The 144,179-nt window shown below is 45.2% G+C and overlaps 1 long non-coding RNA gene across 3 annotated transcripts; it reads left to right on the top strand.

Annotated features, from left to right (window-relative positions):
- The first annotated feature begins 31,262 nt into the window (after positions 1–31,262).
- LOC134911700 (uncharacterized) lies at positions 31,263–96,976 on the top strand. Of its 3 annotated transcripts, none has more exons than XR_010176779.1 (4): positions 31,263–31,566; positions 37,073–37,259; positions 37,389–37,450; positions 96,703–96,976. It is a non-coding gene; the product is annotated as an uncharacterized LOC134911700 (long non-coding RNA). The 3 variants fall into 3 exon arrangements; XR_010176778.1 differs by lacking the exon at positions 31,263–31,566 and adding an exon at positions 31,812–32,157; XR_010176780.1 differs by lacking the exons at positions 31,263–31,566; positions 96,703–96,976 and adding exons at positions 31,812–32,157; positions 80,022–80,143.
- The last annotated feature ends 47,203 nt before the right edge of the window (positions 96,977–144,179 follow it).

The raw sequence follows: 144,179 nt of genomic DNA, 5'->3' as shown, positions 1-144,179 counted from the left end.
ATTCTAATTTTCTGAGTTTCACCTGTGAGTTAAGCCTTAGGGGTATATTTACTAAAGGTCGATTTTCATCGATTTGTATCAGTGTCGCATCAAAATAATCAATGTATTTCCAGGGCTAAAACATATTTACTAACAGATGATTTTTTTTTTATATTCATTTTTAAATGTTAGTAAATGTGTGTATTAGCCCTGGAAATACCACATTGATTTAGTTCAATTTGAAATTGATTAAAATCAATAAAAAATTGGCCTTTAGTAAATATACTGATTAGTTTATGAAACTATGGGCCAGATGTAATGCAGTGCGAGGCGGCCATAGCTCCGAGATTCCGTCCGAACTCGTACGCTTTTTTAAAGCGCCAATCATTTGCAAGGCAAACTTGCACTGCATTTCGGGCCCAATTCAGACCTGATTGCAACAGCAAATTTGTTCTCTAATTGGCAATACCATGTGCATTGAAGGGGGGGGGGGGGGGTGTTCAAACTGAAATCTAAATTGCAGTGTAAAAATAAAGCAGCCAGTATTTACCCTGCACAGTAACCATATAACCCACCCAAATCTAACTTTCTCTGCACATGTTACATTTGCCCCACCTGCAGTGCACATGGTTTTGCCCATTAGAGAACAAATGTGCTGCTGCGATCAGGTCTGAATTAGGCCCTTCATCCGGCCCCATATGCTAGAGATAGCATGCAGTGATGAAGGGTGGGTCAGTGACCAGGCAGGTAACAGGAATTTGAGTGTTTCAGGAGAAATGTATTATGGGATTGTGGTATATGTCGGCAGTCATATTGTCAACATTCCTGTCAGCATGAGATTGTCAACATTTGTCATGTAGACAATAATGAAATGTTGAAGGATCATCCCTGGTGGCTGCAGCAGCACCATTGGTGTTTTCTACGTCACGATCACTTCTGGATCAAACCGTCATTCTGGTATTTCTACCTAATCCCTAACCCTCTGTCTAGTGCCTGACCCTAACCTTTCACAAGCAGCCTAACCCTAACGTCAATATTCAGACAATGTCAACATGTTTAAGAATTTCGACATAGCTGTCATCATTATGTATGTCGATATTGTCATTGTTGACCGTTTAGAATAGAAAAAGTGATATCACGCGGCGCTACCAACCAATACAGCTCTTACAATTCTTCACATAAATATGCGAATAAACTTTCTTATTCCCGAGAAATATTTCTGAGGAACACAGAAAAACATACAATAGTGCAATACAGAGAGGCAGAAAGTAAAATCGAAGATGTTTTTATTGGTCCCACTCACAATTACACGGATTATTGATTGCGTATCACCCTCATTGGGTAGGTTATCTTCAAAGTGAATAATTCCCCGTTGAAACTGAAACTTAGAAAGGCCATATAGTGCAATATTGTCTGATTTAAAAACAAGATTTAATATACACAAATGCACTTACAAGGTTAAAAAATTAACAAGCATATCACCAAACTGTAAAGTCCTCCCCAAGGTCACCGTCTTAGTCCAATTTGGCAGGACAAATCCTCCACAACTCCCGAATCGTGGGAGACAGCACCAGCTTACGAACATCCACGGCGTCCTTTCAGAGGTTTCTTCAGAAGGTGAAAAAGTCCCAAAGCTTAAACGCGTTTTCAGACCCAATGGTCCTTCATCAGAAGCATGGAGACCTTCCACCTAACTTCCCTTTTTATACCCATTCTAATTACAATCAATAATGGAACCTCCTACATTTCCCAGCTCTCCCAGCAGGAAATGGGCTGTTCCACCAAAAAGAATATGTGTAAACAATTTTTACATACAATTACTGAACATCAAGATAAATATTTTGTATATCATGCACACTGACTGGGATCTGTAAATATTTTATAAAACACTCCAAATAACTATATTTCTAAAACGTCTGAAACCGGAAGTACATTGACCGGAAGTGACGTAACGTCTTTTATATATTAAAGATATTATATATAATTCATCTGTGTAGTAAACTGTATTACAACCTGCGTTGCCCCCTTTCATAATAGGCTGTGATCTACACAACCACCTTTACTATAAAAGCGGCAACGAAGCCGAAAGTACGGATCCCGGAAGTAGCGCTATTGCGCTCCAAGCATAGGAAATTACGCGAATGCGTTCCAAACACAGGAAGTGACCTAGCGTCCTCTGTGTAACATAAATAAATATGTATATTCCTTACATTTTTTGGGTACATATCACTAAAAAACTGCCACACACTACTCTCAACTTTATTTATAATCATACAACTCAAGAAATCTTAAAACTGAAGGTAGTACAGATGCGTTCCAAATGTAAGAAAACATTTCTATTTGCATTCCACCAGTCAATGTGTATTTTATACTTTAAAAAACATACATTGTAAATACAATAAATTGAGCCTTAATAGCTTATAAAATCACACAAAAATCCGGATCTTGACATCAAGATATTCTCCATAAACGGACCCAAAAAGTAAATAAGAAAAAACACAAAATTAAAACTGAATATTAAAAAACATAATATTAATACATAGCAAGTAGAATGAGAATTTTTTTGAGAACAAGCAAGAGGCAGAACTAAATATTTCTTAAAAAGACAGAAGGGGCAATACTATAGATTCCTTAAAAAGAGACAAGATTAAAGGAACCACTTGAGTTCGAAATCCATGTTCAAACCCTGTGGTATCAATGTTCCCAATTTGTAGATCCAGCGCATTTCTGCCTTGGCTAGACGAGTCTCTACGTCCTTATCACGCCAAGTGGAACTTACTAACTGGATCCCCCAAAAAGACTTGATGCCACTGGTACTACAACCATGGACCTGTTTAAAATGGGCTGATAAAGAATGTGATTCTACTCCTTTTTTTATATTATAGAGATGTACTGACAGCCTAATTTTGAGTCAACGAGTGGTCTTGCCTATATATATAAGGCCACATTGGCACTCAATGCCATAAATGATGTTCTTAGAATTACATGTCATAAATTCTTTAATGTCATATCGAATATTGTTGACCGTAAATTCCTTCATTTTACTGATCCCCTTAGTGGCCTTACACATGTTACACATAGCACATCTGTGAAAGGCTTGACTACGTATACTACTTCTTTTTAATAGTTCAATCGCACTGTGTACTAACTGATCTCTTAAAGTATTACTCCTCCTATATATAAACAAAGGTCTGTCTGGCAAATTCATACCTATAACAGGATCTTTTTTTAAAACTTTCCAGTGGCTCCTAAAAACCTGCTCAACTTCTTTATGTTGTGAGTGGAATTTTGATATGAAAGCCCACGGAGCATTTTTATTTTTATTATTTTTGTTATTTTCCTTCATATCTTTCCCTTTACTTTTAATTAAGTCATTCCTATCCAAAAGGTCTACTTCTTGGCGGACTTTTCCCAGGGAATTTCTGTCATACCCTTTGTCCACAAACCTTTCCAACATTTTCTCTGTTTCATCCTTATAAACCTCATCTTCCATACAATTACATTTCGTGCGTATAAACTGACTATAAGGTATGCTATCTAGCCAATTGGCATGATGTTGACTTGTTTTTTCAATGAAACTATTAAAGTCCGTGTGTTTTTGGTATAGGCGTGTATGAATTTTATTTTCTTTAATGTAAATACATAAATCTAAAAATACAATTTCTTCATAACTTTTTGTAAAAGTAAGATGAATATTAAAATCATTTATATTAAGAGAGTCAACGAAAGAGCTCAACTGGTCTCTATCTTTATTCCAAACAAACAATAAGTCATCGATATAACGACGCCAAAGCACCTGGCCCGCCCCCAACTCGCCACCATTCCAAATGGTGCGGTCTTCCCAATAGGCCATAAACAAATTGGCGTAGCTGGGGGCGAACTTGGTGCCCATTGCAGTTCCCACGCGTTGCAAATAGAAAGTGCCATTAAATAGGAAATAATTATTCCTAAGAATAAATTTTATACTTTCTAATATAAACCACTTGAGGTCATCTGAATATTCGGACTGATCAAGAAAATATGTTACTGCTTCGATGACCTTTTCCTCCTTTATTATGGTGTAAAGGGACGACACATCAGCACTAACCAAAATAAATTGTTCATTCCATGTCATATCGTTTAGAATAGTTAGGACATCACTGGCTGCAACTTCTTAGTGTGAGCACGGTGTGGATTGATATTTTTCTGATTGTTGACCGTTTGATGACATCTTGTATTGTGCGGGATGCTAGTGTCTTTTACCAGCTACAGTATACAATGAAATGGTCAATAATATACTGCTTTTATTTAACCAGGCTAAGGCCCCCATTTACCACAATTCAACATGCAATTGTTATGTGATAATAACGAGTAATATCGCATTGCGATGTTACATATTATCACTTGAATGTATCAATTGTAGGGTGCCAGGACAGGGCTTGTGAGACAGCTCTGTCCTGACAAATAAGAAACAGATGCCTTACCGCATCTGCAATGTTTTTCGGTGCTGAGGGGGTCCGTCTGTGTATTTGCAGTAATGTAAGAAATTATTTTATCCCGTTTTCCTGCTATGCACAGCTGATCCTGCAGCTGACATCCGTCTATGATCAGCTGTGCTGCACTAAACTGTCTGCGTATGTTTTACATACAAAAGTTCAGTGCAGCTCATGTTAACAGGGTGATGTCGGCTTCAGGATCAGCTGTCCTGTGAAGCCAGGCAGAGCAGCAGAATAGAGGTTAAAAGTGCATCTCTGATGGACCTCAACTCCTTCCAGGATCAGCTGTGTGCAGGAAAGCCAGGTCAATGCAGATGGTCACCCTGAAAGGTCAGTGCAGCACAGGTGATCATAGATGAAGGCATAGGTGTGCGCAGGGGGGGGTGCCTGGTGCGCACAGGCACCCCCTAATGTCTGGGACTTCGATCTCACATGCCTGATGCAGCGATCGCCGAGCAGGATTATTACTGTGCCCTCTGTGCTGCACCCTGTCAGGACTGCATTACTGACCAGATGCCTGGGTTAAACAAGGATGCCAACGCCCACCCGTCACACCCGCCACATGCCCACCTCTCTCCTTCTATGCTATGCCAATGCCAGCCACTGATGAGGATCAGCATGCAGCCAGCGTTCCTCTTAGAAAGTCAAATTCAATACTGGCAGGCGGTCGGCCGCAGCATTGACACGTCACTCGTTTTTCCAGCCACAGCAGTAACTAGTCTGCGACTGTCAGTGTCAGTGAGTGACTGACTTGTAAGTAAGCTGCTGCAGCTTGCAGGGGAAAGAGAGGGGGAGCCAGACCAGGCTGAGGAGGAGCAGTGTAATTGCAGTGAGTGCCATCAGGGGTGTTTGGTGCACACCACAACATCTGACAATGTATCTGCTTTATTAGGATTGGCACAAGGGTGGATATTTTATATGCGTTGATGTCAATAGATTGTGCTAGACATGCCCAAAAGGCGGTGCTAGACACACCCCTCCAACGGTGCACCCCCTAATAAAATGTGCTGCGCACGCCTATGGATGAAGGTTGGCTCAGTGATTAGTTCAGATGTTTGGGAGAAGGAATGGCACAGGATGGAAAATTGCCCTGCCCTGGCTCTGTTGGGAGCAGGTGTCAATTGCAAGCTGGACATTGTGTGTATGTGTGTGCATATATATATATATATATATATATATATATCTATATACGACAAAGATGTTCGGGACTCCAAGTAATGAATCAAGACTTTTATAGCCCAGTGTCTTCCATAGCAAGTTAATGCATAATGTAGATAGGGCAAGATGCTGGCGGCACTCTTAGGTCTTCAAAATGTAATCACGAGCAGCGGACCCCCGGATTGTGTAGCAACATTTCGATTTTATTAAAATGGTCATCAGGCATAACAAATACAGACAAGTGAACTCACAGCAGGGCTGTGTACACACCAGTGGGCAAAGTGCTGGGATGAATAGGCGGGGTGGGCTGTGTGGATCCTAGCAGATAAAAGGGTTGCTGCTGTGGAGGAGGTAATGGTGCATAATGCATGGGTTGGTGGTGTAGGTAGTAGGGGGGAGGCATTTTGGATGCGCCGTCTAGAATATGGCACTATATCACACTCGTCGACAAGATCATCATCGACGGCGCGTGACATAGCATCATATACTATACACTTGAATATCTGGTGTTGCTTCTCCTTCATGTTGCGCATCTCACCCGCCATGTTATCAGATTTTTTTTTAAAGCTGTCCGGGAGCCTATGCAGGAATTCCTCCACATGCTTAAAAAATTGTTCTGAGCTGGCAGCAGAACTGGATCTCTGGGAGGGGAGTGTTCTGGCATTGCTTGCGTGGCGGTGGCTGTGGTGTTGAAGATGCTACCACCACTGTGCTGTTGAAGATGCTGCCTCCTCCTCCTAAATGTCCTTCATTTCTGCTGGGTTACTTTTGGGAGACTCCACATATACTGTAGTTTCGGGGTAGCATCCTGTAAAAAATCCCCTCAAAAAAACCCATTAGGACCATGTTAAAAATAATAAAGTTGAATATATGAAAGTGTGGTTACTTACCAGATCCAGACTCTCTTCATCCTCTTCTGCCATAATAGGATTCACTGAATCTAGAATACCCCGTGACTTTTTCTTCAACTCTTGCTCCACAATGAAGTGCGTGAGGTCATAGTACCACAGTGTATAAAAATCTCATCAGTCCCGGCTTCTGAACGTTGTGAATCTGTGATTCTGTTGTGTTCATTCATGAAGACTGTCTGGAAATTCACAATCTTCTTCTTTACCTAGTTGACGTCAGCATCACTGTTCCTGCCTCTACTGTATTGTATCAATTGCTGGTAGGCCTGATTCCTCTTGACCCTAGTCCTTGCACTTTCCGCGCCACAGACACTCGTTGGCCTGATATAAGTCAATGAATCCAGTCCAGAAGTTTTGTTCGGTGTGTGCAGACGTATCTGTGAGATAAATGTAAAACACAATTTAATTACAAAGCAAATGATCGAATCAATATGCCAATACAGTGTGTACAGTACTGTGTACAGTGCCATTATACACATTGCTGCCCCCATAGTGCCCAGATAGCCATGCTGCATTCACAGTGCCCCCACTGTACACAATAAATATGCTGTTTCCCAAAATGCCACACCCATGTTGCCTCCCCATAGTATCCAGATAGCCATATTGCCCCCACCGTTGCCCCAATAGTGCCCCACAAGTAAAAACATTGGTAGTCAGTGGTTTTTCATAGTTACCAAAACTCACTTCGGCTGCTGCTTGATGGCTTCTTTTCCTTCCTCCGTTCAGTGTGAAAAGAGGAGGGCTCAGGGAGTGGCCGGGGCGCATCGGCATCACAAGCCCTGTACACACGGTGGGATATGCACCATATTCAATGCGATTTAAACCATTTGGTTTAAATCGCGGGTGCATATCGAATTTGACTGAGAAAACTGCTTTTATTGGGATTATGGTAAATATTCTTTTGCAGTTGTTGGTGTTATTTTTCAGCAGGTTATATAGGTGGTACATTTTATTATATAGGTGGCAATATTGTTTACATTAATCCCATTGTTCTATAGATGGTAGTAGTTGGTTACATAGATTATAGTAATTGGTTATATAGATGGCAATACTCGGTTACATAGATGGCAATAGCTGATGACATATGGGGGTATGCAATTAGCTCTGATCATTTCGGAGCTAATCAATTCATCCCACTGAGTATTCAATTGCGCCCATTTTCGGCCATTTTGAAGACATTTTCGCCAATACCTTTTCATATTTTTTTAAAGTGAAAAGGCACTGGTGAAAAATGCCTCAAAATCTGCAAAAATGGCCTGCGTTTTTGACAGAAAACCCCTGCTACATTTTCCTCCCCTGCTGCATTTTTCGCCTAGGTGAAAATCTGGCCCTGCTATTGCATAGGGCAAATCCCCATTCGCCCTAAAAATAGCAAAAAGCTCTGTTTTTCAACCTACTGTAGGTGAAAAAACTACTGAGCTAATTGCATTCCCCCCATAGTTATATAGATGGCAGTAGTTGGTGATTTAGATGACAGTAGTTGGTGATATAGGTGGTATTAGTTGGTTATATAGATGGTAGTAGTCTGTGACATAGATGGCAGTAGTTGGTGATATTGATGGTAGTAGTTGGTTATATAGATGGTAGTCTGTGACATAGATGGCAGTAGTTGGTGACACAAATGGCAGTAGTTGGTGACAACGATGGCAGTAGCTGGTGATACAGATGGCTGTAGTTGGTGACAACGATGGCAGTAGCTGGTGATACAGATGGCTGTAGTTGGTATTACAGATGGCTGTAGTTGGTATTACAGATGGCTGTAGTTAGCGACCTAGATGGTAGTAGTTGATGACATTGAGACATAGTTATATAGGTGCTGGATTGGTAATAGATGACAGTGTAACATCACTGGATGCCGGGCTTATTTTCTTAATACTGACTGGATTAATTATATTTACGTTTGTATGTCCTGATGACTGGGTATATAGGCATATCCATGGCAAGATGGGTTCTTCGTTCCCATTTCATTATATAATGATGGTCATCTCTCATAACCTAGTAAAGAAAAAACCTATTATACAACGTATGAGGGTCACATACAGCTCACAGTCTGCTCCTTGGACTTCCACACTCTAAAATAAAGGTAACATCTTGTGGGAAGCAGAATCTGTTGGTATAACCTGCAGCTTTCAGATATGCTAAGCATTCTTGGGCTGTTGCAGAGTTGGCCTCAAAATTGGTCTAATGTACTACAGGTTGAGTATCCCTTATCCAAAATGCTTGGGACCAGAAGTATTTTGGATATGGGATTTTTCCGTATTTTGGAATAACTGCATACCATTATGAGATATCATGGTGATGGGACCCAAGTCTAAGCACAGAATGCATTTATGTTACATATACACCTTATACACACAGCCTGAAGGTCATTTTAGCTAATATTTTTAATCCATTTGTGCATTAAACAAAGTGTGTGTACATTAACATAATTCATTTATGTTTCATATACACCTTATACACACAGCCTGAAGGTCATTTAATACAATATTTTTAATAACTTTGTGTATTAAATAAAGTGTGTGTACATTGAGCCATCAGAAAACAAAGGTTTCACTATCTCACTCTCACTCAAAAAATTCCGTATTTCGGAATATTCCGTATTTCGGAATATTTGGATATGGGATACTCAACCTGTATTAGAAAAGTCACATGCAAAATAGCATATTTCCACCCATCTGTGGAGCTAGGGAAGCATTCTGACCAGCATCAGTAGCATACGCCAGGCACATATGACAGACATATGCCCCCATGATTAAACCAATTTTTTTATGGCTAATAAATGCATACTGTATGCTCTTAGGTATTGATACAACCTCTGTGTATGAAATCAAGAAAATTCTCTTGAGACACCAATACAGAAAGCATAGTCTATCCCCAAGCGATGAGGAAAACACCAAACAGCCAATTGCAAACAGTGTACAGGTCCGGCAGCCATCACCATAATCATCCAGTATTTGCAACTGCAAGACCCACTTACTGTACTTGGAAAAAGTTACAAACCCCCCCCCCCCCCCCTTCTCCCCGCTAAAATATGTAAGTGACAGAAACCTGCAATCTGCTTAGACAGATAGAGTATGAGTGCACAGTGGCATCACAGTTTGTGGTACTTAACCACTGAGCGCCCATTTTTGTCCTGCGCCCTTGTGAAAGAGGACATGGCCCTGTGTCCACAAAGTTAAACCTCCAAATCGTGATGTTTTGTGGGCGTGACAGTGGGTTACTTCCCTCATCATGCTGGGGGCTTGCCTACTGCTCTGAGAGCTGCTGGTCGGCCCCCAGACTCTAGCAGCACATGGTATAATTCTACGTACACATGCACACATCATGGCTGCTTAGTGACACCATCCAAAGGGCTGACACCAATTTAGCAGACAGCTCTGGTATTTGGTGTCTCCTCCTAGGATGTGTCACACGGTGCTGCCTGCAACCCCCTAGTGACACTACTATGAATGTAGCACTATTCTGGGCATGCTCAGAGTAAATTCTTACAAGATTCACTATGCAAACTGTCTAGTACTCTGCATTAGGCACGCTGCACAGTCTATATAGAAGCTGGTTTCTGTCTCAGGCCAGAAGCATACTCTGAATACCCAGTGGGTAGAGACTAGAGTATAGGCATAAAGACATGCCATATAACTGGCATTTCCAGAAACAATTAATTTTGACATTTACATATTGTCATTATAGAATGACTGAAAAGATGTAAAATATTTGTTTAAATCATACTTACCTACCGGATAGGAGATGCAGCAGAACACTTTGGGTGTGGGACCAGACTTCATGCCATTAGGCCCCACCCCCAAGACATGGAAAAGCCCACAATTTGCAGGCCTGTGATTAGGGGGTGGGGCTAAACAACTCCAACTCCATTCCCTGTTTTAGCCCCGCTCCCTTCCAGCTATTGCTATTGTTTCTGTGCTTTTAGTTTTTACCATCATCCTGCCTACTTCACTAGGAAGCGGGCAGGTGTGGCCGGGATGCGGGAGTGCCACATACCCTGCCAGGGACTACCCTAAAAACTGTGAGCCTCCAGCAGCTTCCCAGAGGGTAGGCAAGTTTAGTTTAAATGAAGCAGTAACTAAGGCAGAAACTCCATACCTTATATCGCTGATCGCACATCAGAAAAATAAGTAATACATTTTGTGCAATACACAAAACACAGTCATTACCCTTTCCAGATGATATTATTACCAGCAGGAGTGACATGTCTTTCAGATACATTACACAGTACATCGCTTACAGAAGTGTTTTCTGCTGATTCCAAGTGTGGTCCATTACATTCTCCTACTTGGTGTAACTAGGTGTAACAAACGTCTTCCGCTGCATCCTCAGGTGTTCTTCTTCTTTTCAAACTCCCTCAACTTTATGTGCATGGCAATGTCTGTATACATTTTTAAATAATAATCTTCCTCCTTCATTTAGTTTGCAACGAATCTGCAGAAACAGAAAACCATGAGGAGTAAGTCTGTGCGACATAGCCATCATATATGCAAGACATGTTTTAGTTTCCATTAATAAGACCTACCATGTCTCTCACTGTTCCCATTTTGTCATGTACAAGGCAATATAGTAGAGTGTGGTGTGGAGGGACAGAGGGTGTATTTATCACAGGGTACAGCCTTTGCTTGAAAAAAACACTGTAGAGGCTGGCCTCTTTACTGCACACAGTGTGGTAATGGCTTCTCCACTAATAATAATCAAATTTATCATCTATACAACACGATGGCTGCTCTATTAGCGCCATCTCAGGAAGGCAATAACAGAAAGAATAGTCTAAAATATAATTGATGGAGCACATATTTTTTTTCAGATGAATATTTTTAAAAATAATGGAGCTGTTGTGCTTACCTCAGAACAATATTGTATTTTCTAGGAGAAGGTGATAGATATTTATTTTACCTTCCATATATATATATTTCCATCTATCTGCCAGTTACACACCTGTGCCAGAGGAAAACAGGGGCAAACAGAGTGATTACTAACTTTTACAGATTTTGATTTACAGTATCTGTGGCAGCTGGGTATATCTCCTATATAGCCTGTACATTGCTGCCCCCTGATTTCTCACTTATAGCCCCCTGATGGGCTGTTTAGTACAAACATTGCATCCTTCATTGTTCCGTATTGTTGGACACACAGTGGTTTGTCTGCAGGGGAGTAAATAACACCTGACTTGTTTGGGAAGTTTTTCTGGGACATTTTTTATTTTATACTCCAGTTGTATCTGACTAATAAGTGAAAATACTTTCAGAGCGCAGTATAAATTGGCACAGTCATATTTGCTTGGTGCTAGTTTGGCTCTTTTAAAATAGACGTACACCATGGCCAGTAAATACTAGAATAGAAATACCAGTTACAGCGCCAGAATGGAGAAATACATGTATACATACTGTAGCCCAGAAGTCCTATTTTACACTTGTTAGGTCACAGTCCCTTGGGATAGATGGCAAAATATTGGAGGCACAGCTGTGGGACTTAGGGGCACAGATTTGAAGATCTATGTGTGGTCTGGGCACATCAGCTACATTGATGTGCCAAACTGAGGAGGGCACCGCTGTGTTATAGCCCGACATGTGCCACTGCCACAGGCAGTAACAATGAGTCACTGTCACTCAGTCTTCCACTGTGCCACTGTTCAGAGGAGGCTTGGCACTGCTCTGTCTCACAGAGGTATGTAAGGGCAATATGATGTCATATCACAATTGCGGTCTGTCAGTGGCCCTGTCTGTTTCGTCTGTGTCTGGCTGGCTTCTGTGGTCACTCGACTTGGAGGAAATTGTGTGTGTGTGTGTGTGTGTTTGTGTGTGTGTTAGTAATGACTGGAGGAACAGGCTGTATGTGAGTAGCGACTGGAGGGGACAGGGTGTGTGTGTGTGTGTGTGTGTGTGTGTGTCCAAATGATAAAAGACAGCATGATGTAAAGTTATTACAAAATACGGGGGTGAATATGTATTATGCCCACAAGTGTTGTGTGGGTATAATGCTTCTTGCTTCACCTCTTTACTGAGACAACGCAGGAAGCAGCAGGTCCAAGATGTATTGATGTCCCGGATGCCGAAGTGCGGGAGTGAAAACTCCCCCCTCCGACTATCTCTGCTAGAGCACACAACGCATCAGCCTAGTGCTGATATGCTGTGTCTCACCCCCGGCCAACTGCAGCGGGCATGCGTGAGACCTTGCTACTCTCACAAGATCTCACACGCAGCCCGAAGCTAGCAGCCGACACAGCCAGGGACATCGCTCACCCTGGCTGTGGTGTATGGGCAATGATACCTGCAGCTGTCCATATCAATAGCTGCAGGTGTCAGAACGGTCAGTGCCACTGACTGTTCTTACATTGCCCTGCATATCGGCTTGTTATCTAAAAGATCATAGCGCTAATAATGACAGGGGTACATAGTGCCCCTGTCACTGAGCAGTGAGTACACACTGTCTCGTAATGTGTGCTGATACCACTCCCCCCCCCCACTTCCCCCCATATGGCTGATCAGATGCGGATGTGATATGCTAGTGGGGGGTGGTTGCATGCAGAGACTCTGGGTTGCTCACACTGGAGGCCAAGCTCAGGCGGGTGATCTGCACGTCTGTGGACGCTCGGACCTTGCGCATTAGAATGCAGTATGTGCACTTGGGAGAAGCTTTGTGTCGGCATTGGAGTGAAGATGCGGCAGTGATGCAGGAAGGGCCGTGGCTGCTTCTGGCTTGGGGGGATTCTGCCCTGTCGGCAGGCCCTGTCCATCTCAGCAGACCCCACCTCAATTGGGGCTGCTTATGGAGGTTTCCCGGGCTGTTTCTCCATCCCAATCCGCCCCTGCATGCTACAGTATATGGAATGGTGTACCAGGAGACGCTTGAGATTGGATTACATTTTGCACTTTTTACTCATAATTGAAGCAATATAGCCAAAACATTCAAAAGCACACAACTGACACATGAGATGAAGATAGCTCGCAGTAAAGGAAGTGGCTTTACAGTGTAAGAGGCCGATATATCACCATCCGCATCTGAGGATGTGGATGTGAGGTGATAAAATTGACCCAATCCACAATGCGATTTTTTTATTACATCTCATGAAATGTATCAATAATCGCAGTCAGGGATAGAGCTTGCGAGAAAGCTCTGTCCCTTCAATGGCACTCCACAGACAGATCGGGGTATTATTTATGAAATATACCCCAAGTATGTACTGCGCATGTGCCCCCGCTGACATCACCACTGCTACCGCAGCCGACACCCCCTTCCAGTCGCGAAGATCACCCCTGCGCCGTGCTTCCCCAGACTGCAGATCATACTCACCAAAGGCGGGGATCGATGATCGGAGCTCCTGGACAGCTGACAGTCATCGGGGCTCCCTGCTACTCTGACCTCCGATGCTGTAAAGTGAGTTACCACTTTGCAGCATCATTTTTCTGCACCAGAGGCTATAGGGGCAGCAGGGAGCCCCGATAACCAGCAGCCCGTACCAGAGCACCGATCACCGGTCCTGGGTAGGCGAGTATTTTCTTTAAAAAAAAAATCACAGTGATCAGGGTCCAGCCAATTTAGCAAATTTGGTAATATTCCATTTACTATTTTAAGTATGGGAAATGCGATCTGGGTTACAAAAAAAAAAAAAAAAAAAAGAGAATTAAAGGGTTTAGAGATGTTTTTCGTGAAAACTGCTCCAAGAGCCCTTTAACCACTTGCCTGGCATGGTCGCATCAGATGCGACCATGCCAGGCAAGTGCTCTATCTGACTTGGTCGCACAGGATGCGACCAGTCAGATAGAGAGTGTTAGCAGAGACAGGGAAGAGAAACTTCCCTCCGCTGCTGCTGTCAGAGGGACTGGAAGGTCCCTCTGCCTCCCTGCACTCTCCCCCTGTGTCTGCCGTGCTGCCGATCGGTCAGCACGGCAGGATCCCCCCCCCCCCCCCCTCCAGCGGCTGCAGACAATGGCAGCCACTGGGGAGTGTAAATTAACCCTCCCAAGCCAACCCCAGACCCCCCTGTATACTTGGAGGCTGTCCCGGCTTTCAAAATGAAAGCCGCAATGGTCGCGATGTTCCAATGGCCGCGATGTTCCCGATCGATGTTTGGAGAGAGAAAAATTTGCAAAAAAATTTTTTTTTTTTTTACTAAAATCATTTGGGATAGGGTTAAATTCATAATCTTCACCTAATTCACTCACAAAAAACCCGACAATTTCGGAGCTGTTTTTGGCTAAATAAATCGTCAGTTAAGTGGTTAATACATACAGGTGAAACTAAAATAATGTGAACACACATTATTTTAGTAAAAATGTTTTAATGAATATGCCCCTAAGTAAGTTAGACTATAAAATAACATTTCACTCTTTCCACCAAGTACATTTTCAGATGCACCCACAAAACTAGGTGCAGATTGGTTTTCCGGGGGGCAATTCCAAGATGTGTAGAAGCATAGAGCATCCATATTTTATTGTGATATTATTATATGTTTTTTAGATGTTATATTTTACCAGTGAATATTCTTCCAGTAAAAGCAAAACTGATCCTTATGTAAAAACGATACTGCCAGGTTTTAATTAGCGATTGAGGTGTAACTAGAACTTTCTGCACCATGGGCATGGAGTTGTGAAATTATGCATATTCTCCCCTTACAATATTGTAGAACATTCCCACTTTTCAACATTTCATTCCATGATTTTATAATACTATGGGGGAGATTTATCAAAGCTTGGAGAGAGATAAAGTGGAACGAGATAAAGCACTAACCAGTCAGCTTCTAACTCTCATTTTATAGGCTGTGTTTGAAAAATAACAATTAGGAGCGGATTAGTTTGGTACCTTATCTCGCTCCACATGTAAAACTGATAAAAAGATCTTACCTTAATTTTATATTTACAATACACCTTGTCAGAACCTAAGCATTAGGCTCCTGCGTATACGTACAATTCAGAACATGGGCCCTCATTCCGAGTCGTTCGCTCGGTATTTTTCATCGCATCGCAGTGAAATTTCGCTTAGTGCGCATGCGCAATATTCGCACTGCGACTGCGCCAAGTATCTTTGCTATGAAGATAGTATTTTTACTCACGGCTTTTTCATCGCTCCGGCGATCGTAATGTGATTGACAGGAAATGGGTGTTACTGGGCGGAAACAGGCCGTTTTATGGGAGTGTGGCTGAAAACGCTACCGTTTCCGGAAAAAACGCAGGAGTGGCCGGAGAAACGGGGGAGTGGTTGGGCGAACGCTGGGTGTGTTTGTGACGTCAAACCAGGAACGACAAGCACTGAACTGATCGCACAGGCAGAGTAAGTCTGGAGCTACTCAGAAACTGCTAAGTAGTTTGTGAGCGCAATATTGCGAATACATCGGTCGCAATTTTAAGATGCTAAGATACACTCCCAGTAGGCGGCGGCTTAGCGTGTGTAACTCTGCTAAATTCGCCTTGCGACCGATCAACTCGGAATGAGGGCCATGGTCATTCTTCACAAATAATGTAACGGGTTAAAGTGAAATCCAAGGGAAGATTAATATTGCTACAGTACCTCAGGTGCCTAGTAAGAGGACCTTAATCTCATTAGGGGTTAAGCTGTTTAAATCACGTGAGAAAAGAAATGGGGATTTACATTTTATTTTGTAGAAAACATTTCTAGATGTACACAGAGCTCCATTATTTCCCGAATCAGAGTAGTCTCAAACTCTATTTAAAAGACTCTTCAGCAGAGCTTCCTGGTAGGAACTTTATTGATTTTGACCACACAACTACCTTCTTGGAGGGAGGAAGTTGTCTAATATTTGCCAAAGACAGTTCAAATAAACATACTCCATGGCCGCTAACATGTCTTCAAGCTCAGCTTCAGTAAACTGGAAAATTCATTTTTCATGAAACTTCACAAGAAGGCTGCAACAATCAACCTAGTTGTATATTTTAATAGCAACGATGTTCTTATTATAATTATTATTATTATTAGCTTTTATGTACTGTACATGGCGCCAGAAGTGTACTGAAGCACCATATAATGGGGAGGAATATACAGTAACATTAACAACATGTATTCCAAATTATTTAGTGTCAAATATTTTTTATTTTTTATGTGTTCACTTTGCATGTCTTAGAATTGTTTATTAAACTTCTTACCTTAATTTGTTATTTAAGTTATTATTGATCAGGTTTTAGACCTGATCATTATAATTTGTCACCACTTCTTGTGGCAATAAGAAATGATGTACTGTACCTCCTGAATGAATGATAATACACATCCAGGAACAGGGACACAGATAGGAGCCTGTCCCTGCAATGTGTAAGGTGATCTCTAATGCAATCACTTTCTGCTGAGGGACCCTCTGCATTTTACTGCTCATGATCTGTCATCAGACTGCGCATGTGTGAGCCGCCTTGACTGGGAATCAGGGCCATATTAACCCATGGCCGGGCCCCTACACTTTCAGGGCCCCTCCTGGTACTTCAATCTGTCACACCACTACAGCGGAAAGCAGAGGTTATGCCATCATTTACACTTTCAGTATTCACAAGAACACTGATACCCACTTGAAATAAAGTCTGCTGACCTCTATTCTCACAGCCCAATCATTCCTTTTCTTTCCTGTTTTGAAATAGCGCTAATGCTGTCACTCTACCCCCCTCCTCCCATTGTCTCAAAACAAACCTCAGCTGACTATGAGTATGCCTTGCTACGTCACAGAGTGCAGAGCGCCTTTGACTATTGGAGCCCTATGGGGGAATAAAAATCTTCACGTGCCCCCTATCCCTTGTCTAAAGTGACGGGAGATAGAGGGCGCCCAAACGGGTCTTTTCACGTGCATTTCAGCTCGCTACCTCCGGGGTTAGCGAGCTGAAATGGACTTGCCGCGCCCGTCAGCGGTAAAATTAGAATACTGCCGGCGGACGCGATCGCGGCCGGGGAAGGAAACATTTGAATCCAGCCCCTAGAGTGTAGGTAACAGTGTCTAGTCCATGTGTGGCCCCTAGGATTCAGCCTAGTCAGCCTTATGGATAATACGGCCCTGCTGGCGAGGGATCTTACAGGAAAAAAAATGCAATCTGTGGCCTGTAGGTTTTAGCTGCCGCCGCCATGCGCCACCCGAAGCTTGTTAATCTCATTATACAGTGGCCCCCATCTTGGAGATACTTACATTTTGCGGGTATCCCCACAAATGAATATTTCCCGCAAAATTAGTTTAATATACAATATATGCACCTTATTGAGAACTATTACAGATACCACAGTTGTGCCTTCATTATCAGGAAAGAACACGGAGGGCATTCATATATGACAGGAGTGTCATAAACCTCCTGGCCCAGTGATCTCATGCTCTTGCAGGCACACGAAGGGTTAGCTTTTTTGCTGGGAGGGGTTAAAATTGGTTGATAGGCCCGTGATAGGTTTAGGTAGATGTGGGAGGTAGTTTAGGGAGCTAAGTAAGGAATCTTCTGGCAACTCAGCCTCTTCGTTGCTGGACGTTACCCAGAGAAGTACAGTTTATATTACTGTCCTTATTGATCTTCTTGTGTTTCTCACATTATCTATTCTGCTTTCTCCTTTTATTCTTTCTTTATATCCTCCTATTTTCTCCTCCTTCTATTTTCCTACTACTTATTCCTCTCTATTCTATCCTCTTTTCCACCTTATTGTACCCTTTACCTGTAATTAATGGAGAGCGCGGGGACCCGTGCAGGAAGGCCGCGCAGGGTAGTCGCCCTCCCTGCTTGCTACCTCGTGGGCTCCGGACGTGCTCTGGCGCCCAGCGGAGTGGAAGTGCAGGCTACGGGGGTCGGCCGCGGGCGCTCGCGGACGCGGGCTCCCTCGGCAGGGCTTCCGGAGACGGAGGGGGCGACGGCCGTGAGGGGCAGGGGCCGTCCCCGGGACATGGAGGCGATACGTGGCCTCTCTGGCTTGCCAGCTGGGTTCCCCTTCTTGCCGCATTAACCCCCGCTGTGTCCCGCCGCGCTGACAGTTTGGTGCATGCAGCTGATGTGGAGCACGGTGGCGCTGTTCTCTGGGATGCCGGCGGGTCGGTGCCGCGCGGCGCGTCTGCAGTGGGAGGCGGCCAGTGGGGGTCTGCAGGTCTCCCCAACTACGGAGCGTGGCCCTGGCCTCCGGGGAGCCGGGGGGAAGCGCCGCGCACCACGTACACAGGGGGGGCAGCCAGTGTGGAACTGGAGGTCTCCACTGTTTTAGGTCGTGGACCTGGCCCCCAGGGAGCCGGGGGTCGGCGCATTAGGGCCCCTCAAGGGGCTGCACATCAAGTGCAGGCTGGCAGGAGAAATTTAAGGGGTGGCGCGGGGGCACTGAGTGGGGGCCAATTGGGCGCACGGTTCGCATGCGGGGACCACCAGCAGCGCGGCATCGGCACTGTGGTCCCGTTGGCTGATGGGTCTCCTCTGGCCAATGCTAGGGCGCGCAGGCATGAGAGTCGCCATAGGCAGCAGGAGGATGATGTGGCCAGGCTCAGTGGTAGCAGCTCGTCTATGGAGCTGGAGCCTTTCCAGGGTTCGGACCATTTGTGGGCTCCCACTTCCCGTGCGACGGGCAGTGTGGGTCCTTCCGATAGGGACACTAGGAGGGTGTGTAAGTCCCACACTGGCGGGTTTAGGGCTTCTGGCCGGCGGATTGCGCGCCGAGTGCGGACGCTGGAGGCTAATCCAGTGCAGGCGTCGGGAGCGGTTGCCGACGCTGCAGACGTGTCGGCCATATGTGCTGCAGTTGTTGCAGCCTTAGTCCCCCTGCTCACCACCGGTCCCGGTGGGGTGTTGGGGGGCGGTGTGTTGGCCGCAGGGATGGTCTCGTCCCAGTTGACACAGGCGCTGGTGCCGGCAGTAACGTCAGCGATAGCTAGCGCATCTAGTGCGGGCCGGGTTGCAGCTCCTTCGAGCGGCACCGTACCTGACAGGGTTGGAGTGTCTCCTTCTCTCGCACCCGCAGCTACTGTAGCCGGACCTGACGACATGGCGGAGCTTGTTCGGAGTGGAAGACCCGGAGACGACGCGGATGTGACGGCGCATGCACCTGGAACATCTGGTGAGTCCGCATCTGACCCCGATTGGGTTGGCTCAGGGGCGAGCGTCGCTAGTTCAGAGGTGTCAATGTCCCGGGGGTCCTCTTCTTCGGTGTGCTATAGGAGGCATAACCATAGGGGACATAGGCGAGGCCGGGGCGCCGATAGTTTGTCTTCTACTTCTTCTGGCTCCTCAGGGTCCTCTCGGGATCACAGGAGGCACTCTAGGGATAGAGGCCGGAAGAGGCACAGGCGATCGTCCACGTCCAGCATGTCGGTGGAATCGGCGCAATCGGTCGAGGTCCGTTGTGCTAACACGGCTGTTTTTCGAGGACTGCGCCCGCGAGTGAAGGATAGGATCCGGAAAGGGTGCTATATGAATATATTTGCCCTAACTGGCAAGACTAAAAAAGCGGTGGAGTGTCGTACCAGAACTGGCTACAGGGTATGTACGTGTTTGCAACTTGTTACCTGGGGACGCGGCCAGACGAACATATTAACGTTATGCGTTATATGTTCTTGATCCACAAGCTATCCACGAAGGGCTCGGCATGGCGTTACTACGACGAGGAATTTCATCATAAGCAGCATGGTCTTGAGATCATGGATCTAGGAAAGAAAGATGTCGAGCTTTATGTGGACGTGACGAATAACGACAAGTCCCCCACGGAGGCGGTTCCAACACGGCGTAAAAGTCGCGGTTTCTGGAACCCACCACAAAAGGCGTTCGCAGGGAGGTCAGGGGGTGTGCGCAGACTGGACACGGGAAATGTTTTGCTTACAAAACTGGCAGTGTTCCTTGGGGGCACGATGTAAGTTCAAACATCTTTGTATCCGGTGCGGCGGTACACAACCTATCAAAGACTGCACGCGGGTGCACAGCAGGCCAACAAAACCGCGGTCACGTGGCGGCCGCCGCTAAGTAGAGCCCACACCCCCATCCGTTTAGAGAAACTCGCGGGCTGGCTGGATTGTTATCCCGATGGCGATACGGCGGAATTCCTGAGGACTGGTTTCTCGGAGGGTTTCAGCCTACCCATTGCGGGGGAGGTTCGGTCGGGTACGGGACGCAAATTTGCGCTCAGCGTCGGAGTTTCCTCTTATATTACGGGAGAAGGTGATGCGTGAGGTGGAGTTGGGTCGTATGTCTGGCCCATTCGACTGCCCCCTGTTATGATTCCCGTACTCCAGACCAGATGAGATCTTATGGCAGAGGTCTGAGTACTGGAAAGATATGCTGGTTACGGGAGCAGGAAAGCCTAGTAACCCCTGGCGCCCTAACTCCGTTGTCTCGCCCGTGTTATCAGAAATCCCCTGCGAGACTATGGTTGCTTGAGCCCATGGCAGCCGCGTTCGAAGGGCGGATTATGTCTGCCCAACCCCGATGCCCCCTCAGGTCTTAATGGGAGACAAAGGGAAATCCGAGACAGGGTGATAACAAGGGGCCCTCTGACTAAGCAACCAGACCAGGGGTTACAAGCTATCTAACTTAACCAAAAGTATGTGCGGACAAACCGCCAGGGAAAAGGACAACCAAAGATCCACTGATCCGTTACTCCTATCCAGCACCGCTGGATACCAGAGTGGACTAGTGGGAGCGGAATCCTCCGCAAAAGCTCCGGAACACAATAAAACTAAATAATAAATAGTAAGCGGTCAAGCCGCAACACACGGCTACGCCGCGACTCACGAACACCACTGGATGTTAAAGGTGCTCGGTAGGACTCCAGGAAAGATGACAAATTCCGAGTACTGGATCACTGAGGACAGGAACAACCGGATGGAGCAGGACTGGAAACTCTCTGTAACAGACACAGCAACAGGAAGCTAACACCGGCGTCTGTGAGAAGTCCTGAGAGTGCTTTTATTTAGAACCCCTCCAATCCGGATCCAGACAGGGTAATGTTAATTATGCCGTGCAGCTGCATGCTGCACGGCCAGGATGCAATTTGACCTGATTCATTAGACCTAGCAACGGGGAACGCGGTCCGACAGTGGCGTCCCCGTTGCTATGGTCAGAGCGGCTCCGTGCGCCCGGCGTCTAGCGTTGCTAGGGAGCCGGAGGCTGTCTGCCTGCGGCGTCCCTAGTTGCTAGGCGCCGGGCCGCACTGACGGGCGGACCCTCGGCGCCTAACAGTACCCCCCCCTTGAGGCCAGGCTTCTGAGGAAATTCTCGAAAAAACGCCCTTTTGAGCCTCGGGGCATGGAGATCCTCATCCAGGACCCAAGACCTTTCCTCTGGACCATAACCTCTCCAATGCACCAAAAAATAAAGCCGACCCCGGGACAACTTGGAATCGAGAACCTTCTCCACTAAGAACTCCTGCTGACCCTGTACGTCTATTGGTGATTTCCCCTGAGAGATCTTGCGAGGAAATTTACTGGACGAAACATAAGGTTTTAACAAGGAGCAATGGAAGGTATTTCCGATCCGTAAAGTTTTTGGTAACCGTAACCGGAAAGCCACTGGATTGACTTTTTTGATAATTTGAAATGGTCCAATAAATTTAGGACCCAATCTGGCTGAGGTTTGTCGAAGTTTAATGTTGCGAGTCGACAACCATACCCTATCTCCAACTTTGAAAGTGCACGGCCGCCGGAGCCTGTCAGAAAAATTTTTCTCCCGAAATGCCGCTTTTCTGAGAGCCAGGTGCACTTTTCTCCAAATGAGTTTGAGATGAGAGGTCAAGGTCAGTGAGGAGACAGAGGAATGTTGAAAAAAGGAATTAGCTCTAGGGTGAAAACCAAAAACTGTAAAAAATGGAGATACATTGGTGGAGGAATGACAGGCATTGTTGTAAGCAAACTCTGCCAACGGAAGAAACTCAGACCAGTCATTTTGGAGTTTGGCCGAGTACAAACGCAAATATTGTTTTAATGATTGATTGACTCGCTCAGTCTGCCCGTTGGATTGGGGATGGTAGCCAGACGTTAAAGATAATTTCATCTTCAATGAGGCACAAAAAGACTTCCAAAATTGTGCAATGAATTGTGGACCCCGATCAGAAACAATATCAGTGGGTAACCCATGGAGTCTGAAAACATGGCGGAGGAACAAGACTGCCAATCCCTGGGCAGATGGCAATCGGGGAAGAGCAATAAAATGGGCCATTTTGCTAAAACGGTCCACTACCACCCATATGACTCGGCATCCGGCTGACAGAGGGAAGTCCACCACAAAATCCATGGAAATATGAGACCATGGCCTAAGAGGAACATTCAAGGGCATAAGTTGACCGATAGGCAAGGAACGGGGAACCTTATGCTGTGCACAGACCTGACAAGAAAAAACAAACTCCTTAATGTCTTTGGAAAGACCAGGCCACCATACCGAGCGGGAAACTAATTCAAAAGTCTTAGCGATCCCCGGATGCCCGGCAACTTTGCTATCGTGAAACTCTGTCAAAACCGTTGCTCTCAAAAACTCTGGGACATAAAGACGACCAGCAGGAGTATTACCAGGAGCTTGATGTTGAAGCTGCTTCAACTGGGTAAATAAATCTTGTGTGAGGCCTGCCCGAATGACTGAAGACGGAAGTATGGGAGTAACAGGACTGTTGTCTTGAACTGGAAGAAAACTGCGTGATAGGGCATCTGCCTTGGTATTCTTGGAACCTGGCCTGAAGGTGATAATGAACTTGAAACGAGTAAAAAATAAAGCCCAACGAGCTTGCCGGGCATTAAGCCGTTTGGCTGATTCAATGTATTGAAGATTTTTGTGATCAGTCAAAACTGAAATGGTATGAGTGGCTCCTTCAAGCCAATGCCTCCACTCCTCAAAAGCCCATTTAATAGCCAGTAATTCCCGGTTACCAACATCGTAGTTGGATTCAGCAGATGAGAATTTCCTGGACATGAAGGCACAAGGATGTAATTCTAGGGAATCCGGATCCTTCTGAGACAGGATAGCCCCTACTCCAACCTCCGAGGCATCGACCTCAACAATGAAAGGCAATTATGGGTTGGGATGTCTGAGGACAGGGGCTGAGACAAAGGCTTGTTTCAAGGCCTGAAAAGATAACTCCGCATCACGTGACCAGTTGGTAGGATCTGCTCCCTTCTTAGTCAGTGCCACAATGGGAGCAACTAGGTCAGAGAAAGAGTGAATAAATCTTCTATAGTAATTTGCAAACCCTAAAAAGCGCTGAATTGCTTTTAAATTGGTGGGTTGCGCCCAACTAAGGATGGCTTGGAGCTTCTTTGGTTCCATACAGAATCCCCGAGGGGAAATAATGTACCCTAAAAAGGATACCTCCGTGACATGAAATTCACACTTCTCCAGCTTGGCATATAGGTGATTTTCACGTAATTTTTTTAGAACCTGACGCACCTGGGTAACATGTTGTTCTATAGAGTCAGAATATATCAAAATATCGTCTAAGTAGACTACAACGAATTTTCCAAGAAATTCACGGAGCACATCGTTAATGAGATCCTGGAAAACTGCCGGAGCGTTGGACAGGCCGAAAGGCATAACCAGATACTCATAGTGGCCTGACTGAGTACTGAATGCCGTTTTCCACTCATCCCCTGACTTGATTCTGATGAGGTTATATGCTCCTCTCAGGTCAATCTTAGAAAAAATCACCGCCGAACGTAGCTGATCAAAGAGGACAGAAATCAGCGGCAAAGGGTAAGTATTCTTTACAGAGATTTTATTCAAGGCTCTAAAGTCGATGCAAGGTCTGAGTGATCCATCCTTCTTCTCCACGAAGAAGAAGCCTGCACTTAAAGGGGATTTAGATGGCCTGATAAATCCTTTCCCTAGGCTTTCTTTAACATACTCATTCATGGCCACAGTTTCAGGTCCGGACAATGCATATAACCTTCCCTTAGGCAAAGTGGCACCAGGAATTAACTCAATAGAACAATCATAAGGCCTATGGGGAGGCAGAATATCCGCATTGCCCTTGGAAAATACATCAACAAAATCCTGGTATACCACAGGAATGGGTGCGGGAATGACAGCAGCAATTCTGATGGGAAGCGTAATACATTCCTTATTACAGATGGTACCCCATTGTAAGATCTCCCCCAACTGCCAATCAATGATGGGATTATGAAAGGCCAGCCAAGGGTGACCCAGAACCACAGGAACTGCTGGGCAATGGGTAAGGAAAAACTCAATCTTTTCAGAATGCAGAGCTCCTACCGAAAGTAGAACAGAAGGTGTACAGAGAGAAATAACCCCATTGGACAAGGGACTCCCATCTAAACCATGCATGGTGATACACCTACCCAAGGCTAACTGAGGAATGCCTAAGGCCTTGGCCCATGTTAAATCCATAAAGTTCCCTGCAGCTCCACTGTCCACAAAAGCCGAGACCGAAGAACAGAGGCTGCCAAAGGAAACTTTAGCTGGAACCAACAGTGAATTATTTGAGGAGATAAGCTGTAGACCAAAGTGAACCCCCTCACAACTCACTTGGTCGAGGCGTTTCCCGACTTGTTCGGACAACTACGGGCAAAATGTCCCTTACCCCCACAGTATAAACAAAGACCAGAATTTTGCCTTCTGGTTCTTTCTTCTGGAGACAGTTTGGAGAGGCCTATCTGCATGGGCTCCTCTATGTCCACAGGAATGGAAAAAACACAAGGAGTAGACCCGACAGATGCTCCTTTTTCAGCCCTCCGCTCTCTGAGACGACGATCAATCTTAATAGAGAGCTCCATGAGTTTATCGAGAGTCTCAGGAGCGGGATACTGAAGGAGACTGTCTTTTATAGACTCGGATAAGCCGAGGCGAAACTGACTGCGCAAGGCTGGGTCATTCCATCCACAGTCGTTCGACCAACGGCGAAACTCTGTACAATAAATCTCTGCGGGATTCCTACCCTGTCTGAGAGCACGCAACTGACTCTCGGCGGATGCCTCTCTATCAGGGTCGTCATACAAAAGCCCTAAGGACCCCAGAAAGGCGTCTACAGACAATAAAGCTGGATCGTCTGTCTTTAAACCAAAAGCCCAGGTCTGAGGATCCCCCTGTAGCAGAGAAATAATAATTCCTACCCGCTGAGATTCCGTACCTGAGGATACTGGTCTTAAACGAAAATACAGTTTACAAGACTCTTTAAAATTAAAAAACTGCTTTCTATCCCCAGAAAAACGGTCAGGCAGATACATTTTTGGTTCAGGAATGACCCTCGGGGAAGTCCGTAACAGATCTTCCTGTGACCTCACCCGAAGGGACAGATCCTGAACCATCTGAGTAAGCTCTTGGATCTGGCTAACTAAAAGCTGGCCAGGATTTGGCCCAACACCGGTGGGATTCATGAAGCTGACAAAATCTCCCAACTGAATAAGGGAAAAAATTAACTCCTGTTAATTTTAAATTTTAGTCTGGCCGGTGTTAATGTTATGATTCCCGTACTCCAGACCAGATGAGATCTTATGGCAGAGGTCTGAGTACTGGAAAGATATGCTGGTTACGGGAGCAGGAAAGCCTAGTAACCCCTGGCGCCCTAACTCCGTTGTCTCGCCCGTGTTATCAGAAATCCCCTGCGAGACTATGGTTGCTTGAGCCCATGGCAGCCGCGTTCGAAGGGCGGATTATGTCTGCCCAACCCCGATGCCCCCTCAGGTCTTAATGGGAGACAAAGGGAAATCCGAGACAGGGTGATAACAAGGGGCCCTCTGACTAAGCAACCAGACCAGGGGTTACAAGCTATCTAACTTAACCAAAAGTATGTGCGGACAAACCGCCAGGGAAAAGGACAACCAAAGATCCACTGATCCGTTACTCCTATCCAGCACCGCTGGATACCAGAGTGGACTAGTGGGAGCGGAATCCTCCGCAAAAGCTCCGGAACGCAATAAAACTAAATAATAAATAGTAAGCGGTCAAGCCGCAACACACGGCTACGCCGCGACTCACGAACACCACTGGATGTTAAAGGTGCTCGGTAGGACTCCAGGAAAGATGACAAATTCCGAGTACTGGATCACTGAGGACAGGAACAACCGGATGGAGCAGGACTGGAAACTCTCTGTAACAGACACAGCAACAGGAAGCTAACACCGGCGTCTGTGAGAAGTCCTGAGAGTGCTTTTATTTAGAACCCCTCCAATCCGGATCCAGACAGGGTAATGTTAATTATGCCGTGCAGCTGCATGCTGCACGGCCAGGATGCAATTTGACCTGATTCATTAGACCTAGCAACGGGGAACGCGGTCCGACAGTGGCGTCCCCGTTGCTATGGTCAGAGCGGCTCCGTGCGCCCGGCGTCTAGCGTTGCTAGGGAGCCGGCGGCTGTCTGCCTGCGGCGTCCCTAGTTGCTAGGCGCCGGGCCGCACTGACGGGCGGACCCTCGGCGCCTAACACCCCCCAGTTGATGGCTTATTGCTGTCCCCAGTTGGGGTAGTCCCTAAGAAGGCCCCGGGAAAATTTCGGCTTATACAGCATCTATCCTCTCCCGAGAGTTTTTCACTGAATGATGCTCTGGACAACGGTCTCTGTAGCGTGGCTTACCAGTCCTTCGAGTCGGCATTGGACATGGTCCGGTCGTTTGGCCCGGGAGCCCTTATGTGTAAACTGGATGTGGAATCGGCTTTTCGGTTATTGCCGTTACATCCTTCTGCATTCAGATACATGGGCTTTCGCCTGGACGACGGGTTCTATGTCGACAAGTGCCTCCCGATGGGATGTTCCATTTCCTGTGCATATTTTGAACGGTTCAGTTCATTCCTGCACTGGTGTTTGGTTCGGAGTTCGGGGGAGGAAGGTGTAGCGCACTACTTGGACGATTTCCTCCTTGTGGGACCCGTGGGTTCCACGCGTTGTGCGAGACTCCTGGAGAAGGCGGAAACCTTGTTTCGTTCTCTGGGGGTCCCCATTGCGGAGGACAAGACCGAAGGTCCCTCGGCAGTCATAGCCTATTTGGGCATCGAAGTTGATACCTTAGGCGGTTTGTGTTGGCTTCTTCGGGATAAGGTAGCGCGCTTGCATGATAGTATCCTGTTAGCATTGGCGGCGGGCAAGGTTACACTTAAACAGGCACAGTCGCTGCTTGGTCTATTTAATTTTGCCTGCCGGGTTATCCCCATGGGTAGGATATTCTGCATGAAGCTGGAGAGAGCGACGGTGGGTGTGCGGCGCATCCATCACTATATTCGGTTGTCCAGGGAGATTTGGCGGGATCTTCTGGTTTGGGACTTGTTTTTGGCAAATTTTAATGGGGTTCGCATTTGGTTGTCACCCCCGGTCGCCAGTCCGGTTCTTCAGCTCTTCACAGATGCAGCGGGCTCCACAGGGTTTGGAGCGGTATTCCGAGAAGCTTGGTGCGCAGCTCCCTGGCCCGAAGATTGGGTGGCGCAGGGGCTGACGGTGAACATGCTGCTGCTTGAGATTTTCCCTATAATGGTGGCACTCGAGCTGTGGGCATCTGAGCTGCAGAGCAGGCACGTGGTGTTCTGGTGTGACAACCTCGGGGTGGTGCAGGTCATTAACAGACAGCGCTCTACGTCTCTTCCAGTGTTACGGGTGTTGACACAGATTGTTTTGCGCTGCCTAGAGAGCAATATCATGTTTACGGCACGACATGTCCCAGGGGTTGATAACGGACGCGTTGTCGCGCTTTGATTGGCGGCGATTTAGGCGGCTGGCTCCGGCCGCGAACTCCTGCGGTGACTCTTGCCCCTCTTATGTGTGGCAGGTTATCCATCCGATGTGGAGGGACTAGCCCACCGTTCCCTGGCCCCGGCTACTTATGCGGCTTACCTGTCCACGTGGGAGCAATGGTCACGGTTTTTGGTTCGCAATGGCCCTGGAGGTAAGAGTCATCTTTGCTTGCTTTTAGATTTCGTTTGGGAGTTATACTCGGCGGGGCGGGCCAGAGCTTATGTCGTGAAGCTGCTGGCAAGTATATCCTACTTCCTCCGGTTACGGGGGGAATGGGATATCACCAAAACGTTTTTCTTATCGCGGGTTCTCAAGGGTTGGGCCCGCGCGGTGCCCACTCCTCCGGACCCGCGATTGCCGATCGATGGGCCTCTCCTTTAAAGGCTACTGCGAGTATTGCCGTTGATTTGCGCTTCCCGATATGAGGCGTCCCTTTTCAGACTGGCATTCGCAGTGGTTTTCCATGGGGCGTTTCGAGTGGGAGAGCTGGTTGCCTCTTCACGGCGGTGCTCTCCCCGCTATTGATGTCTCATGTGTCCCTTAACAACGACACGTTGTGGTGTCGGGTGCAGCGGTCCAAGACGGATCAGAGTGGTAGGGGGCATTGGATATCCATGGGTCGCTGCTCGGAAAGTAGGATTTGTCCTGTTACCTTGGCAGTGGCATATGAGCGACGACGCCCGTTACTTACGGGGTCGTGGCTTATTCATCATGACGGCACTCCCTTGACTCGCTATCAGTTCGGGTGGGTCTTGAAGCGCTGCATCTTCCACCTGGGTCTTCCTCCGGGTGTCTATGGTACTGATTCCTTCCGTATCGGTGCCGCTACGGCTGCTGCCGCGGCAGGGTGGTCCATAGATGATATCCATTACACTGGGCAGGTGGAGGCCTGGTGTATTTCAGCGATATGTCAGGCGTTAGCTTGCCTGGGGCAACCCAACTTGGGGATTAGCTACTCGCCATCATTAGATGGGGGTCTTGAGGAATTTTTTGTTTAACCGTCAGTTTTAATCACGGTTTCTACCGGTTGTCAGATGTTTGCGTTTTTTGCCTCAAGTCAAGTTGGGAGACCCGTGGCCACTAAAATCCCTGTCCCATTCTCTGGCTAGGTGTAGGCCTGTTGCCCATTTAGCCCCCCCGCCCAGTTGTACCTTTTTCTCCTTTTAGTCCGATTATTAATGATGTTTTTAATTCCCCTGCAGGTAAACGCATTGACCCCCAATTTATCTGGGTGTTGGGACACTCATTTGTTTTTTGGACCGCCCGGTCGCCGGTAATGGTGGATTGTGCCAGTTATCCGGAGCTTGCTGTCATGCGGTGGTTAGGTTGGAGGGGAATGCGCTGGGAGGCTTTCCGGCAAAAATTGGATGAGGCGGTGCGGGTATTTGGGTACCCTTTGTTCCTCGTAGTTCACCTGGGAGGCAACGACCTTACGTCTTGGTCATCCTTGGACCTCCGTTGTGATGTCAGGCGGCAGTTGGTCGGCTTGATTGCAGAATGGCCTTTCTGCAGGATATTTTGGTTGGACATTATACCGCGTAGGGTTTGGTATGGAGCCGAGAAGCCCGGTGCCATTGACCTGGTGCGTAGATGGGTCAACGCTGTGGTGGGCAGAGATGTGTCATCTGCTGGGGGTTGTGTAATACCGCACCCGACTATTTCCTACAAGGATTGCGGGATGTACCGAGGAGATGGTGTGCATCTTTCTGAGTCGGGTACAGCCGTATTTGTTGCAGATATTTTTCAGGGCCTTAGGTCATTGTAGTTGGAGTTTAGTTGGAGTTTCCATAGCCTTACTCGTTTTTTCATAGTCGTTTTCTTAGTCGTTAGTGAAGCAGTTTTAGGTATGGTGGCGGCGCAGGTTTGCGGTGAGCAAACCTTCGGGTTGGCCGGTTTCAGAACGGCTTAGGTATTGGTTAATTAGTATAGGTTAATTTCCCTTGGGGGGCAGTTCAGTCATGTAGGAGTATGGGCGTGGTCAATTAGGTGGACCGGAGGGCATCACCTGACCAGGTGGGCCCTCCTTTCTCCTTCTGCATGGCTGAACTGCTGCCTCAAGTCAATGCTGATGTGGGCAGATGGCCTCATCAGTTTGTGGTGTTGTCCCCGCAAGGCTTGGGCAGTTGGTCCGCCTTGGCGAGTCAGACGGGCAAGGAAAGGGGCAGTTGGTCCGTCCTTGCCTGTCGGGCAGTTGGCCCGAGTTATCAACGTTTATTGTTTTACTTTGACTTATACTAGGCTGTTCTTTCCCTGCCACCATACATTAGTTAGTTTTAAAATCTAAATAGTTGATCCCTCTCAATAAAAAAGCGGACCCATTTCACCGCAGCCATTGTTGTCCGTGTATTATTTATAGATAAGTTGGTGTGCAAGGAGCGTGAGTGCTTGGGTCATGGAGAGTTTAAAATAATGCAGCGGCATAACAGTTCTTAATGAGTATGAAATGTTTGGATTGTGGGAGTCTTGCTGCCCTGGCAATACTGGACACGAGTAGAAACACTTTCGGCTTTCAGTTTCACTAGTGAAATAATGCAATGAAACTGAAGTGGTATGAATGAGGGTTTATGGTTTGTGATGCCAGGCAACATAACAATGGACCTGCATGGGTTATATAATTTGCACAAATGCCAGAGAGTGATGGTAAGTAACTATGATATCCTGGCAAGTAAGTGTTTCTGTGGAGCCACTGGAATTCTTCCATGTATGGGCTATCAAATCCGTAGCGTAAAGAGTATCCTATGGGGTGTGGAATATCCAAATAATCATATTTTAATTTCAAATTCTACATATACATAGTGTCTGTGTATAAAGCTGTGAAACTTTTTCTCTGCCTTTTTCACTTTAACTTACAGTTTTTATCATGAGTGTTTCTCTTGAATTGTTAAATACAGGCACAACTACAATATGCTTTGCTGCAATATGCAGTGACACTTAATGCTGCTACTGCTGCATCACCAACGATAAATAGATCCGTAAGCCTAGTAAGGCTTCTCCCCAAGTCCCTATCTACCTCACTCTCCACCCCCAGGGTCGGATTAACAATGGGGCGGGTGGAGCTGCAGCTCCAGGCCCTCCCATGAAAGTAGGCCCACAGGATCTGCTGTAGTGCAAACAGTATTGACAATGACCTGCTTAATCGTAATCACCTCCCAGCTGTCCAAATCACTGAGCCCTTCATTCCCTCACAGTCCCGCTCAGCAGATCACATCCCACGGAGCAGTTAGAAGCTCCACCCCCTGGACGTGTGTATCTCCGCCCCCTTTGTCTGAGGCTGTATCTCTCAGACTCCTGAAGCCCAGCATTCACCTCCACCTCTCTTTTAACAACTAAGTTCAGAGCTGCTGTGGTGGAGCACTGTGAGTCTCTGCTGTCAGGCATGGCAGTAAAAGCAACTGTGAGTGGATGTGTGGAGAAACCAGCAGGCATACGCAAAGTACCCTCCCACAGGTCAGTATAATGTCTGGCCCCTAGCTATGTATGTATGTATGTATGTATTTATTTGTGTGTGTCAGCCCAGGGCCGCATCTAGGGGGGTGAGGCTAGGGGGGCAACTGGCCTGTACCTAGCAGGGAAGAATGGGCAGGGGTGGGGGGGCAGCAGATCCCTTAGCTCCCTGCATGTGGCCATGTCCCCAGTGACGTCAGGACCAGAGGCGTAACTAAGGGGGGGTAACTAAGGGGGGGTCGAGCAGGGCACGTGCCCTGGGCACCGTGGGAGGTCCAGCAGAAGGGGGTGCCGTCGGCCAGGGCATCGTACCTGCTCGGCCCCCCTTAGTTACCTCCCCCGCTACCCGCCACCGCCGGCGTCATTGTGCTGCTGCCTGTATAGCTGCTGTCCTCCCTCCCCACTGCACCGCCGAGCTAAACCCGTATGTCGTGGTGCTCGGCGGCAATTGAGTAGCAGCAGCAGCATCCAGTCACCTGCTGCTGGGAGGGAGCATGACTGAGCTCCCCGCTGCTTGGCCACCCCTGCTCCGTCTGGACTTGCAGGCTCCCCGGTTCCCGGCTCTCTGACTCGAGACCCGGCTCCCAGCTGAAGGTAAGGACACACACACACAAAACACACACTCACTATTTCTCTGAAGGGGGAAAGAGGACACTAAGGGACACAGGGTGGGATGTAATAACATACATCGCTGCCCTTTGTCACCCATTGCAGTGATGTTAATCGCATATGTACTAACATATGCGATTAACATCACAATGCGGTGACGGCAAATCACAAACCGCTGACCGCAAAGTTCCCACCATTGGATACAATGTAGCGCATAGGCGCTACATTGTATCTCTGCCGTGTGCTGCCTGACAGACACTACAGGAGCACACAGCCAATCAGGAGGGTGCCACGACGTGGCGCTCCCTGATTGGCAGAAGGGACCCTCTTTGACAGTAGTCAGGGGGGGGTCCTGGCAGTCGGGGAAAGGGGTCCCATGTGAAAACATGGGACCCCTTCCAGTGCGTGGTCGGGTTTCTGGTTGTTTTTTTTTGCCAAGTATGTGGATTACAAAAAAAAGAACAGGACACACTGGCTTTAGGTGAGTATAATTTTATTTTCAGGTACCCCGGATTCGACTTGGAGACGTCGACAGACGAAGACGTGGCCAGAGTCGGCGTGTCAACATAGATAAGTATGTGTGTGTCGGAATGAATGTAATAAAGTTGTACTTTCACGGTGTCTGTGTCTTGTTCTTTTGGGGGGTATTTTTTTTGCAGTAGAACTACAGGTACCAGCGGGCCCGTTCCCCCCCCCCGCATGCTGGTACTTGTGGTTCTCCAAGTACCGGCTTGCGGGGGAGGCTTGCTGGGACTTATAGTTCTTCTGCAAAAAAACAATATTCTTACATTCTCAACAAGGCTATCAGCCCCCCTTCCGCAGCCCTTGGATGGGGGGGACAGCCTCGGGTTTCACCCCTGGCCCTTGGGTGGCTGGGGGGGGCCCTTGATTGAAGGGGTCCCCACTCCTCCAGGGTACCCCGGCCAGGGGTGACTAGTTGGGTATTTAATGCCACGGCCGCAGGGCGCTGTATAAAACTGACCCCCGGCTGTAGCATTATCTGTCCAGCTAGTGGAGCCCGGTGCTGGTACAAAAAATACGGGGGATCCCTACTCTTTTTGTCCCCCGTATTTTTTGCACCAGGACTAGGTGCAGAGCCCGGTGCTGGTTGATCAAATATGGGGGAACCCCTGTCATTTTTTTCCCCATATTTTTTCAATCAGGACCGGCTCAAAGAGCCTGAGGCTGGTTATGCTTAGGAGGGGGGACCCCACGCAATTTTTTTTTCAGATTTTACACTAAACAGACCCTTTCCCATAGATAACCATGCACAGATCTCACTGATCCGTGCATGGTTATCCAAACTCGACTGGAAAAAGCAGGTCTATTTTATTGCTGCTTTTTTTTAACAAATCGAAAAAAAACAGACCCGCACTTGAGCACTCAGAAACTAACACCCAAATACGAATGAATAGTGAATGCCCGTATTCTATGAAATAACAGCCGCGTTTGACCGATGGTCTATTCATTCGTATTTCTGAACGTTGTCATTCAAACCATTACGAATAGTCCAAACACTGCCGAGATTGGTGCTTAGTAAATTCCCGGATTGGGACTTAGAAAAAAAAACACAAATCGGCCAAACTCGGATTTTTAGTAAATACTGGCCCATATCTGGATCCATAAAGTGCAAGTGGAAATATACAGCGGCAGTCTTTAGTTCTGAGGATTATAATTGTGCTTGGATCCAACCATCATTACGGGTAATACCAGCTGAATCATCCGGTTCCCGACCATGCCGGTAAATGGGCAGTTCAGCAGTCAGTCAGTGCTTCAGTGAAAGTGCTGACAAATGAGCTGAACAAGCAGTAGCCGGCCGGGCAGCTCTGATCGCGGGTGGGCCGCGGGTGCTGCAGAGACGGGGACAAGGCTGTCTCAGTCTCCTAAAAACAGGTTTGGTCCGTAAAGGGGGGGTGGGGGGGGGGGTTCTGGGTACTCAGAAACCCCCCTGCATGTGCCACTGCTAATTTAGACAAATCCCTGCAGCCCTTTTCCACTACTGTTGAGATGAAAGTGAACACTTTCCCTCAATAGATCAGCATGTGGTTATTGGACAGAAGACCTTGACAACCAGCACAAGAACAGTGGTTAGAAAACACCAGTCCAGTAAACATCAGAAAAAGTCTGAAGACCCTTTAGCTATCTTGATCATGTCAGTGTAAAGATGACAGGCCAGGTGACGTGCAGAACATTGTAAATCATTCTAGGAGGATCAAGAGAAGAGAGGGCCTGTGTACATCTTCCCTGTATCCAGAGTACAAGCTGTAAATAAGGTGGATCTTTAGCCAATCACACTTCACTTTTATCACCAGTTATGTCTCTTTAGTGTTGTGAAACTACAAGGCACAGCATGTCCTGACAAAAGGCAAGCAGCAAATTGTAATTCCAAAATTGATGGAGAGCCATAGGTTACACTGGTATACAATCATCCAAATATTACACTTTGCATCTATTTCAGTACATAGCGATATGCCGCTGAATATTACCGCACTATCCAGCTGTGCGCATATTTGCCATATAAGGAACCCTGAACATCACAATTTCCCTGCGCACTTCTATTAGGGAAGCTTGCAGCATTGCTGGCCATGTGCCGTCCCAACTAACACATCTTGGCAATTGTGTTGAATTGCATCACCCCCCTTAAAGTGGAATAGCCCTCTGACTGTATCATCATGTTTATGGTACCTACACCTTACGAGATAGCGCCATGCTCAGGCACTAACTTTCTGCTGTTTGTCATGTTTTTGCAATTTTTAATACATGTGTTTATCCATATAAATAACGGTTGTTTACTGATTAATCACATTTTATCGCAGTAGTTCATTTGCATATTATTTGTGAAACGGACCTTATTTGTAAGGTACACTTTTTCTTTATATTCTGCACTTTGGCACTAATCATGTCCTCTGTGGAACGCCCCCAATAATGGCTGGCCACACCTCACAGGTGGTTGGCCATAACCCTTAGTAGGCCCAATGATTGCATTCTGCTTAGGCAAGCTTATAGCCAGTGCCAATATTTTCATGTTTTGAGCAAAATGAAAAAAAACAAAAACAAAAAACAAAAGAGCGATCAGTATCAGTAGCTTCCATGGTTTTTTTTGTTTGAGCAATGTAGCTTTCAGAATCTGTTCTTAATCAGTTTCTATGGCCACCTTTATGAAGAGTGACCTGTGCCCATTGTACTGTTTCAACAGGCCTAGCACTGATGCATTTGGCTATTCTAGTTTGCTGTATGTGAACATGTAATTTCACACGAGTCTATTATTGTAAGCTTTTATGTATATAGGGGTCTATTCATAGAGCAGTGAAAAGTCTGGAGAAGTGAGCCAGTGGAGTGCCCATGTCAACCAATCAGCTGCTACGTATAATTTTATAGAATGTACTTTTAAAATGTTTTTTTTACTCTGATTAGTTGCCATGGGCAACTTCTCCACTGGCTCATTTCTCCACTTTTTTCACTGCTTCATGAATAGTGCATTACTTAGAGATTGCTTGTGCAATCCAAAAGTCCCTGCACACATTAGCTCAACACACAAGCATACACTCACCAGACACAGTTTTTTTCTGAAGCCAGTTACTTTACCAAAACCCATACATAGACAGGAAGTACATATAACAGACAGCACATTGGTAGGCAAGCAAACAATTCTGTACCATTAACATTTATTAATGCTTTTGTGCCATAAGCGCTCTGTCATTATAACTATCCTTTATTTATAAAGCGCCAACATATTACATAACCCTCTCCATTGCATACAGGGAACATACAATAAATAACATATTATTAGTTAATAGGTAATGTAGAATAGAAATGATCAACTAACAGCCAACCTTACAGCAGTCAGTAAACCACACACGCTTCGACACGCGTCAAACATTTGCAGTGATAAATACCAAGCATTTATATGTGCTAAAGTATGAATCTGGAGTTATTGCAATGCTGGTTAAAGTTCTCCGATGGTCTTAAAGATAAGAAGAAATTCTGATAATCCATCATTGCATTTTCATACCATAGCTATCAATTGTGGTTTGCTCCAAGGCCTAAACACATTCTTAGTTAATGAGTTGGGTTACGGCCAATTGTTGGTGGCATGGGAAAATTACAAAACATTTTTATTTATCACGCATCAAAAATACAGCTAAGAATAACCTCAGGTAACCTTGTTTTTATCTCCTGTTTCCATCCTATGTTTTTTCATACTTTTATTTGTCATTATATAAGTCCTTCATATAGTTATAGTAATATACAAATGTGCGGTGTGTAGAAATCATCATTTTATGTAGCAAAATGGCAGTACGAAACCATTGTAATCTGCATAGAGAGTAAAACAGATCTCATTTTTATGAGTTTTCAAATCTGGGTTGGTCTTCGACATCATGGAAGACTTGACCTGTTGATACTCTGATGGAAACACCTCAGGCTGACAGGGTTAAAGTCATTTTCCAAGTGCAGGTCCTGTCTGTTGTGACCTTTGTCTTCAGGCTTACTGTATTAAAGCTTTCTGTTACAAATAACCTTTTGAAGTATTTTAAACGTAACCAAGATCCAAAACATTTGCACAACACTGAAAGCATAAAACAAAGTATGTTTTTTGGCTCCTTTACATGAAAGAGCTACTATCAACATTACCAAATATATGTGACAGATATATGAACTTGTGAACATGAGAAATGTAATGTATAATTGTGGTGTTGACTGTATTCTGGAAACATTTTCATGCGAATCAGAAATACTGTTCATCATCTTATTAGCAAATTCAATTGACTCTCCAGAGTGTAATTTGTGGCCTTATAAAAATTACCTTTCATGTTTCAGAGGAAGTTCATTTTACAGAGTGACTTGTACTCTATTTATGTCCTATATGATGATAAAGTCCACCTATGCTCTCTCCACCCAGCACTGATTCGTATATCTCCATACCCAAAATGCAAATGCCATGTCAGGGGCAAAGATGGACTCATGCCCGTTCCCAATCTGCTTTTACCTACACAACAGCTTCCCTACTTCCTGAGCACAAATGATCTGTAAGAGGAGGCATCCAAGGATCAGTATAGGTGCATCTATGCAGCTGATCTTCAGCATTTGTGAGTAGAAAGTGGATATACTTATGCACTACTTGGGTGTTCTTTCAGCGCACCAAACACTATTCGGTGCATTTAAATAGCAAAGCAGAACACAGCACAAAATAACTTTGTTATTTTCACTGTATTTAGATCTTTCAAAGTACCTGGACAGCACTTGCATTTGCTATGCCGTTTCACCAGGAGCCCACATTGTAAGTCTCCAGCAGAATGCTGTGGATCATTTTTAAACTTGATTCCTATTTAATTTCTTTATATGGTTTTATAGCAACTTTTGTATATGCTTCATTTATTGTATAACTTTAACACCTCTGCAGTTTTAATAACTACTGTATATAATAATAGTTCTAATGGGTACAAATTGTATTAGTACTCCTAGGTTTATTGCAAGATTAGCTAGGAAAAAGGCCCTTTGTCTTCTGAGAACCTAGCAACACCTCTAAGATGCAAGCTTTTCCAAATCTATAGGATCCAGGACAATCTTTTGTAAAATTATTTTATCAGCCAAATCCTAAAATATGCATTTCATGCATCCCTACTTTTCAGAACTCATATAAAGTCTACTAACTCACAGATTACAGACACACCTGCAATATGACATTTGTTCCTTGATTCAATGTTGGAGGACATTTATACAAACATTGTGGGGTATTCAATTAGCTGTGGGGTTTACCTCGCGTCTAATTACTGTCAAAAATCCCCACGGCATGGGAAAAGACTATTTAATTAAATCTAATTTAATTGCCTATTTCCTACAATGGAAAATCTGGATTCAGGCTCTGAAACCCATTGATTCCGCATAAACTGTTTTTTTTTCCCACACGCAAAACCGATTTTGAGTTTTTTTCCAGAGACTTTACCTTGCAGCTCCATAAGTGAATTGAAAACCCCCGGCATGGAAATTAGCAACCATGCTGCTGATTGAATTCCCCCCCGATATCACAGGAATAGTATGTTAAATACATATCAATTTTCTCTAACGTCCTAAGTGGATGCTGGGGACTCCGTAAGGACCATGGGGATTAGCGGCTCCGCAGGAGACTGGGCACAACTATAAAGAAAGCTTTTAGACTACTGGTGTGCACTGGCTCCTCCCACTAAGACCCTCCTCCAGACCTCAGTTAGATTCTTGTGCCCGGCTGAGCTGGATGCACACTAGGGGCTCTCCTGAGCACCTAGAAAGAAAGTATATTTAGGTTTTTTATTTTCAGTGAGATCTGCTGGCAGCAGACTCACTGCAGCGAGGGACTAAGGGGAGAAGAAGCGAACCTACCTAACAGGTGGTAGTTTGGGCTTCTTAGGCTACTGGACACCATTAGCTCCAGAGGGATCGACCGCAGGACCCGACCTTGGTGTTCGTTCCCGGAGCCGCGCCGCCGTCCCCCTTACAGAGCCAGAAGCACGAAGAAGGTCCGGAAAATCGGCGGCAGAAGACTTCGGTCTTCATCAAGGTATCGCACAGCACTGCAGCTGTGCGCCATTGCTCCTCATGTACACCTCACACTTCGGTCACTGATGGGTGCAGGGCGCTGGGGGGGGCGCCCTGAGGGCAATAAATAACACCTTGGCTGGCAAAATATACATCATATATAGTCCTAGAGGCTATATAGATGTAAAATTACCCCTGCCAGTATTACAGAAAAAGCGGGAGAAAGTCCACCGAAAAGGGGGCGGGGCTTCTCCCTCAGCACACTGGCGCCATTTTTCCCTCACAGTTCCGCTGGAAGGAAGCTCCCTGGCTCTCCCCTGCAGTCTGAATACTACAGAAGGGTAAAAAAGAGAGGGGGGGCACTAAATTTAGGCGCAGTATAGATATTATATATATATAATATATATAAAAAAAAAAAAAAAGCAGCTATAGGGAAAACACTCATTGATAGTGGGATCCCAGTGTTATATAGCGCTCTGGTGTGTGCTGGCATACGCTCTCTCTGTCTCCCCAAAGGGCTTTGTGGGGTCCTGTCCTCTGTCAGAGCATTCCCTGTGTGTTTGCGGTGTGTCGGTACGGCTGTGTCGACATGTTTGATGAGGAGGCTTATGTGGAGGCGGAGCAGATGCCTGTAAATGTGATGTCACCCCCTGCGGGGTCGACACCTGAGTGGATGGTGCTGTGGAAGGAATTACGTGATAGTGTCGACTCCTTACATAAAAGGTTTGACGACATACCAAATGTGGGACAGCTGGCTTCTCAGCCTGTGCCTGCCCAGGCGTCTCAAAAACCATCAGGGGCTCTAAAACGCCCGCTACCTCAGATGGTTGACACAGATGTCGACACGGATACTGACTCCAGTGTCGACGACGAAGAGACTAATGTAACTTCCAGTAGGGCCACACGTTACATGATTGAGGCAATGAAAAATGTGTTGCACATTTCTGATGTTACCCCCGGTACCACAAAAAAGGGTATAATGTTTGGAGAGAAAAAACTACCAGTAGCTTTTCCTCCATCTGAAGAGTTAAATGAAGTGTGTGAAGAAGCGTGGGCTTCCCCTGATAAAAAGCTGGTAATTTCTAAGAGGTTACTAATGGCGTACCCTTTCCCGCCAGAGGATAGGTCACGCTGGGAAACATCCCCTAGGGTGGATAAAGCGCTCACATGCTTGTCAAAGAAGGTGGCACTACCGTCTCCGGATACGGCCGCCCTGAAGGAATCTGCTGATAGAAAGCAGGAGGCTATCCTGAAATCTATATATACACACACAGGTGTTATACTGAGACCGGCTATAGCTTCAGCCTGGATGTGCAGTGCTGCTGCTGCGTGGTCAGATTCCCTGTCAGAAAATATAGATACCCTAGACAGGGACACTATTTTGCTAAACGTAGAGCATATTAAAGACGCACTTTTATACACGAGGGATGCACAGAGGGATATTTGCCGGCTGGCATCCAAAATTAGTGCAATGTCCATTTCTGCCAGGAGAGGGTTATGGACTCGGCAGTGGACAGGTGATGCAGATTCCAAACGACACATGGAAGTTCTGCCTTATAAGGGTGAGGAATTGTTCGGGGATGGTCTCTCGGACCTCGTTTCCACAGCAACAGCTGGGAAGTCTACATTTTTACCCCATGTTCCCTCACAACCAAAGAAAGCACCGTATTATCAGGTACAGTCCTTTCGGCCCAATAGGGGCAAGCGGGTTAAAGGCCCAGAGGCAGAGGTAGAGGGAAAAAGCTGCAGCATACAGCCAGTTCCCAGGAGCAAAAGTCCTCCCCCGCTTCCTCTAAGTCCACAACATGACGCTGGGGCTCCACAGGCGGAGCCAGGTACGGTGGGGGCCCGTCTCAAAAATTTCAGCAATCAGTGGGCTCGCTCACGGGTGGATCCCTTGATCCTTCAAATAGTATCTCAGGGGTACAAACTGGAATTCGAGACGTCTCCCCCCCGCCGTTTCCTCAAATCTGCCTTGCCAACCACTCCCTCAGGCAGGGAGGCAGTGTTACAGGCAATTCAAAAGCTGTATTCACAACAAGTGATAGTAAAGGTGCCCCTACTTCAACAAGGAAGGGGTTACTATTCCACAATGTTTGTGGTACCGAAACCGGACGGTTCAGTGAGACCCATTTTAAATTTGAAATCCTTGAACACATATATAAAAAATTTCAAGTTCAAGATGGAATCGCTCAGGGCGTTTATTGCAAGCCTGGACGAGGGAGATTACATGGTATCGCTGGACATCAAGGATGCTTACCTACATGTCCCCATTTACCATCCTCACCTGGAGTACCTCAGGTTTGTGGTACAAGATTGTCATTACCAATTCCAGACGTTGCCGTTCGGTCTCTCCACGGCTCCGAGGGTCTTTACCAAGGTAATGGCGGAAATGATGATACTCCTTCGAAGGAAGGGAGTTTTAATTATCCCGTACTTGGACGATCTCCTGATAAAGGCGAGGTCCAGAGAGCAGTTGTTGGTAGGGGTAGCACTATCTCGGGAAGTGCTACAACAGCACGGCTGGATTCTAAACATTCCAAAGTCACAGCTGGTCCCTACGACACGCCTGCTGTTCCTAGGGATGGTTCTGGACACAGAACAGAGAAAAGTGTTTCTCCCGGAGGAAAAGGCCAAGGAGCTGTCATCTCTAGTCAGAGGCCTCCTAAAACCAAAACAGGTGTCTGTGCATCATTGCACGCGGATCCTGGGATAAATTGTAGCTTCCTACGAAGCGATTCCATTCGGCAGGTTTCATGCAAGAACCTTTCAGTGGGACCTGTTGGACAAGTGGTCCGGATCGCATCTTCAGATGCATCGTCTGATAACCCTGTCTCCGAGGACAAGGGTGTCTCTGCTGTGGTGGCTGCAGAGTGCTCATCTTCAAGAGGGCCGCAGATTCGGCATACAGGACTGGGTCCTGGTGACCACGGATGCCAGCCTTCGAGGCTGGGGAGCAGTCACACAGGGAAGAAACTTCCAAGGACTATGGTCAAGTCAGGAGACTTCCCTGCACATAAATATTCTGGAACTAAAGGCCATTTACAATGCCCTAAGTCAGGCAAAACTCCTGCTTCAAAACCAGCCGGTGCTGATCCAGTCAGACAACATCACGGCGGTCGCCCATGTAAATCGACAGGGCGGCACGAGAAGGGCGGAAAATCACGTGTTAGCACTGTCAGCAGTGTTCATTCCGGGAGTGGACAACTGGGAAGCAGACTTCCTCAGCAGGCACGACCTCCACCCGGGAGAGTGGGGACTTCATCCAGAAGTCTTTCAAATGATTGTAAACCAGTGGGAAAAACCACAGGTGGACATGATGGCGTCCCGCCTAAACAAAAAGCTAGAAAAATATTGCGCCAGGTCGAGAGACCCGCAGGCGATAGCTGTGGACGCTCTGGTAACACCGTGGGTGTACCGATCGGTTTATGTGTTCCCTCCTCTTCCTCTCATACCAAAGGTACTGAGGATAATAAGGCGAAGAGGAGTAAGAACTATACTCATTGTTCCGGATTGGCCAAGAAGAGCGTGGTATCCGGAACTTCAAGAAATTATGTCAGAGGACCCATGGCCTCTACCGCTCAGACAAGACCTGCTGCAGCAGGGGCCCTGTCTGTTCCAAGACTTACCGCGGCTGCGTTTGACGGCATGGTGGTTGAACACCGGATCCTGAAGGAAAAGGGCATTCCGGAGGAAGTCATTCCTACGCTGATAAAAGCTAGGAAAGAAGTAACCGCAAACCATTATCACCGCATTTGGCGAAAATATGTTGCGTGGTGTGAGGCCAGGAAGGCTCCAACGGAAGAATTTCAGCTGGGCCGGTTCCTGCACTTCCTACAGTCAGGGGTGACTATGGGCCTTAAATTGGGTTCCATTAAGGTCCAGATTTCGGCTCTATCGATTTTCTTCCAGAGAGAATTGGCTTCACTACCTGAAGTTCAGACTTTTGTTAAGGGAGTGCTACATATTCAGCCCCCTTTTGTGCCTCCAGTGGCACCTTGGGATCTCAACGTGGTGTTGGATTTCCTAAAGTCACATTGGTTTGAGCCACTGAAAACCGTGGATTTGAAATATCTCACGTGGAAAGTGGTCATGTTGTTGGCCTTGGCTTCGGCCAGGCGTGTTTCAGAATTGGCGGCTTTGTCATGTAAAAGCCCTTATCTGATTTTCCATATGGATAGGGCAGAATTGAAGACTCGTCCCCAGTTTCTCCCCAAAGTGGTATCAGCTTTTCATCTGAACCAACCTATCGTGGTGCCTGCGGCTACAAATGACTTGGAGGCTTCCAAGTTGTTGGATGTAGTCAGGGCCCTAAAAATTTATGTTTCCAGGACAGCTGGAGTCAGGAAGACTGACTCGCTCTTTATCCTGTATGCGCCCAACAAGTTGGGTGCACCTGCTTCTAAGCAGACTATTGCTCGCTGGATCTGTAGTACGATTCAGCTTGCATATTCTGCGGCTGGACTGCCGCATCCTAAATCAGTGATAGCCCATTCCACGAGGAAAGTGGGCTCTTCTTGGGCGGCTGCCCGAGGGGTCTCGGCTCTTCAACTTTGCCGAGCTGCAACTTGGTCAGGGGCAAACACGTTTGCAAAATTCTACAAATTTGATACCCTGGCTGAGGAGGACCTTGAGTTCTCTCATTCGGTGCTGCAGAGTCATCCGCACTCTCCCGCCCGTTTGGGAGCTTTGGTATAATCCCCATGGTCCTTACGGAGTCCCCAGCATCCACTTAGGACTGTTAGGGTCTCCTGCCCTGTGCTGCCACGTCGTCATGGCAACCGGGAGACAAGTGCTAGCGGAGTGACCTGAGCGCAGCTGATACTCCGGTTCGGGTCTTTTGCTGTGCAGTGGTTATAGGCTCTGTGCATGGTAGGGGATCCGGTGCTGGTTTTTGTGCTCACAGTCTGTGAGGTCTGAGTGGGGCGTGGACAGCACCTGCTTTATAAGGCCTCTTCTCAGGGTAAGCAGATGCTGCTGAATCTTTGTTGGTTAGTCAGTTTCTGAAAGTTAGCCAGTACTGTGTAGCTTTGTATTTGTTTGTTGCTTAGTGCAAATAGGCCTGGGGATTTGGTATAACACTCTGCCAATCCAGACCTAGCAGTAAGACTGGAGTCAGTCGTTTAGCTTGCTGGGGTTCTGTTACTACTCTGTGAACTTAGCAAGTTTGCGGCTGTATTCTAAGACTTGCCTGTCTAATCCTGTCTCACTTTGCTAGGTGTTAGGGGTCAGTTTAGTGGCAGTAAGCTGAACCTGTGCACTGCAAGTGAGAATTAGGATTGTGGAGACTCTCCTTGTGTCTATCATTCCATCTCTGACCAAGGAGTTTACTGCCACACCCGTTGGTAACCCTTTAGGGTTTTGCTGTTGCCCTTAGCAACAGCATTTCGGGTTCTCTACGTATTAAAACACAACATCTTGCTTTTCTCATCTGAGCAGTTCTAATACAAGGGAGATACCCAGTTCCTTAGCCTCTGGGCTTCTCTGTTCACTTTGTGTGTATTTTGTTACCCTATCACCTTCTGTGTACGTTATGTCATATTCCCCAGTCTGTCTGTAAGTCCATTTGTTTTGCATAACAGTTCAAACACCAGTACATTCCTGCAGGCACTGGAGTGCATAACAGTCCTGACACCAGTACTTTCCTGCAGGCACTGGTGTGCATAACATATTCAGCAGCCTAATACTCCTGTTGAAATTTTGTGGGAATATGGAGCATACCTCTCAAAATACGTTGCAACAGGTGGTCGATCAGGTGCAGGTCCTGACTCGACAATTTAATGATTTGTCCATTAAAATTCACACCTCCCAGGCTGCTGGCGGAGCTCCCGCAGCAGCAGCACCTGCAGGGGTTAAGGAGCCGAAAGTAAATCTCCCGGATCGTTTTTCTGGAGATCGCTCGCAGTTCTTTTGTTTCAAGGAGAGCTGCAAGCTATACTTCCGGCTTAGGCCTCAGTCTTCTGGGTCGGAGATTCAGCGGGTGGGCATAGTGATTTCCTTGCTACAAGGAGACCCACAGGTCTGGGCATATGGGTTGCAGCCTGACTGTCCGTCGCTTAAAAGTGTTGATGCTTTTTTTACGGCACTGGGCATGTTGTTTGATGACCCTGACAAGACGGCCTCAGCCGAGGCTCAGATTTCGATCCTTAAGCAAGGGCGAAGGCCAGTTGAGGTTTACTGTACGGAGTTTCGGCGGTTGGCCCATGATACCCAGTGGAATGACCCAGCCCTGAGACACCAGTACCGAAGAGGTCTTTCTAACCAGATAAAGGACCAACTGGTACAATATCCCTTGCCTGATAGCTTGGATCAGCTCATGCAGTTATCCATCCGGGTGGATAGACGGCTGAGAGAGCGTAGGCTTGAAAGGGAGACTGAGATTTCCTTCCTTCCCAAGGGATCCTCAGACTGAGGAATTTTCCGAGGAGCCTATGCAGATTGGGGCTACCCGCCTCTCCTCACGTGAGAAGACGCGGAGGAGACAGCAGGGGTTGTGTTTGTACTGTGGGAATAAAGGTCATGTGGTAGTATCATGCCCAGAAAAGCCGGAAAACTTCAGGGCCTGAGGGTGATGGGAAATATCCTGTCAGGCCAGAAGTCAGAATTTCCCAAGAAGACTTTTATCATTCCGGTGACCTTGAAGATCCTCGGTCAAACTGTCAAGACTGAGGCCTTTGTGGACAGTGGGGCCGACGGGGTTTTTATGGATCGCCAATTCGCCCTGAAACACTCTGTTCCCTTAGTACCCTTGGCATCGGAAATTGAGATTTGTGGGTTAAACGGGGAACCATTATCCCAAGGTAAAATTACCTCTTGCACTAGCCAGATTTCTTTGTTTATTGGAGCCACACACTCTGAAAAATTGTCCTTTTATGTGACTGTCTGTACTTTTGCCCCATTGGTGTTGGGGTTACCCTGGTTAAGGGCCCACAATCCTCAATTTGACTGGGTCTCTGGGGAGATTCTTAGTTGGGGTACTGATTGTTTCAGGAGTTGCTTGAGCCTTCCAGTCAGGCTCTCGCAGCTAAGTTTGCCAGGATTGCCAGGGTGTTATGCAGATTTTGCGGACGTGTTCTCCAAAAAAGTTGCAGAGGTACTACCTCCCCATCGCCCCTATGACTGTGCCATTGATTTGTTGCCAAATGCTAAGCTTCCCAAGAGCAGGTTGTACTCCCTGTCACGTCCTGAGACTCAGGCTATGGCAGAGTACATTCAGGAGAACTTGGCTAAGGGATTTATCAGACCTTCACAGTCTCCAGTTGGGTCGGGGTTCTTCTTCGTGGGTAAAAAGGACGGTTCGTTGCGACCCTGCATCGACTTCAGGGAATTGAACCGTATCACGATTAAAAACTCATACCCACTGCCTCTCATTTCGGTCTTGTTTGACCAGCTTCGTACTGCCACCATTTTTTCTAAGATTGACCTACGCGGTGCGTACAATCTAATCCGAATAAGAGAGGGGGATGAATGGAAGACTGCCTTTAATACCCACTCAGGGCATTATGAATATTTGGTGATGCCTTTTGGGCTCTGTAATGCCCCGGCAGTCTTCCAGGATTTCATGAATGATGTGCTCAGGGAATATTTGGATAGATTCTTAGTTGTATACTTAGATGACATCCTAATCTTCTCCCATTCCCTGGAGGAACATCGGAAGCATGTACGCTTAGTCCTCCAGAAACTCAGAGACCACCGGCTTGGGGCGAAGCTGGAGAAGTGCGAATTTGAAGTTCAGCAAATCGCATTTCTAGGATATATTATCTCCCCAGAAGGTTTCCAAATGGAGGGTTCCAAGGTACAGGCAGTCCTGGATTGGGTGCAGCCCACTAGTTTGAAGGCGCTTCAGCGTTTCCTGGGCTTTGCGAATTTTTATAGACGATTTATCGCTGGATTTTCGTCTATAGTGGCGCCCTTGGTGGCACTCACTAAGAAAGGGGCGGATGTTGCTCACTGGTCTTGTGAGGCTAAAGCGGCTTTTGCCCGTCTCAAAAGGGCATTTGTTTCGGCCAAGGTGCTGCGACACCCAGATCCAGAGCGTCCTTTTGTGGTGGAGGTGGATGCCTCTGAGATGGGTATTGGGGCAGTGCTTTCTCAGATGGGAGTGTCTGAAAATCGCCTTCATCCCTGTGCTTACTTTTCCCGTAAATTTTCGCCTGCCGAGATGAATTATGACGTGGGTAACCGGGAATTGTTGGCTATTAAGGATGCACTCGAGGAGTGGAGACACTGGCTTGAGGGGGCTAAGTTTGTGGTCTCAATTCTCACTGACCATAAGAATCTGGCATATTTAGAGTCAGCGAAGCGTCTCAATGCCAGGCAGGCACGATGGGCTTTGTTTTTTGCTCGCTTTAATTTTTTGATAACATATCGCCCTGGGTCAAAAAACATCAAGGCTGATGCGCTCTCGCAGAGTTTTGCTACAATCCAGGAGACCACCGAGGAGCCATTGCCCATTGTTTCCCCATCATGTATTAAAGTGGGCATTACCCAGGACCTCTTATCATTAGTCCTTAGAGCACAGGAGCAGGCTCCTCCAGACCTTCCGGTAGGTCTTTTGTTTGTGCCTCCTAGGTTAAGACAGCGAGTGTTCCTGGAATTCCATGCCAAGAAGTCTGCAGGTCACCCGGGTATTGCCAGAACTCGGGAGTTGCTATCTAGGGCGGTGTGGTGGCCCTCGGTGGCTAAGGATGTGGATCAGTGGGTTCGGGCATGTGACATCTGTGCCCGAAATAAGACTCCTAGAGGGGTTCCTGTTGGCCCATTACATCCACTCTCTATCCCATCTAAGCCATGGACCCATATTTCAATGGATTTTGTGGTGGACTTGCCCAAATCCTCGGGGATGACAGCCATCTGGGTTGTCGTTGACAGGTTTTCGAAGATGGCGCACTTCGTTCCACTGGTTGGGCTGCCATCGGCCAGACGCCTGTCTGAATTATTTATGCTGCATGTTGTGCGTCTCCACGGGTTGCCACTTGATGTGGTCTCTGACCGCGGATCCCAGTTTGTGGCCAAATTCTGGAGGGCATTTTGTTCCGATCTCCAGATTTCTGTCAGCTTGTCGTCGGGCTACCATCCGCAGTCTAATGGGCAGACTGAAAGGGTGAACCAGTCCTTGGAGCAGTTCCTCAGGTGTTATGTCTCCAAGTGTCAGACTGACTGGGTTGCTCATCTGTCCATGGCGGAGTTTGCCTATAACAACGCGGCTCACTCTGCTACAGGGATCTCTCCCTTCCTTTGTGTGTATGGGCATCATCCTAAGGCCAATTCTTTTGACCCCCTGGACTCCACGCCTGGTGGTTCCTCTGTGGTTTCGGTCCTTAGAGGTATTTGGCGGAAAGTGAAGAAAGCCCTTGTGTCTGTGTCATTAGTGACCAAAAGGGTTTTTGATAAGCGGAAAAGACCCTGCAGCTTCAAATTAGGAGACTTCGTCTGGTTGTCTACCAAGAATTTGAAGTTGAGACAGCCATCTCATAAGTTAGGCCCCCGGTTCATCGGCCCTTATAAGATCACCAGGGTTATCAATCCGGTGGCATTTCAGTTAGATCTGCCCCGTTCTTTGGGTATCAATAAAACATTTCATTGTTCCCTTTTAAAACGGGCGATTAGTAATCCTTCTTCCAGTGGAAGACCTTCCCCTCTTCTGATACGTGGCCAGAGGGAGTTTGTTGTTGAAAGGATTCTTGACTCCAAGGTGGTTCGGGGTCGGCTGTCATTTTTGGTGCACTGGAAGGGGTATGGCCCGGAGGAGCGGTCGTGGGTGCGCAGTTGTGATCTTCATGCCCCCAGACTGATACGCTCTTTCTTCTCGCAGTTCCCCGATAAACCCGGTGGTAGGGGTTCTTTGACCCCTCGTCAGAGGGGGGGGTACTGTTAGGGTCTCCTGCCCTGTGCTGCCACGTCGTCATGGCAACCGGGAGACAAGTGCTAGCGGAGTGACCTGAGCGCAGCTGATACTCCGGTTCGGGTCTTTTGCTGTGCAGTGGTTATAGGCTCTGTGCATGGCAGGGGATCCGGTGCTGGTTTTTGTGCTCACAGTCTGTGAGGTCTGAGTGGGGCGTGGACAGCACCTGCTTTATAAGGCCTCTTCTCAGGGTAAGCAGATGCTGCTGAATCTTTGTTGGTTAGTCAGTTTCTGAAAGTTAGCCAGTACTGTGTAGCTTTGTATTTGTTTGTTGCTTAGTGCAAATAGGCCTGGGGATTTGGTATAACACTCTGCCAATCCAGACCTAGCAGTAAGACTGGAGTCAGTCGTTTAGCTTGCTGGGGTTCTGTTACTACTCTGTGAACTTAGCAAGTTTGCGGCTGTATTCTAAGACTTGCCTGTCTAATCCTGTCTCACTTTGCTAGGTGTCAGGGGTCAGTTTAGTGGCAGTAAGCTGAACCTGTGCACTGCAAGTGAGAATTAGGATTGTGGAGACTCTCCTTGTGTCTATCATTCCATCTCTGACCAAGGAGTTTACTGCCACACCCGTTGGTAACCCTTTAGGGTTTTGCTGTTGCCCTTAGCAACAGCATTTCGGGTTCTCTACGTATTAAAACACAACATCTTGCTTTTCTCATCTGAGCAGTTCTAATACAAGGGAGATACCCAGTTCCTTAGCCTCTGGGCTTCTCTGTTCACTTTGTGTGTATTTTGTTACCCTATCACCTTCTGTGTACGTTATGTCATATTCCCCAGTCTGTCTGTAAGTCCATTTGTTTTGCATAACAGTTCAAACACCAGTACATTCCTGCAGGCACTGGAGTGCATAACAGTCCTGACACCAGTACTTTCCTGCAGGCACTGGTGTGCATAACAAGGACGTTAGAGAAAATAAGAATTTACTCACCGGTAATTCTATTTCTCATAGTCCGTAGTGGATGCTGGGCGCCCATCCCAAGTGCGAATTGTCTGCAATACTTGTATATAGTTATTGCTTAACTAAAGGGTTATTGTTGAGCTATCTGTTGAGAGGCTCAGTTGTTATCATGCTGTTAACTGGGTTTTGTATCACGAGTTATACGGTGTGATTGGTGTGGCTGGTATGAGTCTTACCCGGGATTCAAAATCCTTCCTAATTGTGTCAGCTCTTCCGGGCACAGTATCCTAACTGAGGTCTGGAGGAGGGTCTTAGTGGGAGGAGCCAGTGCACACCAGTAGTCTAAAAGCTTTCTTTATAGTTGTGCCCAGTCTCCAGCGGAGCCGCTAATCCCCATGGTCCTTACGGAGTCCCCAGCATCCACTACGGACTATGAGAAATAGAATTACCGGTGAGTAAATTCTTATTTTTTTTTCATTTTCTGAAAAATACTAGTAAATTACAGGATTTGATAAAAACCGCCTTTTTTAGTATAACAAGTATAATCTTGTTACAGGTTGAGTATCCCATATCCAAATATTCCGAAATACGGAATATTCCGAAATACGGACTTTTTTGAGTGAGAGTGAGATAGTGAAACCTTTGTTTTCTGATGGCTCAATGTACACAAACTTTGTTTAATACACAAAGTTATTAATAATATTGTATTAAATGACCTTCAGGCTGTGTATATAAGGTGTATATGAAACATAAATGAATTGTGTGAATGTAGACACACTTTGTTTAATGCACAAAGTTATAAAAAATATTGGCTAAAATTACCTTCAGGCTGTGTGTACAAGGTGTATATGTAACATAAATGCATTCTGTGCTTAGATTTAGGTCCCATCGCCATGATATCTCATTATGGTATACAATTATTCCAAAATACGGAAAAATCCGATATCCAAAATATCTCTGGTCCCAAGCATTTTGGATAAGGGATACTCAACCTGTATAAGTATTTTACACACTATCTTAACAGTTTATGTATACTAATGCAGATAATGGGAAAGTAATCACACAATCATCAAACATGTATAAAACAAGCCTATTAATCATCCATGTTTATGTCACAAATCTCTGTTTTAGTTGGGTCGCTATCCTCTTATCAAAATGTATAAATTGATAGTTAATTATAGAATATACAAGTATGCACGGTTCATTTGAACCATATAATTTAGGGCTCTTTCACATATGCAGTGGGAAAATGGGTAAAAATTTATTTTGCATGCATTTACCATGCATTAAGCTTTTATCAAAGAAATATAGGCCATTCTGCAAAGCAACGTTAATATAGCACACACTGGTGGAACTGGAACCATTTATTAATATGCACAAAATACAAAAACAAGGTAGGTGTCAAAGGGTTTTAAAGGGACTGCTCCAAGTGTTCATGTAATAAAGTTACACCATTGTAACACTGTATTCAGTAAGTTTTCATGCAGAGGTTTAGTTCCATGTACTGGAATTTGTGTTTACGCTGACAAACTCTGAAAACTGGAACTTCTTTTCATGCATAATGATGCATTCATACTGTACATCAGTCACATTGGCACTGAGGAGAATAATGTTATTTTAATGTATTCTTTAGAAGTTATATTTATACTTTATTTTTTTATTTTTCTATACCTGCAAATTATATACAAGTTACTGTGATTAAGTACATCATTTGATAGTTATTTAATTTCATTACATAGGCTTATAAAATAAATGACTCTTCGCCACCAGAATCACAAAAAGATTAATAATCTGATGCCAAATATGCATTTTAAAAGCTTTGTGTGTTTATAAAATAGAATTCTGAAATATTTTAATGTTATGTATTATGACAAACTGATGTGCAACATTGAAATATCTCCCGAAGAGGGACCTCTAGACCTCTCTGTCTCATATCTGCACCTTCTCTGTCAGCCCCATATGTCATTGTTGTGTTTCTATGTACAGATTATCTGGACTGCAGAGATGTTTTGATTGATTGATTGAAAATACTAAATTATGCAAAATGTAGAAATTTGCTAAACATGACAGACCAGTAACAAATGAAGAGACCATTCGCTTTTATAAAATTTGCGTCACTTTCCTGGTCCCATCCACTCAAAAAATGTTTATGGCAGAACATAAATTTAACATTTAGAGAAAACTCCCTTTTCTCACAATGTCTATAGAAGATAGAATGACCTATTAATGTTTGGCTGTAGCAAAGGTTATATATTTAATTTCATAAAGCCTGTTGTTCATGTGTGCTGTGCATCCGTGGCTTACGGCATGAAAGGAAATCCTTCCAAACGCTCAACAATTGGTTGTACAAGTACACACATGACAAAAGAACTGTAGGTTTTGAAAGGGAAAAAAATAAGCACTCATTAATCCAGTTCCTTTCATTTTACTTTCAAAATCTCTCTTCAAAGTTCACATGTTAATTAGCCGTCATCTGTCCAGTTACATTTGACAAGTTTTGTTTAAAAATGGTCGTACTCTAAACTAATGAGACAATTGTAGGCATTCTTAGCCAGCACTGAAGACATACAGCTCTGATGCTATGGACAGTCTAAAGATCTTAATTTTTTAATTGTAGTTTGTGCTGTCTGTGTATGTTTTTATGTTGTGTGTGTTTTTCTGTGTGCTTGTTGTGTCTGTTTTGTGTGTTTGTAATTTATTCTTTTTGTGGAGATATTAGGCAACTTTAAGAAAGTATGAAATGACATTTGGTTCTCCTGCATATGACTCACACATCCACAATTTTCATAGGAATAAATACCTACTAACTTGTGCATGCCAAAGTGAAAGGAAAGATAACTTAGTAAGCAGTGAAGATTTATTTTGAAAAAGGACCCCAAGGTGTGCATGGGAACTAAATAGATACAGTATATATAGTTTATAATAAAAACATATAGGGGTCGATTTATCACCCTGTCATGTGATAAGATCAACAAACATGCAATGCGATTATTGTATACATCACATAGATGTATCAATAATCGCATGCAGGGACAGAGCTTGCAAGTATGCAATGCCCCTGCGAATGCCCTCTGCAGCATTATGGGTGTATTATTCACAAAAAATACCAAGAGTTCCTGCTGTGCATGCACCGAAGCTAAAGCTAATGTAATTATCACAGAGCTCATTGCGTTTTTTTTTGTTTTTGTTTCACATTTCACTGCCCAAAGATAGGTGTGCAAAGCTTGTGGCATCATATTCAAAAAGTCTTGAGGCTGTAATTGCTGCCAAAGGTGCATCATCAAAGTATTGAGCAAAGGATGTGAATACTGTACATGCGATTTATTAGTTTCTTTTTTTTTTTTTAAATTTGCAAAAATCGCAAAAAACTTTTTTCATGTTGTCATTATGGGGTGTTGTGTGTAGAATTTTGAGGGAAAAAATGAATTTATTCCATTTTGGAATAAGGCTGTAACATAACAAAGTGTGGAAAAAGTGAAGCGCTGTGAATACTTTCCGGATGCTCTGCATGTGGTGGAGGTTGGGGTCATGGAACTGTACAATTTACTGCAGGTGAAGGTGACTGTTTATATAGAAAAAAATAGCCTAATGCTTGGAACACACTAAGAGATGTATTGGCCGCTCAAATGGCCAATATATCACTAGAGGGTAGGTGGGTGTAGGCAAACGATATGTTTTTGAACAACGTCGTTCACAGACATACCACATCAGCTGTGCTGCACAGCCGATGGCCGATATACCTTCAGATATATCGGTGCATCTGGCTGTGTGTACGGATAGTCCACTTTCTGTCTGTACACTTGCTGTAGGGGCAGACATCACCGCTGGGTGGGCAAATACAAATGTCCACCTAGCTGTGATGCAAAGCCGACACAAAAAGCAGCCAATCTGTAAGTGTGTATGCCTACCTGAATCAGCCGCTCTGTCGGCATGGAGGTAGTACCGCCATCAAGTCATGACAGTGTGTACCCAGCCTTAGGGTCCAAAATGTTAAATTCAATCCTGTTTATTAGTAGGGCCCTTTTACTGATATTGCATACAATTACTCTAAAGCACAACAACCAACTAGGTTCATACTGTATGTCTCTTACACCAGCTGTTAAAATTACTTTACTGACAATAATCATATCATGAAAGAATCTTGGAATTTCTTGCAAGTTAACAAATATAATGTACTTTGTTGCAAAAAGAATAAACCTTGGTACATTATTGCCTATAACATGAATTATTATTATTATTATTATTATTATTATTAATATTATTATTATTGTTGTTGTTGCTATATGCCACTAAGTATTCTTTTGCTGTGCAGGAAAAATTACAATAGTATAAAAAACTAAATAGTCTAAAAAAAAGTACAAACAAACACTGCAGGGCCAAAAATCAAACAGTGAGCTAATGATAAAACAAAATGATAGACAGTTATTATCAGTAGCACTCAGTGATCTTGAGCCATGGAAAATCAAGACCTAAGTGGGGGGCCCTGGAGACAAGGACAGTGACTGCTTGTGAGAATTTACAATGTAAGGATTGCCAAACAAACAATCAGCTTGTTTGATGTGAATGCAGGTGCAATGTCGGATGCAGTGGGGGTGGGTGGGTTTCTGTGCATACGATTGCGATTGAGGTGCATTGGAGACACTATGGGGGTAAATCAGATCTGATCGCTGGGCTGCGTTTTTTGCTGGGCAGCCCAGGACTTGCAGTACTTATCCAGTGGGATTGTATCCTGCTGATCGGGGCCGGAGCTGACGTCAGACACCCCCCCTGAAAACGCTTGAGCCGTCTGTGTTTTTCCGGACACGCCCTGAAAATGGTTAGTTACCACCCACAAACGGCCTCTTCTTGTCAATCACCTTGCGAACGCCCGTGCGAATGGATCCTTTGCACCATCCCGTCACTGACCGGCGATCCCCATTGTAGCTGTCCAACGCGCCGGTGCATTGAGGCTCATATGCATGCGTAGTTTGGATCTGATCACCCGCTGTGTGAAAACGCACCGCAGCGGTCAGATCTGAATTAGGCCCTAAGTCTCTGAAATGTTTTGAAAATGTATTGGCCATTAACAGAGAGATGACCTAGAGAGCACGTCTTATGGGTGTGTTCAGGGCCGTCTTTTAATATGGGCTCAATGGGCACTTGCCCAAGGGCCCCAGTAGTAAAAGGGCACTAGGCTGATAGCTGAGGGTCCCCTCTTTCCAGTGGTACCAGATTTTTAAAAATCGGCCCTGGGGAACTGGAAATATCCGACTTCAAAGCAGTGGTCCCCATCCAAGCCTGTTACTTGATCTTCCCAGCAAGATATCTCGGGTTCTGTCTGACTTAGAGTTTATTTAAGGGTATACTCCAAATGCTGGCTCTCTCCCCTTTCAGTGGACACTGGCAGCTTGTCTCTACTACGCCCAGAACCAGAGATATCAGCCTTCAAGCAGCTGGTCCCTGCTCCAGCTCCACATGCCTGGTATGCAGATTTATATTTTCATTGGTGGATTGCTCTGGTTCCTGAACTCTGATCCACAAGTCCACAGTACCTCTTGAAAGGTGTCCCCAGTGCCTCCTGAAAGGTGTAACCAGTACCTCCTGACAGGTGTCCCCAGTACCTCCTGAAAGGTGTCCCCAGTACCTCCTGACAGGTGTCCTCAGAACCTCCTGACAGGTGTCCTCAGCACCTCCTGACAGGTGTACCCAGTACCTCCTGACAGGTGTCCCCAGTACCTCCTGATAGGTGTCCCCAGTACCTCCTTCTACAGTTTAGTGTTCTCCCTGCTGCCCCATCTCCCATCATCTGTGCAGTAAAGGAGTAATTAGCAGAAATTACTGCTCCAGGTCCTACATGCTGAGCAGAAGCCGAAGATAGAACACCCCCTATCACCCATGGGACATCAAAGCTGCACTGATAGCACCCTCACATCTACTGCTGGAGGATGGGTAGGGGGCCCAGTGCATCGCTGTGCCCAGGGGCCTACACTGCTGTTAAGACGGCCCTGGGTGTGTTATGTCAGTGTTGTGAGCATTGAAGGCCATACTCAAAGAAACTACTACTGTCATAGAGCAGAAGTAGAATATCAGCTTCTACGAATGTTAAAAATGGGCACCTCAGTCCTTGCACATTCAGAACCACAGATCTACACCAGGGAAGTGATTTATAGCAAATCTTAGACCAGGTACACACTAGAGCGATATCGGCATGATTCGTCGTATCGGAATGACAAATAGTGCATATTACCTAGTGTGTATGCCCAATTGCACGCTCCCGCGGGTCGCATGCATCATCTTCATGTCAGCCATGCTGCACAGCCAATCAGAAGATATTGTGTGCAACACGGTACAGTGTAATAAAGGACGGAACATGGTATCGTTCCATCATTCATTATATTATGTAATATGTACCGGCAATCTCTGCTGGTCCAGGGCAAAGGGATATCGCCCCGACCATTGTCATGATTGCTGGCCATGCCATTGTGAACCCAGCCTTATTGCCACCAACAGCAATAGGATTCACTGACTTACATCAGCCAAGTCTTCTCCATGTGTATTGTACGTGTATTATGACATTTATTATTACTCTACTTGTATCACTGGGGAGGACAACAATTTCCAATGTTTCAAGTTTATTCAACTCAGTAAACAATACGTATAGTATTCAATTCAATAATCAATACACAAAGGCATATAATATCACACCTGAGTGGGAAGTGTTCAAGAAGGGGAAGTGAAAGCTATGCGCTCAGCTCTTTCTATTAACTAGTGTGTTGCTGCAGATGGTGAATGAGGTATACCTCAAGTGAACTGTATATATATAGAAAGGGGTTCCACCTTTGCACAACAATAACTCACACTTCAAACCATATTATATTTATAAAATGGTAGTATTTTAATTTGATAGTTTATCAATATAAACTAAAAATATATACTTCTAAAAAAATGTGTGTTTTCCTATTAGAAAGTTAAAAAAACCTAACACCGGTATACATAACAATTATGACACCACACATACACAAAACATAACATAAAAATCCAAAGACAGGAAAAACAGAAACAGAGTACACAATATTTTAGTGTGGTTGGCCCTGGAATACACTCTAGAGCAGCGGTTTACTTCCAGAACGCATATGTATTGACTGATCTCTCGTTTGGTCAACTTTATAAATTGTAGCCAAATGGGGTACTTTTGAGATCAAACGTTTTTCAGTATTTCAGTCTCTCTGTACAATGAGGGTCATCCCGAGATGATCGTAGCTGTGCTAAATTTAGCACAGCTATGATCATTCACACTGACATGCGGGGGACACACCCAGAACAGGGCTATCCCGCCCCGCATGTCAGTGCCGCCTTCCCCCCGCAGAAGTGCAAAGGCATGGCAGAGCGTTGATGCCTTTGCACTTCAAGAGTAGCCCCCGACCAGCGCAGCTTTAGCGTGCTGGCTGGGAGCTACTCATCGCTCCCCGGCCCGCAGTGGCTGTATGTGACGTCACGCAGCCGCTGCGACCCACCCCCCGTTTGGGTGTGGCTGGGACCGCGGCCAAGAAATGGCGGCCAAACGCCGCCGTTCCGCCCCCCCCGTCCAGCGACCGCCTCTGCCTGTCAATCAGGCAGAGGCGATCGCATCGGTCCGACGGGCTTCAGCCGCCTGGCATGCGCCGGCACACTGCGGCGCTGGCGCATGCGCAGTTCTGCCCCGATCACACCGCTGCGATAAACTGCAGCATGCGATCGGGTGGGAATGACCCCCAATACCCTATTTGAGTCTTTCAGTCTATTCCAACATCAGTCCGCAGGTATCTTTTGATATACACATGTCCAAGGTTTTTTTACCTTTATGTATGGAAGGTCCTGAGTGAAATCTGGGTAGGTGAGGGGTCTGCCGGCAAAGTAAAAGTCTGAGTAAATATTATATGGCGCTGAGGATTCTCATAGGCCTGCTTGATATGCCAATTCTCTTCTCCCACTTATTGATGTAGCTCTTAATGCATTATTCTGTGATAAACTGTTGATTTCTCAAATAAACCTCTGAGAAAAACTATTAACCTCCGTCAGGCGCACCTCTGGGACTCCCGGGTTCAGGTGCATGCGCCTGTTAGAATTGAGTTCATTAGGTGCTAATGACAATTTTCTAACGCTCTTAAAGTGATCAGTGACCTTCATTATGACGTGCAAAGAGAGAAATCTCAGATTTTATGGGCCATTTCAGCAGAAAATATGAAGCAAAAAAGAGAAAGCACGAACATGAGTATAAGTTTGAGAGCAGTATGCCTGAGAGGCCACCCTGGACAAACCTACATATTTCCACAAAATATCCACAACCGTTGTAATTTTCATTCATAAAATTAGCAAAATAACGAGATTTATGGTAAATCTCTTTCTGCGAGGTACACTGGGCTCCACAGGGAATGACATTGGGGTGGGATCTTGATCCGAGGCACCAACAGCTTCAAAGCTTTGACCTTCTTCCCAGGATTCATAGTGCATCCTCCTCTATAACCCCCGCCTCCGTGCACAGGAGCTCAGTTTTTGTTGACCAGTCCATTGCAGTAGCAGGCAAAATAGACGACAACTGTTAGTAGCCACATACACCACATTCTCACGACAGGAGAGAGTGTCAGCGGCTAATGCCATACCAACCCAAAGAAGCTAAGTGCGTCAGGGTGGGCGCCCTGTGGAGCCCAGTGTACCTCGCAGAAAGAGATTTAACAATGGTAAGTTCTTACCATAAATCTCGTTTTCTGCTGCGGGGTACACTGGGCTCCACAGGGAATGACATTGGGGATGTCTTAAAGCAGTTCCTTATGGGAGGGGACGCACTGAGTGGGAACAAGAACCCGGCGTCCAAAGGAAGCATCCTGGGAGGCGGAAGTATCGAAGGCATAGAACCTTATGAACGTGTTCACTGAGGACCACGTAGCTGCCTTGCACAATTGTTCAAGGGTCGCACCACGGTGGGCCGCCCAAGAAGGTTAAACCCACCGAGTAGAATGGGCCTTAATGGTAGCAGGAGCTGGAAGGCCAGCCTGTACATAAGCATGTACAATCACCATTATAATCCATCTGGCCAGGGTCTGCTTGTGAGCAGGCCAGCCACGTTTGTGAAAACCTAACAGAACAAAGAGAGAATCCGACTTCCTGATGGAGGCAGTTCTCTTCACGTAGATACGGAGAGCCCGTACCACATCCAAAGGCCGCTCTTTGGAAGACAAGTCAGGAGAGGCAAAGTTCGGAACTACGATCTCCTGATTAAGGTGGAAAGAAGACACCACCCTTGGTAAATACCCCGGATGTGTTCTAAGAGCCGCCTGATCACGGTGAAAAATCAGATAAGGTGACCTACAAGACAAGGCACCCAAATCCGACACCCGTCTAGCAGAGGCAATAGCCAGCAGAAACAATACCTTAAGGGAAAGCCACTTGAGGTCTGCAGATTCAAGAGGCTCAAACGGAGACTCTTGTAACACCTCTAGAATCACCAACAGGTGCCAAGGAGCCACAGGCGGGACATGAGGTTGAATCCGCAACACACCCTGAGTAAACGTATGCACATTAGGTAAGGTTGCAATTTTTCTCTGGAACCAAACCGACAAGGCAGAAATATGAACCTTGATGGAGGCCAGACGAAGGCCCAAGTCCAGGCCCTGTTGTAGAAAGGCCAAAAGTTTGGCCGTACTAAACTTGTAAGCTTGATAATTGTTAGATGCACACCATGCAAAGTAAGAATTCCAGACCCTATGGTAAATCCGAGCAGAAGCCGGTTTCTGGGCCTTCAACATGGTTTGAATGACCGCCTCAGAAAATCCTTTGGCCCGCAAAACGGAAGCTTCAAGAGCCATGCCGTCAAAGCCAATCGGGCTAAATCCTGATATACACAGGGGCCCTGAACGAGGAGATCTGGGCGCTGCGGAAGTAGAAGGGTACGCTCTATTGAGAGACCCTGAAGGTCTGAGAACCAATGCCGTCTGGGCCATGTTGGAGCGATCAGAAGTAGGATTCCTCCTTCTTGCTTGAACTTCCTTATTACTCTGGGCAGGAGTGACACCGGAGGGAACACGTATGGCAGCTGAAAGTTCCATGGAATTGCCAGTGCGTCCACGAACGCTGCTTGAATATCCCTTGTCCTTGCTCCGAAGACCGGAACCTTGTGATTGTGTCGAGATGCCATCAGGTCCACATCTGGAATGCCCCACTTGTCCATGAGGAGTTGAAACACTTCTGGATCGAGGCTCCACTCTCAGGTATGCATGTCCTGACGACTGAGAAAGTCCGCTTCCCAGTTTAGGACCCCCGGAATGAACACTGCCGATATGGCTGGTAGATGGCGTTCTGCCCACTGAATAATCTGTGATACTTCCCTCAATGCCATGCGGCTTTGAGTGCTGTCTTGATGATTGATGTACGCCACCTTGGTGGTGTTGTCCGACTGTACTTGAACAGGTCTGTTCTGTATTAAATTCTGGGCCAAGTTCAATGAGTTGAATACCGCCCGCAATTCCAGAATGTTTATTGGGAGGAGAGACTCCTTGGTCCACCGACCCTGAAGGAAGTGTTGCTCCAACACCGCGCCCCAACCTCTCAGACTGGCATCCGTCATCAGAAGGACCCAGTTGGAGATCCAGAAGGGATGACCCCTGCTCAATCATTGATCCTGAAGCCACCAGCTCAGTGACAGACGGACCTCCGGAGACAAGGAGATCATTTGAGACCTGATTCGGTGAGGCAGGCCGTCCCACTTGGCAAGAATCAGCTTCTGCAGAGGGCGGGAATGGAATTGAGCGTACTCCACCATGTTGAAAGCAGACACCATGAGACCTAGCACTTGCATTGCCGAATGTATCGACACTTGCGGACGAGATAGGAAGCATCGAATCCTGTCCTGAAACTTCAGGACTTTCCTCTGAGACAAGAACAACCACTGGTTGTGAGTGTCCAACAACACCCCCAGGTGCACCATGCTCCTAGCAGGGACCAGGGAAGATTTCTTCCAGTTGATGAGCCACCCGTGGGCTTGCAGAAACTGGATAGTCAGATCCAGATGGCGTAGGAGAGTTTCTGGGGAATTTGCCAGGCTCAACAAGTTGTCCAGGTACGCTAGGATCCTGACCCCTTGACGACGGAGCACAGCCGTCATGACCGCCATGACCTTGGTGAAGACTCGCGGAGCCGTGGTCAACCCAAAAGGTAACGCCCGAAATAGGTAATGGAGGTTTCCAACTGCAAACCTCAGGTATTGCTGATGCGACATTGCAATGGGAATATGCAGGTAAGCATCCTGTATGTCCAAGACCATATAATCCTCAGGTTCCAATGCCAGAACAATAGAGTGAAGAGTTTCCATACGAAACTTGGAGACCTTCACAAATTTGTTCAAGGACTTGAGGTTGAGAATGGGCAGGGATTGACCCATTCGGTTTCGGGACTAGGAACAGCGGTGAATAGTACCCCTTGCCTCTCTAAGCCAGAGGCAGCTGTACTACCACTCCCGTGTACCACCAAATGAAGAGTTTTTGCCTTCACCTGACCTGAAGGGACGTCTGTCAGGCACAATCGATGAGGGGGGGGTGATTTTTGAAGGATACAGCGTAACCTCGAGCAAGGACTTCCAGTACCCAGGCATCTGAAGTGGTCTTCAACCATTCCTGGGTATACCCTAGAAGTCGGCCCCCACCCTGGGATCCCACAGAGGGAGGCCTGCCCCGTCATGCGGCAGGCTTGTCAGTTTTGAAAGCAGGTTGACGGGCAGCCCAGGCCTGTTTGGGTTTGGGATCATTGGGTTTGGAAGTGCAAACCTGTTTCGGGTATGCCTGACCTTTTGCTTTCCCTGAAGGATGAAAGGAGCGAAAGGGAGTACTCTTAGCCTTCGGCACCGAAGGAGCAGTACTAGGTAGACATGCTGTTTTAGCAGAAGCTAAGTCAGCCACTATCTTGTTGAGATCTTTTCCGAAAAGAATGTCTCCCTTAAAAGGGAGTACCTCCAGGGTTTTCTTAAGAGTCCAGATCCACAGACCAAGACTGTAACCAGCGCATCCAGCGAGCCAAAATGGACGTAGTAAAAGCATTGGCCACCAGAATACCTACATCCGAAGCAGCTTCTTTAATGTAATGAGGCGCTGTGACAATATATGACAAGCATTGTCTAGCTTGATCAGAAGCATTGGACGGCAACTCCGCCTCTAGCTACTGAGTCCATGCTTCCACAGCTTCTGCAGCCCATGTCACTGCAATAGTGGGCCTACATGCAGCACCGGTTAGGGTGTAAATTGCCTTTAAACAACCCTCCACGCGCTTATCCGTCGGCTCTCTCAGGGACGTGACAGTAGTTACAGGCAGAGCTGAGGATACCACCAGCCGCGCCACCTGCGAATCCACTGGCGGGGGTATTTCCCAATTTTTACTTAACTCCACAGTGAGGGGGTAGCAAGCCAGCATCTTCTTGTGAGGCATGAATTTCTTTCCTGGATTTCCCCAGGACTCCTGACGTATGTCAACTAAATGGTCAGAGTGAGGTTAAACTTGTTTAACCACTTTCTAACATTTAAACCTGCCGGTTTCTAAGGGGCAGCATCAGGATCCGGGTCATCATCAACTTGAAGAATGAGCCTGATAGCCTCCAACAAGTCAGGAACATCCACCTGTGAAACAGCTTCCCCATCAGAAGCATCGGGATCAGAATCTGTGGGGTCAGTATAAACTCCATTCTCATCAGATGAGGTGTCTGGGACATTGGTGGATTGTGAGGAAGTAATTGCCCACTTAGAGAAACATTGGTCTTTGGCGGGCGAGGGTTAGACGTCTGAGTAGTCAGTGATTGGTTCAATTGCTGTAACTGATTGGACAGTTGATCTGCCCATGGCGGGTTAACCGCGGGGACCATAAGCGGTTGTACCGGCACAGGAGGTCCCATAGGGGGCATTAGTCTAGTTATCAGCATATTCAATAGCGTGGAGAAGGTAGTCCAAGGTGGGTCATTTTGTACCCTTGTTGCTACAGTCCCCCTGGAGGGTAAGGAACCCCCAGAACTTGAACCCTCAGCTGCTATGTTATCCTCAAATGTGTCTACAGCGTCAACACCACGCAATGTGGGATCAGCCCCAGCACCGTTGCCCTTTGTAGCTGACATAATCAAAAGCTCAATATAAGACAACACAGTACAATATCAGCAGCACAATACCTGACAAGAACCCCCTGTACAGTGTATTTCAGCACAAACAGGGAATTCTAGAGGTATATGGTGACTAGAAATCACAGAGAAAAATACACACTGAGAATATCCTGTGAACTACCTATATTGATGATAAACCTGACGCACTTAGCCCCCTCAGGTTATAGAATATAGGGATAGCAATCTGAGTGAGATACACGAAATGGAGGTCACACAGCAGCTATATGTACACACACAAGAGTCACAGTTTGTACAATGCAGAAATTATTACATGCAATAAAACTGCACTGGACTAGCAATACACAGTAGTACTAAGTATAGCTATACCCAGTAAAGACTGGATATATATCACAGGGTACTTGTACTATATAACCCTGACTAAATGCACTTTTTCTTAACTAACACTCTCAGCAGACATGTAGAATACTTAAGTGTCCTGTAAAATGCACAGCGCTGACAGACAGGCGGCTTTACAGAGGAGGATTTGCCCAAGCAGTCCTAGGATCAGCTCAGCTTGTCCTAATGGCACCCAAACGCTGACAGGGAGTGAGGCAGAGAGAGATATGCAGCTCCAGGGCAGGAACATTTACTCTAAATAGCACCCTGGGGGAGGGGCTACAGGTCAAAGCCTTATCCCCCTGCTGGACTTCACCACCGGGTATTGAGAGCTTAAATAAACGGTTTTATGAGAGAAAACCGACCTGTGCCCTTGCCCTGGAGGTCTAGTGGGGTCCCTGTACTGCCACAGTTTCCACGCCAGCACGCGCGACCCGCCTCCCACCGGCCACGCGGGATTGCGATTTACAGTGGGCCCCTTCGAGGGACCCACTTACCTCCTCCCTGAGTGTGGCCGCGCGATCCAGGAGAGCAGCGGTCGTGTGTGTGTCTAACAGGAAGAAAACCGGAGCCTCCGATGTAGGTACCCGACAACCAGGGCGCAGGAGTGTACAGCGCCGCTGGGGGAGGTGATGGAGCTCCAGCAAGAGATGTCTGACTGACATCCAGCACTTACAGTGCCTCTGCTGCAGCCCTTGAAATCTTCATTTTTCCTAGGGCTGCTGGAGAAACCCCCCTGTTGTATGCCTGCTTACTGCATGGCACCAACTACAAAACTGAGCTCCTGTGCACGGAGGCAGGGTTATAGAGGAGGCGGCGCTATGCATTCTTGGAAGAGAATCAAAGCTTTCAGCCTGTTGGTGCCTCGGATCAAGATCCTACTCTACACCCCAATGTCATTCCCTGTGGAGCCCGGTGTACCCCGCAGCAGAAAAACAATTAATAGATGAAAATATAAGGAAAAACGAACCTTCAAAAGTCGGAGGAGTTTGGGCGCAGTGTGCCTGAGAGGCCAGGAGGGTCACTACTGCGCTCCAAGCAGGTGGTGGGAAAACTGACTAGGGGGGTTTCGAACAGCACCTAGAGATAGGAAGGTACTAGGAGGGATAGGCCCCCTGTACCCTCTTGGGGCAGAGAAGGGAGCGAGAACAGCTTTGTGGTGCCTTTCAGGCCAGCTGTGCCTGACTGAGGGTTAAGCAATATGGGAAGGACCAGCAATGGGTTTGGCATGAGACTACCTTTAATCATAATACGGGTCTCTACTTGCTGCCAGATCCAGGCAGAGGTATATTGCCAGCTACGGGCAGTACTGTTCTGTCAGCTCCGGACAGAATAGGTTTGCATGCTATGGGCAGTTTCAGGGAGTGATAAAATAGATTGGCCTGAACAGGCATCCCTGTGAGAAATCCACATTATTTGTATTTATTTAGTTATATTTGATAACAACAAACTTACCATAATATGGTAGAAAGACCTGAATGATTAGCTTAAGGTCCATACACACTTAACGATAAAATGAGCGACGTCGCTCATTTTCCCCCTCCTTGAGCGACGTCGCTCATTTTATCGTCAAGTGTGTATGCCGCCAGCGACGACCGATGCGCGGCCCCGCGGGTCGGCAACGATCGTCGCTGTCAGTAGGGCATGCATAAAGGATGTGGACTGTCGTCCACGACCTTCATGCAGGGCTGGCGGGGGCGTGACGTCACTGAGCGATATGAGCGGTCATATCGCTCAGTGCGTACAGGCGGCCGCCGACCGGCCGGCCCGGGAGGGGGAAACGTTAGACGATGTCGCTCACAGAGCGACATCGTCTAATGTGTATGGGCCTTTAGAGTTTTACCTCAGAATCTGAATTGGCCACCAGCAGGGCCGGTTCTTGGCCTTGTGGCGCTCTGGGCAAAGTATAGGGGCGTGGCTTCAAATGGGGGCATGGTCAGTTACGCCCCCATTTATGCCCCCTGTAGCGACGCTGAAAGAAAAAATTAAATAAAAAAAAGTATACTTACCATCCCCGTTCCTGATCCAGACCGCTGCAGACCTCCTCCGCCGGCGCCGCTCTTCTTCTCTCCTCTCCTCGATCTATGGGAGAGACGTTATTACGTCTCTCCCATAGAACAGCATAGACACTAGAGGTCAAATATGACCCCTAGTGTCTGTGCCACTATGCTGTGCGGTGCGCAATGACGTCATCGCGCACCGCACAGCAAAGGTCCTCTACATGAAGGGAAACTAGACCGTAGCGTCTAGTTTCCCTTCAGGGAGAGGACCTTTGCTGTGCGGTGCGCGATTACGTCATCGCGCACCGCACAACTATGGTCCTCTCAATGAAGGGAAACTAGACGCTACGCGTCTGGTTCCCTTCAAAGCGGGGGGGGGGGGGGCACAGCGGGGCACTGCGGGGGGCATAGTGGCAGATCTTGTCCTGGTGCGGCGCCCTCCGGATGGCGCTGGCGCCCTCCGGAAGGCGGCGCCCCGGGCAAAAGTACCGCTTGCCCGTGGCAAGATCCGCCACTGGCCACCAGGTATTATTTCTGAAGGATTTCTCATTCCCAGGACTGACAAAAGAGACAGGCCCCTCCCCCCCCAAAAAAAAAAAAGATTCTGCCACACCGCTCCACTCCTATGTGATGTCATACATTGTGATATAACATATAGGTGGAGTGTTGCGGATTTACAGGAATGGATCACAGAGAGCTGATGCGCAGTTGAAGGCTTGTTTTAAGAAGTCCTCCATGTGCATCAGACTGCTGTTGTTTCACAGCCTGGTGCAGCTCTCCAGGTATTAGTGGTAGGAGCCAGGGGTGGGCCCCCCTCTCTGTAAGGGCCTGGGACACCAGTACACAGTCCCCCCCTGATGGCTGCCCTGCTCAGATGAGGGAGTAGTGGACACTGATATAACCTTTACCAAGGTTTTTATGTCCATTTATGCAATATATGAAAAAAGAACTGTGTCAGCCAGAGAGACTGAGACTGTGTCCTCATCCTTCAGCGCTGAAGAAAAATCTGATTCAGTGAGTGTTAGCCCTGCCCAGCTGCTAGTGTGCATGTGACCTGTGCACAACATAACATGCTGGGTAAGTGCAACTTCACTGTTAGTATCGACAGGTTACTCATTTCGAAATTTCACTTGCCTGCCTTCCAGCGGAAAATCAGGATGCTTACTTCATAACAGGGCCGTCTATTCGTATGGGCTCAATGGGCTCTTGCCCAAGGGCCCCAACAGTATAAGGGCCCTAGGCTGATAGCTAAGGGTCCCTTTTTTCCAGGGGTACCAGATTTTTTAAAATCGGCCCTGGGGAACCGGAGATATCTGACTTGAAAGCAGTGGTCCCCATCCAAGCCTGTTAATTGCTCTTCCAAGCCAGATATCTTGGGTTCTGTCTGATTTAGAATATTTCTAAGGATATAAGCCAAAATCTGTGACTCTCCTCTTTTGGTCGACACTGGCAGCTTGTCTCTACTATGCCCAGAACCAGGGATATCAGCCTTCCAGCAGCTGGTCCCTGCTCAAGCTCCACACGCCTAATATGCAGTTTTAGATATTTGTTGGTGAATTGCTCTGGCTCCCGAACTCTGATCCCCAAGTCCCCAGCACCTCCTGAAAGGTGGGACTCTCTAGTTTTTTTATCCCATTTAAAGCTAAGAAACATATTTTCAGGAACTTGAGATATCTGCAGTCAAGCAAGCTGCCCTCCCCCACGTAAAATGATAAATATTAAGCCCACTCCACTATCCACCCCTCCCCTACATATCAAACACCCCCTACCACCCTGGAAGTCATGTACCAGGGCTTCTTCATTCAGCCAAATTCCCCCTTCTACAGTTTAGCCCCATCTGTGCAGTAAAGGAGTAATTAGCAGAAATGACTGCTCCAGGTCCCACATTCTGAGCGGGAGATAACACCCCCTACCAGGCTACCACCAGCGGGACATCAATGCTGCCGCTGATAGCACCCTCCACCCCTACCACTGGAGGATGGTTAGGGGGCCCAGTGCATTGCTGTGCCCAGGGGCCTACACTGCTGTTAAGACGGCCCTGCTTCATAACCCACCTGCTGTTGCTAGGTGGCAATCCTCCCAACGTACAAAGCGAGGTGCACAGCACGGGAAGAGTGTACCTAAAAAAATGATAGCTGAATGTATTTAGCTCTTAAGAGGGCTACTGAGAGCAGTATTCTGAATAATACAAATCTAACAAAATTGCTGGTGTTAGTGTAGTTCATCTTTCTATTTATGGATTTATTGGCATAATAACATTGGGGGTGATTCCGAGTTGTTCCCTCGCTAGCAGATTTTAGCAGCATTGCACACGCTAAGCCGCCGCCTACTGGGAGTGAATCTTAGCTTAGCAGAATAGCGAACAAAAGATTAGCAGAATTGCGAATAGAAATTTCTTAGCAGTTTCTGAGTAGCTCCAGACTTACTCAGCCATTGCGACCAGCTCAGTCCTTTTCGTTCCTAGTTTGACGTCACAAACACACCCAGCGTTTGCCCAACCACTCCCCCGTTTCTCCAGCCACTCCTGCGTTTTGCAACTCGAACGCCTGCGTTTTTCCGCACACTTCCATAAAACGGACAGTTTCCGCCCAGAAACACCCACTTCCTGTCAATCACACTACGATCAGCACAACGATGAAAAAGCTTTGTTATGCCGTGAGTAAAATACCTAACTTTTGTGTAAAATAACTAAGCGCATGCGCTCTGCGAACCTTGCGCATGCACAGTAAGCGACTAATCGCAGTATAGCGAAAATCGGCAACGAGCGAAAACTCGGAATGACCCCCATTATCTCTAATATTTCCTAGTCCTGATTTTATAGTCACAGCCCCAAGGCTTTGAGCAGTTTCCCAGGGATTTAGTTATTTATCTTTTGCATTTTATTGTAGTTTGTGCTCTTGTGTTATTTTTCTCTGTGGCTAGACAGATACATACACAGAGAACCTAATAGCGGGGAGCATCAAGTCACACGGTTAATGTTTACATTTCCCATCAGAAAACTTTGTAATATTTTTTTTATTAACTGATAATGTCAAAACTAACCCTGCTCAAATATTTCAGCATATAATCATACTGTAAATGAAATGTATTTAGCTCAAATACTTACTCTAGGGAAGCACAATGTGTAGTTCTTCGTTTTCAGGAAATTCTCCCTACTTTGAGCAGGAGTAATTAATACCCCTTTTCCACTAGCTTATAGAAACGCGGGTAAATGTGCGGGGGCGCGCATTTACCCGTGTTTTGCCCTAGTGGAAAAGGGTTCCCCGGCAAATTCCCGGATCAAGTGATTCGGGTAGCTAGCCGGGTTGAACACGTGTTCAACCCGGCTAGCTGTCTAGTGTGAACGGGAGCCGTGTCGAGGCGACACGGCTCCCGTTCACAGTGTATAGGGAGGGCGGCGCTGGGAGATCATGTGATCTCCCAGCGCCGTCCCTGCCTCGTCAGTAGTAGCGTCACCAACCCGGCAATATGCCGGGTTGGTGAGCGCTGTTCAAAAGGGGCTGTAGCACGGGTTGCAGCCGTGTCAGGCGACACGGCTGCGACCCTTGCTTTAGTGGAAAAGGGGTATTAGTGAGAAACATTTTGCCTAAGCAGGTTAGAAGAGAGGCAAAATAATAATTATTAGATATGAAACCGCTTGTACAGTATTGTAATTGTACACTATAGCATGTAAAGATTAGAGATGAGCGGGTTCGGTTTCTCTGAATCCGAACCCGCCCGAACTTCATGTTTTTTTACACGGGTCCGAGCGACTCGGATCTTCCCGCCTTGCTCGGTTAACCCGAGCGCGCCCGAACGTCATCATCACGCTGTCGGATTCTCGCGAGGCTCGGATTCTATCGCGAGACTCGGATTCTATATAAGGAGCCGCGCGTCGCGGCCATTTTCACACGTGCATTGAGATTGATAGGGAGAGGACGTGGCTGGCGTCCTCTCCGTTTAGAAATTAAAATAGATAGGAGAGTGAGAGTGAGACACTTCATTTACTTACTGGAGCTTAGGAGGAGTTATACTAGTGACTGATGACCAGTGACCTGACCCACCAGTGCAGTTTTATAATTTATTATTATTTAATAATCCGTTCTGTTCTTGTTCTCTGCCTGAAAAAAACGATACACAGTGACTCAGTCACACTCACATACCATATCTGTGCTCAGCCCAGTGTGCTGCATCATCTATGTATAATATCTGACTGTGCTCACACAGCTTAATTGTGGGGGATACTGGGGAGCAGTTATAGGTTATAGCAGGAGCCAGGAGTACATTTTAAACAGTGCACACTTTTGCTGCCAGAGTGCCACTGCCAGTGTGACTGACCACTGACCACTGTGACCAGTGACCTGACCACACTGACCACCAGTATAGTATATTGTGATTGTCTGCCTGAAAAAGTACACTCGTCGTGTGACTTGTGTGGTGTTTTTTTATTCTATAAAAATTAAAAAACTCATTCTGCTGACAGACAGTGTCCAGCAGGTCCCTCATTATATAATATATACCTGTCCGGCTGCAGTAGTGATATATATATATTTTTTATATCATTATTTATCATCCAGTCTATACTAGCAGCAGACACAGTACGGTAGTTCACGGCTGTAGCTACCTCTGTGTCGGCACTCGGCAGTCCATCCATAATTAATAATAATAATAATAATAATTTTATTTATATAGCGCTCTTTCTCCAATAGGACTCAAGGCGCTTAACAGATACACAGCATAATATAGTACAGAAAAATAATGAAGTACATTTTTCATAAAATACAGAAGCATGAAGATACTAAAAGAGACACTATGGAAATGCTTGAGTAAACAGGAAAGTCTTGAGTCTACTTTTGAAGGATTCTATAGTTGGGGCCTCTCGCACTGTGCTGGGAAGTGAGTTCCATAGAGTCGGAGCCGCATGACTAAAAGCTCGACCCCCAGATGAATTACGGTAGATTCTAGGTACTGCTAAAAGTCCTTCATCTACAGATCGCAGTAATCGAGTGGGGCAGTATGGGATCAGAAGCTGTTTCAGGTACCTTGGGCCTTGGTCATGTAATGCTTTGAAACTCAGTAAGCCAATCTTGAAGAGGATTCGCCATCTTACAGGCAGCCAGTGAAGGGAGTAGAGGATGGGTGTTATGTGGCTGGAACGGGGCTGGTTGGTTAACAGCCTGGCAGCTGTGTTTTGCACCAGCTGTAAGCGTTGCAATTCTTTTGCTGGTAGACCAAGGTAGAGGGCATTACAGTAGTCTAATCGAGATGATACAAATGCATGTATGACTTTTGGCATATCATCTGAGGGAATTAAGTGCTTGATTCTGGCTATGTTCCTCAGGTGAAAGAATGAGGATTTGATTGTGGCTGATATCTGATGTTTAAGTGTCAAGCCATCATCCAGGACAACGCCAAGATTCCGCACATGATCACTGGTCTGTAATTCTGAATCCCCGAGTGTAAGTCCAGTTGGTTGGCTATGCTGCAGTCTTGTCCTTTGATGTTGCGGTCGTATCATAAGGACCTCTGTTTTATCCGGGTTCAGTCGCAGCCAACTGGCGCTCATCCACTCCTGTAGTTCAGCTAGACAGCCATTCAGGGTTGCTACTGGGTTATCAGTGCCCGGAGCAAAGGACAAGTACAGTTGTGTATCATCTGCATAGCAGTGGTAGACCAGGCCATGGCGCCTGATTATTTCGCCCAATGGGAGCATGTATACTGCAAAAAGCATGGGGGATAGTATAGAACCTTGTGGGACACCACATGGCAATGGCACTGGTGGTGATGAGTATAATCCAGATGATACTCTCTCTGACCTGCCTGTGAGAAATGATTTGAACCAGTTTAGGACTGTGCCATCCAGACCACAGAAGTGTATCAGTCGCTCAATCAGAAGCCCGTGGTCCACGGTATCAAATGCTGCCGAGAGATCCAGAAGGATTAATATTGAACAGTCACCTCTGTCTTTTGCCATCAGAAGATCATTTAACACACACACCAGGGCTGTTTCAGTGCTATGTCTTCTCCTGAATCCTGATTGAAATGGATCATAGATATCATGGGTTGTCAGGCGAGTTTCCAGTTGATTTGCAACCACTTTCTCAATAACCTTTCCTAGGAAAGGAAGGTTTGATACCGGTCTGTAGTTGGACATGCAGTCGGGATCTAAATTAGGTTTTTTAAGAAGTGGTCTAACAATTGCTTCCTTTAGGGGTCCAGGAAAAATGCCTGTCTGCAAAGAGCATTGAACAATTTTTGCAAAGACAGGACCGATTATATCCGTACAACCTATTAGAAGCTTGGTTGAGGCTGGGTCCAGACCACAGGTGGTGGGACGCAAAATCCGAGCAATTTCAGCAGTGTCCTTTACATCTACTGGGTCAAAGCTGGTCCATGAAGGCAGGTAGCTTATATTGGCAGGCTTTGCAGTTTGGCTCTCCTTTGGTGGCACTGTGGATATTCCAGCCCGGATGGTGGATATTTTATCTGCAAAGAAGTTTGCAAACTCGTTGCATCTTGCTTGGGAAAGGGTCTCATCAGTCTGCAGGCATGCTGGCTTGCAAAGCATCTCCACTGTGCGGAAAAGTTGAGCTGGCCTATTGTTTGCTGCTGTGATCTCATTTGACAGGAACTGTGATTTCTTGCGAGTGATTGTCGATTGATATTCTTCGTTATGCTTTATTAGTTTTATTTTGTCATGGTATAATTGTATACCACCTACCCGTGGTTTTTTTTTCTTTCTTCTTTATACATACTACATCTCATTATCATCCAGTCTATATTAGCAGCAGACACAGTACAGTATGGTAGTCCACGGCTGTAGCTACCTCTGTGTCGGCACTCGGCAGTCCATCCATAATTGTATACCACCTACCCGTGGTTTTTTTTTCTTTCTTCTTTATACATACTACATCTCATTATCATCCAGTCTATATTAGCAGCAGACACAGTACAGTACGGTAGTCCACGGCTGTAGCTACCTCTGTGTCGGCACTCGGCAGTCCATCCATAATTGTATACCACCTACCCGTGGTTTTTTTTTTCTTTCTTCTTTATACATACTACATCTCATTATCATCCAGTCTATATTAGCAGCAGACACAGTACAGTACGGTAGTCCACGGCTGTAGCTATCTCTGTGTCGGCACTCGGCAGTCCATCCATAATTGTATACCACCTACCCGTGTTTTTTTTTTTCTTTCTTCTTTATACATACTACATCTCATTATCAACCAGTCTATATTAGCAGCAGACACAGTACGGTAGTTCACGGCTGTAGCTACCTCTGTGTCGGCACTCGGCAGTCCATCCATAATTGTATACCACCTACCCGTGGTTTTTTTTTCTTTCTTCTTTATACATACTACATCTCATTATCATCCAGTCTATATTAGCAGCAGACACAGTACAGTACGGTAGTCCACGGCTGTAGCTACCTCTGTGTCGGCACTCGGCAGTCCATCCATAATTGTATACCACCTACCCGTGGTTTTTTTTTCTTTCTTCTTTATACATACTACATCTCATTATCATCCAGTCTATATTAGCAGCAGACACAGTACAGTACGGTAGTCCACGGCTGTAGCTACCTCTGTGTCGGCACTCGGCAGTCCATCCATAATTGTATACCACCTACCCGTGGTTTTTTTTTCTTTCTTCTTTATACATACTACATCTCATTATCAACCAGTCTATATTAGCAGCAGACACAGTACGGTAGTTCACGGCTGTAGCTACCTCTGTGTCGGCACTCGGCAGTCCATCCATAATTGTATACTAGTATCCATCCATCTCCATTGTTTACCTGAGGTGCCTTTTAGTTGTGCCTATTAAAATATGGAGAACAAAAATGTTGAGGTTCCAAAATTAGGGAAAGATCAAGATCCACTTCCACCTCGTGCTGAAGCTGCTGCCACTAGTCATGGCCGAGACGATGAAATGCCAGCAACGTCGTCTGCCAAGGCCGATGCCCAATGTCATAGTACAGAGCATGTCAAATCCAAAACACCAAATATCAGTAAAAAAAGGACTCCAAAACCTAAAATAAAATTGTCGTCGGAGAAGCGTAAACTTGCCAATATGCCATTTACCACACGGAGTGGCAAGGAACGGCTGAGGCCCTGGCCTATGTTCATGGCTAGTGGTTCAGCTTCACATGAGGATGGAAGCACTCAGCCTCTCGCTAGAAAACTGAAAAGACTCAAGCTGGCAAAAGCACCGCAAAGAACTGTGCGTTCTTCGAAATCCCAAATCCACAAGGAGAGTCCAATTGTGTCGGTTGCGATGCCTGACCTTCCCAACACTGGACGTGAAGAGCATGCGCCTTCCACCATTTGCACGCCCCCTGCAAGTGCTGGAAGGAGCACCCGCAGTCCAGTTCCTGATAGTCAGATTGAAGATGTCAGTGTTGAAGTACACCAGGATGAGGAGGATATGGGTGTTGCTGGCGCTGGGGAGGAAATTGACCAGGAGGATTCTGATGGTGAGGTGGTTTGTTTAAGTCAGGCACCCGGGGAGACACCTGTTGTCCGTGGGAGGAATATGGCCACTGACATGCCTGGTGAAAATACCAAAAAAATCAGCTCTTCGGTGTGGAAGTATTTCAACAGAAATGCGGACAACAGGTGTCAAGAAATGTGTTGCCTTTGTCAAGCTGTAATAAGTAGGGGTAAGGACGTTAACCACCTCGGAACATCCTCCCTTATACGTCACCTGCAGCGCATTCATAATAAGTCAGTGACAAGTTCAAAAACTTTGGGCGACAGCGGAAGCAGTCCACTGACCAGTAAATCCCTTCCTCTTGTAACCAAGCTCACGCAAACCACCCCACCAACTCCCTCAGTGTCAATTTCCTCCTTCCCCAGGAATGCCAATAGTCCTGCAGGCCATGTCACTGGCAATTCTGACGAGTCCTCTCCTGCCTGGGATTCCTCCGATGCATCCTTGCGTGTAACGCCTACTGCTGCTGGCGCTGCTGTTGTTGCTGCTGGGAGTCGATGGTCATCCCAGAGGGGAAGTCGTAAGCCCACTTGTACTACTTCCAGTAAGCAATTGACTGTTCAACAGTCCTTTGCGAGGAAGATGAAATATCACAGCAGTCATCCTACTGCAAAGCGGATAACTGAGGCCTTGGCATCCTGGGTGGTGAGAAACGTGGTTCCGGTATCCATCATTACTGCAGAGCCAACTAGAGACTTGTTGGAGGTACTGTGTCCCCGGTACCAAATACCATCTAGGTTCCATTTCTCTAGGCAGGCGATACCGAAAATGTACACAGACCTCAGAAAAAGAGTCACCAGTGTCCTAAAAAATGCAGCTGTACCCAATGTCCACTTAACCACGGACATGTGGACAAGTGGAGCAGGGCAGGGTCAGGACTATATGACTGTGACAGCCCACTGGGTAGATGTATGGACTCCCGCCGCAAGAACAGCAGCGGCGGCACCAGTAGCAGCATCTCGCAAACGCCAACTCTTTCCTAGGCAGGCTACGCTTTGTATCACCGCTTTCCAGAATACGCACACAGCTAAAAACCTCTTACGGCAACTGAGGAAGATCATCGCGGAATGGCTTACCCCAATTGTACTCTCCTGTGGATTTGTGGCATCGGACAACGCCACATTAAATATGGGCAAATTCCAGCACGTCCCATGTTTTGCACATACCTTGAATTTGGTGGTGCAGAATTATTTAAAAAACGAGAGGGGCGTGCAAGAGATGCTGTCGGTGGCCAGAAGAATTGCGGGACACTTTCGGCGTACAGGCACCACGTACAGAAGACTGGAGCACCACCAAAAACTACTGAACCTGCCCTGCCATCATCTGAAGCAAGAAGTGGTAACGAGGTGGAATTCAACCCTCTATATGCTTCAGAGGTTGGAGGAGCAGCAAAAGGCCATTCAAGCCTATACAATTGAGCACGATATAGGAGGTGGAATGCACCTGTCTCAAGCGCAGTGGAGAATGATTTCAACGTTGTGCAAGGTTCTGATGCCCTTTGAACTTGCCACACGTGAAGTCAGTTCAGACACTGCCAGCCTGAGTCAGGTCATTCCCCTCATCAGGCTTTTGCAGAAGAAGCTGGAGACATTGAAGGAGGAGCTAACACGGAGCGATTCCGCTAGGCATGTGGGACTTGTGGATGGAGCCCTTAATTCGCTTAACAAGGATTCACGAGTGGTCAATCTGTTGAAATCAGAGCACTACATTTTGGCCACCGTGCTCGATCCTAGATTTAAAACCTACCTTGGATCTCTCTTTCCGGCAGACACAAGTCTGCTGGGGTTGAAAGACCTGCTGGTGAGAAAATTGTCAAGTCAAGCGGAACGCGACCTGTCAACATCTCCTCCTTCACATTCTCCCGCAACTGGGGGTGCGAGGAAAAGGCTCAGAATTCCGAGCCCACCCGCTGGCGGTGATGCAGGGCAGTCTGGAGCGACTGCTGATGCTGACATCTGCTCCGGACTGAAGGACCTGACAACGATTACGGACATGTCGTCTACTGTCACTGCATATGATTCTCTCAACATTGAAAGAATGGTGGAGGATTATATGAGTGACCGCATCCAAGTAGGCACGTCACACAGTCCGTACTTATACTGGCAGGAAAAAGAGGCAATTTGGAGGCCCTTGCACAAACTGGCTTTATTCTACCTAAGTTGCCCTCCCACAAGTGTGTACTCCGAAAGAGTGTTTAGTGCCGCCGCTCACCTTGTCAGCAATCGGCGTACGAGGTTACATCCAGAAAATGTGGAGAAGATGATGTTCATTAAAATGAATTATAATCAATTCCTCCGCGGAGACATTGACCAGCAGCAATTGCCTCCACAAAGTACACAGGGAGCTGAGATGGTGGATTCCAGTGGGGACGAATTGATAATCTGTGAGGAGCGGGATGTACACGGTGATATATCGGAAGATGATGATGAGGTGGACATCTTGCCTCTGTAGAGCCAGTTTGTGCAAGGAGAGATTAATTGCTTCTTTTTTGGTGGGGGTCCAAACCAACCCGTCATATCAGTCACAGTCGTGTGGCAGACCCTGTCACTGAAATGATGGGTTGGTTAAAGTGTGCATGTCCTGTTTATACAACATAAGGGTGGGTGGGAGGGCCCAAGGACAATTCCATCTTGCACCTCTTTTTTCTTTAATTTTTCTTTGCGTCATGTGCTGTTTGGGGAGGGTTTTTTGGAAGGGCCATCCTGCGTGACACTGCAGTGCCACTCCTAGATGGGCCCGGTGTTTGTGTCGGCCACTAGGGTCGCTTATCTTACTCACACAGCTACCTCATTGCGCCTCTTTTTTTCTTTGCGTCATGTGCTGTTTGGGGAGGGTTTTTTGGAAGGGACATCCTGCGTGACACTGCAGTGACACTCCTAGATGGGCCCGGTGTTTGTGTCGGCCACTAGGGTCGCTTATCTTACTCACACAGCTACCTCATTGCGCCTCTTTTTTTCTTTGCGTCATGTGCTGTTTGGGGAGGGTTTTTTGGAAGGGACATCCTGCGTGACACTGCAGTGACACTCCTAGATGGGCCCGGTGTTTGTGTCGGCCACTAGGGTCGCTTATCTTACTCACACAGCTACCTCATTGCGCCTCTTTTTTTCTTTGCGTCATGTGCTGTTTGGGGAGGGTTTTTTGGAAGGGCCATCCTGCGTGACACTGCAGTGACACTCCTAGATGGGCCCGGTGTTTGTGTCGGCCACTAGGGTCGCTTATCTTACTCACACAGCTACCTCATTGCGCCTCTTTTTTTCTTTGCGTCATGTGCTGTTTGGGGAGGGTTTTTTGGAAGGGCCATCCTGCGTGACACTGCAGTGCCACTCCTAGATGGGCCCGGTGTTTGTGTCGGCCACTAGGGTCGCTTATCTTACTCACACAGCTACCTCATTGCGCCTCTTTTTTTCTTTGCGTCATGTGCTGTTTGGGGAGGGTTTTTTGGAAGGGACATCCTGCGTGACACTGCAGTGCCACTCCTAGATGGGCCCGGTGTTTGTGTCGGCCACTAGGGTCGCTTATCTTACTCACACAGTCAGCTACCTCATTGCGCCTCTTTTTTTCTTTGCGTCATGTGCTGTTTGGGGAGGGTTTTTTGGAAGGGACATCCTGCGTGACACTGCAGTGCCACTCCTAGATGGGCCAGGTGTTTGTGTCGGCCACTAGGGTCGCTGAGCTTAGTCATCCAGCGACCTCGGTGCAAATTTTAGGACTAAAAATAATATTGTGAGGTGTGAGGTATTCAGAATAGACTGAAAATGAGTGGAAATGATGGTTTTTGAGGTTAATAATACTTTGGGATCAAAATGACCCCCAAATTCTATGATTTAAGCTGTTTTTTAGGTTTTTTGGAAAAAAACACCCGAATCCAAAACACACCCGAATCCGACAAAAAAAATTCGGTTAGGTTGTGCCAAAACGCGGTCGAACCCAAAACACGGCCGCGGAACCGAACCCAAAACCAAAACACAAAACCCGAAAAATTTCCGGCGCTCATCTCTAGTAAAGATGCTAGGCAATATACTTTTTAGCTAGTTGTCAAGCAAGCTTCCACATTGCCCATGGGCCAACATAATAATAATAATAATAATAATAATAATAAGTAATGTATTAATTTTTTATAAACACTTATTAGGAATGAGTGAATGTTAATGAAGATTAATGTTTTTTGTCATGCACCCAGTGGCGTAGTAAGGGTGTAACTCATACTCCAGATGCTAGAGCCTAACACAGGCGCCAGCTGGTCCGCACATTAGTAATCCCCCTCATTATTGTAGTAGTGAAGGGTAGCCTTGGCTCAAGGGCCGTACTTAGTGAGTTTGTTGGCAGTATACTTGTAGGAGTAAGTCAGACTGCTGAACCTACTCTGTGACACTGACAGAATACCCGCCACCAGGACAGAGCATTCAATAGCCTCCCTGGTGTACCTGCACCTCACCCAGACTATCCAGCTCCAGTCTGCAAAGGTTGGTGTGTAGTGCAGCCTCGGCATTGCATCTGCTGCTACTATGACACTTCTAACAATGCTCCAGTGAGGGTGCTGTTGCCTGACGCTAAGTGCAGTAACCAGCCGCCCAGGACTGAAACCATTGACAGCAAACCTGCCACTATTGCACTTCCTCCACAAGAATATATCAGCTCAGAGTGTGGGGACTGAGAAGACATAGCGCTGAGTGTGCAGAGCAATTCCTGTAGGCTACTGCAGAGTTGCCTAGCTGATATTTTGCTATCAATAGTGGCCACAATTTCTATAGAGAAGGCCCTCAAATGTTTCGTAACTGATGTTGGATTTACTTTGGATTCCTAACTATAATAGATACTTTACATTTCTTATTACTTCCCTCCCCATTCCCCAGTCTCCCATCACCCCATCCGAATTTTTGTCAATATGTTTGTCTTATTTGTTTGTTTATCATCTAAGTCTGTATACCTTTAATAATAAGTGTACCATGCCGTTGACCACACTTACGTTATTTTTTTCCCTGTGGTGGCCAATGTGTTTTATTTTGTTCCCTTTTGGGGGCCATTGTGGGTTTTTCCTGTTGGGGGCATTATAAACACTAGTGTAATGCACTAATGTAATCCATGTTGTTTCCATGTGAACTCATACCAGCTCACAAAATTGTTAAGGTGGGCATACACTATACAATTATCTGTCCGATCCTACCGATTATTGGCGGATCACCCAGATAATTGTTTAGTGTATGTGGAAACCGATCTGAAAATGGTCAGGCATGTCAGATCGTCCAGCAGGCCCATCCGATGCAATATTTTCTAAGTTGAAAATCTCCCACATCAGGCAGCATATGCAATACACGATGAGATATCTCACAGTGTATGGTCATGATATCTTTAGGGTTCCAGATAAATTGTCTGTCGGTCTGATAGGCATTTTACCTGGTTGTGTATGTCCAGCATTAGGAAACAGTGAATTCTTAAACTCTGCGCTATTGTTTTTATTTTTTTATTATTACAAAATATGATGTTAACATTTTTAAAAAACTATTTTTTGCTGACTTGATTTTATATCTACAACTAATTGTTATTGTTGGATAGTCTTATATGTTGCAGACTAAACAACTGTATACCAATCTACAGATTATGGAGCCGATTCAGTAAGGATTGCAAATTCTGCTTATTAGCAGAATTTGTAATCCTTCTGATCGCATGCTGGGGGCCGCCCATCGCAGGGCAAGGCCACCCAGCATGTTACCCACGCCTCCTCCCTCCGACCTTGCTGAATTTGCAGTTGCACGGCAATTTCAGCGTGATCGCAGAAAGTAGGGTACTCCACTGCCGGCGCAGCCTGGCTGCAACGGCAGGAGGCCTGCTGCCATCTTTGTGATCGCAGCGGCTGCGTGTGATGTCACGCAGCCTTCCCAATCATGCCCACGCCACACACCCCGTTCGACTGCTGACATGCCTCCGCCCCCGCAATGCTCCATCTCCGCATTGGAAACGGATTATTGCCGTCCCCCCTCCTGCCCCGCAAAATCCTGATTAACAGGCGGAGGTGTTCACACTTACTGCGGGGCGTCCATAATAAATGCAAGTGGATGCGCAGGACGGTCCCTGCGCATGCGCGTGCACCCCCTTAGTAATTTTTGCGTTTTGCGATCCAACCTGAATGAGGGCCTATGCACATAGATAAATTGTTGGATTATAATCTACCATATAAGGCTGATCAATGCTGAAGCTTTGGGAGTTTGAGATCCATCCTTACCAGCCTGTTTCACAGTGCACTGATTTTTCATTAATACAGCTCAGTCTTTGGATTTGTGGCATGGGAGAGCACTGGCTCAGGACTATTGCTACGAAAGCTGTTACCCTGTCTATGGTACCTAACATCTATAGACAGCCTTGTTTCCATATTACATAATTTATTCTCTGTAATATTTTTATTTGTCACATTACACCTTCATTGAGGTTTGTTCTATGAATGACTATCCTTTTCCAATCAGAAACTCTGCATTGATGCAAATCACCATGAATAATATGCTTTCTTCATACTAGTTTAGAAATGCATGCTTGCCGTTCATGTATGCATTAAAGTAAATACTTATGGTTTCCTTTCAGGGTAAAGACGATTATCGTATGGGAAACTGGATAACATTTTGCACCTAATGTAAATAAGGCTAGCGGAACCTCAATGTGTCTAATTTTATTAACACCTTTCTTGTTTTCCTATGAATGTAAATTGCTTTAAATCCAATAAAGCAGTATGCAAAGAAAAAGTGTTATTTTTAGCTCAACAGTAATGCCTGTATATAAGAAGTTACACAGTAACGTAATCTGTGGAGAAATGTATTTTACACCAGGTGAAATTTATTGCTAGATTTAACTGTACTTCCTATTTTACTATTACAGCTAGTGAAAACACATTTTGTCATTTTACAAGGAAAACTGGCAATCACATCACCGGAACAAATAACATCATTAAATTGTCATCCTTCAAGTAAATTTTTTTTTAAAAGTTTAATAAAATACATTTACATTTTCTTAATTTTCCATACTTTTTAGTAGTTGTATTGGTGGCCTGGTGTAAGACTGGGTTGGGTATGCGTGACCGGCGGTCATGAGACCGCCAGTTAGCATACCAACGCCAGGATCCCGGCACCAAGTTGGCCGGCGGGAAGGGCGAGCACCACAAGCCCCTTGCGGGCTTCCTATGCTCGCTGCGCTGCGAGCTCGGTGGCGAGCATTCTATTCCTACTCTATGGGTGTCATGGACACCCACAACTGAGAATAGTCCCTGCTAGTTGGTAGGCTGACTGCCGGGATTGTAAGGGAGCATGATGTAGCGGGAGGTATTGTGATCAGCAGTCTCCTGACCGCCGGTCACATAATTACATCCCGTAAGACTATGTGGTGGTAATTATGAAAATACCAGCAGCACTATTGCCCATTTCTGATTGGCAGTTTGTATATGGACTAATTCAGGTGATAGTACTTCTTTTAGCAGCATTATGGCTATAGTATATTAAGTTGCAACCAACTATTTCAAAACCTGAACTGCTAGGGTACATTGAGAACCGAGTTTGAGAATCACTTATTTATTTGCAAAATGCTGTTCTATGCAGGGTATTAGAATTTTTGCACTTTTCTAGGCTACTTTTAGATGCGTGGGGGCATAACATGGGCGTGATCACAGCGGCTGTGTGACATCACACGCAGCCGCCACGATCAGAGAGATGGTGGCGGGCCTCCTGCGGGTGCAGCCAAACTGTGCCACTAGGAGGCAACCTTAATTTCTGCGATCAAGCAGAAATTGCAATGCGATCGCAATTTCTACTTGATCAAGTGGGGGGCGGGACGGCGGTCAGTATGCTGGGCGGCCTTGTACTGCGATGGACGGCTCCCAGCATGCGACCACAGGGATTGCCAATTCTGCTTCTAAGCAAAATTTGAGAAATCTTGCTGGATTGGGCCCTAAATACGGAAATTTGCTATGCTCCTGTGTCTTGGGGGCTCGTGTTTTCCGATGGTGTATGCATTCATATTTTACATGCATGTTTCAGGCGAGAATCACCAAACATTCCAGTAAATGGCTGCTTTTGAGTCTGGTCCGTGTTTTTAAAATGTACATACACCACTGTGGGCCAGAATCGGTAAGGATTGCAAATTCTGCTAAGTGGCAGAATTTGCAATCCTTGTGATTGCATGCTGGGGGCACCCATCACAGGGTAAGACTGTCCAGCATGCTGACTGACGCTCCCTTCTCCCCTCCTTGATCAAGCAGAAATTGCGATTGCACCACATTTCCTGCTTGATTAGGAGGACCGCCATCATCTTTCTGATCACGGCGGCTGCGTGTGACGTCATACAGCCACCGCGATCATGCCCATGCCATGCCCCCGTTTTGATGACGCCGCCCCTGTTTCCCCACCTCCTCAACGCTCAGTCTCCGCCTAGGAAACGGAGAGTTGCTGCCCCCCCCCTCACCCACTGCCCTGCGAACGCCTCTGCTTGATTGATAGGCAGAGGTGTTCGCATTTTCTGTGGGCGCCCGCAGAATATAGTCTTCCTTTCATGTATAGTCTTATATGAATATAGTCTTCCATTTTTTTCATTACACAGAAGAACCCTTTAATTACTGATGAATACCCTCAGCAGTTTCCTTTATATACACAGTTATGGTCTCAAATTTTGACCAAGATTATTTCAACACCTTACCAGACACAATTCAATAGCACAACACCATTCTCACTGTGAATACAGTTCTTCAGATTTTTTTTGTTAAAGAAATCCACAAAGAACGTTGATTTGGAGGTAGTCATAAGTAATATGGTAATCTTTAGAACATATATTGAAGATAGACAGTTGGACTGGCAAAAAGATACCCAGGACAAAGCTTCACTTGAATGCCAGTCAAGTAAGGGAGTATGTAGAGCTACCATGAGGGTATTTATGTATACTGAGGTGTGAGGTGTCTGAGGCAGGGCTAGGGTATCATATAATTTATATAATAAATTAAGATGTTATAATAATACTCACCCCCACTGTCCAAATTTTTACAATTATTTTTAAACTGGTTTATGTACCAATTTATGCCCCAGCCCCACTGTAGCTCCACCCACATTATTCATATCTCTGATCCTCAGGGTGGGGGTCCTGTGTATTTTATTAGTCCTGGGCCCCATAATTTCTGATGGCAGCCCTGCTATACAGTATGTGTTAAGGACTGCTACCCATTACGCCATCATTCTAGAGCTATTCAATAGGATCAAGGGATTTGATCTTCAATTAAATAATAGCTAATTCTAGATACATCATGTATCTTAATAGTCACCCGGAAAGATCCAGCGGGTAAAACCCTGTCACTCTTAATGCCTGCATTCCATCTGGACTAATGTAAAAGATGATTTGTCCTCTTGCTTTCAGTGTACTCAACTTAAAGTGCCCAGTCAATCTCCTTTAGTTTGTCTACTTCTACTATCCATTCCTAAACTCATCTCTCAATAGACTTTATAACAGATTTGACATCATGCCACTGATATACTACTACACTATATGGTTTGTGGTAGACAGGTTCTCTAAAGTACTTTGTACCTTTGAAGTGTGCTATCGTAAGAAGATTTTTAAGTTGAGTGCAGATTTTCATTCAACATAACTTCCAACTAAGTGGTATAATTTCAAAGTTCTGAAGAGTTCTGTGTAAATGCTTTAACATGAAACTGGATATTTGTCTGGCATATCACCCTTAGTCTATCAGTCACTGGGAGCGGGGAAACTAGGATCTCCAAAAGTTTCTTGGAGTGTATTTTATTGCCTCAACTGGGTAGATGAAGACAACTGGGTAGTACTCCTGCCATTTGCTGAATTTGCCCACAACAGGCTGTTTCAAGAAGCCGCCTTCTTCTCACTTTTCTGTATTCAATATGGTCTTCATCTAATCTTTCCTGAAGTTCTAGGGTTTCTGGGGTTTTTTTTACGCTAGCTAATTATTTTGTCCAATGTTTGTTCACCATCTTTGGAATCTGGTCAAGAAAATATCATAATCTTATAGGTATAAATTCTTCACAGACCGCAAAAGGAAATCAGTGCTCAAAATTTTACTTGGTGTTCATGTCTGGTTACCTACACATAGTCTATGCCATAGAGTACCAAGTATAAAACATGATCCTTGTTGATCACTCTTTTGGGCTATCTGTTGGACCTTCCTCCTTAGGAGTCCCAAATGTGTTTTGCGTTTTGGGCCCACCCCTAAGAGGTAATGTCATGCACCTGACAGAACCTGGTGAATGCTTATGCAGTCTGTTGGTTCTCTTAACTCTGTCCTTATCTTGGTGCCATAGTCTACATTTCATGACTGTTGTCCTGCTCATTATCATAGGGACAAGTTGTCCTGGTAATACATATTTTTGGTCATGTGTTGTTGGAAAAACATTAGGATCTTTTTTTAAACACCCAGTATAAAGCTTGTAGGACCATACAGGATACTATTTGTTTTGTGGCCTCCCAAGAGCTGCTGAAGCTCACAGTATAAGTGTGCCAGAAATCATCTACTGTTTAGGCTTCCTTTATAAATGTGCTGTCATTCTCCAATACAAGAAGTAGGGCAGAGCTTTGAGAGTCACGTCAGGGACAGTGCTAAGCTCTTTGTCTCAGTCCCAGGTGAGAAGAAAAACCATCACCAGATCGGATCTCCCCCATCGATGACAAAACCATCAGCACTAGTGGCAAACCATGAATGGTTGTTAACCATAGATGGTCAATAGCCATCCCTAGTGTATGCTAATAATTTAAATCTTTTAACACCCATCCCTGATCCTTTAAGCACCAAGGACATCAACTAGGATGATTTTGCAGGAATTACGGATTTTACCGCTATACAGTACTAAAGACTCCCTCCAGTTCTGTCCTCCAGTAAATAATGCCATCTTAGGATGGCATTAGCTGCGGTTGCCCACTGGAAAAAATGCTTTGTATTGTCGTAATTCTTTAACATTTTATTTTCAATTTTTGGTGTTTTTTTTCTAGTATTTTTTGGTTGGTAATCTTGACAGTTTCACTGATAAACTTCATTGGCCTGGTAAGTGGTAAGATTAGACTTACTACTGCCGCTTAGTGTCGCCAGGTAGCTTAGCTGCCCTTGTGACTTTTTTTATAAATAGCCAAAAAGAAGTTCCTATTGCTGCTACAGATTTTTCCACATATACCTACCCTCAAATTGTGCCAAAAAGCCAAGCAGCACCATGCATCTTGCCATTGACTTTTTCACAAATATGTGTCTTATTCGCATCACTAATGCAACAAGATTATAATGCAGGAGTACAATGCACAGACACCCTGGACATTGATGCTTTCAGTGTGGGACAGCCGGGATCCCAAACTACCAGACACCGTCGCGCCAGACAAGTAAGCCATATGGGAAGGGGGGGGGGGGGGGTTAGGTTTAGTCTGCAGGGGAAAGGTTTGGCTGCTCCCTGGGGGTGTTAGGTTTAGGCTGCCGGGAGGGGGGTTAGGTTTAGGCTGCAGGGGGAGGGTTTGGCTGCTCCCTGCTGGGAGTTAGGTGTAGGCTCCCCCCCGAGGGAGAGTTAGAGTTAGGCTGCGGGAAGGGAGGGTTTAGGTTTAGGCACCACCGGAACGGTTAGGCTACAAAAAAGGGAGGGATAGGGGGCCAGAGGAGGAAGGTAAGTACAGTATACTTACCTTCTCCTGTTGGGATTCTAATCATCAGTCTACTGCATTCGGTATTCTGACCCCCGGCCTCCCCGACTGCCAGCATATTATACCCAACCCTTTCAGCACATGCAATATAAAATAGTAGCCTTTCAGTCAATTTAGCAATACTTCTGCATGCACACTGTAGTACGTGCAGCTGCTGTGGGCAATTCAGATGCTAACTTGTGTAAAAAGGCAAAATACAGAGGTCCAATATGAGTGAGCCATGCCATGCTTTGCGCCACGTATTCGGCTCTGGTCCAACATCATAGGTATCCTTATCTGCTAGTTCTGTAATTTAATAGTTTGAGAAAACCTCTCTAGTATTCCAGTGACTTAAAATCCTGATTTTCAGGAAAGTAAATAATACTATAAAATTGTTCACTGTAGAGTTCAGGCACCTTCTAATTTTGATATTTAGCAAGTGGAAAATTCAGCAGTTTATGGTTGGAAAAACAAAATGAAGACCACAAAGATGAAACACAAAAAATACAGCAAGTTTTTCATCAACTTCCAGGACTATTGGGTCATAATAAATAAATAAATAAATAAATAAAACATCTATATGAAAGAATCTCTTTGAAGAGTGTGTCTGAGTATCTTCAGCAGGCCCGGATTATATAAAATGAAGATATAAACATATTATGTATGACATTTTCTAGCCAGAGCTAAATTGACACTTGCTTTAAGCCAAACCTCTGAGACCTTCATCTCGGAAAGCAGAGCACCAACCATCTGATATTCTGGGAGGCTGACCTCCTGTCAAACAGAAGTATGTGGAAACGTTCCTCACTTATTAACACTGTTAATGCAACTATTAATGGGGGTAATTCCAAGTTGATCGCAGCAGGATTTTTTTTAGCAGTTGGGCAAAACCATGTGCACTGCAGGGGAGGCAGATATAACATGTGCAGATAGAGTTAGATTTGGGTGTGGTGTGTTCAATCTGCAATCTAATTTGCAGTGTAAAAATAAAGCAGCCAGTATTACCCTGCACAGAAACAAAATAACCCACCCAAATCTAACTCTCTCTGCACATGTTATATCTGCCTCCCCTGCAGTGCACATGGTTTTGCCCAACTGCTAACAAAAATCCTGATGCGATCAACTTGGAATTACCCCCATTGTTTGCTTTACTACTTGATAGTGGTTTGTAGGGCAAAAACATAACACATTCCTTTCTCACCCACATAACCGCTCCAACTCCCTGTCTGATCAATTTTATTTCAAACAAACATAAACTACTTGTTATTTCTCTAAAATAAATAGACTCAACAAATTTATGAGATGAAGCATTTCAAAAGTACTAAGGCTGAGACAGTGCAAATATGTGAAGTGCAAACCCAGGAGCTCAACAAAAGCATATACATATACAATGTGGTAAAAAAACTGTCAAAACAGATGAAACAGGGCTAGGAGAAGGCCAACCATGCTCTGGAAATAATGTAAAGTTATAGGCCCTACACACTTGCCGACGTTTACAATTTGGACAATGGTCGATTTCAACGATTAACGATCATCGTCCAAATTGGCTTGCTATGCAGAACGAGGAAAAACCAACGATGAACGACCGCAGGGACGCGCGTCGTTCATCATTGGTGCATACACACTGAGTGTTATAAACGATTTCTCGTTCATTAGTGAACAAGATCGTTCATATCGGCCGCACATATCGGCAAGTGTGTATGGCCCATTAGAATGAGATTCTCCAAGCAGGAAGTGCCAAACACTCTGGGGGGAGACAGTGGTTCTGATGACATTCAGAAGATTGACAATAAGAATACAGCCCAAGAATGTACAGTATTACGGGTTATGGATGTGTTGTATAGAAATGGTATTCACCATAAATAAAGGAGTTTATAAGAGAAGAGCTACTAGGTAGGGGGTCATACCAAAGTTTGTACAATAAAACCCAGAAAAAGTGTTCACATCCCTATGGAGGAATCAGAAACAAAATTTTGGTTTAAAAAATTCCAACCATGAAGATGAGCGGCGGTTAATTGTGCACATGGGGAATTATATGCAACTGACTGTTGCCATGGGTGGAAGGGAAGAAAAAAAGTGTCTCTCTGAGTTGAAGATTACAGGACAGTCAAGATAGGAAGAGACACCAACCAGTTAGATTGAAAGTTTTATGTTTTAAAGTCAACAATTAAGAAAAATGGATGAGGGACAGACAAACAATATTCGAAAGTCCAAACAGAAAAGATACAAACGAATGCGGAACATAAGGTCATCGTATGGTAGAAGAGTTAACATTGTCTTGAAGAGCTGGAAAAACCACCATAAAGTACAGATATGTCCTTATACGTACACTTAGCCTTAATATGCCACACAGCTTCTTTAACTGTTGCCTTATTTGCATTGCAAATGCAGCAAGACACCACTCAAGGTGTATAAAAGACACTGGACAGTGCCTTTAACCACACAGGAATTAGTTTTAAACACGTACAAAGTCACAGATAAAGCCCAACGGAAGATGGTGTGAGAAAACATTGCAACTGCTACATCATACCACTTCATATACAGATTCAGACTCATTTCCCCACAGATATACAAATGTCATACATCAAATTGATCAGTGCAATCTATCAAAGTAGTCTTGTTGCTTTCAGTTGTTTTATTCTATTTTTATAAGATGTATACTTTGAGCGAAAAAGATGCTCGACAGGAGTCACCTGGGACCTGGTGTGCCGAGAGGGGCTGCTTGGTGCGACGAAAGCTACATTGACACATCTGTAGAGGAAGAAGGACTTCAGCATAAATTGTCCCAAATTAAAGGTTGTGAAGGGAATGTGTGGTAATCACGCAAGCAGACCAAGATAGAGATTAGGAAAGGTGGTAGCCAGCATGTGTCCTTCAAATGGCAGGAAATTTATGTAGAATGTTCAACAGCAGAGTTACTGGAGCAGGAATGCAAGCAGTATATGGACTGCATATAATAGTGTTTTAAGCCACTTAAGCAAAAGTGTAAAGTGGTCTAACTGCACAATTCACAATAAGTGTTTAAGATGTGTTAGCACTACCTATGGAACTAGATTTATTATTTTCTGAGTATTTTTGTTGCAAATTAAAAGCCTATTTATGAGTTTGTTAAATATGCTTTGTTAATTTGCTTGTAAATAATCCTGGGATTTTAAACTCACCTTATCACTCTCTTCATAAACTTTCCTTATAACTCGCTTTATATTCCTTAAATACTATAGTGATTTATAGAAAATTATCTTTTATAGTAAATTTGTCCACTGACTGAACTGGCTATATGTGGATTTTACCAATCGCAGACTGCATTTCCATACAGTGTGATATGTTCACCAGGTATAGTTACCCTCAGGAGTTAACCCATGATAGTAAAAACGTATACCAATGCTGACATTGCCAAAACACAGTGGTGTCACGATGGGCTGCGGACTGCTATGGGTGACACCAAGCAAGGGGAGACACCAAAAAGACGGAAGCTGAGAACACTCACTACATAATAACATCCCAGTGCAGCGACTGGCTGTCGGTCACTAAGGAGGAGCCAGCATTGCAGCACACAGTTCACATCGTGGTCCCAGTGCTATTAGGTTTCCAGCTGGCTCCTGGTGATAAAGGCGGTCCCCACTAAGAATTCTGTATGGTCTGATATGGGAGAAGGTCCATGTGGGGGAGATGGTGGGTGGTGACACCATGATTTAACACACTAGGTTATACCAACCCTGGTGACTTCACTGGTGCAAGATTATATTAGAGACTGACGTGATGGACAGGAATGCACAAGGACTTAGATAGGTAGCAGTGTACAGAACTCAACAAGGTGCTAAGTGGGATTTGCGGATCTTCCAAATATCCAGGTAATCTAAAGGCAGGATAGTGGAGACTAGGAATGGTCAGCAGGCCACTAAACAAATATCCAAGCCATGTCAGACGATATGTCATGCAGACTCCAGTCAGTATTCATACTTGGGTCAGGGCAGGCAATTCACAGAGTTTAGAGGCAGTGACAAGGACAGACAACAAACTGACTAATGCAGGCCATACATCTACACAGCAATTCCTAAATGCTTATCCAATCTACCAATTAATGGATTCTGATTTGGGTGATTGGCAAAGTCCTACATGTTAAAAAATCTCTGACTTGCCAATTCCAAAGGTTTTTGGACCAGAATCTATGAAACAAGGATTTCAAGCAGATTGGATTTTGACGATGACCCGATCCAGTCATCGACAAAAAGGGGAACTGACCTAATTAATTGCAGGTGTCTGGTCCCCATTAGTTAGTGTTTTGACAGTGGTCAAGATGGGCAGCAAATAGAGAGTAAATGTATAAATTAGAGTTCCACCCAGAGCAGCCATAAAAAACCCCACAGGCTTAGCAGCTGACCAGCCACCCTCTATAGTGATTTTCTGAGTTGATCTCACAGATGCTCAAGAAACTAAGGAAACAGGAAGGAATTGTTGTGCATCTGCAGATAGTTACCGCTATTGTCAGAGACCTTTATTAATGGGAATATCAGCGGTAGAATCATTTCGGGAAAGTGTTCTAAGTTTTCAGAAAGCACTTATTTATTTTTCCTTATCATGTTTATTTTTCTATTTACACAAGTTACAGTAGCCCCAAAATCTCAGTAGAACTTAATAGCTTAAAGAAAGTTTTGGTTTTTTTAAACTTAAAAAAAGGAACATAATTTTGCCTCACATTGCAAAGACAGTCTCAAAATATAACATTATATTGTATATTATGTACTCTTTAACTTCATGGAATGGAAACAATTGATTTAAAGAAGCAGGACAGTTCTTATCCAAATCTAATCTGGATGGTATATTTGGTCCACCTAACTTTGGAGGAGATTTAAGTCACCACTAGTTCAAAGAATGTGATTTCCAACTTTTAGAATCATTCCATATGAAACACTTTTTTACCATGTTATATGAGACCTTGATTTGTACCCCTGAAGAAGTCCCCTTAAAGATGAAACGCATAGGTTTTGGTGCTATATTCAACTGCCATGGATGAAGCCACTGTCTTTGAGCTCATAACGGAAGGGTACAGGCAGGACTTAATTCTATCTCTCCTTTTTTTAATTATTTAAGATACATTTTTATATACAATTCAAGTTTTTTTTTTTATCAATAATAAAAAAGATATTGATCTCTACTAATGAGTAGCCATTAACCTATGTTTTTTGGGTGATTTCTAATGAGTGGGTATATTCCATATCAGTATCGAACTTCCAACTCACTAAGAGTATCTTTGGTGACTCAAGAAAGAAGAACAAACCACATTTAGAGATTTATTGATTTTATTGATGGACACAATAATAACATATTAAACAGACATTAATTGTGATACACTGGTCTTGTAATATAGCCCCTCTAGGTTTTTATCTATCTATGGGATGCGGTCAGCATGCTGAGGGCGGCATCCGTACGGTCAGAATCTCGACGGGTCCCGACAGTAAGTCCTGTGGTAAGAGTTAGGCACTAGGGTAAACGTTAAGGTTATGTTGCGGGGGGGGGGGGGTCGTTAGGACCGGCACTCCAATAGAATATGGTACAGGTGCTCCGGTGCCCTCAGTATGGGCTGATGTATTACCTTGGAAGAAAAGTTCTGCGGCACTCGGAGTCTTTAGCAATGCAAATAGTGTATTTAAAGATGATACACCATACCCTATATATATATATATATATATATATATATATATATATATATAAAACACTTTTTTTTTTTACTGAAAGTGTAAGCCTCATCACGGGTTTTACAAATACTGTACATACATGTTGTTTCCATGCCCGTGTTTAATTGCCAACTAAGTATGTAGCAGCATACGAGCTAATGTGGTATTGCTTATTAAAAACAAAACCTCAAAGCAGAAAATGTTCATCTGATGCTTTCGGGAACAGCTGTGTACCAATTGGCTGAAGTTGATTCCTGAGAGTACTGAGGTGATAAATGCTATGTCCTGCCAAGTCAAAGCCCTCACCTCAGAGATTAGCTAGCAACCCTCAGTTAGCAAACACCAACCTGTGACAAATATTTAGTTTTTTATACCTAATGATTGAGCACATAGCAGTTTGAAATCCACATATAATGTACATGTCTTAGCCTGAGACCACCTACCCTGATAACTGATGGGTCTACAATTAATCCTTGTACATACAGTACACAGAAAACATCTCACCTGGGTTCTTTTTTAAACTGTAACTCAGGATAGACTTGTAAAGACAGTCAGTAAATTCTACTTAGGCATCTAAAACACATGTGAATGTGCCTTTATATTATTATGTATAGATCATCTGGAAATCATGGTCTTCTGACTGCATGTTATTCTGCCAGCTATCAATATTGAGCTGGCTGATCTGCCTAACATCAGGGTACCATGCCACCTTGATAAGCCTTTCTTACTTAAATACACCCCAGCATGAATTTGTCTAATTTTAAGCTTAAGTGCTCTCTGCACCATGGCTTCAAGTTACTATCTGTGACCTGGATAGCCCTGACATTAGCCTGCTGTTTGCCCATTCATTTACCATTAGCTTGCCGGACATTAATCACCATCATCCCCATTCAGTATCCAGGCCAATCACTGATATCACTGGAAACCTGGGACTTACGTCCATATTGTTACAGCTCGAGATCAATCAAATCAAGACATCATTATCACTCCTGCATGAGTGGCCAGCATTACCCAGAGTGCCTCCATTAGACCATCTGGCTTTGCACCCCTGGCAATACAGCTTGTATACCCTGGATTGCTGCTCGAATCCTATGTTGGTCCCAGGCCAGATTGTGTCCACAGCTTTTGGCATGCGGGCATTAGGCCCAGCATCAGTTTCTGCACTGCATCCAGGTTACAGCTAAAGGGTACACATAATGCTGGCACCATCTTTCGCAAGCTTCCTGGATGCAATACCATGCGAATCCTGACTGTATGTGTAAGGGACTGCTCCCACTATATGAAGAATGTGAGGGTGGAAGTTAAAGAGATCCCTGCGTCTGTCACAGAAGCTCAATCGGTGCATGGTGGCCGCTGTCTCAGATGTTGTTTCTGGCCTGCATCTGCACTCTACTATTTTCTATGCCGCTACAACTCCTTGGTCAAACTCTACTGTATGTAGGCCTCCACACCATGATGGCTTCACCACTAATTCCTACTCTTGGACTGCCCTTTCTGTTTCATTCTTCCTTTAACTTAGGAATTTCAGCTTCAAGTAGTAGACAGACACTGCTCTGCAGATTACCTCCATCTTGGCCCTTCCTCAATTATGACCCATGTTACTCCTCAGTATCTTGCAGACGTTGGCACCACAGATGACAATACTACGCCTACCCTGTGGTGTTATAGCAACATTTTATACTTATGTTTTTTTTTAATGCTATGTTTAGCTGTAGTGTATTGTACGTATGCTCTGTAATTCTGCTATGTTTTTTGTTTACCTTACTTGTACAGCACTGCAGACACTTTGCAGGCTCTTATAAAGAAGTAGTAAGAGGGGTGTAACTCCCAGAGGTAATGGAAACACCTGCCTCCGGGCTCCAAGTACTGAAGGAGCACTTACATGTACAGCAGTACCTGTGTGGTTCACAGCAGGATCCAAGTGTGACCACTGCTCTTCCAATGAAGCTCTGCGGCACACCCGTTGCTGCTGCATAGTTCATTTGTTCTATCCCTGGAGCCCTGCTAACACCTGCAATAGGGGAAAGGATGCCTCCCGCCTGGTACCAATCAGCCTACACTGCAAGCAAGCAACGGTGCATCCGCCACTACTGCTGGACTGTGAGATGGTACTGCAGACAGCTGAATCTTGTGAACCTGACCCTGACCCAATGGGTGTAGTCCTATAGTGTAGCTGGATCCCTGCCAGTTTACTGTGGGCTCTGATCCCTGTAGACCAGCTAAGAGTGATATCTATATAATCAGTGCTTAAAGTGGTCCTAGAGAGGTGGTTGAACTCCCCTGGCGCCCATGAAATAAAGGTATTGTGTGCCAAAGGGGCGTGGTCTCTAAAAGAAATAGTAATAATGCCCACAGTAGTAGCACCCCTAATACACAATGCCCACAGCAGTAGCACCTCTTTTACAATGACCACAGTTGTAGTGCCCCCTATGCAATGTCCACTGTACTGGTAGTGCCCCTTATATAGAGCCCATAGTAGTTGTGCCCCTTATGCAATGCCCCCAGTAGTACTGCCCTTTATGTCCCCAGGAGTGATGCCCATTATGAAGTGCCCCCTTTACAATGCCCTCATTAGTAGTGCCCCCATTAGTAATGCCCCCAGTAGTAATCTAACCTGTAGTAATGCCCCTGGTCATTTAGCACCCTGTAGTTTAGCCCCAGTAGTTATGCACCCAGTAGTTTAGCCCGCAGTGGTAATGAACCTGCAGTTATGACCCCAGTAGTTTACCCCACTTTAGTTTAGCCTCCCAGTAGTAATGTCTCCAGTAGTTTAGCACCTGTAGTTTAGTCCTCATGTAGTTTGCTCCATGTAGTTTAGCCCCCCAGTAGTAATGCCACAGTAGTTTAGCCCCTGTAGTTTAGCCCCATGTAGTTTGCCCCAAGTAGTAATGTCCCCTGTAGTTATGCCCCCAGTAGTAATGCCCCATTGTAGTCTAGCCCCCCTGTAGTTTAGCCCCTCTGTAGTTTAGCCCCCTGTAGTAATGCCCCCAGTAGTTTAGCCCCTGTAGTTATGCCCCCAGTAGTAATGCGCCCCTGTAGTTATGCCCCCAGCAGTACGTGCCCCTGTAGTTATGCCCCCAGTAGTAATGTGCCCCTGTAGTTATGCCCCCAAGAGTAATGCGCCCCTGTAGTTAGCCCCATGTAGTTTAGCCGCTTGTAGTCTGCCCCCAGTAGTTTGGCCCCCCTGTAGCTTGCCCCAGTAGTTTGGCCCCCTGTGGCTTGCCCCCTGTAACTTTCCCCCAGTGGTTAGCCCCCTGTAGCTTGCCCCAGTAGTTTGCCCTCAGTAGATTGCCCCCAGTAGTTTGGCCCCCTGTGGCTTGCCCCCTGTAACTTGCCCCCAGTGGTTAGCCCCCTGTAGCTTGCCCCAGTAGTTTGCCCTCAGTAGATTGCCCCCTGTAGCTTTCCCCATTAGATGCGCTTTACAGTCACACATGTTTAAAAATAAAAAAAAAGCCACCATACTTACCAAGCCCCGCTCCCGCGTCCAACCGCTGTGATCTCCTGGCAACCGGCTCCCCAGCACTATGAGAGAGACATCATGACATCTATCTCATAGCGCGCACTGAGTCAGGAGCCGGAAGCCGGAGCTCAGTACTGAGCTCCTGCCGCCAGATTCCACTATGCAGGGAGAGCCAGACGCCGCTGATACCACAATCTCAGCGGGCGCCCAGCATCTCCCTGTGCGGCGCCGGGACACATCAGGTGAGGTGAGCCGGAGGAGGCGGAACTGCGTTCCATCTCCAAGTGGAACTGACGGAACGCAGTTCCACCCCGTTCCGGCTCACTTTAAGCTCATTATCGTCCTATTACCTCCCTGTATCCCAGACACCAAAAACTGGATTTTACAAATTTGTCTCTTCAGGAATTTGTACCTGATATATTCTGTGTGCAGTGCTTCCCAAAAATTGCATGTGTTCTTTGAAAAAATAATTAGAATATATTTATTCATCAACTTTATGGAACAAACCATGTGATATATAACTGTTCAAATCATTATTGAATGTTCATGTGAAGTGATCTTTTGGTTATTAAATTAATTCTGATTACCTAATTGTGGGCTTATTTTAATTACTAAAATGAGTGGTCCGAATAAAGAGTCTTTCACTAAACAGATATATAATCAAATAAGCAATCAATTAACTAAAGAGGCTGGAATCTAATCAAAATAATGTTTGCTAACGCATTCATGCACAAGTAACTTTTTCCCTGTCACCCTAGGACATGCATAACTTCCAGGTGCTAGTGTTTGGGAAAAAGGTTACAGTGATTAATTCTTGTTTAAGGCATCACAGCAAAATATCTAATATTTGTAGATGTCATTAAGTAATTATTTGATTTAGACTACTGGAGGAAAATGAATCATCACGCCAATTTCCCCTAGAATGAATACGGTTGTTTCAAAGAAATTCTCACATTTTCCATAAAATACGATTTCACACAGTTCGGTCGTAGCATATATTAATATGCTTAGGAAAAACTTGCTCAGTTGATCTGATCTAAAGATAAAAAAAAGGCCTATTTGAAAAGAAAACGCATACAGAAAATGATATGTCGTGTGTTATTTTGCTAACTTAAATGAATTTAATAGCTACCAATAACAATTATATTTTGATTATTTTACCACATACATAAATTATGTAATTATTAGCAAAACAGTAAACTTTTGGAGTCTGAAATAAACTAACCTGTTTCTATGCTCATTAAACTCTGTTTTTTATCTTTCACTACTTTTTTCTCTAGACCAGTGTTTCCCAAACTTTCTTGAATCACAGCACCCTAGAGTATCATCATTTTTTTCACGACACTCCTAGGATAAGAGTTCTTTATTGATAAATTTGAAAAAAAAAAAAATATTAAATTAAGTAAGTTATGTTCACTTATATGGTGGTGTAAAGCTGTATGAGTGGTGTAATGGTTAGCATTACTGCCTCACAGCACTGAGGTCATGGGTTTGATTCCCACAATGGCCCTAACTGTGTGGAGTTTGTATATTGGAGGTCATTCCGAGTTGTTCGCTCGCAAGGCGATTTTAGCAGAGTTGCTCACGCTAAGCCGCCGCCTACTGGGAGTGAATCTTAGCATCTTAAAATTGCGAACGAAGTATTCGCAATATTGCGATTACACACCTCGTAGCAGTTTCTGAGTAGCTTCAGACTTACTCGGCATCTGCGATCAGTTCAGTGCTTGTCGTTCCTGGTTTGACGTCACAAACACTCCCAGCGTTCGCCCAGACACTCCTCCGTTTCTCCGGCCACTCCTGCGTTTTTTCCGGAAACGGTAGCGTTTTTTCCCACACGCCCATAAAACGGCCTGTTTCCGCCCAGTAACACCCATTTCCTGTCAATCACATTACGATCGCCAGAACGATGAAAAAGCCGTGAGTAAAATTACTATGTGCATAGCAAATTTACTTGGCGCAGTCGCAGTGTGGACATTGCGCATGCGCATTAAGCGGAAAATCGCTGCGATGCGAAGATTTTTACCGAGCGAACAACTCGGAATGAGGGCCATTATCTCCGTACTTGTGTGGGTTTCCTCCGGGTACTCCGGTTTCCTCCCACAATCCAAAAATATACTGATAGGTTAATTGGCTCCCAACAAAATTAACCCTAACTTGAGTGTGTGTACATGTGGTAGGGAATATAGATTGTAAGCTCCACTGGGGCAGGGACTGATGTGAATGGCCAAAATATTCTCTGTAAAGTGCTGCGGAATATGTGTGCGCTATATAAATAACTGATTATAAATTTTTTACTTCGGCCATAAATAATTTGATTTGGTCTTGGATAACCACCCCGAGGCACCCCTAAAGGAGTTCTGCGGCTTAGGCAGTTTGGGAGCCAATGCTCTAGAGCGTTTAAATGCAGCAGTCCAGTGTCAGTCATCTGCTCTCCACCAATAATCTTATTTTCGCTTTACTTTTTACCTTTCAGGCTCCGGAGATGTACACTAACTGTGTGAATATATAAAAATGCCAGAGCCACCTGGATCTGTATTGAGATGCTCTCCAGCGACTTTGTGAGTGCCAGTGGCTGTGTACGATAACGCAACTTTGGTCGCACATCAGTCAATTATGGAACCATTGCAGCTGCCACCCCTCAAAAACAGCAACAACACGCCATCTTTTTTGCTGCCACCCCCGTACCTGCCCCCAAACAGTTCCTGACTGTCAATCACTTTGCAAATAAATCTGCTCTGCGACCACCATCACAAGAGCATTGTGACACATGCACAGTACAACTTGGACTCATGAGCAGTAAAAATTGTGACTCGGTACATTTCTTAGGGGTATATTCAATAGGAGTCAGGTCCATTCCTGTATGCAGTTGTCGGAATGGACCCGACAACCCCTATTCAAAGAGCGTCCAAATTCGACTGTCGGATTTGGCCGTTCCCTGTGTCTTGTGCCACTGTTCCCCCCACCGCTGCCGGGTGCGCTGACAGCAGCGGTGGGGGGAAAAGTGAGCAGCGGCCGGTGGGAGAAACAGTGTGGCAGCCGGCGGGGGAGCTGAGATCGGCGGCTGGAGCTGGCAGCAGGGGGGTGATGTCTGCGGCGGCATTGGAGGCACTGCAGGGAGAGAGGTGCCTAGCCGGGGGACGGCCGTAAAGGTACCTCTCATCCCCGATCCCCGTAGCCCGTCGCACCGCTCCCCATTCCACACCTCAATCTGACTTGTTTTCAAGTTGGATTGAATTTGTCGAAAAGGGGACCAAAACCTGTCGGATTTGGCTCCATTTCCAACAGCAGCAGGCGGATCGGCTGGTATTCTGCCGATCCACCTGCTTTCTGAAATGTGCCCATATTAAATAGGTCGGAACCCCTTCCGACCTATTACAGTCGGAAACTGTCGTCTTTCCGACAAGACGGCAGTTTCCGACTCTTATTGAATACACCCCTAAGTCAGGCCCTCTGCCTTTAAACTCTTCTGGTGCTGTGCAGTTTGAACTAACCTCATCCCGTGTGATCATCTCTAAACCTTTTCATCTTTACAGTTGATAAACCATATTTAAAGAAACAAACGTCCTTTTTTTCAAGCATGCATTTGTTGTATCACTTCAACCAAAGTACATTGTTCATTCCAGGTAAAGCAACCTATATTATAGTTCTATAATATTGCTATTGTGCTGTGTGATTGTGTCAAGCACCTGGGCCTGAGATGCAAAGTAAAGGTATAACAATTATTTGAAAATACTGTAAAAGCTGAGAGCAATCCCTAATATTTAGATTATACAGTGTGTGCTTTGCTTATGTTCCTCACCCTTAACAGGCTACAGATTTAGTTGTTGAGTCTTTTTTGTAAGTACTGTAGCTATATACCTCCATGTACAGTAGCAGAATCACTTAACGTAATGGAGATGGGGGACTTGACTATTAAATTACTGGCTTGGTTGGGGAAATAATTTTACGTAATGTAGTCAAGGGACTGGGCTATTCATTTAGTTGTGTGGTTAATCCTTTAATGTGGATGGCAACTGTTAAATTATTGGTGGGGGCTATTTGAAGGTAGGGCTATTTAATCTAATTGTGGTGCCATGGTGGTGCCTATTAGTTTAAGGATGTGTGATGGGACTGTACACTTATTGCTGTGGTGATTTGGGGACTATTGATTGAATGCGGAAGAGTTTGTGGAGAACGTGAATACGAATTTCTTGTCAGTGCTGTTTGTGACTGAAATAGGTCTGTCTTTGAAATGTACTCTTCATGTGCGCACACCTAACAGGAAGAGTTGTTGGAGAGGATGCCCAACCACTTGCTCTTATTGGGGGGCCAGTGGGTGTTTTAGCCTAGGATGGCTAGAATCCTTTATCCGGTTCTGTGCAGTTAAAGTTAGTAAAACGGCTACAGTAGATAAATACGGTGCCTAGAGAAAGAATATAGGCCACAGGCCACATTTATATTTGACAAAAATCTCACAGTCTAGATTGTTTTCAGAATGGTGTTTTTTATTTATGACTCAAATATGCATAATCACTGAGTCCCACATCCCAAAAAGAAGATAATAGTAATCATGACGAACTAAAAAATAAAAATTAAAATACAATGTAATAGGTTTTTCATTTGCCTTGGTTAATCTTTAGTCTAACTTACCTCTGGGAGCTATTACAGCCAGTAGTCATTTTGGATAAGTTGCTATATGCTTTGAAAATCGCCATGGAGAAGTATTTATCAATTCTTCCATGTAAAATTGCTGCATGTGATCTAGATTAGTTGGGAAGTGGACCACGCGTGCCCCAGGTTTTTGATGGAATTAAGAACAGAATTCACTTACATCTGTTTACCTTTTCCTGGTCACCTCAGCTTTGCTATTGCATTGTATTTAGGATCATTGTCTTGTTGGAGATAAATCTCGCTCCACAGTTTATGGGTTGGAGATTTTTGTCTGTAATATGCAATGTTCATATATGCATTATTGTAGAAAATTATATTGCAAATTGCTAACTTCGAAAGTTTCCTCACAACATGACCATGGTTGGTTGTTTGGTTTCCCCTCGGGGATAATGGGGGGGGGGGTTGTTGGCCAGTATTTCTTCCTTGTGACTGTTGACCCATGTGGATATTCTTCCTTTATAGCCACTGACTGTAGTAGCTCATTCAACGTCACAGACCATTAGCCTAACATTATCTTCTATAACAAGTGTCCTGCTGGTCTGGGAATTAAGATTGTAGGGTAGTCTTATCAACATTTATGGAATAGTCTTTTTAACAAATCTGTAAATCCCCTACCCACTGTAATAATGTAGCATAAATAAGTAAACAATACAACATGTAATTGTAAAATTAAGTTTACTGAAATAATAGACTCCCTAATTACCTTGTTCGCCACTTTACTATAAAATGAAATTTTCTTCTGTTATCCTGTCCCGCAGCTGCACAGCTAGCATTTTTGTAATGCAGAGGGAAATCTTGCAGTAACAAGAAGGGGAATTCAAGTTTGATCTTCAAATTGTCATCCAATAGAAACTGAAATGAACAACCATTCTATATGATGAGAGCCGCATCCTCGAGTGAGTAGGTCAGTAGTCATTCCATCAATCTTCAGTGCCAACAGATCACATGTGATGGTTGAGTCACTATTCAAACTCATGGGCTATTCAGTCTAAATTAAGTTCTCATTGGATAATATTTTTGTTAATTTTATTTCTTACGGATTATAAAGAAAGAATTCAATGAGCAATTTGGTGTCCTAGGCAAGATTGTAAGGGTGCCTCCACATGTTATCATGCCCGCAGGCCAACTACCTGATTGCGTGCCACAGGCCTGATGCCCAACACCTTGGTGGTCTAGGGTGGTAATGAGTAAAGGGTGTCACACTGAAGCCACTCAGATAACATCAGGTACTAACACCTGCACCCTGTGACATTGGTTACAGCTAGTTTATAATTAGAAAAACATTTAAATAATGCAATAAATAAATCAGGCTGAGTTAGTAAATATTGTGACTTAGCTTCTCATTAAGAGGCTTGGCCATGCCCTTAAGCTTCTGTTCCCAGATGAGACCTGTTGCAGCAGGTGCAAAGGGATAGTCCTAGCACAGAAATACAATCTGCCTAAGGAGGAATCTAAAGTGTTTTGGCTGTAATGCTGTACCATTTATACCCCCTTTCCCATATAACATGCAATCAATCATTAGCAACTAGCCAATAAATTCAAGTTAGAGATTGAGTATTATATAACCTGTTGCCAACACTGCATGAACAGTGCACAACTGTATTCATTAGCTCATATATAAAAAAAAACAAAAGTAATATGTCATTTTCTTTTATAATTAGTGTTCTGTGCAGCTACAGACCATCTATCGGGAACACCCAGTTAGAAAAAAAATCAATCATGTACACAAAAAAAGTAAAATCTTCAGGCAATCACACTGAGGTTTTATCAGCGATATTTAAGTAATAATATAATAATAATAATAATAATAATGTTATTTATATAGCGCTCTTTCTCCAATAGGACTCAAGGCGCTTAACAGATACATAGCATAATATAGTACAGAAAATAATGAAGTACATTTTCATAAAATACAGAAGCATGAAGATACTAAAAGGGACATTATGGAAATGCTTGAGTAAACAGAAAAGTCTTGAGTCTACTTTTGAAGGATTCTATAGTTGGGGCCTCTCGCACTGTGCGGGGAAGTGAGTTCCATAGAGTCGGAGCCGCATGACTAAAAGCTCGACCCCCAGATGAATTACGGTAGATTCTAGGTACTGCTAAAAGTCCTTCATCTACAGATCGCAGTAATCGAGTAAGGCAGTATGGGGTCAGAAGTTGTTTCAGGTACCTTGGGCCTTGGTCATGTAATGCTTTGAAACTCAGTAAGCCAATCTTGAAGATGATTCGCCATCGTACAGGCAGCCAGTGAAGGGAGTAGAGGATGGGTGTTATGTGGCTAGAATGGGGCTGGTTGGTTAATAGCCTGGCTGCTGTGTTTTGCACCAGCTGTAAGCGCTGCAATTCTTTTGCTGGTAGACCAAGGTAGAGGGCATTACAGTAGTCTAAACGAGATGATACAAATGCATGTATGACTTTTGGCATATCATCTGAGGGAATTAAGTGCTTGATTCTGGCTATGTTCCTCAGGTAAAAGAATGATGATTTGATTGTGGCTGATATCTGATGTTTAAGTGTCAAGCCACCATCCAGGACAACACCAAGATTCCGCACACGATCACTGGTCTGTAATTCTGAATCCCCGAGTGTAAGTCCAGTTGGTTGGCTATGCTGCAGTCTTGTCCTTTGATGTTGTGGTCGTATCATAAGGACCTCTGTTTTATCCGGGTTCAGTCGCAGCCAACTGGCGCTCATCCACTCCTGTAGTTCAGCTAGACAGCCATTTAGGGTTGCTATTGGGTTATCAGTACCCGGAGCAAAGGACAAGTACAGTTGTGTATCATCTGCATAGCAGTGGTAGACCAGGCCATGGCGCCTGATTATTTCGCCCAATGGGAGCATGTATACTGCAAAAAGCATGGGGGATAGTATAGAACCTTGTGGGACACCACATGGCAATGGCACTGGTGGTGATGAGTATAATCCAGATGATACTCTCTGTGACCTGCCTGTGAGAAATGATTTGAACCAGCTTAGGACTGTGCCATCCAGACCACAGAAATGTATCAGTCGCTCAATCAGAAGCCCATGGTTCACAGTATCAAATGCTGCCGAGAGATCCAGAAGGATTAATATTGAACAGTCACCTCTGTCTTTTGCCATCAGAAGATCATTTAACACACACACCAGGGCTGTTTCAGTGCTATGTCTTCTCCTGAATCCTGATTGAAATGGATCATAAATATCATGGGTTGTCAGGCGGGTTTCCAGTTGATTTGCAACGACTTTCTCAATAACCTTTCCTAGGAAAGGTAGGTTTGATACCGGTCTGTAGTTGGTCATGCAGTCGGGTATAACAATTGCTTCCTTTAGGGGTACAGGAAAAATGCCTGTCTGCAAAGAGCATTGAACAAAGTAAAAACACATTCTATTTGAGTGTGAGTTTTAAAAGCTAGTTAACAAAGGGATAACGATTTCAAGTCGTCACAAGAGTGAAGAAGTGGACCAGTGGAGAAGTTGTTCATGGCAACCAATCAGCTTAGAGGTAGCATTTATCAAGTACATTCTATAAAATGATAGCTAGATGCTGATTGGTTGTTATGGACAACCTCTCCACTGGTCCCCTTATCCACTTGTTACACTGCTTGATACATCTCCCCCAAAAAATCTGAACATCACCTTCTCTCTTATTCACCAATATAACAGAGAGGAAAGGATTCCACATGCTTCTACACTGTAAGGGTTCTAGATTTCCTTCCCCTGGATAAGCACATCTGGATGATAACAATGTAGCTTGGTAGGGTATGGGTCGTTGGGTTGACTCAACTTAGGTCGACAGTCATTAGGTCGACCACTGAAGATTGACATGGGCATTAGGTCGACATGCACTAGGTCGACATGGAAATTAGGTCAACATGTACTAGGTCGACAGGTAAAAAGGTCGACATCAGTTTTTGGACAATTTTTGGTGTAGTTTTCTTAGTAAAGTGACGGGGAACCCCAATTAGTGCACCGTGTCCCCTTGCATGGCGAGTGAGCTCCGGGCAAGATGCCTCGCTTCGCTCGGCATAGGTTACCGTTCCAATCGTAGTCCACGTGGATCGTCAAGTATGGAGAAATACATAAAAAAACCTCATGTAGACCTTTTGACCTGTCGACCTAGCACATATCGACCTAATGACCATGTCGACCTAATGCATGTCGACCTTCAGTGGTCGACCTAATGACTGTCGACCTAACCTGTGTTGACCCCCCGCTTGGTATCCTATAAAAGATAAAACAGTCTCCAGGATATGGATAATTTATAAAAGCTTTGCAGCCACTAGAAGTCAGTCAGCAGAGACTTACAATTCTCTACAATAAATTTTGTTTTTAAATACCTGACATACCAAAATGTTTATTTTCCTATTCCTTTAACTAGCGGTTGTATTGCTCTTCACCAAAATTATTATGCGTAAATGTATAATTATAAGCGAACGAAAATTTACCTCTCTTCGTAAAAAGGGATAAACACATGTTGTGTGGTTGTTTTATTAGCTGAAAGTATCAGGCTCCAGGGGAAATTTCTCCAACTATACTTAAGTAAATACCTCCGCTATTAGTGTTTGTAGAGCCCTATGGGGAAAACTCACAAAGCATTTTTGTTTAGCGGGAGAGAGAGTTATAAAAGAGAGATTTATGGGCATATTTATCATACTCCACATATTGGATGCGGATAGGATGGGATAAATTCACAAATTTCCGCAATGCAATATTTCAATACATCGCAAGGATGTATCAAATATAGCATGCAGGGACAGAGCTTGCGAGAAAGCTCTGTCCCTGCAAATCCTCTTTTACCACAATTCTCAGGGTATTTTTTGCATGTGACTGCACATGTGCTGCCGCCAACTACCCCCCATGACAACCCCTCCCCCCGCTAACACTTGCAGCAAGGACTAGTGATCTGGGAGGATAGATGGTCATCTGTTCCTGTGTTCTGCTGTAATCCTCTGTACTGTAGAGTGCGATACCAGCTTCACAGCATCACTTTACTGCACTGGATGTTAGAGCAGGAGCACAGTGATCAGATGACCAGCTGCCCTCACTGGATTCATCACCAGTTCATGGGTGCAGGTAAGTATTACTTTTTTTTTACTTTTATTTATTTATTTATTTATTTATTAACAGTTTCTTATATAGCGCAGCATATTCCATTGCACTTTACAATAGGAAACAACAACGATAAAACAAAACTGGGTAATAACAGTCAGAGGTAGAAAGGCCCTGCTCACAAGCTTACAATCTATAGGCATTGATACACAAGGATAGATGCTAATAATTGTCCACCAGATTGCAAAGGTTCTTGGTGGGTTGTATGATAAGCGATTTTGGACTGAGGTCAGGAGGATGGGAAAGTGAAAAAAGAGAAAATACTGTATGTGAGGACTGTACAGAAAGGATGTAACTGGATAGGAAAGCTTATGAAGGTTGAGTAAGCGGCTCTGGAATGTGATAAGCTAGCCTGAAGAGGTGAGTTTCAGGGAACGCTTGAAGGTTTGAAGACTAGGGGCTAGTTTTATTGTGCGTGTTAGAGCATTCCACCGAGTGGGTGCTACCTAGTGATGAGCACCGGAAATTTTTCGGGTTTTGTGTTTTGGTTTTGGGTTCGGTTCCGCGGCCGTGTTTTGGGTTCGAACGCGTTTTGGCAAAACCTCACCGAATTTTTTTTGTCGGATTCGGGTGTGTTTTGGATTCGGGTGTTTTTTTCAAAAAACCCTAAAAAACAGCTTAAATCATAGAATTTGGGGGTCATTTTGATCCCAAAGTATTATTAACCTCAATAACCATAATTTCCACTCATTTTCAGTCTATTCTGAACACCTCACAATATTATTTTTAGTCCTAAAATTTGCACCGAGGTCGCTGGATGACTAAGCTCAGCGACCCAAGTGGCCGACACAAACACCTGGCCCATCTAGGAGTGGCATTGCAGTGTCACGCAGGATGGCCCTTCCAAAAAACACCCCCCAAACAGCACATGACGCAAAGAAAAAAAGGCGCAATGAGGTAGCTGTGTGACTAAGATAAGCGACCCAAGTGGCCGACACAAACACCTGGCCCATCTAGGAGTGGCACTGCAGTGTCACGCAGGATGGCCCTTCCAAAAAACACTCCCCAAACAGCACATGACGCAAAGAAGAAAAAAAAGAGGCGCAATGAGGTAGCTGTGTGAGTAAGCTAAGCGACCCTAGTGGCCGACACAAACACCTGGCCCATCTAGGAGTGGCACTGCAGTGTCACGCAGGCTGGCCCTTCAAAAAACTACTCCCCAAACAGCGCATGACGCAAAGTAGAAAAAAAAGAGGCGCAATGAGGTAGCTGTGTGAGTAAGCTAAGCGACCCTAGTGGCCGACACAAACACCTGGCCCATCTAGGAGTGGCACTGCAGTGTCACGCAGGCTGGCCCTTCCAAAAACTACTCCCCAAACAGCACATGACGCAAAGAAGAAAAAAAAGAGGCGCAATGAGGTAGCTGTGTGAGTAAGCTAAGCGACCCTAGTGGCCGACACAAACACCTGGCCCATCTAGGAGTGGCACTGCAGTGTCACGCAGGCTGGCCCTTCAAAAAACTACTCCCCAAACAGCACATGACGCAAAGAAAAATGAAAGAAAAAAGAGGTGCAAGATGGAATTGTCCTTGGGCCCTCCCACCCACCCTTATGTTGTATAAACAGGACATGCACACTTTAACCAACCCATCATTTCAGTGACAGGGTCTGCCACACGACTGTGACTAAAATGACGGGTTGGTTTGGACCCCCACCAAAAAAGAAGCAATTAATCTCTCCTTGCACAAACTGGCTCTACAGAGGCAAGATGTCCACCTCATCATCATCCTCCGATATATCACCGTGTACATCCCCCTCCTCACAGATTATCAATTCGTCCCCACTGGAATCCACCATCTCAGCTCCCTGTGTACTTTGTGGAGGCAATTGCTGCTGGTGAATGTCTCCACGGAGGAATTGATTATAATTCATTTTAATGAACATCATCTTCTCCACATTTTCTGGATGTAACCTCGTACGCCGATTGCTGACAAGGTGAGCGGCGGCACTAACCACTCTTTAGGAGTACACACTTGTGGGAGGGCAATTTAGGTAGAATAAAGCCAGTTTGTGCAAGGGCCTCCAAATTGCCTCTTTTTCCTGCCAGTATAAGTAAGGACTGTCTGACGTGCCTACTTGGATGCGGTCACTTATATAATCCTCCACCATTCTTTCAATGGGGAGAGAATCATATGCAGTGACAGTAGACGACATGTCCGTAATCGTTGTCAGGTCCTTCAGTCCGGACCAGATGTCAGCATCAGCAGTCGCTCCAGACTGCCCTGCATCACCGCCAGCGGGTGGGCTCGGAATTCTGAGCCTTTTCCTCGCACCCCCAGTTGCGGGAGAATGTGAAGGAGGAGATGTTGACAGGTCGCGTTCCGCTTGACTTGACAATTTTCTCACCAGCAGTTCTTTGAACCCCTGCAGACTTGTGTCTGCCGGAAAGAGAGATCCAAGGTAGGTTTTAAATCTAGGATCGAGCACGGTGGCCAAAATGTAGTGCTCTGATTTCAACAGATTGACCACCCGTGAATCCTTGTTAAGCGAATTAAGGGCTCCATCCACAAGTCCCACATGCCTAGCGGAATCGCTCTGTGTTAGCTCCTCCTTCAATGTCTCCAGCTTCTTCTGCAAAAGCCTGATGAGGGGAATGACCTGACTCAGGCTGGCAGTGTCTGAACTGACTTCACGTGTGGCAAGTTCAAAAGGTTGCAGAACCTTGCACAACGTTGAAATTATTCTCCACTGCGCTTGAGACAGGTGCATTCCACCTCCTATATCGTGCTCAGTTGTATAGGCTTGAATGGCCTTTTGCTGCTCCTCCAACCTCTGAAGCATATAGAGGGTTGAATTCCACCTCGTTACCACTTCTTGCTTCAGATGATGGCAGGGCAGGTTCAGGCGTTTTTGGTGGTGCTCCAGTCTTCTGTACGTGGTGCCTGTATGCCGAAAGTGTGCCGCAATTCTTCTGGCCACCGACAGCATCTCTTGCACGCCCCTGTCGTTTTTTAAATAATTCTGCACCACCAAATTCAAGGTATGTGCAAAACATGGGACGTGCTGGAATTTGCCCAGATTTAATGCACACACAATATTGCTGGCGTTGTCCGATGCCACAAATCCACAGGAGAGTCCAACTGGGGTAAGCCATTCTGCGATGATCTTCCTCAGTTGCCGTAAGAGGTTTTCAGCTGTGTGCGTATTCTGGAAAGCGGTGATACAAAGCGTAGCCTGCCTAGGAAAGAGTTGGCGTTTGCGAGATGCTGCTACTGGTGCCGCCGCTGCTGTTCTTGCGGCGGGAGTCCATACATCTACCCAGTTGGCTGTCACAGTCATATAGTCCTGAGTCTGCCCTGCTCCACTTGTCCACATGTCCGTGGTTAAGTGGACATTGGGTACAACTGCATTTTTTAGGACACTGGTGAGTCTTTTTCTGAGGTCTGTGTACATTTTCGGTATCGCCTGCCTAGAGAAATGGAACCTAGATGGTATTTGGTACCGGGGACACAGTACCTCCAACAAGTCTATAGTTGGCTCTGCAGTAATGATGGATACCGGAACCACGTTTCTCACCGCCCAGGATGCCAAGGCCTCAGTTATCCGCTTTGCAGCAGGATGACTGCTGTGATATTTCATCTTCCTCGCAAAGGACTGTTGGACAGTCAATTGCTTGGTGGAAGTAGTAAAAGTGGTCTTACGACTTCCCCTCTGGGATGACCATCGACTCCCAGCAGCAACAACAGCAGCGCCAGCAGCAGTAGGCGTTACATGCAAGGATGCATCGGAGGAATCCCAGGCAGGAGAGGACTCGTCAGAATTGCCAGTGACATGGCCTGCAGGACTATTGGCATTCCTGGGGAAGGAGGAAATTGACACTGAGGGAGTTGGTGGGGTGGTTTGCGTGAGCTTGGTTACAAGAGGAAGGGATTTACTGGTCAGTGGACTGCTTCCGCTGTCGCCCAAAGTTTTTGAACTTGTCACTGACTTATGATGAATGCGCTGCAGGTGACGTATAAGGGAGGATGTTCCGAGGTGGTTAACGTCCTTACCCCTACTTATTACAGCTTGACAAAGGCAACACACGGCTTGAGAAATGTTGTCCGCATTTCTGTTGAAATACTTCCACACTGAAGAGCTGATTTTTTTGGTATTTTCACCAGGCATGTCAATGGCCATATTCCTCCCACGGACAACAGGTGTCTCCCCGGGTGCCTGACTTAAACAAACCAACTCACCATCAGAATCCTCCTGGTCAATTTCCTCCCCAGCGCCAGCAACACCCATATCCTCCTCATCCTGGTGTACTCCAACACTGACATCTTCAATCTGACTATCAGGAACTGGACTGCGGGTGCTCCTTCCAGCACTTGCAGGGGGCGTGCAAATGGTGGAAGGCGCATGCTCTTCACGTCCAGTGTTGGGAAGGTCAGGCATCGCAACCGACACAATTGGACTCTCCTTGTGGATTTGTGATTTCGAAGAACGCACAGTTCTTTGCTGTGCTTTTGCCAGCTTAAGTCTTTTCATTTTTCTAGCGAGAGGCTGAGTGCTTCCATCCTCATGTGAAGCTGAACCACTAGCCATGAACATAGGCCAGGGCCTCAGCCGTTCCTTGCCACTCCGTGTGGTAAATGGCATATTGGCAAGTTTACGCTTCTCCTCCGACGATTTTATTTTAGATTTTTGAGTCCTTTTTTTTACTGATATTTGGTGTTTTGGATTTTACATGCTCTGTACTATGACATTGGGCATCGGCCTTGGCAGACGACGTTGATGGCATTTCATCGTCTCGGCCATGACTAGTGGCAGCAGCTTCAGCACGAGGTGGAAGTCGATCTTGATCTTTCCCTATTTTTGGAACCTCAACATTTTTGTTCTCCATATTTTAATAGGCACAACTAAAAGGCACCTCAGGTAAACAATGGAGATGGATGGATACTAGTATACTTATGGATGACGAGTGACTGCCGACACAGAGGTAGCTACAGCCGTGGACTACCGTACTGCATCTGCTAGTATAGACTGGATGATAATGATATAAAAAATATATATATATCACTACTGCAGGACAGGTATATATTATATAATGACGGACCTGCTGGACACTGTCAGCACTGCAGACTCCTAAACTACTAGTATGAAGAAGATAGAAAAAAAACCCACCACAGGTAGGTATACAATTATGGACGAGCGACTGCCGACACAGAGGTAGCTACAGCCGTTGACTACCGTACTGCGTCTGCTAGTATAGACTGGATGATAATGATATAAAAAATATATATATATCACTACTGCAGGACAGGTATATATTATATAATGACGGACCTGCTGGACACTGTCAGCACTGCAGACTCCTAAACTACTAGTATGAAGATAGAAAAAAAAAACCACCACAGGTAGGTATACAATTATGGACGAGCGACTGCCAACACAGAGGTAGCTACAGCCGTGGACTACCGTACTGCGTCTGCTAGTATAGACTGGATGATAATGATATAAAAAATATATATATATCACTACTGCAGGACAGGTATATATTATATAATGACGGACCTGCTGGACACTGTCAGCACTGCAGACTCCTAAACTACTAGTATGAAGATAGAAAAAAAAAAACCCACCACAGGTAGGTATACAATTATGGATGAGCGACTGCCGACACAGAGGTAGCTACAGCCGTGGACTACCGTACTGCATCTGCTAGTATAGACTGGATGATAATGATATAAAAAATATATATATATATCACTACTGCAGGACAGGTATATATTATATAATGACGGACCTGCTGGACACTGTCAGCACTGCAGAATCCTAAACTACTAGTATGAAGAAGATAGAAAAAAAAAAAAACCACCACAGGTAGGTATACAATTATGGACGAGCGACTGCCGACACAGAGGTAGCTACAGCCGTGGACTACCGTACTGCGTCTGCTAGTATAGACTGGATGATAATGATATAAAAAATATATATATATCACTACTGCAGGTATATATTATAATATAATGAATGACGGACCTGCTGGACACTGTCAGCAGAATGCGTTTATAGAATAAAAAAAAAAAACACCACACGAGTGTTTAACTTTTTCAGGCAGACAATATACTGGTGGTCACTGGTCAGTCACACTGGCAGCAAAAGTGTGCACTGTTAAATATGTACTCCTGCTATAACTGTTCCCAGTCTCCCCACAATTAAGCTGTGTGAGCAGTGAGCACTCAGCACAGTCAGATATACATAGATGATATTATCATGCAGCACACTGAGGCTGAGCACAGATATGGTATGTGACTGTGTATCGTTTTTTTTCAGGCAGAGAACGGATTATATTAAATAATAAATAAAACTGGTGGTCACTAGTATAACTATCAGCAAAACTCTGCACTCTCTGAGTACTCCTAATGCTCCAGTAAATCAAGTGTCTCACTCTCTATCTAAACGGAGAGGACGCCAGCCACGTCCTCTCCCTATCAATCTCAATGCACGTGTGAAAATGGCGGCGACGCGCGGCTCCTTATATAGAATCCGAGTCTCGCGATAGAATACGAGCCTCGCGAGAATCCGACAGCGGGATGATGACGTTCGGGCGCGCTCGGGTTAACCGAGCAAGGCGGGAAGATCCAAGTCTGCCTCGGACCCGTGTAAAAAGGCTGAAGTTCGGGGGGGTTCGGTTTCCGAGAAACCGAACCCGCTCATCACTAGTGCTACCTGGAGAAAGTCCTGCAATAGGAGCAAATAATGAGTGTGAATGAGAGATGTAGATCTTGTGAAGAGCGGAGAGGTCGAGTTGGGAGATATTTTGAGATAAGTGAAGAGATGTATGTTGGTTTAGTTTGGTTAATGGCCTTGTGTGTGAGTAAAAGTATTTTATATTGAATGTGGTAGAATACAGGTAACCAATGGAGGGACTGACAGAGTGGATCTGCAGCCAATGAATGTCTAGTGAGGAAGATTAGCCTTGCAGCTGCATTCAGAATGGATTGTAGGGGTGAGAGTCTCTTTTTGGTAAGATCAGTAAGAAGACCATTGCAATAACCAATGCGAGAGATAATGAGAGCATGGATTACAGTTTTTGTGGTGTCTTGTGTAAGGTATGATCATATTTTGGATATGTTCCTTAGATGTATGTAACAATTTTGAGACAGATTGAATGTGAGGAACAAAGGACAGTGCAGAGTCAAATATGACACCTAAGCAGTGAGCTTGTGGGTTAGGATTTATTGTTGAGTTCTCAACAGTGATAGAGATAACAGGTTGGTTTTCTACTATTGGCCGGTGGAAATATAATTAACTGTTTTGGAAATATTAAGTTTGAGGTGGCGAGATGACATCCAAGATGAAATGGCAGAAAGGCATTCAGTGACACGGACCAATACATACTGTATGGTGACAAATCTGGGGAGGATAGGTAGATTTGAGTATCATCAGTGTACAGATAATACTGAAATTCAAAAGAGCTTATTAGTTTACCAAGAGATGAGGTATAGATTGAGGAAAGCAGAGGACCCAAGACGGTTGCGGTGCTCCAACTGAAAGAGGTAGTGAAGAGGAGGTGGCTTCAGAGAAGGAACGATTAGATAGGTAGGATAGGAACCAAGAGAGGGCTTCTGTGTTTTTACACAGTGATCATCCTGTCGTCTATTAGACACACATGAATGATTACAGGGGCTGGATCCGAGATTAGCCTTTACTGCCAGCAGGCAGAGAAGACTGTACAGGAGTAGGGGAACCGGAAGGAAGCCCTATTAATGCTATATAAACATATCTATATTATCACAGGGCTCCCTGCAGTATTTTTTTTTACAATTTAATTGAAATAAATTCTGCCAGGTCACATTTCCCATTACAAGTATGGGAGATCCGATCTGGTTATTAAAAAAATCTAATTGAAGGGCTTGGAGGAGAATTTTCAAGACTTATCCTTTAATTGCCCATTAGTACATACAGGTAATACTAAAATAATGTGAAAATAAATTTGATAAATAAAAATTATTTTGATAAATATGCTCGTTAGATAGATAGATAGATAGATAGATAGATAGATAGATAGATAGATAGATAGATAGATAGATACTTTATGTCTCCGTTGGGACTCAACCACTCGACTACACATAAAGCAAAATGTGTGGATTAAGTCTCTATGGCGCAAAGCTGCCTGTACACTTCTGGTGTTGAAAATAAATGTCACCACATTTATAAATCACGAGCAAAATACAGAAAAGATTGACACCAAACTGTGTCCTATGCGCTTGAAATAATAAAGTAAAGTATAAAGGTATATACAATACGTTCCTGTTAGGAATTGGAGATGATCAATGATCTGGTTAATTCAATGAGAAAAGTTCATAATGTCATCCAATCATGTCTGAGGTAGAGTGTCTCGCACATGTGAAGAAAAATGATAATATACAATGTGTAATATTGTTTGTGAATCTAAACCAAGTGATGACATATATCGTGACTGGTAGTGATTTAGTTGGGACTCGCGTACCCCACTCACACAGATAAAAGTGAAGATGTGTCCATAAAGGTTTCTTTTGTGCGATACAGAAACTTCACACAACTTGCAAACAATTATGGATGTAGAGCTATAGTCCACTGCTCAAAATAAGCGTACCCGAAACTCACACAAATTGTGTTAACACTCCTATAAAGGTATCTTTAACCCGAAGTCCTTATAAAGCAGGGCGTACCCCAACTCACACTGGAACTGCAGGCACGACTCCTCTCAAGGTATCTTTAGCTTGGTCCTGGTGGACTTGTTCTCCTACAGCATCCAATAAATCGCTCGCACATATGAAAAAAAGTAATATATAATGTGTAATATTGCTTATAAACAAAAGAAAAACAGATTTCGTGACTTGAGGAGAGTGGACGAAGACTTGAGTACTCCACTCACACAAAAATAAGTGAAGTTGTGCCTATCAAGGTTTCTTTTGTGAAATCCGGAAACCTCATGTGGCTTTCCACCAGACAAACATGTGGCCTTAATCTTAAAAAATGAATGCAAAGCTTAGGTCCATTCAGTAACACTTTTTGACTATTAGAATTAAATAACACACTTAATAGGATTTGTATCCATCTGTGAGATCTTACATGAACAAAAACATACTAACCACTATCTGCTAGCAGGATTTAAATTAATAGGACAGCAAAAAAAATTACCTGTGTTTCTTGTACAAAATGCAGTGTTATTGAAAGGGGATATGGAGATTATCTGTATATTATGATTTGTTACAACCAGAAAATGGCTGGTTTTCTTTCCACTCTCCCTGTAACTAGGCTGAAAAGATAATTACACAGTGCCACAGGTGTTGAATGAGAAGACCTAATCAATCAAAAACATTTAGTCTAAGTGCTGGAAAATGAGGACATGAATAAATGATTTGCAGATGTACAAAAGTTGTGGAAATTTTTTTTACAATCCTTCATGTACCTGCAAGACAGAGCCACAAAAATTTTAAATAATTTACACCTATACAGATTTGTACTGTATTCTATTGACATAGGTCATATGTGTTCACATTATATTACCAAGTAATCAAAACATTATATAAACATACATATTTTTAAAATACATGCATTTAAAGTGATAAGTAATATTCAATCTGGGATAAAATATTAAGAATGTTTTTTTCACATAGTCTACAATAAAAAAAAAAACAATATGACGTTCCATACAAAAATAATGTAACTGTGCAGTTAAATACAGTTTTATCATTTTAAAACAAAGTTATTATGCATAATTCTGTGTTCTATGTTGAGTGATACCTTTTTCTATACGATTACAAAAGCTGAAGGTTGAATTGTTAAATCTTCTTCATTCCTGCCCTTTCCGTAGGTATAAGATCGTGGTCCCTTGGAAGTTCTAGCATTACGAGATACTATCAGTGTACAGGACTTTAGAGCTTGATTCTGATTTGCAAGCAAAGCAAAAAAGGAGGTGGGAGAGAGAGCTGTAAGTGACCCACGGATATGGGTCCTGTGTAACCTATTATCTTATGAGAGCATTTGGGGCTAGAGAGATACACACAAAGAGTCCTCCTGAGTCCTGTTCCAGTGTGTATGTAGTACAGAGGCTGCTGCTATTCTTGCATGCATAAATCATAGAATTTATTTTTCTATGTGTATTTAAGGTTGTTTAAGTTGTCTTTGTTCCACTACAACAAAACTTTATAAAATAGTTGTCTCTCAATTAGGTGGAGCTATAAACACTACCGAGGCATTATTAAACTATTAGTTTAATATACACCAATGGTTTAAATTGAATATCACAATCCATGCCTCCCAACATGACCCATTACAGGAAGTACAAAATGCTCTCCATCTGGACTTCCCTCTTACTTTATGATTGCAATCACCTGTGTTTAAACACCTTTTTTATCAATTAAATAGTTTAACACATGTAACGCCAATCATATATTAAGAAGGAAGTCCAGGCAGAAAGTATTTTGTCCCTTCTGAAATAAGTAATGTTTGGAGGTTTGCACAATCTAATATACACCCCCCATCCCTGTTTTAAGTGCCCTGGCCCCCCAATACTTAATCCGGTCCTGTGTGTCCCATCTCTGTCCATACAGTACTGAATGTTCTGCTAAATGATGATTTTAAATGCAGTATAAAATGTTAATTCTACAGAATGGTAAAGTAACAGTACAACTAGAAGATTGCATTACCAAAATGTTCAACCTCAGCAAAATTCTTTATTTGGCGGCAAAGTAAATTTTGAGAAAAATATTGCTCAGTTTAATCCCGATGATATGAAAACATGCAATTTCTGTCATTCCTATGTCACAACATTAACCTCGTCCTTTCAACTGATATTAACTTTCCCAAGCTTTCCCAACTGTGTAACTACAGTACTATATATAGCATTGCTATATCTTACAAGCTTCAAGGGGCTCTACAAGTATCTATAAAAGCATAGCCTTTATAATTAGGAATTATGTAAACAACTCTATTATAATCATGTAATCAAAGTATTTTAGAAAAAAATAACAGGAGAGGTCCACGGATCAGTGTGGATGTGTGTGGATTGTAAGTGGTAATGTCTGCCTCGGAATGCCCCAATAATCTCTCTCTCCAACCTTATGTAATTTATAATGAATTTGCTCTACAAAATAAATTCTCAAATCCAGTGCTTAAAGTGGTCCTTCAGAGGTGGTGGAACTCACCCCCCACCCCACGGCGCACATGTAACAAAGGCATTGTGCGCGCCGCAAAAATGGGCGTGGTCTCAAAAAGAAAGGGGCGTGGTCACAGAATAGTAATAATGCCCACAGTGGTAGCACTCCGTAATACACATAATGCCCACCGCAGTAGCGCTTCTTATACAATGCCCACTGTAGTAGCGCTCCTTATGCAATGTCCACTGTACTGCTAGTGCCCACAGTGGTAGTACCCCTTATATAGACCCCATAATAGTGGTGCCCCTTATGCAATGCCCGCAATAGTAGTGCCCCTTATGTCCCCAGGAGTGATGCCCCTTATGAAGTGCCCTCTTTACAATGCCCTCATTAGAAGGGCCCCCAGTAGTAATGCCCTTAATGGTAATGCCCCTGTGTGGTATTGCCCCCAGTAGTAATGTTGCCTGTACTAATGCCCCCAGTCGTTTAGTGCCCTGTAGTTTAGCCCTAGTAGTTATGCCCCCAGTGGTAATGCCTTTGCAGTTATGACCCCAGTAGTTTACCCCCCCTTTAGTTTAGCCTCCCAGTGGCAATGCCCCCAGTAGTTTAGCCCCAGTAGTTTGCCTGCTTATAGTTTAGCCACCAGCAATAATGCCCCCCTGTAGTTTAGCCCCTGTAGTTATGCCCCGCTTGTAGTTTAGCCCCAGTAGTAATGCCCCCAGTAGTTTAGACCCTGTAGTTATGCCCCCAAGTAGTAATGCCCCTGTAGCTACGCCCTCAGCAGTAATGCCCTCTTGTAGTTATGCCCCCAGTAGTAATGCCCTCCTGTAGTTATGACTCCAGTAGTAATGCCCTCCTGTAGTTTGCTCCCCGTTGTAATGCCCTCCTGTAGTTTGCCCCTTTGTAGTTTGCCCCCAGATGCTTCCCCCTTGTAGTTTGTCCCCAGTAGCTTGCCCCCTTGTAGTTAGCCCCCAGTAATAATGTCCCCCAGTAGATGCCCCCCAGTAGTAATGCCCTCCTGTAGTTTGCCCCAGTAGTAATGCCCTCCTGTAGTTTGCCCCCAGTAGTTAGCCTCTTTGTAGTTTGCCCCCTTGTAGCTTGCCCTCTTGTAGTTGGCCTCCAGTAATAATGTCCCCCAGTAGATGATCCCCCAGTAGTAATGCCCTCCATGTAGTTTGCCCCCAGTAGTAATGCCCTCCTGTAGTTTGCCCCCAGAAGCTTGCCCCTTGTAGCTTGCCCCCAGTAGTAATGCCCTCCTGTAGTTTGCCCCCAGAAGCTTGCCCCCTTGTAGCTTGCACCAGTAGCGTGCCCCCTTGTAGTTGGCCAACAAGTAATAATGTCCCCCAGTAGATCCCCCCCAGTAGTAATGCCCTCCTGTAGTTTGCCCCCAGTAGTAATGCCCTCCTGTAGTTTGCCCCCAGTAGCAATGCCCTCCTGTAGTTTGCCCCCAGTAGTAATGCCCTCCTGTAGTTTGCTCCCATTTTTTAGCCCCTTTGTAGTTTGCCCCCAGAAGCTTGCCCCCTTGTAGTTTGCCCCCAGTAGCTTGCCCCCTTTTAGCTTGCCCCCAGTAGCTTGCACCCTTGTAGTTGTCCCCCGGTAATAATGTCCCCCAGTAGATGCCCCCCAGTAGTAATGCTCCCAGTAGATGCCCCCCAGTAGTTTGCCCCCAGTAGTTCCCCCCCAGTAGTAATGCCCCATGTAGATGCCCCCCCAGTAGTAATGCCCCCGAGCCCCGCTCCCGCTTTCAGACCGCTGCAGTCCTCTCTCGCCGCCCGCTCCTCGGCACTATGAGAGAGACGTCATGACGTCTCTCCCATAGCGCACAGTGACAGCGCCGGAAGCCGGAGCTCAGTACTGAGCTCCTGCCTCCGGCTGCCGCCGGGAGCCCGCTGGTAACACAATCTCAGTGGGCGCCCGGCATCGCACTGCACACAGCGGGTTAGGTGAGCCGGGGGAGGCGGAACTGCGTTCCGTCTCCAAGTGGAACTGACGGAACGCAGTTCCGTCCCGTTCCGGCTCACTTTAACCCCTGCTCAAATCTATACTGATGCATCTACATTTCTTCACTTTGAATACACCTTTGATTAGCTCCTCACCTATGTCTTTGCAAATGTGGCCATTTTACTCTGCAAATCGATGTGGCCCAGGAGAAATCTAATGTACTCAAGCAAGGCTCTCCGGGGATGTAAGGTTAATTTTGGTAAGGCTATGAGGGGGGTTTAGGCACCAGGGTAACATTATTCGCCGCTACTGCCACTCTGACAGATGACTGCATCAGAGGTCACCCTCACATGATCAACAAGACCTGGATGATGCTGCTGGAGCCACTGCAGTTAAGTGACTTATGGGTCACCAGGGATGATATGTTGACATTCTAACATGTTGACATTTCATCAGTGTCTATATGATGAATATCAAATTGGTCAATGATGACATTATAACCATGTCAACATTAAGAATAGCAACATTATGACTGTTAATATATCATACCACAACCATAAATAGGATTATATTGGAGGTAATTCAATTGCTGCGGAACTGGAAATGGGAAGCAGCGATTTCTATAGAAATCACTGTGTCTTTTTTATCGCACTTCCAGAACAAGTTTGATTTTTCCAGACTTGCTCTGGGACTCTGAAAGCACACCCCTTAAGGACCAATTAAGCAATTGGAAGTTTCCGATTAGCTTAATTAGGCTGCAATTACTCGCCTTCCAAATCAGGGTCAGTAGCTGGGTCTTCTGCTACTGCGGTATGTAGCATGTGTGAGTGTTATTAAGTGTATGTATAGTGTGTTTGAGTGCCTGTGTGCATGAGTGTGTGTGACCCCCAGTGTGTGTATGACACCCTCTCCTTGCAGTTTAATCCTACAGGAGCCAGATGCTGAGAAAACTACATCTCCTAGCAACCCCGGAGCTTCCCAGAAGCCACCTCCCCAGCAGGAAGATTGAGGGGAGACCACTGGGAGCCACAGAGACCATCGGAGGCCACCAAAGAGATGAGTATCATTTTTTCCACACGCAGCAGGGTTTTCAGCGCTGAAACCATGCAACCACTTTTTAATTGGATACAGCGGGTATCAGAGGCGCACATACCTGCAGTAATCCAAAATTGGGTGCAAAGTACACAAGATTTATTACCTCGTTAAACCTCGCTCCTGACTGAATTCCCCCTATAGCCATACATATTCCTAAAAACTGGAACAGAAGGAATTAGAGTTTACTGATTTGTATCAAGACTGCAAGTATTTTATGGAAACTTTAGAAATTAATTTGATTCAGATAAATGCAATTTGATCTGAAGCCTTTATAAAAATAAAGCACTGTATTCTGCATTATAGCAGTTGCATAAATAACTTACTGGGTTCGAAATATTATGCCGGCATTCATAATATCCACATGAGAATGTCAGCATGGTTGTTATGTCAACATTCAGATTGTCGACACTGATGAAATGTCATTGTCAGAATGCCTGTCGCTAACGCTAACCCTAATATTATTGCAAATGTCGACATTTTCCTGGTGTTAACAATGAATGCAATGGATGCAAACAACCAGATCTTGCCCAATTTGTGTGGCTAAAGCTGGCTACACACCTGAATGACGGTGCAACTCAACAGTCCAATGTAACAATATATTGCATCGTCATACACACTACATGATGCACCATATGACATACAATATATTGTTACTTGATTCATGTCACAGGCCCAGATATACCAAGCCTTGGAGAGTTATACATTGCACAGTGATAAAGTACCAGATAATCGGCTCCTGTCATTTTTCAAACGTAGCCTGTAACATGGCAGTTAGGAGCTGATTGGTTGGTACTTTATCACCGTGCAGTTTATCACTCTCCAAGGCTTGATAAATCTGGGACACCATATATTGTGTCATCTGTGGAACTGTCCCATTGGACATGCATAACATTCAATGGGACGATGCAAACACCCCACTTCATCAAACAATGAATCGGGTGGATTTGAGCGGGCACACTATAAGTATTTTCCCCTTACCCCTAATTCTAAGCCTAGCCCACCCCTCTCACAGCCCAACCCAAGTGCCTAGCCCTAACCCTCCCCCTAGTGTCTAACCCTAACCTCAATACTTACCTCTGGGATCCTGACCAGACAGGAATCCGCTGTTGGTCTTCTGACTGTCGAGATCCCATCCCGACTCTTTTAAATATTTAAATATTTAAACTGCAAAGTGCACATTTGGTTGCAATGTTTTCGCTAAAATACACAGTATGAAACGTACTATAATACATATTAATATATTTCCATGTAAACTCTGTATAACATAAATATGTGTGTGTTGTTAATGCCTGTTGTGCAATGGGGCTTTGCTGTAACACTTTGGATTGACATACCTTTACAAAATAAAGCTGACACTGCTGTTTTCAATAATATCTCTTAAATGTGTCACCTGAGCAGACGTATCAGCTTGACAGCTTTAATAAGTAATAATTAGCATCATTCTATAAATACCCCCTAACAATTTGCTAAACCTGCAGTTCCGCTGCAGGACTCATGGAAAATGAATCTTTTAATTAAATAGTCTGTATAAACTTATCAGTTACAAGAATCCTTCTGCCCTATTATAGTGACACACCTAAGTTAAAAATATAGACGTATTAAATAAATCCATAAACTGTAGACAAAGAAATAGGAAATAATTTAAAAAAAAACAGACAGTCTGAACAATTTTTTATCCTAACTGTAGATCTAGTTATCTACAGTATAATATCTTAAAAATGTTTCCCTAATCAGCCCCCTAAATTTATAAAAGGCTTCTCTACAGTATATTCTATAGCAGTGTTTCCCAACTTCAGTCCTTAGCAAAGGTACATACACACGGTGAGATCCTTGCTTTGGCCGATTTTGACTATGTGATTTCCCTTGAACTCTCCCAGAGGGCAGAAGCATCGATTTTGACTATCTGTACTTTCTATTTTGACTATGTACGATTTTGACTTAGTGCCAATTTTGACTATACTTTGTACTAGATAGTACACTATGTAGTCAAGACCGCTCATTGGGATCAAATTGGTATCGCAAGCTGCCTAACACCTTGCGATTTCCACCAACTTTCTTTGTGATTTTGACTATATAGTCAAAATCGAAAGGATATATCTCACCGTGTGTACACACCTTAAGACCTGACAGTGCATGTTTTCCAGGTCTCCTCACAGATTTGAAGTGAAATAATTGGTACCACCTGTGGCTCTTCTAAAATGTATCAGTCAGTCAATAATGAATACACCTGTGCTCCAGTACAGAGTAAAGAACACATGCACTGTTAAGGTGAATACACACTTGCTGAGAAAATGAACAACGTTGCTCGTTTTCACCCTTCCTGAGCGACGTTGTTCACTTTTTTGGCAAGTGTATATGCTGACGACGATAGAGCACGTTCACTAGTGTGTACCCACCTTCAGCGTTATCTGAGGACTAGAGTGACAACATTTTTTTTTACGATGATCACAAAAATGCTATTTGTTTACTTGTCACTATAATATTTTCTGTATTGTATATTTGACGCTAGCTTACTTTCTGTTTGTCATAGCATACATATTTTCTCCAACATCTCATGCTTTGTGTGTTACACCACCAAGTGGAATGTAGGTAAAATGTTATAAAAACATGACCAAAAGTATAATTATCATTGCCATCTCTGTGAAACAGAAAGACTAGGGACTAGGGTGCAGATGTACTAAGTCTTGGAGAAAGATAAGGTACCAATCAATTAGCTCCTAACTACCATTTTTTAAACACAACCTGTAACATGGTAGTTCAGAGCTGAGTGGCTGGTACTTTAGCTCTCTCCACTTGATCACTCTCCAAGACTTAGTACATATGCACCATGTTCAGAGGGAAAGGCCAGAGAGGAAGGAAAGAGTAGAAGCAAAAGAGGAAGGACAGGAGAGAAGACATCATTGGAAAGAGGAGCAGATCAGCCCTCTACCCTTTCAGTCTGTGCACCTTGTCTGTCATCTTATATATCCTAGACTAGGCTGTCAGAGAGCTGAGTTCATAATGGCTGTAGGGTGTACATTTAATAAAAAGGCCTGGTGTTGGGAATAAGTAGGCTGACCATATTATCCCTTTAACCTGGGACACTCATGAATTACACAGGTTCTGTGGCTGCTTATAACCAGGTGAAATGCAGGCTTGTCAGCCAGCCACAGAACCTGTGTAATTCATGAGTGTCCCAGGTTAAAGGTATAATATGGTCAGCCTAGGATAAGACAATATAGGACAAGTACAGAGTAAATAAACATAGCTACATCAGCAGATGACACTGGAATAAGTATCAGGTGGCAGAAAACTGCTGTATTTGGTGCAGTCGAAGATTATTAAAGTAAGAAAAGGATAATCATATGAGGAAAGAGGGCCCTACTCGTGAGAGCTTACATTCTAAAGGGGAGGGGTAGACAGACAGGGGTGACATAGATGGGGCAGACAGAGAGTGTGGAACAGAGGGTTAGGATGAGCTATGGCTGGGTTTGGTCTTTAGAGCCCGTTTGACGTTTTGTAGAGGGGTTTAGAGTCTGAGGGGGAGAGGTAGAGAATTCCAGAGAAAGTGAGCAGCACATGAAAAATCTTGGAGGTAGCAGTGGGATGAAGTAATCAGTGGGCAGGAAAGGTGGAGTGTCCACGTCATAAAGTTGTGTCCACTTTTGTACATGATCCCTTCATACAGCAAATAGGGGGCCTTCAATGGGATATCCTCCACTGCCTAAAGCCTAGATTCAGCTTGTTTAATATTTTAACTTCTAATCTCTAAAAACAATAGGAAATACAGTAATCTTATTATAAGAAAAATATGTCATAGTACTTTAGAAGAAACAAGGTAGCATCCACCCCTCCTGCAATACTAACATAGTCAGGTAATATATAGAACTACTGTAGTATTGCATGTATATCTTGCATGTATATCTTCTACCATGACTCATTGCTTCCTGTGTTAAACAGAGATGTCTGAGATATGTACAGTATATGTGGGAACTTTCAATAACTGGATTACAGCACCAGAGAACGCAAAACATATCTCAAGCACGTACTCAGTGCAATTGTTTCACGAGCAAGTAGTCTCATCCATCATCTAAAACTATGCTGCAAACATGTCAGTTTTTCAAGCAGTATATCAAAGTTATCCAAACATTTAATCTGTCATAAAACAGTGTATCGCAAGTTCCATAACTCATATCTTTCACTGCTAGCACAGATGTAATCTTTGGATCTAGTTAACAAATATATATTTCTTCTATAGTTCTGCTATAAAAATAGTTTGCTAATGCCTTGGGGAAATAATGCAGTAAGCTCTTTATGGACAATTGAAAAGATTATTGATTGTCAAATTTTCAAATGCTGTCCAGGATTTTCCCCCAACTCCATGGGTTGTTTTATCCCACGTGCAGAGCTATTATGTCCGTTTTTTGTGTACTATGGGAGAGATGTACTAAGCAGTGATTTAAGTGGAGAAGTAAGCCAGTGGAGAAGTTGCCCATGGCAACCAATCAGCATTGATGTAACATTTATAATTTGCATACTATCAAAATATACAGAGAAGCTGATTGGATGCCATGGGCAACTTCTCCACTGGCTCACTGCTCCACTTTTATCACTGCTTAGTACATGTCCCCCTATTAGTTTTGTCCTATTATTGCTGACTCAGGGCAAACTGTCTCCACTATAGTGTCAGAAACCCACTTCTACAGCTCGCCCCACTGTATTTAATCTAACACTAAAGTGATATAATGTTCCAGAAATTCTGGCACAATTTGAACAAGTACAATATTTCTAGGTGCACTTTGCTTAATTAAATAAAAAGATGACACATACCTGTACTGCATAATACAGTCATGATGGCTCATCGCTCTTGTTTTTATTTTATGATTGATATATGAGGCTAAACCATTTACTAGAAAAATTGAAACGTTTTGTTGAATTAAATCTGTGTTTAAAAAGTAGAAGGAGATTGGACTTTCAAATGATCGGCATCTTCAGACTTTTAGCCTGCTTACTAGTGAGGCCAATCCTGGGTCATTTTTTTCAATCCCGGGGACTGGCTAGGGTTATAAAAAAAACAAAACACCCTCCTGAGGTTCGGCTGTGGGCGGTGCTGTCGGCGTGTCCGTGCAGCAGGTGGCACGTATGGGCGGCATGCGGATAGTGCCACACCAGTGGCTGTGCTTTTTAAGCGACTGTGTATAGGGGGCACACTGCTGTATTGTGCTGTGTCCAGACTCACAAGTGGCTGTGCTCTTTCAGTGACTGTGTATAGGGGGCACACTGCTGTATCCAGACTCACAAGTGGCTGTGCTCTTTCAGTGACTGTGTATAGGGGGCACACTGCTGTATCCAGACTCACAAGTGGCTGTGCTCTTTCAGTGACTGTGTATAGGGGGCACACTGCTGTATCCAGACTCACAAGTGGCTGTGCTCTTTCAGTGACTGTGTATAGGGGGCACACTGCTGTATCCAGACTCACAAGTGACTGTGCTCTTTCAGTGACTGTGTATAGGGGGCACACTGCTGTATCCAGACTCACAAGTGGCTGTGTTCTTTCAGTGACTGTGTATAGGGGGCACACTGTTGTATCCAGACTCACAAGTGGCTGTGCTCTTTCAGTGACAGTGTATAGGGGACACACTGCTGTATTGTACTGTATCCAGACTCACAAGTGGCTGTGCTCGTTCAGTGACTGTGTATAGGGGGCACACTGCTGTATTGTGCTGTATCCAGACTCACAAGTGGTTGTGCTCTTTTGAGTTACTGTGTATAGGGGGCAAGCTGCTGTATTGTGATGTGTCTAGACTCACAAGTGGCTGTGCCCTCAAGTCACTGTTCATAGGGGGGCAAGCTGCTGTATTGTGCTGTGTCCAGACTCACAAGTGTCTGTGTTCCTTATGAAGCCTATTATTAACAATACTTTTACTAAAAAAAAAAATAATATATATATATATATATATATATGTATATATATATATATATATACATAGTGGGGCAAAAAAGTATTTGGACAGCCACCGATTGTGCAAGTTGACCCACTTAAAAAGATGAGCGAGGTCTGTAATTTCCATCATAGGTACACTTCAACTGTGAGAGACAGAATCTGAAAAAAAACAGGAAATCACACTGTACGATTTTTTAAAAATTTACTTGTATATTCTTGTGGAAAATAAATATTTGGGCACCTACCAAGCAACAGAATTTCTGGCTATCACATACCTGTTACTTCTTCTTAAAGAAGCTCTTCTATCCTCCACTCGTTACCTGTAGTAATGGCACCCGTCCACACCCTCAAACAGTCAGACTGCTACCTCTCCACCATGGCCAAGACCAGAGAGCTGTCTAAGGACACCAGGGACAAAATTGTAGAGCTGCAAAAGGCTGGGATGAGCTACTCGACAACAGGCAAGCAGCTTGGTGAGAAAAGATCAACTTGGCGCAATTATTAAAAAATTGAAGAAATACAAGATCACTGACAATCTCCCACGACCTGGGGCTCCATGCAAGATCTCACCTCGTGGGGTATCAATGATCTTGAGATTGGTGAGGAATCAGCCCAGAACTACATGGGGGGACCTGGTCAATGACCTCAAGAGAGCTGGGACCACAGTCACAAAGGTTACCATTAGTAACACACTACGTCATCATAGATTGAAATCCTGCAGTGCCCGAAAGGTCCCCCTGCTTAAGCCAGCACATGTCCTGGCCCGTCTAAAGTTTGCCAGTGACCATCTGGATGATCCAGAGAAGGATTGGGAGAATGTAATGTGGTCAGATGAGAGCAAAATTTAACTTTTTGGTATAAACTCCACTCGCCTTGTTTGGAGAGAGAAGAATGATGAATGGCATCCCAAGAACACCATACCCACTGTGAAGCATGGGGGTGGAAACATCATGCTTTGGGGCTGCTTTTCTGCAAAGGGGACAGGATGACTGATCCGTATTAAGGAGAGGATGAATGGGGCCATGTATCATGAGATTTTGGGCAAAAACCTCCTTCCCTCAGTAAGAGCATTGAAGATGGAACGTGGCTGCATGACAATTACATAAAACACCCCGCCCGGGCAACTAAGGAGTGGCTCCGTAAGAAGCATTTCAAGGTCCTGGAGTGGCCTAGCCAGTCTCCAGACCTCAACCCAAGATCTAGAGAAGATCTGCATGGAAGAGTGGGCCAAAATACCTGCTACAGTGTGTGCAAACCTGGTCAAGAACTACAGGAAACATTTGACCTCTATAAATGCCAACCGAGGTTATATTACAAAGTATTGAGTTAATCTTTTTGATTGTCCAAATATTTATTTTCCGCAGGAATATACAAATAAATTGTTTAAAAATCATAGTTTGATTTCCTAGGTTTTTTTTTTAGATTCTGTCTCTCACAGTTGAAGTGTACCTATGATGGAAATTACAGACCTCTCTCATCTGTTTAAGTGGGTCAACTTGCACAATCGGTGGCTGCCCAAATACTTTTTTGCCCCACTGTATATATATATATATACAGTGTATATATATATATATATATATATATATATGTAGATATATCTCAAACAGACATGCCCCAGCACTCAAATGACTCATCCAGGTCATAACTATGCTCCGGTGCCCTCCTTAAGGGGATTGCACCCCTAAACATGCAGCATTTGGAGGAAGGCGGCACTCTGGAGACTATACACAAGTAAATCTCACCAAAATATGTTTATTCTGTCAACGTAACGTTTCGGTGCTCCTGCCCCTTTCTTAGGACATGAGGAAGGGGCAGGAGCCCTGAAACGTTACGTTGACAGAATAAACACATTTTGGTGAGATTTACTTGTGAATAGTCTCCAGAGTGCCGCCTCCCTCCAAATGCTGTATATACAGTTGTACTCATAAGTTTACATACCCTAGCAGAATTTGTGATTTTCTGTCCATTTGTCAGAGAATATGAATGATAACTCACAAACTTTTCTTTCACTCATGGTTAGTGGTTGGGTGAAGCCATTTATTGTCAAACAACTGTGTTTACTCTTTATAAATCATAATGACAACAGAAACTACCCAAATGACCCTGATCAAAAGTTTACATACCCTGGAGATTTTGGCCTGATAACATGCACACAAGTTGACACAAACAGGTTTGAATGGCTACTAAAGGTAACCATCCTCACCTGTGATCTGTTTGCTTGTAATCAGTGTGTGTGTATAAAAGGTCAGTGAGTTTCTGGACTCCTGAAAGACCCTTGCATCTTTCATCCAGTGCTGCACTGACGTGTCTGGATTCTGAGTCATGGGGAAAGCAAAAGAATTGTCAAAGGATCTGCAGGAAAAGGTAATTGAACTGTATAAAACAGGAAAGGGATATATAAAGATATCCAAGCAATTGTGAATGCCAATCAGCAGTGTTCAAACTCTAATTAAGAAGTGGAAAATGAGGGACTCTGTGGAAACCAAATCACGGTCAGGTAGACCAACAAAAATTTCAGCCACAACTGCCAGGAAAATTGTTCGGGATGCAAAGAAAAATCCACAAATAACTTCAGCTGCAATACAGGACTCTCTGAAAAAAAGCGGTGTGGTTGTTTCAAGATGCACAATAAGGAGGCATTTGAAGAAAAATGGGCTGCATGGTCGAGTCGCCAGTAGAAAGCCATTACTACACAAATGCCACAAAGCATCCCGCTTACAATACTCCAAACAGCACAGAGACAAGCCTCAAAACTTCTGGAACAAAGTCATTTGGAGTGATGAGGCGAAAATGTAACTTTTTGGCCACAACCATAAACGTTACATTTGGAGAGGAGTCAACAGGGCCCATGATGAAAGGTACACCATTCCTACTGTGAAACACGGAGGTGGATCGCTGATGTTTTGGGGATGTGTGAGCTACAAAGGCACTGGAAACTTGGTCAAAATTGATGGCAAGATGAATGCAGCATGTTATCAGAAAATATTGGAGGAAAATTTGCACTCATCAGCCCGGAAGCTGCGCATGGGATGTACTTGGACGTTCCAACATGACAATGATCCAAAACACAAGGCCAAGTCGACCTGTCATTGGCTACAGCAGAATAAAGTGAAGGTTCTGGAGTGGCCATCTCAGTCTCCTGACCTCAATATCATTGTTCCACTCTGGGGAGATCTCAAACGTGCAGTTCATGCAAGACAGCCCAAGAATTTACAGGAACTGGAGGCTTTTTGCCAAGAAGAATGGGCAGCTTTACCATCTGAGAAAATAAAGAGCCTCAACCACAACTACCACAAAAGACTTCAAGCTGTCATTGATGTTAAAGGGGGCAATACACGGTATTAAGAGCTGGGGTATGTAAACTTTTGATCAGGGTCATTTGGTTTAGTTTCTGTTGTCATTATGATTTAAAAAGAGTAAACACAGTTGTTTGACAATAAATGGCTTCAGCCAACCACTAACAATGAGTGAAAGAAAAGTTTGTGAGTTATCATTCATACTCTCTGACAAATGGACAGACAATCACAAATTCTGCTAGGGTATGTAAACTTATGAGCACAACTATATATATATATATATATATATATATATATATATATACAGTACATATGTATATATATATATATATATATATATATATATATACTGGTTGGTGAGCTTTACTCTGCTGTGCTTTGTTTCTGTGCAAGTTGCAAGTTTAAGAATATATATCTCTCTATTGTTTGTACTGGTTGGTGCGCATCATTCTAGTGCGCTTTGTTCATGTGCATCAATAAGCCATGTGAACCACACAGATTGAACCGAGCTGCAAGTTACAAAAAAACAGAACAACAAAAAATCTACATATATATCTATTGTATGTACTGTTTGGTGCACTTTACCCCAATACGCTGCTGCAGTGTTTCATAGATGTGCTTCTGTGTGTTTGTGCCGCTGCTCTGTCACGTGGTAACCAGCCAGCTCGCTGCAGCCTTTGGCCAGTATTGATGAAAACAATGGGGGTAATTCAGACCTGTCCGCTGGGCAGCGATTTTTGCAGCCCTGCGATCAGATAGTCGCCGCCCATGGGGGGAGTGTATTTTAGCTGTGCAAGTGTGCAAATACATGTGTAGCAGAGCTGCACAAACTGATTTTGTGCAGTCTCTGCGCAGTCCAGGACTTACTTAGCCGCTGCGATCACTTCAGCCTGTCCAGGACCAGAATTGACGTCAGACACCCTCCCTTCCAACGCTTGGACACTCCTGCGTTTTTCCAGACACTCCCTGAAAATGGTCAGTTGCCACCCACAAACACCCTCTTCCTGTCAGTCACCTTGCGATTACCCGTGCTATCGCTTTTTTCGCACCATCCCATCGCTATGCATCGATCCCCATTGCTGCGGTCCATCGCACCTGCGCTTTGCAGTGCATACGTATGCGCAGTTCGGACCTGATCTCAGGCTGTGAGAAAACGCAGCCTAGCGATCAGGTCTGAATTACCCCCAATATTGTGAGCTGTGAGATGGTCAAAATAGACTGGAAATGACTGGAAAGGAACAAAAAAAGGCCCAAATTATATGATTTTAGCTCTTTATGTAAATTTTTGAAAAAAATCCAAATTTGATCCAAATCCAAAACCAGTCACGGCAGTTTGGCAAATCCAAAGCCAGACAACAAACCAGAGCCAAATCCAGCAAAAATGGTCCAATGCACATCTCTAATACCAACTAATCTTTTAACTGTCATTTTACAGGCTGTGCTAGGTGACAGTTAGAAATTGACTGGTTGCTATGAGCAACTTCTCCATTTTATCTTTCAGTAGGGAGTTTATTTACTAAGCGTCTGCTTCTAAAACCCAGTGCTTCCAATCATGTTTATAGTTACCCGAAATTTAAGAGGACAATGCTTTAACTGGCTGTGTTTCTCTGACGTCCTAAGTGGATGCTGGGACTCCGTAAGGACCATGGGGATAGCGGCTCCGCAGGAGACTGGGCACAACTAAAGAAAGCTTTAGGACTACCTGGTGTGCACTGGCTCCTCCCACTATGACCCTCCTCCAGACCTCAGTTAGAATCTTGTGCCCGGCTGAGCTGGATGCACACTGGGGGCTCTCCTGAGCTCCTAGAAAGAAAGTATATTTTAGGTTTTTTATTTTACAGTGAGATCTGCTGGCAACAGACTCACTGCAGCGAGGGACTAAGGGGAGAAGAAGCGAACCTACCTAACTGGTGGTAGCTTGGGCTTCTTAGGCTACTGGACACCATTAGCTCCAGAGGGATCGACCACAGGACCCGACCTCGATGTTCGGTCCCGGAGCCGCGCCGCCGGCCCCCTTACAGAGCCAGAAGCAAGAAGTGTTCCGGAAAATCGGCGGCAGAAGACTTCTGTCTTCAACAAGGTAGCGCACAGCACTGCAGCTGTGCGCCATTGCTCCTCATGCACACCTCACACTCCGGTCACTGATGGGTGCAGGGCGCTGGGTGGGGGCGCCCTGAGGGCAATATAATACACCTTGGCTGGCAAATCTACACCATATATAGTCAGGAAGGCTATATAGGTGTAAAAATACCCCTGCCAGAATTCCAGAAAAAGCGGGAGAAGTCCGCCGGAAAAGGGGCGGGGCCATCTCCCTCAGCACACTGGCGCCATTTTTTCTTCACAGTGCAGCTGGAAGACAGCTCCCCAGGCTCTCCCCTGTAGTTTTCAGGCTCAAAGGGTTAAAAAGAGAGGGGGGGCACTAAATTTAGGCGCAATATGTGTATACAAGCAGCTATTGGGGGAAAAATCACTCAGTTATAGTGTTAATCCCTGCATTATATAGCGCTCTGGTGTGTGCTGGCATACTCTCTCTCTGTCTCCCCAAAGGACTTTGTGGGGTCCTATCCTCAGTCAGAGCATTCCCTGTGTGTGTGCGGTGTGTCGGTACGGCTGTGTCGACATGTTGGATGAGGAAGGTTACGTGGAGGCGGAGCAGAGGCCGATAAATGGGATGTCGCCCCCGGTGGGGACGACACCAGAGTGGATGGATAGGTGGAAGGTATTAACCGACAATGTCAACTCCTTACATAAAAGGCTGGATGACATAACAGCTGTGGGACAGCCGGCTTCTCAGCCCGCGCCTGCCCAGGCGTCTCAAAGGCCATCAGGGGCTCAAAAAAAACACCCGTTACCTCAGATGGCAGACACAGATGTCGACACGGAGTCTGACTCCAGTGTCGACGAGGTTGAGACATATACACAATCCACTAGGAACATCCGTTGCATGATCTCGGCAATGAAAAATGTGTTACACATTTCTGACATGAACCCAAGTACCACATAAAAGGGGTTTTATGTTTGGGGAGAAAAAGCAGCCAGTGTTTTGTTCCCCCATCAGATGAGTGAATGAAGTGTGTAAAGAGCGTGGGTTCCCCCGATAAGAAACTGGTAATTTCTAAAAAGTTACTGCTGGCGTACCCTTTCCCGCCAGAGGATAGGTCACGTTGGGAGATATCCCCTAGGGTGGATAAGGCGCTCACACGTTTGTCAAAAAAGGTGGCACTGCTGTCTTGGGATACGGCCACTTTGAAGGAGCCTGCTGATAAAAAGCAGGAGGCTATCCTGAAGTCTGTATATACACACTCAGGTACTATACTGAGACCTGCAATTGCCTCAGCATAAATAGTGCTGCTGCAGCGTGGTCTGATACCCTGTCAGATAATGTTAATACCCTAGACTGGGATATTATTTTGCTAACATAGAGCATATTAAAGACGTCGTCTTATATATGAGGGATGCACAGAGGGATATTTGCCGGCTGGCATCCAGAATTAATGCAATGTCCATTCTGCCAGGAGGGTATTAGAGACCCGGCAGTGGACAGGTGATGCTGCCTTTAAAAGGCACATGGAGATTCAGCCTTATAAGGGTGGGGATTTGTTTGGGGATGGTCTCTGGGACCTCGTATCCACAGCAACAGCTGGGAAGAAAAAATTTTACCTCAGGTTTCCTCACAGCCTAAGAAAGCACCGTATTTTCAGGTACAGTCCTTTCGGCTTCAGAAAAGCAAGCGGGTCAAAGGCGCTTCCTTTCTGCACAGAGACAAGGGAAGAAGGAAAAAGCTGCACCAGACAGCCAGTTCCCAGGATCAAAAATCTTCCCCCGCTTCCTCTGAGTCCACCGCATGACGCTGGGGCTCCACAGGTGGAGACAGGTGCGGTGGGGGCGCGTCTCGGGAACTTCAGGGACCAGTGGGCTTGCCCACAGGTGGATCCCTAGGTTCTGCAAGTAGTATCACAGGGATACAAGCTGGAGTTCGAGGCGACTCCCCCTCGCCGTTACCTCACATCAGCCTTGCCTGCTGCCATCGGAGAAAGGGAGGTAGTACTGGCGGCAATTCACAAGCTGTACTTCCAGCAGGTGAAATCAAGGTACCCCTCCTTCAACAAGGCCGGGGTTACTATTCCAAAATGTTTGTGGTACCGAAACCAGACGGTTCGGTGAGACCCATTCTAAAATTGAAATCCTTGAACACTTATATACGAAGGTTCAAGTTCAAAATGGAATCGCTCAGGGCGATTATTGCAAGCCTGGAGAATTTCATGGTATCACTGGACATCAAGGATGCTTACCTGCATGTCCCTATTTACCCTCCTCACCAGGAGTACCTCAAAATTGTGGTACAGGATAGTCATTACCAATTCCAGACGTTGCCGTTGGTCTGTCCCCGGCACCAAGGGTATTTACCAAGGTAATGGCCGAAATAATTATCCCGTACTTGGACGATCTCCTTATAAAGGCGAGGTCCAGGGAGCAGTTGTTCGTCGGAGTAGCACTATCTCGGGAAGTGCTACAACAGCACGGCTGGATTCTGAATATTCCAAAGTCGCAGCTGGTTCCTACGACGCGTCTACTGTTCCTGGGTATGGTTCTGGACACAGAACAGGATAAAAAGGGTTTCTCCCGGAGGAGAAGTCCAAGGAGTTGTCGTCTCTAGACAGAGACCTCCTAATACAAATACAGGTGTCGGTGCATCAATGCACGCGAGCCCTGGGAAAGATGGTAGCTTCTTACGAAGAAATTCCATTCGCCAGGTCCCATGCAAGGATCTTCCAGTGGGATCTGTTGGACAAGTGGTCCGGGTCGCATCTTCAGATGCATCGGCGGATAACCCTGTCTCCAAGGGCCAGGGTGTCGCTGTTGTGGTGGCTGCAGAGTGCTCATCTTCTAGAGGGCCGCAGATTCGGCATACAGGACTGGGTCCTGGGGACCACGGTTGCCAGCCTTCGAGGCTGGGGGGCAGTCACACAGGGAAGAAACTTCCAAGGACTATGGACAAGTCAGGAGACTTCCCTACACAAAAATATTCTGGAACTAAGGGCCATTTACAATGCCCTAAGTCAGGCTAGACCCCTGTTTCAACACCGGCCGGTGCTGATCCAGTCAGACAACATCACGGCGGTTGCTCATGTAAACCGACAGGGCGGCACAAGAAGCAGGATGGCGATGGCAGAAGCCACAAGGATTCTCCGATGGGCAGAAAATCATGTGTTAGCACTGTCAGCAGTGTTCATTCCCGGAGTGGACAACTGGGAAGCAGACTTTCTCAGCAGACACGACCTCCACTCGGGAGAGTGGGGACTTCATCCAGAAGTCTTCCAAATGATTGTACACCGTTGGGAAAGGCCACAGGCGTCCCGCCTCAACAAAAAGCTAAAAAGATATTGCGCCAGGTCAAGGGACCCTCAGGCGATAGCTGTGGACGCTCTGGTAACACCGTGGGTGTACCAGTCGGTGTATGTGTTCCCTTCTCTGCCTCTCATACCCAGGGTAATGAGAATAATAAGAAGGAGAGGAGTAAGAACTATACTCATTGTTCCGGATTGGCCAAGAAGAGCTTGGTACCCAGAACTCCAAGAAATGATCTCAGAGGACCCATGGCCTCTGCCGCTCAGACAGGACCTGCTGCAGCAAGGGCCCTGTCTGTTCCAAGACTTACCGCGGCTGCTTTTGACGGCATGGCGGTTGAACCTGATCCTGAAGGAAAAGGGCATTCCGGAGGAAGTTATCCCTACGCTAATTAAAGCTAGGAAAGAAGTGAACGCAAACCATTATCACCGCATATGGCGGAAATATGTTGCGTGCTGTGAGGCCAGGAAGGCCCCAACGGAGGAATTTCAGCTAGGTCGATTTCTGCTCTTCCTACAGTCAGGGGTGACTATGGGCCTAAAATTGGGTTCCATTAAGGTCCAGATTTCGGCTCTATCGATTTTCTTCCAAAATAGAACTGACTTCACTGCCTGAAGTTCAGACTTTTGTTAAGGGAGTGCTGCATAGTCAGCCCCCGTTTGTGCCTCCAGTGGCACCGTGGGATCTCAACGTGGTGTTGGATTTCCTGAAGTCGCATTGGGTTGAGCCACTTAAATCCGTGGAGCTAAAATACCTCACGTGGAAAGTGGTCATGCTGTTGGCCTTGGCGTCGGCCAGGCGTGTATCAGAATTAGCGGCTTTATCATGCAAAAGCCCTTATCTAATTTTTTTATATGGATAGGGCGGAATTGAGGACTCGTTCCCAATTCCTTCCTATGGTGGTATCAGTTTTTCATGTGAACCAACCTATTGTGGTGCCTGCGGCTACTTGGGACTTGGAGGATTCCAAGTTACTGGACGTAGTCAGGGCCCTGAAAAATATATGTTTCCAGGACGGCTGGAGTCAGGAAAACTGACTCGCTATTTATCCTGTATGCACCCGACAAGCTGGGTGCTCCTGCTTCTAAGCAGACTATTGCTCGCTGGATCTGTAGCACGATTCAACTTGCACATTCTGCGGCTGGACTGCCGCACCCTAAATCTGTAAAAGCCCATTCCACGAGGAAAGTGGGCTCTTCTTGGGCGGCTGCCCGAGGGGTCTCGGCTTTACACATTTGCCGAGCTGTTACTTGGTCGGGTTCAAACACTTTTGCAAGAGTCTAAAAGTTTGATACCCTGGCTGAGGAGGACCTAGAGTTTGCTCATTCGGTGCTGCAGAGTCATCCGCACTCTCCCGCCCGTTTGGGAGCTTTGGTATAATCCCCATGGTCCTTACGGAGTCCCAGCATCCACTTAGGACGTCAGAGAAAATAAGATTTTACTCACCGGTAAATCTATTTCTCGTAGTCCGTAGTGGATGCTGGGCGCCCGTCCCAAGTGCGGATTGTCTGCAATACTTGTATATAGTTATTGCCTAACTAAAGGGTTATTGTTGAGCCATCCGTTGAGAGGCTCAGTTATATTTCATACTGTTAACTGGGTATAGTATCACGAGTTATTTGGTGTGGCTGGTATGAGTCTTACCCGGGATTCAAAATCCTTCCTTATTGTGTCAGCTCTTCCGGGCACAGTATCCTAACTGAGGTCTGGAGGAGGGTCATAGTGGGAGGAGCCAGTGCACACCAGGTAGTCCTAAAGCTTTCTTTAGTTGTGCCCAGTCTCCTGCGGAGCCGCTATCCCCATGGTCCTTACGGAGTCCCAGCATCCGCTACGGACTACGAGAAATAGATTTACCGGTGAGTAAAATCTTATTTTTACAACCCGACGCTTAGTAAATAAACCCACAAGACTTTAAATATCTGCCTCTAAAAAAGTTTTTGTGAACTTTAGATGTTACACTAATGATAAATATGAATACATTCTGAAGATGTAATGCAGAAACTAGAGATGAGCGGGTTCGGTTCCTCGGAATCCGAACCCGCCCGAACTTCAGCTTTTTTTACACGGATCCGAGCGACTCGGATCTTCCCGCCTTGCTCGGTTAACCCGAGCGCGCCCGAACGTCATCATGACGCTGTCGGATTCTCGCGAGGCTCGGATTCTATCGCGAGACTCGGATTCTATATAAGGAGCCGCGCGTCGCCGCCATTTTCACACGTGCATTGAGATTGATAGGGAGAGGACGTGGCTGGCGTCCTCTCCATTTAGATTAGAAGAGAGAGAGTGAGATTGAGACAGAGACACTTGATTTACTGGAGCTTAGGAGTACTAGAGAGTGCAGAGTTTACTAGTGACTGACCACTGACCAGTGACCACCAGTGCAGTTTTATTTAATATAATCCGTTCTCTGCCTGAAAAAAACGATACACAGTGACTCAGTCACATACCATATCTGTGTGCTCAGCCCAGTGTGCTGCATCATCTATGTATAATATCTGACTGTGCTCACACAGCTTAATTGTGGGGGAGACTGGGGAGCAGTTATAGGTTATAGCAGGAGCCAGGAGTACATATTATTAAAATTAAACAGTGCACACTTTTGCTGCAGGAGTGCCACTGCCAGTGTGACTGACCAGTGACCTGACCACACTGACCACCAGTATAGTATACTATATTGTGATTGCCTGAAAAAGTTAAACACTCGTCGTGTGACTTGTGTGGTGTTTTTTTTTTTATTCTATAAAAAACTCATTCTGCTGACAGACAGTGTCCAGCAGGTCCGTCATTATATAATATATACCTGTCCGGCTGCAGTAGTGATATATATATATTTTTTATATCATTATTTATCATCCAGTCGCAGCAGACACAGTACGGTAGTTCACGGCTGTAGCTACCTCTGTGTCGGCACTCGGCAGTCCATCCATAATTGTATACCACCTACCCGTGGTTTTTTTTTCTTTCTTCTTTATACATACTACATCTCATTATCATCCAGTCTATATTAGCAGCAGACACAGTACAGTACGGTAGTCCATGGCTGTAGCTACCTCTGTGTCGGCACTCGGCAGTCCGTCCATAATTGTATACCACCTACCCGTGGTTTTTTTTTCTTTCTTCTTTATACATACATACTACATCTCATTATCAACCAGTCTATATTAGCAGCAGACACAGTACAGTACGGTAGTCCACGGCTGTAGCTACCTCTGTGTCGGCACTCGGCAGTCCGTCCATAATTGTATACCACCTACCCGTGGTTTTTTTTTCTTTCTTCTTTATACATACATACTACATCTCATTATCAACCAGTCTATATTAGCAGCAGACACAGTACAGTACGGTAGTCCACGGCTGTAGCTACCTCTGTGTTGGCACTCGGCAGTCCATCCATAATTGTATACCACCTACCCGTGGTTTTTTTTTCTTTCTTCTTTATACATACTACATCTCATTATCATCCAGTCTATATTAGCAGCAGACACAGTACAGTACGGTAGTCCACGGCTGTAGCTACCTCTGTGTCGGCACTCGGCAGTCCATCCATAATTGTATACCACCTACCCGTGGTTTTTTTTTCTTTCTTCTTTATACATACTACATCTCATTATCATCCAGTCTATATTAGCAGCAGATACAGTACAGTACTGTAGTCCACGGCTGTAGCTACCTCTGTGTCGGCACTCGGCAGTCCGTCCATAATTGTATACCACCTACCCGTGGTTTTTTTTTCTTTCTTCTTTATACATACATACTACATCTCATTATCATCCAGTCTATATTAGCAGCAGACACAGTACAGTACGGTAGTCCACGGCTGTAGCTACCTCTGTGTCGGCACTCGGCAGTCCGTCCATAATTGTATACCACCTACCCGTGGTTTTTTTTTCTTTCTTCTTTATACATACATACTACATCTCATTATCAACCAGTCTATATTAGCAGCAGACACAGTACAGTACGGTAGTCCACGGCTGTAGCTACCTCTGTGTCGGCACTCGGCAGTCCATCCATAATTGTATACCACCTAACCGTGGTTTTTTTTTCTTACTTCTTTATACATACTACATCTCATTATCAACCAGTCTATATTAGCAGCAGACACAGTACAGTACGGTAGTCCACGGCTGTAGCTACCTCTGTGTCGGCACTCGGCAGTCCGTCCATAATTGTATACCACCTACCCGTGGTTTTTTTTTCTTTCTTCTTTATACATACTACATCTCATTATCATCCAGTCTATATTAGCAGCAGATACAGTACAGTACTGTAGTCCACGGCTGTAGCTACCTCTGTGTCGGCACTCGGCAGTCCGTCCATAATTGTATACCACCTACCCGTGGTTTTTTTTTCTTTCTTCTTTATACATACATACTACATCTCATTATCATCCAGTCTATATTAGCAGCAGACAGAGTACAGTACGGTAGTCCACGGCTGTAGCTACCTCTGTGTCGGCACTCGGCAGTCCGTCCATAATTGTATACCACCTACCCGTGGTTTTTTTTTCTTTCTTCTTTATACATACTACATCTCATTATCATCCAGTCTATATTAGCAGCAGACACAGTACAGTACGGTAGTCCATGGCTGTAGCTACCTCTGTGTCGGCACTCGGCAGTCCGTCCATAATTGTATACCACCTACCCGTGGTTTTTTTTTCTTTCTTCTTTATACATACATACTACATCTCATTATCAACCAGTCTATATTAGCAGCAGACACAGTACAGTACGGTAGTCCACGGCTGTAGCTACCTCTGTGTCGGCACTCGGCAGTCCGTCCATAATTGTATACCACCTACCCGTGGTTTTTTTTTCTTTCTTCTTTATACATACATACTACATCTCATTATCAACCAGTCTATATTAGCAGCAGACACAGTACAGTACGGTAGTCCACGGCTGTAGCTACCTCTGTGTCGGCACTCGGCAGTCCATCCATAATTGTATACTAGTATCCATCCATCTCCATTGTTTACCTGAGGTGCCTTTTAGTTGTGCCTATTAAAATATGGAGAACAAAAATGTTGAGGTTCCAAAATTAGGGAAAGATCAAGATCCACTTCCACCTCGTGCTGAAGCTGCTGCCACTAGTCATGGCCGAGACGATGAAATGCCAGCAACGTCGTCTGCCAAGGCCGATGCCCAATGTCATAGTACAGAGCATGTCAAATCCAAAACACCAAATATCAGTAAAAAAAGGACTCCAAAACCTAAAATAAAATTGTCGGAGGAGAAGCGTAAACTTGCCAATATGCCATTTACCACACGGAGTGGCAAGGAACGGCTGAGGCCCTGGCCTATGTTCATGGCTAGTGGTTCAGCTTCACATGAGGATGGAAGCACTCAGCCTCTCGCTAGAAAAATGAAAAGACTCAAGCTGGAAAAAGCACAGCAAAGAACTGTGCGTTCTTCGAAATCCCAAATCCACAAGGAGAGTCCAATTGTGTCGGTTGCGATGCCTGACCTTCCCAACACTGGACGTGAAGAGCATGCGCCTTCCACCATTTGCACGCCCCCTGCAAGTGCTGGAAGGAGCACCCGCAGTCCAGTTCCTGATAGTCAGATTGAAGATGTCAGTGTTGAAGTACACCAGGATGAGGAGGATATGGGTGTTGCTGGCGCTGGGGAGGAAATTGACCAGGAGGATTCTGATGGTGAGGTGGTTTGTTTAAGTCAGGCACCCGGGGAGACACCTGTTGTCCGTGGGAGGAATATGGCCGTTGACATGCCTGGTGAAAATACCAAAAAAATCAGCTCTTCGGTGTGGAAGTATTTCACCAGAAATGCGGACAACATTTGTCAAGCCGTGTGTTCCCTTTGTCAAGCTGTAATAAGTAGGGGTAAGGACGTTAACCACCTCGGAACATCCTCCCTTATACGTCACCTGCAGCGCATTCATAATAAGTCAGTGACAAGTTCAAAAACTTTGGCCGACAGCGGAAGCAGTCCACTGACCAGTAAATCCCTTCCTCTTGTAACCAAGCTCACGCAAACCACCCCACCAACTCCCTCAGTGTCAATTTCCTCCTTCCCCAGGAATGCCAATAGTCCTGCAGGCCATGTCACTGGCAATTCTGATGATTCCTCTCCTGCCTGGGATTCCTCTGATGCATCCTTGCGTGTAACGCCTACTGCTGCTGGCGCTGCTGTTGTTGCTGCTGGGAGTCGATGGTCATCCCAGAGGGGAAGTCGTAAGCCCACTTGTACTACTTCCAGTAAGCAATTGACTGTTCAACAGTCCTTTGCGAGGAAGATGAAATATCACAGCAGTCATCCTGCTGCAAAGCGGATAACTGAGGCCTTGACAACTATGTTGGTGTTAGACGTGCGTCCGGTATCCGCCGTTAGTTCACAGGGAACTAGACAATTTATTGAGGCAGTGTGCCCCCGTTACCAAATACCATCTAGGTTCCACTTCTCTAGGCAGGCGATACCGAGAATGTACACGGACGTCAGAAAAAGACTCACCAGTGTCCTAAAAAATGCAGTTGTACCCAATGTCCACTTAACCACGGACATGTGGACAAGTGGAGCAGGGCAGGGTCAGGACTATAGGACTGTGACAGCCCACTGGGTAGATGTATGGACTCCCGCCGCAAGAACAGCAGCGGCGGCACCAGTAGCAGCATCTCGCAAACGCCAACTCTTTCCTAGGCAGGCTACGCTTTGTATCACCGGTTTCCAGAATACGCACACAGCTGAAAACCTCTTACGGCAACTGAGGAAGATCATCGCGGAATGGCTTACCCCAATTGGACTCTCCTGTGGATTTGTGGCATCGGACAACGCCAGCAATATTGTGTGCGCATTAAATATGGGCAAATTCCAGCACGTCCCATGTTTTGCACATACCTTGAATTTGGTGGTGCAGAATTTTTTAAAAAACGACAGGGGCGTGCAAGAGATGCTGTTGGTGGCCAGAAGAATTGCGGGACACTTTCGGCGTACAGGCACCACGTACAGAAGACTGGAGCACCACCAAAAACTACTGAACCTGCCCTGCCATCATCTGAAGCAAGAAGTGGTAACGAGGTGGAATTCAACCCTCTATATGCTTCAGAGGTTGGAGGAGCAGCAAAAGGCCATTCAAGCCTATACAATTGAGCACGATATAGGAGGTGGAATGCACCTGTCTCAAGCGCAGTGGAGAATGATTTCAACGTTGTGCAAGGTTCTGATGCCCTTTGAACTTGCCACACGTGAAGTCAGTTCAGACACTGCCAGCCTGAGTCAGGTCATTCCCCTCATCAGGCTTTTGCAGAAGAAGCTGGAGACATTGAAGGAGGAGCTAACACGGAGCGATTCCGCTAGGCATGTGGGACTTGTGGATGGAGCCCTTAATTCGCTTAACAAGGATTCACGGGTGGTCAATCTGTTGAAATCAGAGCACTACATTTTGGCCACCATGCTCGATCCTAGATTTAAAGCCTACCTTGGATCTCTCTTTCCGGCAGACACAAGTCTGCTGGGGTTGAAAGACCTGCTGGTGAGAAAATTGTCAAGTCAAGCGGAACGCGACCTGTCAACATCTCCTCCTTCACATTCTCCCGCGACTGGGGGTGCGAGGAAAAGGCTCAGAATTCCGAGCCCACCCGCTGGCGGTGATGCAGGGCAGTCTGGAGCGACTGCTGATGCTGACATCTGGTCCGGACTGAAGGACCTGACAACGATTACGGACATGTCGTCTACTGTCACTGCATATGATTCTCTCACCATTGAAAGAATGGTGGAGGATTATATAAGTGACCGCATCCAAGTAGGCACGTCACACAGTCCGTACTTATACTGGCAGGAAAAAGAGGCAATTTGGAGGCCCTTGCACAAACTGGCTTTATTCTACCTAAGTTGCCCTCCCACAAGTGTGTACTCCGAAAGAGTGTTTAGTGCCGCCGCTCACCTTGTCAGCAATCGGCGTACGAGGTTACATCCAGAAAATGTGGAGAAGATGATGTTCATTAAAATGAATTATAATCAATTCCTCCGCGGAGACATTGACCAGCAGCAATTGCCTCCACAAAGTACACAAGGAGCTGAGATGGTGGATTCCAGTGGGGACGAATTGATAATCTGTGAGGAGGGGGATGTACACGGTGATATATCGGAGGATGATGATGAGGTGGACATCTTGCCTCTGTAGAGCCAGTTTGTGCAAGGAGAGATTAATTGCTTCTTTTTTTGGGGGGGTCCAAACCAACCCGTCATATCAGTCACAGTCGTGTGGCAGACCCTGTCACTGAAATGATGGGTTGGTTAAAGTGTGCATGTCCTGTTTTGTTTATACAACATAAGGGTGGGTGGGAGGGCCCAAGGACAATTCCATCTTGCACCTCTTTTTTCTTTTATTTTTCTTTGCGTCATGTGCTGTTTGGGGAGGGTTTTTTGGAAGGGCCATCCTGCGTGACACTGCAGTGCCACTCCTAGATGGGCCCGGTGTTTGTGTCGGCCACTAGGGTCACTTATCTTACTCACACAGTCAGCTACCTCATTGCGCCTCTTTTTTTCTTTGCGTCATGTGCTGTTTGGGGAGGGTTTTTTGGAAGGGACATCCTGCGTGACACTGCAGTGCCACTCCTAGATGGGCCCGGTGTTTGTGTCGGCCACTAGGGTCGCTTATCTTACTCACACAGCTACCTCATTGCGCCTCTTTTTTTCTTTGCGTCATGTGCTGTTTGGGGAGGGTTTTTTGGAAGGGCCATCCTGCGTGACACTGCAGTGCCACTCCTAGATGGGCCCGGTGTTTGTGTCGGCCACTAGGGTCGCTTATCTTACTCACACAGTCAGCTACCTCATTGCGCCTCTTTTTTTCTTTGCGTCATGTGCTGTTTGGGGAGGGTTTTTTGGAAGGGCCATCCTGCGTGACACTGCAGTGCCACTCCTAGATGGGCCCGGTGTTTGTGTCGGCCACTAGGGTCGCTTATCTTACTCACACAGTCAGCTACCTCATTGCGCCTCTTTTTTTCTTTGCGTCATGTGCTGTTTGGGGAGGGTTTTTTGGAAGGGCCATCCTGCGTGACACTGCAGTGCCACTCCTAGATGGGCCCGGTGTTTGTGTCGGCCACTAGGGTCGCTTATCTTACTCACACAGTCAGCTACCTCATTGCGCCTCTTTTTTTCTTTGCGTCATGTGCTGTTTGGGGAGGGTTTTTTGGAAGGGCCATCCTGCGTGACACTGCAGTGCCACTCCTAGATGGGCCCGGTGTTTGTGTCGGCCACTAGGGTCGCTTATCTTACTCACACAGTCAGCTACCTCATTGCGCCTCTTTTTTTCTTTGCGTCATGTGCTGTTTGGGGAGGGTTTTTTGGAAGGGCCATCCTGCGTGACACTGCAGTGCCACTCCTAGATGGGCCCGGTGTTTGTGTCGGCCACTAGGGTCGCTTATCTTACTCACACAGCGACCTCGGTGCAAATTTTAGGACTAAAAATAATATTGTGAGGTGTGAGGTATTCAGAATAGACTGAAAATGAGTGGAAATTATGGTTTTTGAGGTTAATAATACTTTGGGATCAAAATGACCCCCAAATTCTATGATTTAAGCTGTTTTTTAGGGTTTTTTGAAAAAAACACCCGAATCCAAAACACACCCGAATCCGACAAAAAAAATTCGGTGAGGTTTTGCCAAAACGCGGTCGAACCCAAAACACGGCCGCGGAACCGAACCCAAAACCAAAACACAAAACCCGAAAAATTTCAGGCGCTCACCTCTAGCAGAAACAACCTTATGAAATATTTTATTGAGATATCAAATTGATCATTAAATTTACCAGTTGGAAACTGACCTGTTTTGTATCAAAAAGGCAGATGAAATGATTTAATACTAATTTAGTTCAAGCGCAGTCAATGCATTTGTTTGTCCAGTTGGAGACTAGTATACTATATTTGGTTTATAATAATACACTAAATGTATAAAATTATCATCAAGTAATTTGCATCAACTGTGAGATTTAGGAGGGGATTCAATTAATCATGGTAAATTTTACTACAAAAAAAACAGGCTTTAGCGCAATTTTTTGCTTGATGTTTTTATTCAATGAATGCAATTTTTTCTCACTAAAATTTATCTGCTTTCTTGCGAAAAACACAGGATCTGGGATAAGTTCCTGGATCCATGTGTTTTTGCGATCGTGGCTGCAAAAAAAAACAGCACTTATTACGGATTTTACTTCTCCTACCTCTGGGCAGGTGAAACAGAATCCCCAATAGTGTTGGTTATCAGAGATAAATACATTACACCCCGGGAATCAATTAGCCATGGTAATTAACCGCTGCTAATTAAATTTCCCCCATAAGCTATTAATTTGCATGACTCTTTCGTGCTGCCTGTAGATGCTGCACTGAATGTTAGAAATGTCATAAAGAAATGATAAGTCTGAAATGGCATCAAACTGCTAATAAAAATAGATAGAAAGAAATCCTATATACTAAAAGGCTAACGCTGCTCCTCACCTCTGTTGGGGGATTTCAAGTTCTTTGCGCACCAGCGGGCACTAGATGGCATCTGACGGAGCAATTCAAGCATGTACAGACGCCGGCACTGACATTACTGTTATGTTGTTCCATCATTTTGATGGGCTGGTAACTAGTATGTTATAATCAAACTAGAGATGTGCACCGGACATTTTTCGGGTTTTGTGTTTTGATTTTGGATTCGGTTCTGCGGTCGTGTTTTGGATTCGGACGCATTTTGACAAAACCTCCCTTAAGAATTTTTGTCGGATTCGGGTGCGTTTTGGATTCGGGTGGTTTTTTTTTAAAAAAGACCCTCAAAAACAGCTTAAATCATAGAATTTGGGGGTAATTTTGATCCTATAGTATTATTAACCTCAATAACCATAATTTCCACTCATTTCCAGTCTATTCTGAACACCTCACAATATTATTTTTAGTTCTAAAATTTGCACCGAGGTCGCTGGATGACTAAGCTAAGCGACCCACGTGGGCGGCACAAACACCTGGCCCATCTAGGAGTGGCACTGCAGTGTCAGACAGGATGGCAGATATATTTAAAAAAGGCCCCAAACAGCACATGATGCAAAGATAAAAAATAAAAAAAAAGAGGTGCAAGATGGAATTGTCCTTGGGCCCTCCCACCCACCCTTATGTTGTATAAACAGGACATGCACACTTTAACAAACTCATCATTTCAGCGACAGGGTCTGCCACATGACTGTGGCTGAAATTACTGGTTGGTTTGGGCCCCCACCAAAAAAGAAGCAATCAATCTCTCCTTGCACAAACCGGCTCTACAGAGGCAAGATGTCCACCTCCTCCTCATCATCCGATTCCTCACCCCTTTCACTGTGTACATCCCCCTCCTCACAGAGTATTAATTCATCCCCACTGGAATCCACCATCACAGGTCCCTGTGTACTTTCTGGAGGCAATTGCTGGTAAATGTCTCCACGGAGGAATGTATTATAATTCATTTTGATGAACATCATCTTCTCCACATTTTCTGGAAGTAACCTCCTACGCCGATCGCTGACAAGGTGACCGGCTGCACTAAACACTCTTTCGGAGTACACAC

This window comes from Pseudophryne corroboree, chromosome 4, assembly GCF_028390025.1.
Source record: "Pseudophryne corroboree isolate aPseCor3 chromosome 4, aPseCor3.hap2, whole genome shotgun sequence".
Classification (NCBI taxonomy): domain Eukaryota; kingdom Metazoa; phylum Chordata; class Amphibia; order Anura; family Myobatrachidae; genus Pseudophryne; species Pseudophryne corroboree.
Note: the sequence above shows the minus strand (reverse complement) of the source record. Positions and strands in the feature narration are given on the sequence as shown.